This window comes from Pinus tabuliformis, chromosome 1_2 (genome assembly GCF_031772625.1).
Source record: "Pinus tabuliformis cultivar Carrire ecotype Pingquan chromosome 1_2, CPIR1, whole genome shotgun sequence".
Classification (NCBI taxonomy): Eukaryota; Viridiplantae; Streptophyta; class Pinopsida; order Pinales; family Pinaceae; genus Pinus; species Pinus tabuliformis.
In genome coordinates this window covers 1,086,283,107-1,086,427,285 of record NC_142298.1, presented here as the reverse complement: position 1 = coordinate 1,086,427,285, position 144,179 = coordinate 1,086,283,107, and the positions used below count along the sequence as shown (strand labels likewise).

The following is a 144,179-nucleotide window of genomic DNA, read 5'->3' as shown; positions in this document are numbered from 1 at the left end:
AGAGGCAACCATTTGACCCATTGTGTCTATTTATCATATACAAAGCAACGAAGATATCCTTCCAAACATTTGTTTACTATCTCAGTTTTCCCATCAAATTGAGGATGATAAGATGAGCTATGAGCTAACTGAGTACCGAGACAAGAAAATAATTATGTCCAAAAATTTCCAGTGAAAATGGGATCTCTATCACTTATAATAATATTTGGGTTTCCATGTAGCTTTTGAATTGTTTCCATAAATGTAGTAGAAACTGTACTGGCTTTAAATGAATGTGATAATGCACAAAAGTGTGCATACTTGGTAAGTCTGTCAACTACCACCATGATGACACTCTTTCCCTCAGACTTGGGTAAACCTGTGATAAAATCCATTGAAACCTCCTCCCAAAGTTGGCTTGGAATGGATAAAGGTTGTAATAGACCCGGGGTCTTAATTGTTTCAACTTTATTTTATTGGCAAACCAAACATTTCGCCACAAACTTTTGAATATCTGATTTAAGGCCATCCCAAAAAAATTCATTCTTAACCATGTGGTAAGTTTTTAAAAATCCTGAGTGCCCTCCTAAGGGAGAAGCATGCAATTCCATAAGAATATTTTGTTTGAGTTGGGAATTCTTACAGAGGTATAAGCGATCTTTGTACCATAACGAATCATTTTGGCAGCTAAATGTATCATATGTACTGGAATCTTGTTGTAACTTTCAAATAAGTGCCCACACTTCTTCATCATTCTTCCATTCCTCCCTTGCTTCGTTTATCCAATCTAGTTGGATAATAGAAATGGCACACAACAACGCTTCCACATCCTCATCCTTTCTTGAGAGTGCATCTACCACCACATTTTGCTTCCCTTTTTTGTAGATGATTTCAAAGTCATAACCCAACATCTTTGTGACCCACTTTTTTTTCTCTTCAGAAGATAATCGTTGTTCTAAAAAGTATTTAAGGCTATCATGATCCGTTTTTTCCTTGAAGTGTCTTCCCATTAGGTAGGGTCACCATTTCTTAAGTGCATGTAGTATTGCCAACATTTCCTTCTCATAAATAGCTTTGTGTAAAAACTTTCCCTTGATTGGACGACTTTCAAAAGCAATGGGTCTTTCATCTTTCATTAAAACAACACCAATTCCATTTCCCGAAGCATCACATTCCACAATAAAGGTTTTTGTGAAGTTCGGTGTAGCTAAGACCGGTGCTTGTCACATTGCCTCTTTAAGATGTTTGAAGGCCTTTGTTGCTTCTGGAGTCCACGAAAATGCATCTTTCTTCATAAATGTTGTTAGAGGTGTTGCTATTCTCCCATAATTCTTAACAAACTTGCGATAATACCCTGTCAACCCTAGAAATCCTCGCATATGCTTTATGGATGTGGGGATTTTCCATTCCTTAATGGCTTTAATTTTGCTAGGGTCTACCTTAACTCCTTCATGAGATACAATATGACCCAGATATTCCACCTCTTGTACTCCAAAAAAACATTTGGATCTTTTTGCATATAATTATTTCTCCTCCAATAGTTGTAGCACCCTGCCAACATGTTCAACATGATCGTTCCAAGACTTGTTGTAGATTAGTATATCATCGAAAAATACTAACACAAATTTTCTAAGGAAGGGTTTGAAAATGGAATTCATCAAACCTTGAAATGTAGAAGGTGCATTAGTAAGGCCAAAAGGCATGACCAAAAATTCATAATTCATGAGTTCTAAATGTTGTTTTCGGAATGTCTTCAGTCTTCATTCTAATTTGATGATATCCTAAACGAAGATCCAACTTGGTGAAGTAAATTGATCCATGCAATTCATCCAATAATTCATCAATGACGGGAATGGGAAACTTATCTTTAATAATGAGCTTGTTGAGCTCCCTATAATCTGGACACATGCGCCATGATCCATCCTTCTTGTGCACCAATACTACTGGAGCAGAGAAAGAACTTTGACTAGGTTGAATTATACCAGCCTCTAGCATTTCTGCAACCATACGTTCAATTTCACTCTTTTGGACATAGGGATATCTGTACGGCCTGATGTTTGGAGGAACACTTCCTGGAATCAGATGAATAGCATGATCATGATCACGAATAGGTGGGAGACCTTTGAGAGTCTCAAATACCTTGGAATGATTGTCCAAGACTTTTTGGAGATCTGGAGAAATAGATGATTTCGATGTGGAAACATCTAGCGAACATAATTGTGTAATTACACCTCTTTGTTCCTTTTTTAGAAGCTTTGTCATACCGTTAGAGCTGATTATCTTTCTCGGTTTCCCTGCAATACCCCTTAATTCAACTTCCTTTCCTTCCGCAGAAAATTTCATGAAAATTTCTTGAAAATTAAAAGCTATTGTACCCAAGGATTGTAGCCATTGGACTCCTAGCACAACATCAACACCTCCCATTGGAATGGAAAGCATTGGGCTAGTCAATACATATTCTCCCATGGATAGCTTGATATTATGGCACTTTCCAGACCATTTTATCGTTCCTCCATTTGCAACCATCACTTGACACTCTGGTGCTGGATATAGGAAGCAATTCAATTCTTTTGCTATATTACAATGAATAAAATTGTGGGTACTTCCTTAATCAATCAACACTATTACATTTTTCTTCTTGATTTGTCCTTCTATCTTGATGGTTTGAGGAGTGGTAATTCCAGCCAATGCATTACAATATATGGTTGGATTCATTTCTTCTTTATCTAGGCTTTGTTCCTGGAGTATATCCTCTTCTTTTGACCTTTCTTGCTCATTTTCTTCTTCCTCTTCACAATCTATGTAGAATAATTTCTTCTCAGCACACTTATGACCTTTAGTGTATTTGTTATCACAACTGTAACAAAGCCCTTTTGCTCTTTTTTCTTCCAATTGTTATGGTGTCAACTTTATAAGTTGTGGAAGACTAGGGGCAACAACACTTTCATCTGTATAGTTGTGAGTGGTATGCTTCCTAGTTGCCATAATTTTGCTTTCCATTTTTCTTGCTAACATGAATGCCTTCTCTAATGAATCAGGTTCCCAAAGGCGAACATCATGTTGGATATTATCCTTTAAATTCCCTATGAACACATCAATCCTATGCTCCTCTGGAATATTTTTTACCCTTATGTTCGATTTTTGGAACTCCTCAATGTGCTCCATTATTGAACCCTTTTGTTTGAGACTTATCAATTGGCTAAAAAAAGTGTTGCTTTTTGTATCCTCATAATGTGTTGTCAATTATTCCATAAAAATTGCCCAAGAAATAATTTGTTTATGAGAGAAAAGCCATTGATACCATACAAACTGATTTGGTTCCAAATATAAAGTTGCAATACGCACCTTTTGTGTGTTTTGCACATTATTGAGATCGAAAAATTTCTCCATCTATAATATCCATGTTGCGGGATCCTTGCCATCAAACTTTCTCATATCAATTTTTGGAATATGGAGGGTCTTCGATCCAACATTAGAGTCTATGAAATCATGATTAACATTTCTTTTGTTCGCATCATGAGTTTCATTTACTACCCTTTCACCATTAGTAAGTATTTCTTGTAGAAAATTTGTCAAATCTGTCTTCAAAGCTGCCATGCCTATCTTCAAATCTATCTTCAAATCATCCATATTAGCTTCCATGCCATTCATCTTAGCTTCCACACCCTTTATCTTAGATTCCACGCCATTTATCTTAGCTTCTGTTAGCTTTTGTGAGAGTGACATTTGTTGCACTTGGTCTTGTAATTTTGATATATCATGTAGCATTTCTTCCTCTTCTCCATGAGTCATGCTAGAGCTTTCAGGTTGCTTACTAGGTGTTTGAATTTTCTTTCCTCGGGGCATCAGCTACCAATAATAATGCTCTACTATACCCTTTGAATTCCTTCAAAATAATTTTTCAAACCACGCTTAAGCAAAAATTTAAAAAAAATCTACACACCTTTTTTCACTTTGTAGGAGCTCGATATTGCCTCTGATGTATCTCTGTAATTTCGGATCATCCAGTTCTGAAATTGTGACCTATAGTAGCCCTCTGTGTCCTCTTTCCAATGCCACCAGTCTGATCCAAATTGGATTCTCCAAGGAAGAGTTATGCCAAATATCCCACAGTGACCTGATTATAGACTAGTTCAGTAGAGCGAACTTGTACGACATGCCACATGTCCCTGTTTCGACCTTTGGCTCTGAAAATATATACAAGAAACTATAGTCCATCCTCTTTCTGTACCTTCTTACAAAATTTCAATCTGATGCTCAGAGAGAAAGTTATGATGATTTTCCCCAGGTCACCTGTTTGGAATGTAATTCAAGAGTCTGCAAAAAGACCAACTTCCTCAGATCATATATCCGCAAATATAGTGCAAAAAACTCTAAAATTCGGACCTGAGGTTCAGTGCGATTTCATCTCAAATGGGTTTTTTTTCCGCTTTTGAAACGTCGCAAAAAATAAGTTATAGCAAAAATGCCACGATGACCTATTTGGAGCAGCGAAACCCTAGAATCCAAAGCTTTGATACCAAATGTTATGAAACCAGCTCACAAAAAGATAGAAAAAGATCAACGCCTTAGAATTCAGCCTCTTCGAGGGGGAAACCTCCTTTACATTACACAAATGAATGATTCTTTGATGATTCAAATGACAAAACCTCCTTTCTATATATAGAAGTCTAAGGAGTCACAATATAACCCAGCCGACCTAACAATAATAATATAAAGGCACAAAAATAAGAATAGAGGGATTCTATGGGGCACAGTAATAACAATATGGGGACAATAGGCGCACAAAAATATTAATAAGGGATACAACTACAATAGTAATGGGGTAATCACTAGTATTATAGGAACCTAACAAATTTCTCTCTTGAGTAATGTGATGTTCATATTTAACATTATCACTAGGGTTTTCATTATGCAATTCATGCTTTGTTACACTTTGTGTGATTGTAACACTACACAAGCTATACATTTTTTGTTTTGAAGCAATAAATTTCATATGCAATTATGAATGCAATACAACACATTTTTGTAAATTTTAGCTATTTTCGTATAAGCTATAATGGTAGATCTTTTGGTTCGATCTCATATGGAGTCCAAAATGAAAAATTAATTAATTTAATTATTGCAAGGCAATAACAATCATAGATTGCAGAAATCATATATACTCTCAAGGTATAAGTATTCTTAAATATTTATTTGTGTTTTGTTCCATGTGCACTTTTTTTCAATATTTGATAGTTTTGATTTCTTAATTGCATTATTATAACTTAAGCTAATTATTCGTTACACAATTGTAGAAGATAGGAAAAATGCACAAACATTGTGTGAAACTTGTGAATTGTGCATAATTGTTGTTGTCTTTTTTGTATCTTCCTTTCTTTGTGCATACTCGCTACTTTACATATTTTCTATGCATATTTCCATCTCGTGTGACATTTTTTTTGTATGTTCATGGACTTTTTTTTAAAACACGGTTAATTTTTGAACTAGACTTTATTTAGGTTAATAGATAAGAGAGCGAATCAATTTGCAATCATTGGTAAAATTGCATGCATCTCTGAGCTTTTTCAAATATGTGTGTCAAGTTATTCATAATTCAAAGTCAATAATGACAAATTAGTGGGCATCAACCACGTGGCCTTATCGTTTCATAATAGGGATAACTTAGCGTATTTTTTTGCAAATGTTTTGTAATTTTGATGTATATTTGCACTGGTTTCTGTAAACGTTAGCTTTGGTATCTTCAATTGCTATTTATTGACAATTTTTATGTATAACAAATTTCACAATTGCAATAGTCGTAGCCAATTTCGCATTTGCAATTGTAAGAGCTAGTGATGATATACATAATGGAAAAAATTCTGTAGCTTTGCGGTTTTTAGAACGTTATTGATTCAGAGTGTTTTCAGCTATGAAATGAACATGGTTAGCAGAGAAAGTAGAGAATTTATTTGCACTTATACTGTTAACTTACTTCGTCATATTTATGAGAGATTCCACTGGTTGATTGCATATGAGTGTTATGTGAATCTACCAACAGAGGAGAAGAATAGTAACAAGATTTGGACTAATGGATTAATGAATGTTACATGTGTGCCATAAGTTTTTGATTTCAGGGAAATTTTTCATTTGTGCATGAAAAAAATTGATTTAAAAACAAGAACAATTGTGCTACCAGCAAAAACTATTCCTTTGAATGTGAAGACATTTAGATGGATATTCAAGTTACCGAAACCTAGTATTTTCTTGACATTTTCCGAGGCAAATAGTTTTGCGATGTCAGAAGTAGGTGAGGCTAATGTTGTTGGAGATTTATTTTTTCCAAGTTACCAAGTTCATTACGATCTTTATGTCCTAGATATCTCTTTGTTTAAACAATTGTTTAGGGATTTTTGTTGGCTTTGTGCACGTGTCATGGGCCAAGAAATTATAACAAATGTTTCAAAATGCATTCTCTATATGATTTATCACACATACAAAAAGTAATGTTTATTAGACTTGGCTGATATCATTTTTTATGAATTAGATTCTTAGTTAGCCAATTTATCCAAACCAATAGGTTCTTCATGATGGCATATCTCATAGTACCTTTGATTCCTAGCAATGTCTTTTGCGGTTTTCCTTGTAATCCTAAATTCAATGTGAATCAATAACCAATGCAGTTATGATATCCTATACTGTGGAACCATAATGTTATTTAAACTTTTATTTAATTCAATATGTTTTTGTAAAACAAGTCAATTATATGATAATTAGACAAGAGCCTCATCGGATATTTGCAAAGGCATAATTTTTCCTATAGGGAAAAGGTATGCATGAAGAAAGAGAAAGTAATACGCTAATTCAAATTTATGTGTTTCAAGGTAAGTCATTACTATTGCCAAAAAAAATTATAGACAAGTATTTTGTTGATGAAGTATGTAGGAAATACCATGACTAGATAAATATATTTCAAAGCAAAAAGACAACACAATTCATTTCTTTGTCATTTACTAATGGAGAAATCATAGTGAATATGGTGGCTCGTGTTATAGAGCTCACAGAGACTTTGCATCATTTTAACTTTGGTGAAGCTGAAGCAATTAAATCCTTTTATGAGGAGGCTCTATTTGGTGCACACTTAAAAACAATTGGATACGGAAACTTGTTTCCATAAATTAGAGAGCAGAGTGAAGAATTTCAAAATGCATCGACAAAAAATCAAGGGCTAATCATAGATGCTGAAGAAATCATCGAAGAATCAAGTATCAGTAATGTTGCAGAGAAATATATACGTTGCATAATTATACTCATGGAAATAAAGGGCTAATCATAGATATTGAAGAAATCAGCGAAGAATCAAGTATCAATATTTAGATCAATTTGTATGTTGCATAAATGATATTGATGTGAGTTCATCCTCGAGTGAGAAAAAGAAAAAAGATACTGCAAATACGGATTTGATTCGTGATAAGCTATCAGCTAGTAGGAAGAGCCTGATTGAAGTTGTATTTCAAAAGAAATGTATATTGATGAATCAGCCAATTCCAGGAGTCCTATGAAATCAGGAGGTGTTGAAGAAGCGATAAACATAGAAGTTGGAAATGTTATGTTAACTGATTGGGTTAGAGTTTGTTTTGCAAAAAAACATAAAACAATGGCGCAAATTGTCAAGGAATCTATTATTTTTTATGACGGTTATGTCCCATTGCAAAATGCAAAGTATGAAAGCAGTAGTAAAAAAATGAAAATTGAGAAAGTAAAGCTTCACAACAAAAAGGTTTTAGACCAAACATAAATTCATGTTGATATGTCTAGAGTTGCAACCACATGGGTCATGAAGTTGAATCAAATTACCTGTGACGTGCTTGCAAAGTCTCTTAGTCAACAGGAAGCAAAAAACTTGAGAATAAAAACAAGAATGAAAGACCTAGAACGTGCTCTAAATCTAGGTCGTTTGTTGATGACTCCATTGACAATATAGACAACATTGTTGGCAGTTTCTACTCGCAGCACATCATATAGATTTTTTAAATCTATCAATATCCTTAATGTGGTGGAAACATATATTATCGTCAATATATGCGAACGGTTGCAAATCATTGAACATGCATGGAAATCAGCTTCCAACCTGGAGCATTTGGCATAGAGAACTAAGTCATTTATGGAGTGCATTCAACGTGATCTCGAAGGATACAGGTATTTCATGAACAATGACTTATTTTCTTTCAGCTAGAGAATTGATTTACTTTCTGATGCAAAGATAAAATGACAGGAAATGTCAAATGATAATCGAATAAAGCAACTCAAAGTTGCATGGTCTCAGAGAATCATAAGAATCGAGAAAACTATTTCTGAATATGAAAACATAGAGAATCAAAGAGCGAGTGTCTATGTCAAAGTCATACATAATGTGCAAAATCTGAACGGTCCATGTATCACATATGACTTTGGATTAATTTCCAGAGAAATGTTAAAAGTTGAATTGGATAAGCTTAAATAGTCAAAGGTAACAAAATTTAATGATATAGTTGATTTTAGTACACAGGAAAATAGGGAATGGCTAATTATCTTTGTTAATGTTAATAAACAAAAATCTACTTTAGCTTCAAAATTGCAAGGAGAAGCCATGAAAATTGAGAAGGAGATATTCATTCAACGTGTCAAACTATAAATTATAGTTACTCCTATGAAATATTGCATATGGGAAAAGTTAAAGAAGTTGTCTCAAGAAGCCGAAAAACTCGAAAATCAATTAACAGTGAAACAATTTGGACATATGCTTTTACATACTATAATTTTTTTCAAATATTGGAATACTCGTTTTCTTGTTTACTGGTGATTAAATGTTCAGGGTTTTATATATGTTATTATGCACTGATTCAATCTCTGGATGCAGTTTTTGCTTTTCATTTCAAATGGTTTTTTCATATTGTGATTCATGGGAGTATAATTCATTTTTCTTTTATGGCTAGGTATAAAGATTTTGATAAACACTTTAGAAATCAAGTGTTATTTTTCTGTACCCAAAATTTTTGAGGTGGTTTACATATGGGATTTCATTTCCATATGGCTTTGTTTCTCTAGATAGTAATTTTTTCATAGTTACATTATCATTTATTACATGTATTTTATTGATTGTGGAACAATTGTTGCTATTTTTCCAAAATGCAGGTGCAAAAAGTTAAAGAGATAAAAAACCGAAATGGTTGTCATGAATATGCTAATGAGCTGGGATATCATAATTTTTGTTACTATGGATAGAAGAGTTATCATGAGTAGCTATGTAGTATTATGGTTACTCCAATTGTATACCTTGTTGTTAAAAACTAACTGCTTTGTGCAAATTCTAACACTATTTACTAATTTTGTGAATAATACGAAGATGATTGCTATTTTTTGGATTGAAATGAAAATGAATATTCAATAAATGTTTTTGATTGTCAGAAATTTGTTTCGTCTTTGATGTTTATTTTAATCATAGCTATGGTAATTAGCTTTTGAATCTAGATATAATTCTTGTTACTGTAACTATTTTCATTATTGTTAAAGACTTTTAGACACAAATAGTGATTACTTTGTTCTAAGCCTAGATCTATTTACCATTTATCTGCAATTTTGTTAAATCATTTTTTTGCAAAACTTTGCAAGAATATGTTTTTTATTCTTCGTTATTATTAAAGACTTTTCGTAGAGTGCTCTATAATAATGTTTTTTCGCTTCAGAATTTAATCGTTTATACTTATTCGGTATCTGATGTAGATGTAGATTAAACATTTCATGATATAAATTGGTACTTAATTAACTCATTCGTAGTATGTTTTGCATATTCATTTTACCACAAAATTCTTCTTCGTCACACAAATGAAAACAAAATTTATTTAATATTTCATAATATGATTTCAATTGACAAATGTGAAATTACTGATGCACTTATCATTTGGTAAATGCATATAGCAAAGTTTAATTTTTAGTTTGAATATTGCCATGTAGAGTTCACCAATCATTGCAAATCGTTGTTAGGCCCCTATACTACTAGTGTAACCCCTTATTGTTATTAGTACAACCCCCTTATTATATTGTTGTGCCCATGTAGTCCCCATATTGTTACTATTGTTCCCCATAGAAACCCACTATTTTTATTATTGTGCCCTTACATTATTATTGTTATGTCGGCTCTGATTATCTTATGACTCCTTAGACTCCTATATATAGAAAGGAGGTCATGTCATTTGTATCATCCAAGAATTGTTCATTTGTGTAATGTAAAAGGAGGTTGCCCCCTCGAAGAGGCTGAATTCTAAGGCGTTGATCTCTCTTTTCTATCTTTTTGTGAGCTGGTTTCATAACATTTGGTATCAGAGCTGTGGATTCTAGGGTTTCGCTGCTCCAAACAGGTCATCGTGGAATTTTCGCTATAATTATTTCACTGCAAAGTTTCAGAAGTTAATAAAAAAACCCATTTGAGAAAAAATCGGTCTGAACCTTGGCTCCGAATTTCAGATCTTGTCTCGCTATATTTTCGGAGATATAGTTTGAGGAAGTTAGGGTTTTTGTAGACTCCCGAATTACATTTCAAACAGGTGACCTGGGGAAAATCATCATAACTTTCTCTCTGAGCATCGGATTGAAATTTCGTAAGAAGTTACAGAAAGAGGAGAGACTGTAGTTTCTTGTTTACATTTTTTAGATCCATAGGTCGAAACAGTGACACGTGACACATCGTACAAGTTCGCCCTATTGAACTAGTCTATAATCAGGTCACCGTGGGAGATTTGGCATAACTATTCCTTGGAGAATCCAATTTGGATCAGACTAGTGGCATTGGAAAGAGGACACAAATGGATATTGTAGATTGCAATTTCAGAACTGGAAGATCTGAAATTACAGATTTATAGTTGTTTCAAGATTGAGCTCCTAAAATCAAGAAAAGGAGATATGAGGAAGTTTGATGGCAAGGATCCGGTAAATTGGATACTTCAGATGGAGCAATATTTTGATCTACATGGTGTACCACTGTTACAAAAGGTATGTATTGCATCTTCATATTTAGAACCGGATCAATTTTTATGGTATAAAGGGCTTTGTTCTCGTAAACAACTTGTTACATGGTCAATTTTCACGGAGGAAATGATAGCACATTATGAGGATACAAAGAGCAACACCTTCTTTAGAGCAACACCACAACAATTGGAAAGAGTAAAAGAGCTTTGTTACATAGTGGAAAGTAAAATTATGGCAAAAAGGAATTCTACCCCTTACAACTATAATAATGGAAGTGTTGTTTCTCCTAGCCTTCCACAACCTACAAGGGTTACACCACAACAATTGGAAGAGAAAAGAGAAAAAGGGATTTGTTACAATTGTGATAGAAAATGCACTAAAGGTCATAAGTGTGTTGAGAAGAAATTATTTTACATAGATTATGAAGAGGAGGAAGAAAAGGATCAAGAAACATCAAAAGAAGAGTATATTCACCAAGAACCAACCCCAGAGAAAGAAGAAATGAATCCGACCATATCTTGTAAAGCATTGGAAAGAATTACCACTCCTCAAACTCTCAAGATAGAAGGACATATCAAGAAGAAAAAGGTTCAAGAAGTGAAATATCACATCGAGAAAGAAGAAATGAATCCAACCATATCCTATAATGCATTGGCCGGAATTACCACTCCTCAAATTATCAAGATAGAAGGACATATCAAAAAGAAAAATGTTCAAGAAGTGAAAGATCACATCGAGCATTAAGAAATGAATCCAACCATATCTTGTAAAGCATTGGAAGAAATTACCACTCCTCAAACTCTCAAGATAGAAGGACATATCAAGAAGAAAAAGGTTCAAGCAGTGAAAGATCACATCGAGCATCAACAACAAGTTCTCCAACTTTTAAAGGATAACGCCACTTTGGTGCAAAATCGAATGAAACAACAGGTAGATCAACATTGTAGTGAAAAATGTTTTGATGAAGGTGATTGGGTATTTTTACTGCTACGTCTCAAGCAAGCTATTTATGAGAAGGAAATGTTGGAAATACTACACACACTCAAGAAATGGCGACCTTACCGAATGGGAAGACACTTCAAGGTAAAAATGGATCATGATAGTCTTAAATACTTTTTAGAACAAATATTATCTATAGAAGAACAGAAAAAATGGGTCACAAATATATTGGGTTATGATTTTGACATCATCTATAGAAAAGGGAAGAAAAATTTTGTTGTAGATGCACTCTCAAGAAAGGATGAGGATGTGGAAGCATTGTTTTGTGCTATTTCTATTATCCAACCAGATTGGATAAACGAAGCAAGGGGTGAATGGAAGAAGGACGAAGAAGTGTGACCACTCATTCAAAAGTTGCAGAAGATCCCAATTCAAACAATATTGCCAGAACTTGAAGAGGAAGGAAAAATCATAGAGTAGTCACAGAAGCAAGAACCTGACAGCTTCGAAATCAATCAATTTCAGAGTATCTCATCAAGTGGAAGAACTTATCCACTGAAGATTCCACATGGGAGGACAAGAATATTCTAAAGCATCAAGAACTACTCAAGCGTTGAGGACAACACTTTTTGAAGGAGAGGGGCATGTTAGGCCCCTATACTACTAGTGTAACCCCTTATTGTTATTAGTACAGCCCCCTTATTATATTGTTGTACCCATGTAGTCCCCATATTGTTACTATTGTTCCCCATAGAAGCCCACTATTGTTATTATTGTGCCCTTACATTATTATTGTTATGTTGGCTTTGATTATATTATGACTCCTTAGACTCCTATATATAGAAAGGAGGTCTTGTCATTTGTATCATCCAAGAATTGTTCATTTGTGTAATGTAAAGGAGGTTGCCCCCTCGAAGAGGGTGAATTCTAAGGCGTTGATCTCTCTTTTCTATCTTTTTGTGAGCTGGTTTCATAACAATCGCTCTATTCTCTTATATTTCACACTATACAAAATGAACATTAACAAATTTCTTTCACGTTCAACAGGAATTAACATCTAAGGTTTGAAATCATTCAGTCCTTCGCATATTGAAAGCTTGCTTTCAAGCCCCCACCCCCACCCCCACACTTTTTCAAAGGACCTGCAACTGCATTAATTCTGTCATAATTGGCCAGAGCGGGAGTAGTAACATAACAATATAAATGTTAGAGAATCACCACCTATAGAAAGGACCTTCGTTCCCTCGGACATCATCTATCATCCATACAGTAAAGGTTTCTCACAAGGAAACACAATGATATTAATTCAGGATTTGTTCAACCCCACCCCTCGTATGAAATGGACTAGGCATCGTTGCAGATGCAGTCACGAATTGACATCTAAGATATGAAATGACATTAACTAGTACTGATTTTAATTGTATTCATTAACCAGTGATTGTCATCAATTTTTCTAGTACTGATTTGCCTGATCTTTAGTCATAAAATACTAATGTGAGAGCAGATACTTTAAATCATATATGTTTTACTTAAATTCCAATTCGAAATAGTCCAATTGATATGATTATGTTTGATGATTGATATGTTTCACACGCTTTAAAAATCGATATCAATATACTATTTTATTAATACCCTAAATCACGTTCTATTTTAATTAACTAGAGTTTTCTTGCCAATAAATACAATCCTTTTTTCCATTTATTAACTGAACTAACACATATTCACGACATTTACTATGTAATTTTTTTTTTCTATTTTCTAATTCTGGATTAGGTAATTACACATTTTTCAGTTGTACTCGTACTATCCAATATTAAACGAATTGATTTCTTCAAACCAATAATAATAATTTATTCTTAAAAGGTTATAATGAGAGCTTTACAAAATGAAGCTCTGGTATCAAAAAGCATGAGTATCAAAATCAAATTGAAAATGTTACTATTTCAAATTATTTAGACATTAATAATTTAGAAACTGAATGGCGTATGCAGATCTCCTTATGTTTATGAATTCGTTTGTGCATTTTAGCATTGCTTTTAAGAACAATTGACAATGTTGGAAGTATTTGTAAATGAAATAAAGTATCAATATATGCTACACAAAAAGAATGAAAAATACAGTATCGATAGCATCTTAATAAACATTTCAAAATATCGAAAAGTTTCAGCATCACCACATTGCCACAAAATCATTTTGCTACAAACATTTTTAGAAAGCTAACACCAAATAGTACTCTACAAGTGACAACTCAAGAACACTTACCATCCATCTTCATATTGCATCTTCATATAAGAACAATGTAATAGAAATGAGTCTCAAACTATTTAGGTGAGAAATAGTCTAGCAGTAGGCTCAATCCGCGATGTAAGGAACATAAACAAGTCCATTCACATAAGCACGATTCAGTCTCCAATTTAATATCTAACTTGTTAACTGTACTTTCTCCACATGTTCTCCATATCTGACTAGCTTCTCTCACTAGTTATGTGTAGATACAAGCTACTCATCAAAAGCACCAACAACATCAGCACCAGCTACACTAATAGGAGGCACACCAACACCAGCACCAACAACACTTTCAACCGAAAATCATAGCTTTTTTCTCCAATCCAAGATGACTCCATTGAATGCTAAATATAGTTCTTTTAAAATCCATATATAGACTTTAATTCACCAAATAAATATCGAAAATGATATATTATAATATCGATAGATACAACCTTATTGATATCTTTGCAACCAGCAATAATAGTTTTAATAATGTGATTGCATGTAGATTTTCTGAATGGATATTAATAGTAGTACTTAGCATTAATTAATTCTTGGATGCTAAGTGCGAATACCAAGTTTTTGCATTGGGAATGTGGAGGATTCTTTCCACAGTTTGTACATTGCTTGCTATCATTATAATGATTGCAAGATATAATATGTTAAAACGGGAATGTTAAATTGCGTTAAAAACCACTACAATATGCAACATTAAAATTAATAATTGAGGTTTGATATTGTATATGCCTATGACCTATGCACACTTACTCTCTACATCCAAACAAAGCTCTGCACTTTCGTATGTATTCCGAGAAAAAATACAGAGTGTCGAGTATTTGGTGCAGAAGAAGATGATTTTGTGGGAATGCAGAGAAAACACTAATGCACACTTCCATACATTAGTACATTTCCAATTATAACATTAAACCAGAATTCAGTGATATAATAAACCAAAAATATATTTGACATTAGTCAAATTCTTCAACCAAAAAATAAAGGGTAATGTTAATATTGCTTTTGTCGGTTTGCTTTGAGCGTGCTTCTATATATCTATCTTTGCAATCTTAACATTAACATTGTATTCCCCGGATGCGGGTGCTTCATCCGATAGTTAAGGTGATGGGACAGGGGTGCAACAAAGCTGGACGACACCTGCCAGCCTAGCACCACCTGGTTAAGGATGGGATGTGTTTACTACAGAGGCAGGGGAGATCATATGGTTTCACGCATTGGGAAGACGACATGCACAACCTGAACACGGAACGGACCATCACCTCCGCATGCTTCAGGCCAAGTTGGGCTTCGGCTCCATTCAATGCAGGAGTAATGGCGGGGGATATCCGAGGAGAGGCGGTTGAAGTTAAATTCATGTATTGCAATAGACTCGTCTGGAAGCTCCATATGCATAGATGGTCTGGCGAAGGTGGGTTATGGGAGGCTGTTGGGTTATGCTTGGTATCTGAGTCGCGCCCTCCGCCTGCTCCTAATTTTCTCTTCTTTCCACTCTCAGAGTACCTTGGCGCTCTCTTTGTTCCTTATCCCATCATGGTGCGACAACGTTTGATCAGTAGAAGGGGCGGCTCGAGGGGTGGAAGCTCTTGACAGCAGGTCAGGAGGCGAAGCACCTCGGGCTCTCCCTCTTCCTCGGCAGAAAATCCTCGCTATCCCAATACCAGAAGTGGACGGGGTAGAGCAGGCCTTCGCTCAGCTCCCTTCCCTCTGCCCCAGCATCACTCCCCCCATACCACGCTCTTCCACTTCCGCAGCACTCTCAATCAGCCAATTATCACCGCAACCATTTCCATCTCCTTCTCTGAGGAAGCGGTTCAGAGCACCCAGATGCCCTTCCCCAGGAGCGATACGCTTAAAGCGGAACCCAGTCAACACAGAGCTCAGCAGAATGCAAACAAAGACAAGGAAATTGCGCATGGTGGACAGCCCAAACGGAAAGGGAAGGAGGTTGTGGGGGAAAGGCATGAGGATTCAGAGCCTCAGCTTGCCACGCCAGCCATGGAGAAGCGCAAGATGAACGAGGAGGACACGCAGCTGGTTGAAGGAAGAGGAGAAGGCGAGCAAAAGGACAAGGGCCAATCTCAGCCAGACAACCACGATGATTGGAGCTGCCCGATAGTGGAGGAACCTGCCACGGAGGAGTTCATCACCAAAATTACCAATGCCAGGTGGCACTTCATCTAACTTTTGGTTCTTCTTCTTTTTTGTCCACGTAGGCGCACCCAGGAGGATGAATTGCTGGTTTTATGTTGTTTTCTTAGCACTTTCCAGAAAATTGTGGCAAATGTTCAGTGATGTCTTCTTTTTTGTAATTCCCGCACTATCAAACTGGTTTCCCCTCTGTTGGGGCAGTCTTAGAACTAGTTCTTCGGCAAGCTGAGATAGGTTGTTTTCCTTCACAGCCAGAACCACTCTGTAAATATCTTTTTTCTTCTCTTAATAGATTAAACTTACTTAGCAAAAAAAACATTAACATTGTATTGACAAAAGAGCTTTAGTTAACCAAAATAGAATGAGTTTTAGGATATCAATAAAACACTATGTTGATATCAATTTCTAAAGCATCTTAAGCCTAACAATCATAGCTAGTATTGATGTTTTAAACATTTCGATGTTTGTCCTATGATTAATAGAAAACAATGTCACAAGTAAATACCAATCATCTCAGCATTCAATTCACTGACTACGCGCGTCTATGTCAGAGAACGGAGATGGGGACGGGGTATGTGCGGGAGAATGGGAGTGCATAGATGAGTTTATTCGACAGAGATGGAATTAATTCTAGAATGATTTCCATTTAAAACTTTTGCAGATGTATTTATAACAAAAAGGAGTTGCATATACCTGTGAATTTATGTGGAATGAAGGATGTGTGGAAGGATATTTTAATAGTAACGCATTTTAACTCTAAGAGTGCAAAGGCGAGTTTATTGCACAGAGATAGAATTAATTTCAAATTTCTTTCCATTTAAAACTTACAGAGGATTTCATTATTATACTCAACCTTCGAATTTCTAAAATTTTATAGCAAGTGATGTCGTGATTCTGAATGTCCACTTCCAAATAATAATTTAATATATTGGAATAGAATTGATTTATGAGATGACAAAGATCCACGTGAACAAATAACGAGAGAAACGATAAAGTTATTATATTGTTGGTTTTTAGTTGTGAATTTGTGTGGACTGAAGGATGTGTAGAAATATATTTTAATGGTAATGTGTTTTCTAGTGGTTATCCTATTATTAATAGATTGTGCAATTAATGGATTTCCCTTGCAATCCCACACATATGCATTTGTGTTATTTGTTCTGAAAGTTTAGATTAATGTTTTAATGCTTTGAAAATCATGGTTATTATTAATATATTGTGTGAAATGCATAGGTTTGAACAATGAAAGCTTAAGAGCTTATTCCGTACAATGAATTCTTCTATGTGGTTCCACACATATGCATTTATGTTATTTTGAAAGTATACATTAGTATTAGCTATGCGAAAGAGCAGTTGCATAGAGATTTCAATTCATGCGGAATGAAGAATGTGCGGAAGAGTATTTTAATCGTAATGTGTTTCCTAGTGGTTATTTTATTATTAATGGATTGTGTGGAGTGCAGAGGTTCGCACAATGAAACCTTAAGAGCTTCTTCCACACAATGAGTTTTTTGTGGCAGTCATGCACATATGCATTTGTGTTATTTTTTTATTTTATGTCAAAATAATATTTTAATTCTTTGAAAATGATGAAGTTGCCAAGCTTGCATTCTGAAAAGCTCTACACTTTGCACAATCTATTAATTATAGAATAACCACTAGTATTTGTGTTATTATTAATATATTGTGCAGAGGAAATCCATTGTACAGAATAAGTTGTCAAGCTTTCATTGTGAAAACCTCTACACTTTGCAAAATCTATTAATTCTAGAATAACCACTAGTATTGTGTCGGTCTACAAACAAAGATTTCAATTTTTCATTGTGCGAACCTCCACAGTCCGCACAATCTATTTAAAAAAAAACATGTCTAATTACACAGAGATAACCATAATAATAGATGTGTGTGGACTGCACAACTTTTTTAGTTGTTTGAACTTTTAAATATCCATGTTAGCGATAAAAGAATTTGCATCCTCATATGAATTTTCATCGCCATAATGAGTCCTGATACAACCCACTAATAAGGCAAGTGATATTGCTCATATTTAAAGGGCGGGAAGGATATTTTGAAACTGACAGAGAGCAAGGTTGTAAGGCGCCGAACATGGATTATGAGGATTGAACAACAGTGGGAGATTCACGTTCAATGGATCTCGAGAAGTATAAGCAGGTTATTAGTATGTATTTGCAGTGCGTTCCAGCTCGATCCCGATTGAAGTAGAGTACGGCAATGATAGAGGCATTGTTATGGCAATGTTATGTCTATAGATAAAATGGACACGGTATAAATGCTATAGGAATTATGAGATCTTAAAGATAGATATTGTAGATCGAGGTCTTCTATTTTCACTTCTCTGAGGAGTATCATTGCACAACATTGTTCGGGGAGGCAAGCTAGGTTGATATGACTCAACGGATCTGGAAGGCGGGAAGAATATTCTGAACTGACAGAGAGTGAGACTGCGAGAAGCCAAACATGGATTCCTCGAATTGAACAAACATTGGAAGGATCATGTTCAATGGACCTAAGGAAAGTATAGGAAGGTTATGAGTATGTATAATCAATGCGTTATAGCTTGATCCCGATCAAAGCAGAGTGGGGAACTGATAGAGGCATTGTTATGGAAACACACAATTTGTAGATAAAATAGACACGGTATTTACTCAATAGAGGCTACAGGAATTTTGAGATATTGAAGATAGATACTATAGATTGAGGTATTTTATTTTCACTTCTCTTGGGAGTATCATTACACAACATTGTCCTCATCAAGATCTGGGACTCTCTTATGACATTTCAAGTTATTCTCTATCCCATATCGAACAATACAATGCTTTAATCAGTTATTGGTTGGAAGGGTTGTGCTCTGTAGTATATTTTTGGAATATTTGTCAGTTATCCTAGATGAGTGGAAAAGCATGGGTTCAACTGATGAGTTGGATGAAGAGTTGGTCAACTACTCATCAGATCATTTCGATTCGAAGGCCATCTGGGTTGATATGACTCAACAGCCACTAGGAATGGAGATATCGGGATCTATCAAAGTACAGGAGGAGACGATGAACATCCCTAGGCCACCTCTGAAGGAAGGATTTGGAAACCCATCAGCTCTAGAGGTTGGACCTCTTTTTTCAGGAGTTGGTCAGTCAGGTGTGGGGTTTGTTAGTACAAGTAACCTAAGGCATATGGAGTGGAATTTGGGGCAGCTACAGAAGGAAGGATGGTTTATGTCAAGATCCTCTCCATCGTTTATGCCTAACAGCATAAACCTGAACATAATGCAAGAAAAAGATGATGTATCGGTGAACATTCAAGGTAACAAGAGGGCATTGACAACTTGTGGAGGGCATGAGAAACCTACGAAGGTGGTCGGTGTAGATAAACTAGCTAGCATAGGGGTTTATTTTCTGGCTCAATCATATGGATGCTTTGTTGGTCTTAGTACATGTGTCCCTAATCCAAGACAAATGGAGGATATTGAAAAGGGAGAAGATGATCAGCAATCAAAAGATGGAGAGGTAGGTGAAGATAGGTTAAAGAGCGGGGGGGAGTCCAAATCTACCAAAGTGAAGGAAAGGGGCAGGCAGTTGGTTTTGGGAGAGGGCATAAAAATGAGTGATGTTATGGGTATAGTTGATCGAGTCTTGGTGGGTAGGGTTTGAGGTAGAAAATACTCTTCAGCCAGACTCAATAAGTGGGTGGAGGAGGTGTGGGGTCAAGTGTTAGTCAACTTGCCTTTGTTCATGACAATGACTCAAGCATGGTCTCCCCTTAGATTCTCTTTGTCGGAATAGAAAAATTGGGTGCTTTAAAATAACTACCACATTCAAATGGTTCCATCATGTTGAAAAGATGGTCACCATTATTTGACCCTAATCGTGAATAGTTGGTAACAGGCCCAATTTGGGTCAGGGTTTCGAGTTTACCATTGCAATTTTGGTCCGAAGATGTTTTTAAAATCATTGGGGATGATCTTGGGACCTTTTTATATTATGAAAAATCTTTCACTGAGACAGGAAAGATGGTCTATGCATAGATACTAGTTCAACTGGATACAAGGGAAGGTTTAGTCAAAATTTTGTTACTCCAGTGGCAAGGGTACTCTAGAATGTAGAAGCTGGACTACAAGGGGGTTCCTTTTTGATGCATAAAATGCCACGTAGTTAGGCATTTATACAAGGAATTTCCATTATTGGATAAGGGAAAGAAGGAGGAGTTCAGAGAGATTTGCAAAGAAGGAACCACAAATCTGAGTATGCAGGTGCCTTCTCATGAGAATAATAGTAAAAGCAGAAAAGTGGATAAAATACTGCAGAATGTGACCACTGGTTTGGGACCATCATTGCCATCTAGAATTAATTGAGTTAGATATGTTAAATACTCGATGAATCCGGGTACTTTCATGGCATATCATTTACCTGTTGTTACATGCCCTATGGCATCGGTTCCTGAATGTAGCCCGGATCATGTACCATTTATATTGGATTTACCTATTGTTTATGAATCCATGATTATGGAACCCTCCTCGGAGTCTTATGCCAATCATAGGTATAATCTTTGATCACTTGCAATTCATTCCTCTGGCCTGGTAGGGGTATTGGTATTTCGTCACATCCTATGTCGGTTAAATTGAGTCGGGGTAGGAAATCTCACTTATCTAAAGTCATTCATAAAGCCAGTGTGGATGTAGCAGAAGGTCGTCAAATTTCTATTGATAGGGTTCTTAGAGAAAATAGTAACCCACGCATGGTTACCTGATGAAGTGGTTATCCTATAACTGTCGAGGTTTGGCTAGCCCTGCTAAAAAATTAGTCCTCAAAAGATTATTTGCATCTGAGAAGTTGGATGTGATTTTGCTACAAGAGACTTTGGGGATCTCTGAGCATGTCATTCCTGGTATCGAAGTTATGGTTCCAGGTTGGTCCTTTCATGCATTTTACATTAAAGGAAGATCTAATGGTTTGGCATTGGGTATCAATGGAAAAACAATGAAATTACTTAATGTATGGTGTCGGGAAGGTGTGATTGGAGTGGAAGTATTTCTGAGAAGTTAGGCATCAAAATTAGGATATTAAATGTATATGGTCCATACCAAAATAGAATAGCATTTTAGGAGTCAATTGTGAATGCTTCATTCATGGAGGAGGATAATATCATTATGGGGGGGGACTTGAATTATTCTTTGGGTCTAGTTAAGTCATGGGGACATAATTCTCAAGTAGATTCTCTTACGGATTTTTTTGAACATATCATGGAATCCAATAAGTTAAATGATATTGAATCTATGTGCATTCAGCCTACATGGAGGAATCACAAGCCTAGTTTTGCCTTGCTAGCCAGAAGATTAAATCTATTTCTTATCAAGGAATTCATGTTTGATAAGATTAAATTGATAAGGCAGTGGGTTGGATCGGGGGGAATATCTGATCATTCTCCCATATTTTTAGAGATCTTTGGGTTGTCATCAAAACCTCATGCACCTTTCAAATTCAACTCGACCTGGTTAGGTGATGAGGGATATCACAAGATGGTTAAACAAGAATGGAGAATATAGTCTAGTTTAGAACACGCATCAGCTGCTGAGCAATTTATGTAGAATCTACAGTGTAACAAAAGGAGATCTATTGATTGGGCTAAGATCAAAAGGAAAAGGGATGATGAAGCACTCTAAAATATTGAAGAAGAATTAATTAGGCTTGAAGATCCAGTAAATGGAGGATTTTCATCTCTGGAAGCAAAGCAACATGTCATTCAATTGGAGGCTGAAAAAATTAAGTTGCTAAAGGAGAAAGAAGAGACTTGGAGGCTCAGAAGAAGAGCTTTATGGTTAAATTCAGGCGATGACAATACTATATTTTTCCAGCAATTTTCCAAGGGGTGAAAATCCATTAACACTATTTGGTCTCTTCAGGATGAGGAAGGAAATGCAATTCAATCTTTTAGTAGGCTTGCAAATCAAGGTATACAACATTTTACTAATCTTTTTAAAGCACAGTAGGACGCATCCTTGGCTGGAGGTGATCAAGGTGGTTAGCATCCCTCGATTTGTAAATGAAGAGGAAAATGATGACATGTTCGCACCTGTAATGAAGGTAGAGTTGTAACTTGTTCTTAAATGGTTTAAGAGGGACAAGAGTCCTAGTCTGGACAGTTGGTCAATTGAATTTTATCTCACATTTTTTGAACTCATTGGTACTAATCTCCTTAGAATAATTGAAGAATGCATGATGGAAGGGAAAAATTTTAAGGCCTTCAATGCTACTTTTATAACATTAATCCCTAAGACTGATTTTCCCATTAAGTGCAATGACTTTAGGCATATATATTTATGCAATTGCACTTACAAGATCACTGCTAAAATCATAGAAAACAAGATCAAGCCTATTTTATCTCATCATATTTCTATGGAACAATTTGCTTTCTTTGAAAATAGATAGATCCATGAAGCCATAGAAATAGCTCAGGAGGGACTCCATTCCATGAAAGTTAAGAAGATAAAATGAATGATTACGAAAATTGATTTATCCAAAGCATATGATAGGACGAGCTGGTGTTGGAAATAATACTGAGAGGGGGGGCGAATCAGTATTATCAAATTCTTTTCAATATATCTTCCAGATTTATACTTTAATTTATTCTTCAAATATTGATCATTAATTTGTATGTCAATACCATACAATAATGAGCAAGAACAAGAAAAACAGATAGTCACACCAAAGAACACCAGATATAAGGTGGAAACCCAATGTGGGTGAAAACCACCTGCTGCAATATGTCTCTATCTTCTTTCAATTAGAAACTTCTTTTACAATGATTTTGTATTGGTGTAATCCTTTACCAGTACGCAGGCTGCAACCTGCTGAGCTACAACCCTCTCTCGTTTTCCAGTCTCTCCTGGAAGGGGGCTACAACCCCCTTAGCTCTTGTACTAGCTGAACTACTACTACGTAGGTGCTGACCTACTTCTTTTCTTCCAAGGACCACTTTTCATAAATTTTCAAACTGGATCCATGAACATCAAATAATCATCAAGTACATGTGAATCAACCAATCTCCTTTTACAATCACCCAATGAATCAACCAATAACTTCTTAGAATGCAGTAACTAGAAAAGCAATACCAGTAATCTAAACCCAAAACTCTGCAGCAATAGATAAAAGGCAGCCAACAATTATTTTAAGAAAAGTCTGCAACTTCACCAATAGAAACCTGCGAATATCCGCAGCTCTTCTGTGTCTGGACTATGCAGCTCCGCACCTGCACTGTCTACCCGACAGCGTACCTCCGCACCTGCGCCTTCTGCTGCTCTGCGTACCTCCGCACCTGCGCCTTCTGCTGCTCTGCGTACCTCCGCACCTGCGCCTTCTACTGCGCTGCGGACCTCCACACCTGCGCCTTCTGCTGCGCTGCGGACCCCCGCACCTGCACCTTCTGCTGCGCTGCGTACCTCCGCACCTGCGCTTTCTGCTGTGCTGCATACCTCCGCACCTGTGTTGTGGATCGCCTGCGGACCTCCGAATAGAGCCAAATTAACAGTCCTCCAATGTACCACAGACAGTCAGATCCACAGATCTGATCATGCGCCAGAGAGATCACGACCTATCAATAGATCTGCCTTACAATTTAGAGATTTCACCTAGCTTTTCAAACCGATCACCAAAAATTTCAGATCTTAAGATATTCAAATTTCACGAGTGACTAGCCAAGTGATCTCCTTTCCTTTTTATAGGCAAGCCCTTATTTAAACCATGGACCAAAACCATCGAAAACCAATACAAGGGATCCAAAACCGGGGTTCAATAATTTAGATCCTATACCACAGACCAAAACCATCGAAAACCAATACAAGGGATCCAAAACCGGGGTTCAATAATTTAGATCCTATACCACGGACCAAAACCATAAGATCATTACGTCGGACTAAATACCATGGACTAATCATAAAAATTCCCACATGTGCGCGCTTCTCTACATTGAAGTGAGTGAATTTGACGCCCGCACCTTTTGTTCGGAGAACCTGTGGGTATGCCCGCACTTCTTGTTCGAGGCACCTGCGGGTCCGCAGCTTTTCTTAAGCTCACCTGCGGGTATCTCTTTTTCTATGATTTTGAGAGCCTGAACAGAGATTTGCCACCTGAGTGAGTTGCCATCAAGTACAACACCTGTGTCATAGTGCCAAACCTGAATCATAATGCCAACAATCTCCCCCTTTGGACTTGATGGCAACCCCAAGATCCTCAAAGTCATTCTCCCCCTTTGTCATCAAGGGCAAAGGGTTGTGCTCCCCCAGAGTACATGCTGAAATCTCTGTCCTGCCGTGCTGACCATGCTCCCCCTAACTAAAGGCAAGATATGCAAAAATATGTTCTTCAAGAAGAACCATGACTTATACATCATAAAAGACCTTCCTATCACCAAAAGACTCAATACATACATCCATCACCCAACCAAGTGGGGATACATCAGAAATTTACATATGTCAACCAAGTACATTACATATTCATCCCAGGCATAGTGCGGAAACCAAAATAGGTCGTTACATGACCTTGACACGAGAGATATAAGACATAGAGACAAATCATTAGCAGCAATATTCAGATCATCATCCTTCTGAAATTTCTCCTCCAAGATCTTCTACAATAATGCCAACAATGTATTAGTAGAAGAATATATGCTCCCCCTGAACCTGTGCCGGATGGTCTCTGTCAGACCCATATCAGAATATCTTCAACCAGAGCCTGTCCCTACTGATATCTATCACACCTCCATATACGCGATTGTCTCTGCACAAACCGGCATATGTACGCGGATCCTCCTCAGGAAACTCGCGTACACCCATTTTTCTCTGAAACAGACAAGTTTTAGCAGCAAGATGATGCATCAACTACTCCCAGCGTCTGTCTGAGGTATTCAAAAGTTTCCCTGGGCAGTGGTTTGGTGAGAATATCAACAACTTGTTCCTTAGAAGGAACATACTCCAATTTGACCTTTTGTTCCAACACTTGTTCCCGGAGAAAGTGATACTTGATCGATATGTGCTTGGTCTTTGAATGCATGACTGGGTTTTTTGAAATGCTGATTGCACTTGTATTATCACATAAGATGGAGATAGGTGGTGTACAAGTGATTTGAAAATCCTGCAAGGTCTACATCATCCAAAGAAGTTGAGTGCAGCAAGATGCAGCAACCACATATTCCATTTCAGCTATAGATAAAGCAATCGAACTCTGTTTCTTGCTGAACCAAGATACTAATCTGGAACCCATAAAGAATGCACCACCACTTGTTCTCTTCCTGTCATCCACGCTTCCGGCCCAATCTGCATCTGTATAAGCATGAAGTGTGAGATCTGTATCTCTAGGATACCATAAGCCATAGTTTTGAGTTCCTTGAAGGTACTTGAAGATTCTCTTAACTGCCTGAAGATGAGTTTCCTTGGGATTTGCTTGAAATCTTCCAACTATTCCCACTGCATGCATGATGTCTGGTCGGGTACCTGTCAAATAAAGTAGACTTCCAATCATGGATCTATAGGTTGGTTGATGCACTGCTGCTGATTCATCATTTGTACTGAGGATGCATCCTGTAACCATAGGGGTACATACTGGTTTTGAATCTTCCATGCCATACTTCTTCAAAATCTGCTTGAGGTACTTGGTTTGAGACAAAAAGATACTGCCTTCATTTTTTTGGATTTGTAGACCAAGAAAATATGTCAGCTCTCCAAGTAATGACATTTCGAATTCTTTCTGCATCACCAAGGCAAAGTTTTGACTCATAGTTTCTTCATTGCTGCCAAAGATAATATCATCTACATACACAACAAGTATTAGCAATTTGTCATTTTCAATTTTTATATAAAGATTGCTATCTGTTGATCCCTTTGAAAAGCCTTGTTGATGAAGATATTTGTCCAAATGATAGTACCAAGCCCTTGGAGCCTGTTTAAGACCATAGAGAGCCTTTTTTAGTCTGCATACAAGATTTGGATCATTCCCAAGAATGAAACCATCTGGTTGCTCAATGTACACTTCTTCTTCTAAGTCTCCATTCAGAAATGTTGATTTCACGTCCATTTGAAATACTTTGAACTTTTGAAAGCTTGAGAGAGCAAGGAACATTCGGATGGCCTCAAGTCTAGCAACGGGAGCAAAAGTTTCTTCAAAGTCTATTCCTTCTTGTTGAGCATACCCTTTACAAACAAGTCTGGCCTTGTTTCTAATCACTTCCCCATTTTCATTCAACTTGTTTTTAAAGATCCATTTTGTCCCTGTAACATTCTTATCTTTTGGTCTAGGAACCAACTCCCAAGTGTTATTCTTTTCGATCTGCTCAAGTTCTTCATCCATTGCCTTGACCCAGCATTCATCTTTGCATGCCTCGTTTACATTTTGTGGTTCAGTGGAGGAGAGCAATGCCAAATAGCTTGAGGCTTCTGTAATTGTTCTTCTTGTTTATATACCTGCCTCTTTCTGCCCCAAAATTTGAGATTCTGGATGATTCTTCTGAACGTACCTGGATGGAGTCTTCTCTTCTATCTTTATCTGTTCCTCTGGTGCCTCTTGAGGTTCTTTTTCATCATCATTCTGGTTTGAAGGATGGTCTTCATCCTCTTCGATATTTTCATAATTTACCTGCCTAGGAATGTTTCCTTCTTCATCAACCACTACATCAATGTTGTCAACAATTATTCCGAGTCTTTTATTGTAACACTTGTATGATTTGTTGTGGGGAGAATAACCAAGGAGAATACCTTCTTCTGCTCTAGGTTCAAATTTGCCAAGATGTTCATCATTATTCTTAATATAGCATTTAATTCCAAAAATTTTGAAATGTTTTACTGAAGGAGTCTCACCATACTAGAGCTCATGAGGAGTTTGAGTGCTGTTCACCCGAACATTTGTTTTGTTGAGAATAAGAACCATAGCAAATGCAGCTTCACCCCAGAAGGTTGCGGGAGTTCCAGACTCATCAAGCATAGCACGAGCCATTTGTTGAACTGTTCTGTTCATCCTTTCCACTACTCCATTTTGTTGAGGAGTCCTAGCTGTAGAGAATTCCCTTCTTATTCCATGTTCTTCACAGAAGTCGAAAAATTCATTCGAGGTAAACTCCCCACCTCTATCATACCTGAGGCATTTGATTTTGTGATCTGATTCGTTCTCCACCAAGGCTTTGAATGACTTGAACTTTTCAAAGGCTTCATCTTTGTGCTTCATAAGTCCTATCCAACACATCCTGGAAAAGTCATCAACGAATAATATGAAATATTCTTCTCCTTGAGGTGACCTTTTCCTAGATGGGCCACATACATCAGTATGGACAAGTTCAAGTGGCCTGCTAGCTGATCCTTCCTTCTCAGGGAAGTTAGTTCTAGTTTGCTTACCAAACTGACATGATTTGCATATTGTGTTGTCTGGAATTCTGATGTCTGGAAGACCACGAACTGCCTGGTATTTGCATGCTTTCCTTATCTGTGAAAAGCTTAGATGCCCCAACCTCCGGTGCCATAACCAGTGTTCATCATTTTTGCTCAAATAACATTGTTGTTGTCCTTCTTCAAATATGTATAAATTATTTGGAGTTCTTATGCCTTTGATCACTGTTTTTCTTGTATCAAGATCACGAACACTACATCCATTTGATCGAAATATTACCTCAGTTCCTTGATCGCACATCTGCCTGACACTCAGTAGATTATGCTTCAATCCATCAACATACAAAACATTTCCAGCTTTGACTTTTTCTTTCAACTGAACAGTGCCTTTTCCTTTTATTACTGCAGGGGTATCATTTCCAGAAGAAACTTTCTTTCCCTTTTCTAAAGCACTATATGATTGAAGTTTTTCTTTATCACATGTCATATGCTTCGAACATCCACTATCGATGTACCATTGATTTTCCTGTCCTTCTGCATATAAGGCTATCACGCATCTTTCTGGTTGCGGTTCCTTCATTCTCCATGTTCTGGCATTTGAGGTTTGTTCCTTCTGAGTTGTCTTCTGAAGCCTGCTCCTGCATTCAGAATCTTCATGACCGAAGTTATTACAAATAGAACATTCAATTTCACTTTCAAGGGCGGAAAAGTTGTTATAGGTCCTTTTCATGATTCCAGTCATACTTCCTTGTTTTTGAGCTTCTCTAGTCATGATTGTCTTATAGGCAACACATTGAGCTGCTTTGTGACCAAAGTTATGGCAAGAGAAACATTGGCCGTTGAAGAAACTCATGTGATTATCAAATCTATCAACCAACTGATTGTAGTTTCTACTGACATCCATTCTTGAGGAAAATTGGGAAGCTTTTACCTGTGGCTGGTTGTGGCTTCTGTTTTTCCTTAAGGTAGATTGCCGCCGATTTTCTTGATAGTCTTTGTTCATTATTGAGGTAAACTGTCCCTGATGATTTCTATTAGGCCTTTGCTTTCTCCTTCTTGCTGCATCAAGATAGCTTTTGGAGGTGGATGCTTGAGATGCTTCTCCATTATATCCCAGACCTGTCTTGATTAGTGGAGAACGCTGCACATTGATAATCTCATCTAGAGTTTCAGATCCTTTAACAAATTTAAGATTAAGAGCTTTTGTTTTCTCAATCTCTTTTCTAAGACCAACAATTTCACATTCCAATTTTTCATGATGTTTTTCCCTTTCAGCCAGTTGACATTGCAGAGAATCAATAATCACATTTTTCTCTTCTAAACAAATTTTGAGTTTAGAAATCTCTTCATAAAGACCTTCTTCATCTATAGCATCCAAGTAATCATCATCTTCAAAAGCCATTAAAAGTTTATAATTATTACCTCGTTCATATTCGTCACTATTTGAAAGTCCATCACTATCTTCATGAGTGTAATAGCTTTTCTTATTTGCATTCTGTTTCTTGTTCCATCTAACAGGTTCCTTCCCCTTGTCAATCTTATCCTTATGAGGACATTTGGCAGCATAGTGACCGACTCTTCCACAAGCAAAGCATTTGAAAGGTAACTTACCTCGGAATCGTCCAGCACCCCGTTGAAGGTTTTTGACAAAATTTAATTCTTCTTCTTCTTCTGACACGTATCCTGACTCATAGTAATCTCCTTTGCCTGAAGCCTTGAAGACAGCTTCTCTCTTGTCTAATGGTCCTCCTTTCCTCATTTCATAAGCAGTCAGAATTCCGTGCAACTGTGACATGGTAAGGTTTCGTAGATTCTCTTTCTCTTCTATCACAGAAACTTTAGATTCAAACCTAGGGGACAAAGATCTTAGAACCTTTTCAACCACAACAACCTCTTTTATTTCTTCACCCAAATTTTTCATACAATTAACAATCTCATCTACATGAAGGAAATAGTTAGCCACACTTTCATCATTGTGCATTCTGAGATTTTCATACTGAATTCTGAGGGTTTGAAGTTTTACTCGTTTTACCTGTTCATCTCCTTCATAGCTCAGAACAATCTTGTCCCATATTTCTTTTGCGGATTTATACTGCATAACCTTCAAGAATTCTGATTGAGATAGACATCCTAATAGAGTATTGACAACATTTGCATTTGTTTCATATTTCTTCTTCTCAGCCAGATCTGTAGGAGTTGCTGATGGATAGGTGTACCCTGTATCTATGATGTCCCAGACTTCTGTACCAAGAGATTGAAGATAGGCAGTAACTCTTACCTTCCAATATACGAAGTTTGTCCCATCAAAAATTGGTGGCCTGATAGATGCTTCTCTCTCGTAGTTGCTCATGATGATGGATCTTCCTTCAAGCGATCAAGCTTCTTCAGAAGGACCTGCTCTGATCCCAATTGTTGGAAATAATACTGAGAGGGGGGGTGAATTAGTATTATCAAATTCTTTTCAATATATCTTCCAGATTTATACTTTAATTTATTCTTCAGATATTGATCATTAATTTGTATGTCCGTACCATACAATAATGAGCAAGAACAAGAAAAACAGATAGTCACACCAAAGAACACCAGATATAAGGTGGAAACCCAATGTGGGTGAAAACCACCTGCTGCAATATGTCTCTATCTTCTTTCAATTAGAAACTTCTTTTACAATGATTTTGTATTGGTGCATTCCTTTACCAGTACGCAGGCTGCAACCTGCTGAGAGCTACAACCCTCTCTCGTTTTCCAGTCTCTCCTAGAAGGGAGCTACAACCCCCTTAGCTCTTGTACTAGCTGAACTACTAGTACGTAGGTGCTGACCTACTTCTTTTCTTCCAAGGACCAATTTTCATAAATTTTCAAACTGGATCCATGAACATCAAATAATCATCAAGTACATGTGAATCAACCAATCTCCTTTTACAATCACCCAATGAATCAACCAATAACTTCTTAGAATGCAGTAACCAGAAAAGCAATACCAGTAATCTAAAGCCAGAACTCTGCAGCAATAGATAAAAGGAAGCCAACAATTATTTTAAGAAAAGTCTGCAACTTCACCAATAGAAACCTGTGAATATCCGCAGCTCTTCAGTGTCTGGACTGCGCATCTCCGCACCTGCACTGTCTACCCGACAGCGTACCTCCGCACTTGTGCCTTCTGCTGCTCTGCGTACCTCCGCACCTGCGCCTTCTGCTGCTCTGCATACCTCCGCACCTGCACCTTCTGCTGCGCTGCGGACCTCCACACCTGCGCCTTCTGCTGCGTTGCGGACCCCCGCACCTGCACTTTCTGCTACGCTGCGTACCTCCGCACCTGCGCTTTCTGCTGCGCTGCATACCTCCGCACCTGTGTTGTGGATCACCTGCGGACCTCCGAATAGATCCAAATTAACAGTCCTCCAATGTGCCATAGACAGTCAGATCCACAGATCTGATCATGCGCCAGCGAGATCACGACCTATCAATAGATCCGCCTTACAATTTAGAGATTTCACCTAGCTTTTCAAACCGATCACCAAAAATTTCAAATCTTAAGATATTCAAATTTCACGAGTGACTAGCCAAGTGATCTCCTTTCCTTTTTATAGGCAAGCCCTTATTTAAACCATGGACCAAAACCATCGAAAACCAATACAAGGGATCCAAAACTGGGGTTCAATAATTTAGATCCTATACCACGGACCAAAACCATAAGATCATGTACATCGGGCTAAATACCATGGACCAATCATAAAAATTCCCACGTGTGCGTGCTTCTCTTCATTGAAGTGAGTGAATTTGATGCCCGCACCTTTTGTTCGGAGAACCTGCGGGTATGCCCGCACTTCTTGTTCAGGGAACCTACGGGTCCGCAGCTTTTCTTAAGCGCACCTGTGGGTGTCTCTTTTTCTATGATTTTGAGAGCCTGAACAGAGATTTGCCACCTGAGTGAGTTGCCATCAAGTACAACACCTGTGTCATAGCGCCAAACCTGAATCATAATGGCAACAGCTAGATGTACCTACATATGATTTTGACTCATGTAGGATTTCTTAATAATCTTCTAAACTATATAATGTGTTGTGTTTCATCAGTGTCATATAGTTTACTGATTAATGGCTCAACGACCAATTTCTTTAATCCAGAACGTGGTCTCAAGAAAGGGTGCCCATTATCTCCGCTACTCTATTTATTGGTGATGGAAGGATTAAGTAGGTTGATCATTGAGGATAAGAATAGAGGGCTATTCAAAGGGGTTAATATTGCTTCAAATATAACATTGACCCATCTCCTATTCGTTGATGATGTACTCATTTTTATGAGTGGGGCAATTAGTGATTCCACTATTATGGATGGAATCCTCAAAGTATTTTGCAAAGCCATTGGCATGATGACTAATCATGAGAAATCCACATTAATAGTAGCAGAATGATCTCCAAATGAATTATTATTTGTTGAACATGGATTTCCTTTCAGTTAGCTGAATATTGAAGAAGGGTTGAAATATATAGGATTCGGGTTGAAACCAAATAAATATAAAAATGCAGATTGGTCCTGGTTGGTTGCAAAAATTAAGAGTAGGATAAATGCCTGGCATCATAGATGGCTTTCAAGGGTTGGGAGATTGGTATTGATTAAATTTGTGTTGGAAGTTACCCCGGTTTACTGGATGTCAATAGCATGGATTCATATTGGCATTCTGCAAAAGATATAGCAGATATGTTGCAGATTATTATGGCGTGGGAAGAAAGAAGGCAAAATATTTTCTTGGGTCAAGTGGGAGCATATTGCAAAGCCAAAAAAATGGGGTGGCTAGGGCATCAAAAGTCTAATCAATTTTTCAAAAGCCTTGGCAGCAAAAATGGGATGGCATCTCATCACAACAAACAAATTATGGAAGAAAGTGATAGTGCAGAAATATATTTTGTCGTATCAGTTAGAGGACTGGATTAGGTTGCCTCAATGGAACGAAGTGGAAATATTGACGATGTGGAGGTTTGTATTAAATTCTTTCAATTTCATAAGGGAAATTATTTCTTGGAGAATTGGCAAAGGCACAAGGGTGTGCATTGGTGTAGATGGGTGGGCTGAGAGTGGAAATGTGCATATACTACCAATGAATATGTTGCAATTCCTGTGAGCTACTTGTTATAATACATTAAATCATATTGTTGTAGATAACAACTCCACATTGTTTCATCAAGGCTGGATTTTGGCATGAGACATGCATTTACCGGTCCACTGGAAACAGGTTTGGAATTCCTTTATTGATGCACTTGATGAAACACATATTAGACTCCAAAATCAACAGGATGAACTCATATGGTCTTGTGCCAACCATGGAGGTTATTCTCCAAAAGAGGGATATATTTTCATTTGTGTTAGGGGTGAACCAATTAACCTAGATTGGTGGTGGATATCGATTTGGAGGCTAAAGGGCCCTCCAAGAACTTAGTTATTTATGTGGTGCTTGTTGCGGAATAAGGTACCCACGGGTGATATTCTCCAACAAAGATCCTTCTATGGCCTAATATGGTGTGTATGATTTAAACAAAACACAGAAACTATTGATCATTTGTTTCTAGAGTGTCCCATCACTTTACAACTATGGAAGCTGATTTGTCAAAGTTTAAATATTTATAATCGATGGCAGGGGCAATCTGTGCTGGCAGCATGGGAAATGTGGTGGTCTAGATTTCAATCGGAAAAGCTTAGGAATCTGCCCATTCTGGTTGTTAGAGTCAGTATTTGCATGCTTCCACCAGCGATCAAACATGCTCTTACAAAGTGGTCTTAGGGTGTCAAAGTCAAATTGTCATTTCAGTGAGTCTTCAAGTAAAATTTAGTCACTAGGTATTAGGTCTAGGATTGTTTTCACTCCTTCCAAAGTTTTCCAAATACTGGTCCAAGTCACCATTCGGCTGAGTGTACCAACATTCAAAGAGTTTTCATCATCATTTCAAGTTCCAATGGGTCATTTTACACCTTGTTCATGCTTCAATTGTACTTAGGTAAGACTCGTTTCCTTCTCCTAGGGTTTTGAAGGTAATTTTCCTTACATGGTCAAATCATCAACAAAGATTGTATCTTGATGCTCATACACCTTCCCCTACCCTTAAAATACCTTCTTAAACACTTCCCATCATTGATATCCCTCAAATTCATCATTTTCCCACAAACCCTAGCCTATTGCTACAATTTGACACTTTTCTAGGTTAGGCATGTGTTTTTCCCTTTTGGACCCCTTCCCCTCACTCAATCTTTGAAATTCCACTTTCCCCTGCTTCCTAACATTCCTCCCTACTTCGAAAAAGTTTCTCAAGAAATTAGAAGCCCCTCATCCCTTTTATTTCCCTTCATTTCTACAAATCCCATGTTTTACACATCAGGATAGGTTTTATTAAAATGATGTTTCTAAGGAGGAAAAGATAAATTTGACAAAAGTGAGAGAGGTTTTTGTCCATCATAGACTGAAGAAGAAAAACGTCCAGGTCTCATGGTTTTTGAGAAATTTCCAAAACATCACTTGCCTCAGGAGAGTTGCTGCACTTTTGGAGTGACTTTGGGAAAATCAAGATTTCTCCTAGTTGAAATGTCCAAAAGACTTGCTTGATGAGTAAATGATAACAAGACAGAGCTCTTTCCAATGAGCTATCATGAGCTCAATTGGGAGTTGAGAAAGACCTCCAAAAGTTGACTGGAACATCACTTTGCATTTTGGCAACCTCATTCTACACATTTTGACCATTCTTGGGAGATTGAGCTTTTGACAGAGCAAATAAACTCCAAATTGAAAAATTCAAGATTTTTTGGAAAGCAGACTCAACAAGATTTCCAACGCGCTATCCTACACCTAATTTGGACACCAATAAGGTAGTCAAAAGTTGTCTTGAAGTGGCGCTACGCACTCGCTTCAGGCGTTGCGTGTTTACCCGGTGTTGCGCACTCCTTCAGGGATTGCGCACTTTTTGGAGGCATTATTTGGCGGAATAGCCACCACAATTGGATTCAAAAGGCCCAAGACAGTCAGGAAAACCATGTTTCCAGCCTTGGAAGGCAAAACTGGTTGGTGAAAATGGCAAAAAACTAGCAAAAAAATCAGAGTTCTGCCTCATTTTTGGACCAGGCGCTACACGTTTGACCAATATTGGGGGAATCCACTTTTAGAGAGTCAAATCAAGTTCATTTTGAAATATGAAGGTATATCTAGAAACTAGACAGGATAATATTTCCAACGAGCTATCCTGGGCTCAATTTAGACACCAGGAAGGGAATCAAAACTCACCTTGAAGATGGCGTTGTGCATTTCCTTCACGCACTGCGCGTTTGACACTCGCGCTGCGCACTTGACAGGCAACTAGTTCTTTCACTGTTTATTTGTTTTTTCACTTTTCACCTCTGGGATTTTGGTTTTTCACTAATTTAATTCATGATGATGATGTAATTAAAGTATATTTTTTATTACCTAGGGTATATACATCAGATGAATGGCCTAAGTGGCATGTAATGAATCAGTTTGCTTCATATTAGGAATGAGTTAGTTTGACCACCCTAGTCTTTAGCTATCACTTCAATATTGTGTGCAACTGCTCCTTCTCTCATGGAATTCGACCCCTGAGGCTAGGATTAGTTGTTTTGAGGCCTATATCATGTATTTTCTCAGTCATTGTGTGGGTTGGACTCAGTTGGATGCTCAGAGCTTGATTGTACATCATTGTAAGTAGTTTGGCAAGGAGATTAATAAGATTTGCAGCTATTTTTATGGGATCCCTGCGATATGGAGTTTTAGCACATTTTCTTCTTTTGTGATCATTTTTTTACATGTTTTATGTATGCCATCATTCATTTCATTGCTTCTAGTTGAATGTTTTCAAGTTTGATAGGTAGAATCAATTGTATCAGTGCTCTGCCTTGGGAAATCAGTCAACATTTCATGTTTTCAACTGTTTAAGAAGGATCCATGATTGTGTTGTGGTCACCAACACCCCCCCTCTTTGTTTGATATTAATAATAACATCAAGCGAAGGGGGACCCTTAACCAAAAATCCAAAAAATATTTTTGTTAAAGTTTTTGTATTTTTCTCCCTAAGAGCTATATCGCGTCGCAAAGGTAGAGAGAAGCGTTTTCCCAAAGCACATAAATACATTGAAAAAGAGTGACGCGAAAAACCATCGCATCGCATGCATTAAAAGTGCTCAAAAAGGGAAAACCTAAGGAATCGCCGACGGCCGATATGCGACGTCGCACGTCGCAAATGTCACATAAACAGCACAGAGTGATAAAGCGATCTTGCGATCTGCGATCATACAAAACTGCGATTTGCGATATTTGTGATCTGCGATAACACTTAATGACGTCGTAGCCCTCGATACTGCGATACCAATCGCAGAAAAGACTCATCGCAAGAATTCTCCGACATACACAGTAGACCCAAAATTGAGCGTGCGCCTTAAGGGAAATTAATGACCGCATGCTTGAGTATCCAGAAATGATTGCATCGCATTTATCGAAGAGTCAAGTCATGATGAATGTCAGAATTACGCATTCATTAGAATTTAATGCTTTCATGTCAATCTTTTCGTCATTTCCCTTCTTCTTTGCGTAAACTGCAAGACATGCAACTGATATAAATCTATATGCAGGAAACATCTAAGGAAAAGGGGAAAGCGCCAATAAGATAACAGAGAGAAGATGCCTCCGCAAATGGATGCCGCATGCAGCAGAACCGCGGATTCCAGAGTATCACCCAACAGGCACTGATGAAAATAGACTATCCAAGACTCAGAGTCAAAGGCGCACAAAAGCAGCGTGTTTGCAAAAGATCCTGAAGCTCAGACTTGGTAAAGCAGAAAGAGAAACGCAAAAGAAGGAGGACGCTCCAGAAAAGCCTGGAACAAAGAACGGAAGCAATTCTCGATACAGGGGATTGTCCATACAGCGCGACTCCTAACTCATTGAGTCATTCGCACGACCGGAAACCGAAATAGCAACAAGAAAAATCAGTTCGAAAGGAACCTGGGTTGTACTAAGTGTACGCACAGCGAATACACCCAGCTAGAGAAAGGTTTTCGAAAATATCTTCTAGCCTGTCAGAACGAGGTGCCAGCTCTTGTCATTTCTAATTATCAAGCTCGAACAAAAGGAAAGGACAACCAGCCGACTCTTTCAGGGCAAACAGCGCATTGCTTACAGCACTAAGGAGCAGATACAGAAACGGTTAGAAATTAGATTTGATTTTTAGAAATAAATTTTCTTTTAGTAAAAGGGCGGTCATTTGAAGTCGTTCCCTAAAATTGTGTAATTAAGATTAATTAGTTAGTAGTATTTAACCCTTCTCATGGCATTTGGAGAAGGGTCCGAAATCTGTCAAAAAACTTGTCCTCAGAACATGCACTTTTGCACCCTCAGAGGGGGTTTTTGATGAATGGATGGATCGAGATTTATTTATGTTTGCATTTTAATGTCTGTTACTGATGTTGCACTTCTGTACTCTTAGCAGATATTAGAACAAGTAGAAGTAAATCATTATTGCTTGAAGTTTATTAGTGAAATTAGTCATAAATGGTACTTTTATCTCTTGACTAATTTCTGCTCATATTCCTAAAGTGATATGCAGCTGAGTTCTTTATATGTTAATGTATGAATGTGTGTATTACCATTTGGCACTTCTGTACGGTGGAGTCATTTATTTGTGCTTGACATATGAATAACTAATTATGCGATATGCTGTTCACAACTGTTTTGCCTAACTTTTTATGCAGAATGGTTTATCTTCATTGATTTATATTCTTATAATGGCTGAATGATCTTTATTACCAGCTGTTGTTCGAAATCTTTTTAGATCGCATAATAGAAGAAAATACCCCAGGTTAGCGTAGACTAGATGTATTGTTTTTCCATTAGATTACAATAGCATAGAGTTAATTTAGAAGTTAGAATTAAAATTAGCTTAGAATACCTCTAGATCAATACCATCAAACTCTACACACACACACACACCCCTCACATTGGGAAACTGGTCCCATTATCCCCAGTCGGACCCGCTACTCCAAACGGGCAAGGAGCAGCCAACCAGGTTCCGGACCGGGTGGGTATCCCCCTTGTTGTCGACCCGATTTCGGGGCCCTCAACATTTCTGGCGCTAGAAGGAGGGCACGAGCTATGAATGGCACATAAATCAAAATCTAAATACCATTCTGAGAGCAAATCACCCTCACCAACTCCCCCGACTTCTCCGGTACGGTTAAACCCGGAACCAGAAGTCGCTCGGGCACCCACCGCTGCTATACAACCTAATATACCAGACCAACTTATCATTGATCCCCCTGAAATTCAAACTTTGATTCGTAAACTCCAGGGATTCTCTATTTTTACACCGAGGTCTGATAAATCTAAAGGCAGCGTGACTTCGCAGTACGACCCTGCTCATCCCCTGACCAGATTGAAGAGTGAAAAGTTTGGCATCCAGCCAACTGAAATTCCTCTCCCCACTAGGAAAAGAGCAAGGAAAGCACTTCCAGAGTCTGACAGAGAGACTCTTTCATCTACTTCGTCCATTTCGACTCCCTCACCGCGAAGTCAGCCACCCACATCTTCACCTCAAATCACTCATCCATCTTCCACAACCCTTCCCCCGCAATCATCGAAGATCATAAGATCTCCATCTTCTCAGCATCAGAGATCATCTTCTGCACTTCTATTAACTAGCAGCTCAACGATGGCCCAGTCTCCATGGAACAATCCTGGGGCAGTTTTAATGCCTCCACCCCTGAGTCCAATACCGGCCCATCCTGAGAAATGGCTACCCAAATTCAATCCAGAAACAGGCATGCTAGCTGAAGAACATATCAATAATTTCATGCTTCCTGTTAATCTCAACGGAGTTACCAACGAAGATGCTGTTGTCCGGCTTTTTCCCTATACAATGCAAGGAACAACCGGGTCATAGTACTTTTCGTTGCCCTCCGGATCTATCACGAGTTGGGACATTTTTCAAAGTCAATTTCTTACCAAATTCGGTGATGATAGATCAACAGCGACATTGATCAACGATTTATCCAATCTTAAAGCTGAGGCTAGGGAACCCATTAAAGATTTTAACTTACGGTTCAACAAGATCCTCAACAAAATCCCCTCTGCTTCCCAACCCAGCGAGGAAGTAAGATGCGAATGGTATATCACGGCCTTACCATCAAACTTGGCCATCTTCGTAGATAGGGAAAGCAAGACAACCTTAGTTGAAAACTTAACTGAGGCGTTAGCAGTTGAAAAACGCATAGTAGCCCTAGAAAAGAGATCTGCAATCGAAGAACGTAAATCTAAGAAAATCTCTTTCAAAGAAGACACCAAGAAGAAGCAAACGAAAGATCCTTTCGATATGGAAGGATTACAAAAGGTATTAAAGGCCATGTCTAATGAGATGATTGACATAAGAAAACAAGTAGCAGAAACGTCTTCAAAAAAGCCTTTCAGGACTTTTAAAAGGAATCCTCCCATGGAGACGAAGCCACCTAATGTTGTCTCAAACGTTGAATCTGAAGAAGAAGAAGGAGTGAAAACCATCGAAACACAGACCGACGATGAAGAAGTGGTGGAACTGCAAGGAATGTGGGATTTCATCCTCCCACAAGAAGAAGATCAAGAAGCATTTCCGGTCAATACACGAAGCAAAAATCAACTTGATCCTCCCCAAACTACCCCTAAACAGAAGGGCGCAAGCCCTGCAGCAAAAGAAAAGGTCGCAACAAAGAAAACAACTGCTAAAGCGACCCAATTTAGCCCAGTCCAATCAGATCAATCGCCTCCATCAAGAACACTGATAGTGTCGGATGAAATGGAGTATAACATCATCGATGACATGAAAAAGACTAGGGCTAATATCACTCTGTACGAGTTGAGCAAATTGAAACATCAACAGAAAATAATGATGAAGGAATTACATGTCGTGCCTACTACACCTTTACCTACGGCTGTAGCCTCCCACAATGTGGGAAGACCTCCAATCAACACGATCAATAAGATTTATCCAGATGACATCGCTTTGATTGGAGGAAGATCTAGATCTCATACTCCTCCTTTTCTCCTCACTTATGAAATTTTCAATAGAAACGTGCACAACTGCTTGGTTGATTCTGGTGCTTCAACCAATATTTTACCCAGGTAAATATGTGCCAAACTGAATGTTCAACCGCAAAAATCCGCAGTGCGCATAGTTCAACTTGATCGATCGCAAGTCGAAGTGATAGGTGAACTTAATCAAGTGACCATAAGACTGTCGTCTAACCCTAAAGTATGCCAAGTTATCGACATTCTAGTGGCTGATATCCCTGAATTCTACGGTTTGATTCTTAGCAGGGACTGGTCCGAAAAACTCCACGGATACTTTTCAACCGACTAGTCGCACATGTGGTTACCCTACAACGGTAAACCAAATCAAATAAAGGTTGAACGAGAATTGCACCAAAAATACATAGTGACGGATTTGGAAGGGGAGAATGAAGCAATAGCATACAACAGCAGCATCATAGGCAACTACTTGGTAGATTCTTTCCTCGGAAATTTCAATGCTCATATATCACCTTATTTGGAAATTCAGTTTTGTCCCAAGTAGAAAACTTTTCCCAAAATGATGATTCAAAATGTGTTAGTTTTCTTGATAACCCTGTAAATACATCTTTATTTTGGAAATTATATTTTGATGGCTCTAAGTCCAACGAGGGAGCAGGAGCGGGATGCGTTCTGATTAGCTCAGATGGAAATAAGACCATGCTTACATGCAGACTTGAATTCGATTGTACAAACAATACAGCGGAATACGAGGCCTTGGTGCAAGGCCTATACAAAGCAATCGGATTGAACGTCAAGTATCTTCAAGTCTTTGGAGATTCTGAGATTGTCGTCAAACAGGTACGTAACACCATACACTGCCTGTCAAGTCATTTGAAGCACTATCAATCTTTAGTACAAGATCTGACTGCACATTTCATAGCATTCAATATTTCGTCAATCCCGAGACTCCAAAATGCAAGTGCAGACCTGTTAGCTAACGTAGCCTCTAGACTGATTCCCTCCGAAGATTTTAGCCCAGATAGATTCTCGATAGAATTAATTTTTAAACCGTCCATCCCTGACAACATCACCAACTGGAGAGTGTTCAACGACAATCCAGACATCGTAAGTTTCCTCACCTCTGAAGGATCCTACTCAAACCAGATAATTGACGAAGACTATCATGACCACCAAATACAACAAAGTAGCACTGATAACGCTATACCCAAATCAGTGGTCAAATTAGAAGACTTATATGATTTGAAAAGTCGGTTCAAAAGGTCGGCTAATGCCAAGCTCTACAGTTCAACTCTGAACTACGAATCAGTGAACCTAGGAACCGATGAGAAGCCACAAAACGTCAATCTAGGCCAGGGCCTAGCCCCTGAAGAAAAATCAGCATATATCCGCCTTCTGAGACAGTACAAAAACGTTTTTTCCTGGAATTACGATGAGCTGAAGACTTACAACACTTCTATCATTCAACACACTATCCCTATGATTGACAACGAGAAACCTGTCCAACAGAAGCTCAGAAAAATCCACCCCAACTTGGAAAATCAGATAAAGACTGAGCTGAATAAGTTGTTGAGAGCCAGAATAATCTTCCCGGTCAGACATTCCAAATGGGTATCCAATATGGTACCTGTTAGGAAGAAAAACGGAGATATTAGAATCTGTATCGACTTCCGGAATCTCAACAAAGCCTGTCAGAAAGACAATTTTCCCCTCCCACCTATGGAGCAGATATTACACGCAGTAGCAGGCTCAGAGTTAATGTCTTTTCTGGATGGATTTTCAGGATACAATCAAGTGCTGGTACACCCCGATGATCAGTTAAAAACCACCTTCTGAACTAAATGGGGTACCTACGCGTATCGGAAGATGCCATTCGGTCTGATCAATGTTGGCGCTACCTTTCAGAGAGCCATGGACATCGCATTTAAAGGTTTAGTCAATAAATCGTTAGTGATTTACTTGGACGATATAACAGTGTACTCCAAGAACCGAAGCGACCATCTCAAAGATTTGAAACAAATCTTTCAAACATGTTTAAGGTATGGGATCTCGCTTAACCCGAAGAAATCTTTTTTCGCATTAAGTGAAGGGAAATTACTAGGATTCATAGTGTCAAAATCTGGTATTCACATTGAACCTGACAGAATCAAAGAAATTTCCGAAATATCCATGCCCCATAACAAAAAGACCATGCAATCTTTCCTGGGACAGATCAATCTTGTGAAAAGGTTTGTCCCAGATTTTTTACGTATTATTTCTCCTTTACAAAAAATGATAAAAAAGAATTCAAACTTTAAATGGGGTATAAACGAGCATGAAGCATTCAACTTGATCAAACAAGCCATCATCAACGCTCCATCTTTAGCAACCCCAAATTTTTCAGAACCTTTTATCTTATACACGTTTGCCTCAGAAAAATCTTATGCTGCGATTTTAACTCAAGCGAATCAAGAAAAGGTAGAAGCTCCAATCGCATTTTTTAGCTCGAACTTACAAGGTGCTGAACTCAATTATTCGGACGTAGAGAAACAGGCATATGTCGTTTTCAAAGCAATCAAATATTTCAGACCTTTCTTGCTAAAGGCCCATACCAAAGTCATAGTACCGTTTCCAGCGGTAAGAAACCTCCTGATACAGAAGGATGTGGGCGAAAAGAGAGCGAATTGGATCACCGCCTTACAAGAATACGACCTTGAGATCAAGCCGGCACACATCGTAAGAGGTCAAGGCTTCTGCAAGATGTTAGCTGGAGCATCGCAAATTCCTGAGAACTCATCTGAAGAGGTACACACGTATGAGGTAAGCCTAAACGACACAGAATCATTATATGCTGACACCATTTATTTTCTTAAGAACGGGTATGCTCCATTTCACCTGGATCACACCAAGAAGAGAGCCCTGAGATTGAAAGCTAAACAATACCAGCTCATAAATGATGTCCTGTTTAAAATAAATTATGATTCTGTGCTTCTTAGATGTCTTGAGAAAACTGAAGCCGAAAAGGTTTTGCAGGAACTCCACGATGGACCAGCAGGTGGACACTATGCTGGAGAAGCCACCGCACATAAAATCCTACGTGCAGGATATTACTAGCCCACGCTGTTCAAAGACTCATACAATTACGTAAGGAAATGCCAAGTCTGCCAGACTGCTGCAGGGAAACAAAAGAAGTCATCCATGCCACTGCAGCCGATTAACATCGAGCAGCCGTTCAGTCAATGGGGCCTGGACATAATAGGTGAAATCGTTCCTCACTCTTCTAAACAGCATAGGTATATCCTCACAGCAACTGACTATTTTACCAAATGGGTAGAGGCAGTTCCTCTCAAGACAGCTAATTCTGAAAACATTATTGAATTCATAGATCAGTTTATCATCACTAGGTTTGGATTGCCAACGGCCTTAATTTTTGACAATGCATCATATTTTTCTGGAAATACCATGACTGAGTTTGCGCTCAAAAGAGGGTTCAAACTGAAGTATTCTGCCAACTACTATCCGCAAGGTAATGGGTTGGCTGAATCGACAAACAAGAACCTAATCAGGATTATTAAAAAGACAGTCGACCAAAACCAAAAGAATTGGCACAAAGCACTGGTAAACGCCTTATGGGCAGATAGAATTACAAAGAAAGCTTCTATCGGCACTTCTCCCTTTAATTTAGTTTACGGGAGAGAAGCAGTTCTTCCTACTCACTTAGTCATTCCCTCTTTGTCCTTAGTACAATACATTGATGAAGTACCTACTTCCTCCTTACAATTAAGACAAATGGAAATAATCAAACTAGAAGAACGACGAGAACAGGCTAAGAAAACCCATGCTCATCACCAAGCGCTAATAAAATCCTCTTTTGACTCAAACATAATGACCAGAAAAAACTTTCAGATGGGAGATTTAGTTTTAAAATGGGATAAGGCACATGAAGAAAAGGGCAAACATACGAAATTCCAGAAGCTGTGGCTTGGTCCTTTTCAGATTGTAGAGGTCATAGGCCCATCGACTTTTGTGTTGCAGGATTTAACAGGTAGGAGAGATTCTCTGCCTGTGAATGGACAAATTCTCAAAATGTATTTTCCATAGAAGATCATTCTTCTATTTTTGTAGGATAGTTTTATTTTTATTTTTGTTGTTGTTTTTCTTTTCTTATAAATAAGACCGGTTGTAAATGATCATTTAAAAGGATTCATGAAAAGAGCATGCCAATTCTCTATCAGATTTTGTTTCCGCTTGTAAAAATAGCAAAATTTTGAAAAATCTGAATTTTATTATTAACAAATAGAGTTAACTTCACCTTGATTACGATATTAGTTTCAACCTCAAAAAAAAAAAAAAAAAAAAAAAAAAAAAAAAAAACTTTGACGAAAGCAACCTTTGGTAAAGAATTGTTTTGTATCAGCACAATGAAAGGTATCATCAATAATAAAATAGGTATTCTCTGCAAAACTGTTGTTTTCAAAAAACTCTATTATTGTCGTCCAGAGCTTTCTTAAGGAAAAAAACATTGACTTCCTCCCTGCTAAAAGGAAATTGCAGCATTCAGAGAAACAATCCAAGCAAAACACTATATCTCAAAGAATAAGAGGTCTCATCACGAGCCGGCTTATCATGATCACAGATATTATAACTTGCTGACTTTGCCAATACTGTCTATCAAAACAGGGCAACGACTTAAGATTGTTGCAATCAAAAGACAAGAGGTCTCATCACGAGCCGGCTTGTTCAGCAAAAGTGTAAATCAAGTGAATGACTGTGTCATAATTTGGCCACCAAACCAAGACATTGTTCTTTAGAGAATTAAAAAGGGAAAAGTGTGTCAAAAAGGATTTTTCTCTGGAATGTTGCGAGTAACCTCAAGCAGGAAAAAGGATCATTGCTGGATAAAATGGTAACCCTGTCGAGGCTATGGACGCTTGCGGGCAGCAGAGGCTCTACCTACGACAAATGAGCATACTTTTAAGCCAGTACGCAGAGAAGACCTTATTTTATCTTTAATCAAGACCAAGTAATGTCTGGTGCGAATGCAAGAAAAAGCCTGAGGAAGCAAGCAATTGGGATGTAAAAAAAAGGTTGAGACAAAGTATCATTGACGAGGTGAGGGGTAATCTACTCTATCTGTTCATAACAAAATTTAGACATATAAAAATTTTGCTGTTTCGGAAGTGAACGGTCAATAGAAAAGCAGAGATAACTGGTTCTTCACAGTGAATCGCCATTGTTGTGGTCACCAACACCCCCCCTCTTTGTTTGATATTAATAATAACATCAAGTGAAGGGGGACCCTTAACCAAAAATCCAAAAAATATTTTTGTTAAAGTTTTTATATTTTTCTCCCTAAGAGCTATATCGCGTCGCAAAGGTAGAGAGAAGCGTTTTCCCAAAGCACATAAATACACTGAAAAAGAGCGACGCGAAAAACCATCGCATCGCATGCATTAAAAGCGCTCAAAAAGGGAAAACCTAAGGAATCGCCGACGGCCGATATGCGACGTCGCACGTCGCAAATGTCACATAAACAGCACAGAGTGATAAAGCGATCTTGCGATCTGCGATCATAAAAAACTGCGATCTGCGATCTGCGATAACACTTAATGACGTCGCAGCCCTCGATACTGCGATACCAATCGCAGAAAAGACTCATCGCAAGAATTCTCTGACATACACAGTAGACCCAAAATTGAGCGCGCGCCTTAAGGGAAATTAATGACCGCATGCTTGAGTATCCAGAAATGATTGCATCGCATTTATCGAAGATTCAAGTCATGATGAATGTCAGAATTACACATTCATTAGAATTTAATGCTTTCATGTCAATCTTTTCGTCATTTCCCTTCTTCTTTGCGTAAACTGCAAGACATGCAACTGATATAAATCTATATGCATGAAACATCTAAGGAAAAGGGGAAAGCGCCAATAAGATAACAGAGAGAAGATGCCTCCGCAAATGGATGCCGCATACAGCAGAATCGCGGATTCCAGAGTATCACCCAACAGGCACTGATGAAAATAGACTATCCAAGACTCAGAGTTAAAGGCGCACAAAAGCAGTGTGTTTGCAAAAGATCCTGAAGCTCAGACTTGGTAAAGCAGAAAGAGAAACGCAAAAGAAGGGGGACGCTCCAGAAAAGCCTGGAACAAAGAACGGAAGCAATTCTCGATACAGGGGATTGTCCATACAGTGCGACTCCTAACTCATTAAGTCATTCGCACGACCGGAAACCGAAATAGCAACAAGCAAAATCAGTTCGAAAGGAACTTGGGTTGTACTAAGTGTACGCACAGCGAATACACCCAGTTAGAGAAAGGTTTTCAAAAATATCTTTTAGCCTGTCAGAACGAGGTGCCAGCTCTTGTCATTTCTAATTATCAAGCTCGAACAAAAGGAAAGGACAACCAGCCGACTCTTTCAGGGCAAACAGCGCATTGCTTACAGCACTAAGGAGCAGATACAGAAACAGTTAGAAATTAGATTTGATTTTTAGAAATAAATTTGCTTTTAGTAAAAGGGCGGTCATTTGAAGCCGTTCCCTAAAATTGTTTAATTAAGATTAATTAGTTAGTAGTATTTAACCTTTCTCATGGCATTTGGAGAAGGGTCCGAAATCTGTCAAAAAACTTGTCCTCAGAACATGCACTTTTGCACCCTCAGAGGGGGTTTTTGATGAATGGATGGATCGAGATTTATTTATGTTTGCATTTTAATGTCTGTTACTGATGTTGCACTTCTGTACTCTTAGCAGATATTAGAACAAGTAGAAGTAAATCGTTATTGCTTGAAGTTTATTAGTGAAATTAGTCATAAATGGTACTTTTATCTCTTGACTAATTTCTGCTCATATTCCTAAAGTGATGCAGCTGAGTTCTTTATATGTTAATGTATGAATGTGTGTATTACCATTTGGCACTTCTGTACGGTGGAGTCATTTATTTGTGCTTGACATATGAATAACTAATTATGCGATATGCTGTTCACAACTGTTTTGCCTAACTTTTTATGCAGAATGGTTTATCTTCATTGATTTATATTCTTATAATGGCTGAATGATCTTTATTACCAGCTGTTGTTCGAAATCTTTTTAGATCGCATAATAGAAGAAAATACCCCGGGTTAGCGTAGACTAGATGTATTGTTTTTCCATTAGATTACAATAGCATAGAGTTAATTTAGAAGTTAGAATTAAAATTAGCTTAGAATACCTCTAGATCAATACTATCAAACTCTACACGCACACCCCTCACATTGGGAAACTGGTCCCATTATCCCCAGTCGGACCCGCTACTCCAAACGGGCAAGGAGCAGCCAACCAGGTTCCGGACCGGATGGGTATCCCCCTTGTTGTCGACCCGATTTCGGGGCCCTCAACAGATTGTCACATGCCCCTCTTAGCTCCTCATCGGTATTAAACACCTCACATCATCAAGCCTAAAGTTCTAAAGCCTATGCCTACCTTGCCCCATAGAACACCCTGCATTTCTGACCTAATTTCCCAGACCTAAACTACCCAACTCCTCCTGATCTGGCAAAACCCCTACAAAATCCAATCAAAACTTTCGTGCTACTATACCTAGCCTAAAATCCTTTACCTGATCCAGTCATCTTGACTGAGATCCTTACAGAGAGAGCCCTCTCCTGGCCTAGTAGGGCTAGCTACTTGGCTAAGCTTGGTTTGTGGTTACCCTGGCATTGCCTCCCTTCAGCCTAAGGTCAATCTAGGTGATAACATAGTGGCGACCATACTGGGGAACGTAGTTTTATGTTCCTCAGTAAAATGTATCAAGTTTAGATCTGATTGTTGATGGTGGACAACGATCAGACACCAGAAGGATGAAATCATTCACCTGGCGACTCTAAATCAGTTTCGAGATCAGATCCAAGGACTCCACTGGAGGATAAACCTGACCAGCATAAACATGAAAGGAAAATATGGAAAGATCAAGTATTCAAGTTGGAATTTCATCCAAGACATTATGTTCTTTGTTATAAATTATTTTTTCTCTTTTCCCAAGAATGTCAAGAAGGCTTTACAAAGTATATTTTATTCGAGAAAGGATCCTAGACCTGCAATTGATTCTTTCCCTTTGAAGATTGTGAATACAAAATATTCGCATGCCTTTGATCTTGATCAAGACCCTTCTTCCAAATCTTATGATGACCGTCTTCAAACTGAGGAACCTAAAGAGACCAAGAATGATTCTACAGCTTTTGTATATACTCCTATACCTTGTAAAGTTTCAGATAGATACACGCCTCTGCTTTTACCTCCTATATTCCATGCTTTCCCTAAAAATCATTACCTATATCTACCAAGATTTGATGGTGAATGTGACAACATCACTGCTGAGAGACATGTACTGAATTTTGAGTATTTTCTTAACCTTTTTGAAGTTGATGAATAGGATGTCAGTATTAGGATTTTTGCTCTTTCTTTGCAAGGTAAAGTCGTAGAGTTGGTTCAAAACCCTGCCTAATGCGAGCATCTTAGATTTCCAGCAGTTCATCAAAGTTTTCCTCAGCAAGTGGGTGATTAGACAGAACCCTTTCTTGATTCTAGAAGAGTATAACCAGCTGAAAAGACAGCTAGGGGAGAGAGTACAACAGTTTTCTGCAAGGTTTAACCAAGTCTATTTTGCGATGCCCGCTAATATAAGGCCTCCTCTTGGATCGCTCTCTTACACTACTCAGAAGACTTTGATCCGGAAATGTAGTTTCAGCTGAGAGAAAGGAACCTTACAACACTTGAAGAGATGCAGAATAGTGCAGTAGATGTAGAGGCTAATATGCTGATCAAAAGGGAAAAGTTGAAGGAAGAAGAGAGGAAGAACATAGATCCAGAGGAATCGACATATTTACAGGTAAAGCTCGACATTTTGGTAAGTGAAGTGGAAGAGATGATGCAAAAGATCACCACAAGGAATGAGTATGATGTTCAAGACCATGGCTCACTGAGTGAAGAAAAACAAGTGGTTGATCCAAAACATTTTCTTTCTTATCCCAGTTTTCATAGATCTGATAATGATTGTTTTATAGATCATGTTGCAAAAGAGAGATCTGTTGATCTGACATGTATGCTTGATGATGTGTTTTATACTGATAATTTGCCTATGTTTGATCAGTATGATGATGATTATGTTCTCCAAACATAAGCTAGTCTTGCAGACAAATCAACATTTGGTTTGTGGAAGGAGGAAGTTCACTTTTAGCAGCTCGAATACATTGATCAGCTATTGCATATCAGCTATGGAAGTGAGGGGGAAAGTACAGAATTTTGAAGTAAGTGAAGGATCTTTGCCTCTTTGTTTTACTTCGTTTCAGTTCATCAAAGACCACTTTCGTGCAAGCATAAATCAACTGTCGATAAGTTTTGTTCTTGACCATCTAGAGGGCAATGAAATCCTTGTTTAAGACTTCTCATATATAGATTTGCAACCCCCAAATGCCATTGAATGTCAAGTTGCAGATGAAGACTTGGAAGCTAGAACATATGATCAAATGATGCAAGATGATTTCGTACCATTATGTTTTGAATCATTTCAGTTTTTGAAGGGAATTTTGCATAGTATATCTTCAATAAAGGATAAGCAGCCTATAGAAAATCATGCAATCTCATTGGAACCAATAGAAAATGGGTTGCAACAGTCTTTTCAAGTTTTTCACGATCCAATAGTTGATGTGTTAGATGATGTCTGTAGTCAAAGTCCTTCTCCATTAGCTAACTTTGAGCTTGAAAAAAGTATTGATACAAACTTGATCCGGCAGTCGGTTTCTTTGTCATTTTCAGCAGGAGTCACGTCACAAAGCTCACATGAAAGTTTGCATTCATGGTATGAAGAGAAGCAAAGTAATCCATTAGATGAGCTAAGTCCCAGTGCACATGAATTTCAAGATCTTTATGCAATATTTTTGGAGTCAGATAGAGCATCCATATTATTTAATCTGAGAAAATTTGGATATGTTTACAAGTTTTCATGGGAGTTGCCTTTCAGTAGTTCTCTCTTGTTATTCATAAACAAGCACTTGTGGAGAATTCAAACAGCAGACAAAATGCTTACTTGGTTGCATTGGTTGTTTCATTTCACTTGATCAGGTGATGAATGGAACAGCTAGAGTAGGTTTTATTGAATAAGCTCCATTTTGAGCATCTTTTCTAGTTTGTCAGTTGTGTTTTAGTATCGAGCTAGTTTTTAGTTGAGTAAAAGTCAGTTTGTTTCTTAGAGTCATCAGTATTCAGTCATGTATTTCAAATTGAGTTTTTTTTACTCCATGCCCAATGGATAAGGCTACTTGGTCTACGGTGTTCTTGGCACCTCCAAGGAGCTACCATCCCCAATGTGGCCAATGTTAGATTCAATAATTGCATACTTCCACCAGCGATCAAACATGCTCTTACAAAGTGGTCTTAGGGTGTCAAAGTCAAATTGTCATTTCAGTGAGTCTTCAAGTAAAATTTGGTCACTAGGTATTAGGTCTAGGACTGTTTTCACTCCTTCCAAATTTTTACAAATATTGGTCCATGTCACCATGCAGCTGAGTGTACCATCATTCAAATAGTTGTCATCATCATTTCAGGTTCCAATGGGTCATTTTACACCTTGTTCATGCTTCAATTGTACTTAGGTAAGGCTCATTTCCCTCTCCTAGGGTTTTGAAGGTAATTTTCCTTGCATGGCCAAATCATCAACAAAGATTGTATCTTGATGCTCATACACCTTCCCCTACCCTTAAAATACATTCTTAAACACTTCCCATCACTGATATCCCTCAAATTCATCATTTTCCCACAAACCCTAGCCTATTGCTACAATTTGACACTTTTATAGGTTAGGCCTGTGTTTTTCCCTTTTGGACCCCTTCCCCTCACTCAATATTTGAAATTCCACTTTCCCCTGCTTCCTAACATTCCTCCCTACTTCCAAAAAAAATTCTCAAGAAATTAGAAGCCCCTCATTCCCTTTATTTCCCTTCATTTCTACAAATCCCCTATTCCACACATCGGGATAGGTTTTATAAAAATGATGTTTCGGAGCAAGAAAAGATGAATTTGACAAAAGTGAGAGAGGTTTTTTTCCATAATAGACTCAAGAAAAAAAAACCTTTTTTACACAGGTCTCACGTTTTGGGAGAAATTTCCAAAACATCACTTGCCTTAGGAGAGTTGCTGCACTTCTGGAGTGACTTTGGGAAAATAAAGATTTCTCTTATCTTAAATGTTCAAAAGACTTTCTTGATGAGTCAAATTATAACTATACATAGAAATATTTCCAATGAGTTATCATGAGCTCAATTTGGAGTTGAGGAAGACCTCCAAAAGTTGATTGTAACATCACTATGCATTTTGGCAGCCTCATTCTGCACATTTTGACCAGTCTTGGGCGATTGAGCTTTTGACAGGGCAGAATGAACTCCAAATTGAAAAATTCAAGATGTTCTGGAAATCTGACTCAACAATATTTCCAACGAGCTATCCCATGCCTAATTTGGACACCGGGAAGGTAGTCAAAAGTTGTCTTGATGTGGCGCTGTGCACTCGCTTCAAGCGATGCGCGTTTACCTGGCACTGCACACTCCCTTCAGGTGCTGCGTACTTTTTGGAGGCATTATTTGGTGGAATGGCCACCACCATTAGATTTAGAAGGCCCAAGATAGTTAGGAAAACCATGTTTCCGGCCTTGGAAGGCAAAACTGGTTGGTGAAAATGGCAAAAAACTAGCAAAAAATCACATTTCTGCCTCATTTTTCGACCAGGCGCTGCGTGTTTGACCAGTCTTGGGAGAATCCATTTTTGGAGAGTCAAATCAAGTTCATTTTGAAATATGAAGGGATATCTAGAAACTAGACAAGATAAGCTTTCCAACGAGTTATCTTGGGCTCAATTTGGACACCAAGAAGGTAGTCAAAACTCACCTTGAAGATAGCGTTGTGTGTTTCCTTCAGGTGCTGCGTGTTTGACATTGGCGCTTGGCACTTGACAGGGAACCAGTTCTTTCACTGTTTCTTTGGTTTTTCACTTTTCACCTCTAGGATTTTGGTTTTTCACTGATGTAATTCATGATGATGATGTAATTAAAGTATATTTTTTGTTACCTAGGGTAGATACATCAGATGAATGGCCTAAGTGGCATGTAATGAATCAGTTTGCTTCATATTAGGAATGAGTCAGTTTGACCACCCTAGTCTTTAGCTATCAGTTCAGTATTGTGTGCAACTACTCCTCTCATGGAATTCGACCCCTGAGGCTAGGATTAGTTGTTTTGAGGCCTATATCATGTATTTTCTCAGTCATTGTGTGGGTTGGACTCAGTTGGATGCTCAGAGCTTGATTGTACATCATTGTAAGAAGTTTGGCAAGGAGATTAATAAGATTTGCAGCTATTTTTATGGGATCCCTGTGGTATGGATTTTTAGTACAGTTTATTCTTTTGTGATCATTTGTTTACTTGTTTTATGTATGCCATCATTCATTTCATTACTTCTAGTTGAATGTTTTCAAGTTTGATAGGTAGAATCCATTGTATCAGTGCTCTGCCTTGGGAAATTAGTCAACATTTCATGTTTTCAACTGTTTAAGAAGGATCCATGATTGTCACATGCCCCTATTAGCTCCTCATAGGTCTTAAACACCTCACATCATCAAGCCTAAAGTGCTAAAGCCTATGCCTACCTTGCCCCATAGAACACCTTGCATTTCTGACCTAATTTCCCAGACCTAAACTGCCCAGCTCCTCCTGATCCTGCAAAACCCCTAGAAAATCCAATCAAAACTTTCATGCTACTATACCTAGCCTAAAATCCTTTACCTGATCCAGTCATCTTAACTGAGATCCTTATGAAGAGAGCCCTCTCCTAGCCTAGTAGGGCTAGGTACTTGGCTAAGCTTGGTTTGTGGTTACCCTGGCATTGCCTCCCTTCAACTTGAGGTTAATCTAGGTGATAACACTAGTATGTTGGGAAATTTGGTTGGGTAGGAACAGAAAATTATTTCAAGGTAAAGAACAAAATTGGTCCTTTTTAGCTTCCCATGCAGTTGCTACATTCAATCTTATCCCTGAAAATGTAAATATTCCTAAGAACAAGAATACCATTGTGAAAAAAAATGATAAATCAAGCCCACGGGCTTACTTTGATGGATCAGTGCAAGCTGATGGATGCAGAGGAGGTGTGATATTGTATCTAACAGATTATCATAATTTTAAACTAAAGATGGGATTAGGGTGAGGAACAAACAATTACTTCGAACTAAATAGCCTTAGACTTCTGCTTATTTTTTCTATTGAAAAAAGATGTCGTCATCTACAGATTTTTGGTGATTCAAAAATAGTTGTAAAGTGGTTCAATCAAGTAGTTATTTGTCATGTGCATACTCTCATAAACTTGCTGGATGAAATTATGATATTAAAAACCCATTTTGTTTTTGTAACATGCAATCATATCTTCAGGGAAAGGAATCAAATCACTGATGTTTTATCCAAAGAAGTTGTGGTACAACATTATGGTACTTGGTTGATACAGGAGCATAGGGCACATGAATTTTTCCAATACTATCATAGGATTTTTAATGAAATTCAACAACAGGATATATGATTTATCAGACTATTAACTGGATATTGTGGGGATCAGTATTTAATATTGATGAGGATATTTCTGCTATCATTATTGGCATACAATTATACTATGCAACTCTTTGAATGAGGCAAGTCTTGGTTACAAATAGTGAGATATGTTTTTTTATGAAGCATCTACAACATGTAATCTTCATATTTATAATGAAAATTATGTTTTTTCCTTGGAAAAAAAAGGAATTTTCATCACCATAGACTTTTTCGATATATCTATTTTCCACAAAGCAATTATTTTGAACATGAGTAAGTTTATCATGTTTCATAAACGTTAAGTTATTCGCATATTTGTTTTGCTCAACACTTTTATGCCCATAGATAATGGGTAATCGAATTTATGTTTTGGTATATGCGTTCGAGCCGGGAAACACGGCTAAAAATATATCCAATTAATATTATTACGTTTCCTTGTGTAGATCATTTATGGTGCGGAGGAGATTATGTGCGGAAGAAACTTTAGATCATGTGTTTCGCAACTCCATGTACATTTCCCAATAGCACAAATCAATGCCAATGTTTAGTGATATGTTTTAATGTCAATAAAATAATTAATTAAGGGATTTCATTACAAGATTAAATGTAAACTGCTTTGGCAAGTTTTTGGTTGATCGATTTGGCATTTTTCCCAGCTTTGCTTCTGAGCTAGCAATAGTATGAGCCATTGTTATTTATCAAATTATTAGTTAGAGATAATTGACACTACGTATATAACATTACCGGAACCATGGAATCATATTGTGTTAATGTTAAATCATCGCATATGTACATGATATTTTTGTATTGTTGTATCATGAATACTTGTACAATAATGGACATGATCACAATGAACTCGTATTTATTTTATTTCGTACAGTCCTTCTATTTAGTACATGTATCAACAACATTAAAGAAATAACGGTTAGAAAATTAAATTAAAAAAAAAAAAAAAGGAAATAATTGTTTTCTTTCGAGATTTATTTTACCACCTACCGTTAATGTTCATTTTGGTAAGTTGATATTTATTGAAAGTGTTAAATGTGTCGATAAATCTATAAGTTAGATTTGAATTTGGTAACGAATAAGAAAAAATGGTGGTAAGAACTACTGGCATTGGACTATTAAATCATGATTAATAGCTTTAGTAGATGAAAAACTTTGTCATAAATCATGAGAAAATGTGTATGCAGCGAGCTGGAACGCATTATGACAATCATCTCTCTACCATGACCATGAAAATTGTGTATAAGATTATTCATAAATCAAGGTTCATTCATTGTTTTTCGTACTCCAGTATCAAAATAAAATGAATCGTTAACGATTTAGTGGTGGGGGGAAGCTCAGTAACTAAATTAATTCGTGATAAAAATAGTTGAGCATGTCTACGCATACTATTTATTTATGATCATTTACAATGATTGTTTTCAGTTTCAAAGCTAATTGTCATAATCACAAATTTTATTTTATGTTCTTTAAAATGACTTTTTTTACAACAAATATGGATTTAGTCATTTCAAAAACTTGTGCAACAACGAGATTATGCAGAAATTTGTGATTCCAAGAAATTATTGCCATATTTTGAGAAATTTAAACTGAAAAATGCACTGAAAACCCTTTCAAAACATATAATAGGTAGATAATGTCCTTATATTGTATCAAAAATTTATGTTTGTAATGACACATATTTTCATGGTACTAAACCAAGAGAAAAATGTGAAGTGGGCAAGATGGTTTTGGAATATCGATACTTATTTTCATTACTTCATGTAAACGTTGGATTTGATATTTTCAATTGTTATTTATTGAGAGTGTCGTATGTAATAGTTTCCATGCAAGAAATAACAAGAGATGGGGATTAGGGCTAGAGTGGAAAATTGCGAATTTAGGAGAAATTGGGAGCGAAAATAAGTACTAGATAAACGAAATGAGTTATTTGCACTTATACTATCAACCAAGAGGTATTTGAATTTTCCAACATAAGAGAAAAGAAACAAAGACATCTGCAGTAGAAAATATTTTCCTGGGCTCACAACTGGGCGGACTCAGTGTTATTCAACAATTCATTTTCTCAATTGCTGAGGTTCTTTCACAATTTTCTCTACAATGTATTTCTTTTTTTGCACAATTGTTTAAGGATTTGTATTTGTTCTTTTTGCACTTTATGAACACAGGAACTTGAGTAAATGTTTCAACACATGAAATAGTCATTACATCTTATCAACTTTATCACATGCAATACACATTCCATTCTAACAATTTATTATTGCCTCCTCTTTTCCCTCTTCTATTTGCATTTTCTTTACCCTAATAGCCTAAATTTCATCCGAACAAAGAACCAATGCAATTTTTGCATCGCATAATGTGCAAACAAACAGTGTGTCTAAATATTCATATAATTTAGATTATGTTTACACACCACATAATTTATAAAATTTGCAGAGGATCAAATATCAAATATTGGCAATGGACGTTTAAAGAGTAGCTTAAGATACCAACATTAATAGTGAAGCAAGATAGATGCAAAAATCCCTAAATATTACAAAACAATATCCAGCTTCCACACCAACTACTGGTGCAACCTCATCCTTGAGTCTAGGAAAGAGAAAAATTCTTGGTACTGGAAAATTGGTTATTGGTGAGCTATAAGGTCATCGAGATGAGGAAGAGGATCTTCGCAAATACTTTCCATACAAAACACATACAGTTCAAACAACCAAGTCCAAAAGTGTCATAAATAGAGAAATCATTCAACAAGATATAGACATGGAAAATGACAGTAGTGTACCACTCAGCTAGGTTAATACTCATTTAGCAGAGAATCAGAAGATAATGGAATAAATTACAGAAGAGGACATTACTTTCAATGAACATCCCGTGACATTGTAAAATGAAAAATATGACAAAGCCACCAAAAAATTGAGAGTTGAAAAGGTAAACGTTGAAAATAAAATGATTATTCATGAAGAAAAAGTGGATATTGATCTGTCTAGAGCTAACAAAAAAGGGATCATGGTATTGCATCAATATATCAATGCTGCAGTTGCTCGGTCTGTTACCAAAGTGATTGCAGGAAATCTCAGACTTGAAAGGAGATTAAAAGAGATAGAAGACATTCTAAATCTAGTTCCTTTGTTAATGACTCCACTAGAAATATGGTCACCTTCATTGTCAAGTTATGTTGCTACAACACCGTGAACATCTAACAAGGTTGTGAATCTTCTTAATGTGGTGAAGACACGTATCATTGATAACATATGCCAAATTTTAGAAATTATTGGTGACGCATGGCAAACAATGTTTAATTTAACGTGTTTGCAACAGAAAATGATGACATTTATGAATTTAGTTAATAGTAATCTTAAGGAAGACAGGAAATTTTGTTGGCATTATGGTGTGCATGGTTCCAGCTAGTTGATGTTGGCATTGGTTCATGATGGCATATAGCTCATGTTGGCATTGATGTAAACCTAATGTAGTCTAGTTGATGTATGGATGCCTACCTTCCAGCATGGTTGTAGCTAGTTGAGTTGACATTCATATGATTGTGTTGGAAATCATGTCAATCATATGATGCCACACTCATGATGGTTAGATGAGGGAAATGGTGTGGTTGTTGGTTCCTCATTTGCTTGTGGTGTTCATGGAGGTGCTTCCTTGTATTACCTTGTGTTTCCTTGTTATGTATTGATTGGAGGCATTGGATATGCTACTACAAGTGGATGATGCAGTTCTACATGTGCTGGAGATGATGGCTCAAATGCCATTCATGTTGTTGAGATGGCACACTAGTTTCTTTGGCATAGTAGGTCTTCATTTATGCTCATGTAGATGACTTGTTGCAGCTGTATGTTGGTTTGATGATGATATTACAGAGGTTCTACAAAGTGTGTTCAGATGTGTTGCAGCTTGTGCAGGTGGTTGAGGAAAGTAGAGGACTTGTTGACACTCATGTCAACCATGTTTTGTTGGCTTCTAGGTTAACTTGGTGATGACACTTGTTCATGATGTTTACCATCTTTCCAGATGTGTCACAAAGCTTGACATAGTTTTGGAGGATTAACAGATGCTTAGAGAAGAAGAGGATTAGTTTGAGGAAATTTGGAGCCAAAGTAGAGTTGAAAACTTGGTTTTTGAGGGAATTCACAGGGTTCCTTCATAGGAACCATGTACATACACAAGTTTCCTTCATAAGAGTCATGTATGCATCCTAGAAGTGATTTTTCTCCAGATTCCTTGAGCACATCTAAAGTATTTTGACTTGGTAATTCCTAAAAGCTTCTAAATTAATTGGTAAAGGTCAAAATGGGTTGAAAGAGTCCTCCAATGAGTGTGAATGCATTTAGTGCACAAGTAGTGATGGTTGAGGATTGATTTCGTCAAATTTGTGCACTCTTGATCCCATTCCAAAAGTGAATTCCGCCCTGCATGTTTTATATTCTACATGTTAGAGTTGGTTGCTGGTGGGTTGAGTGTGACAGTGACTTAGAGAAGGATGCATATAGGAAATATGCTTTAGAGCTAGTTGTGAGCATAGATGCTTTAGTGTATGAGTGTTTATGGAAGTGTTATTGTAGCAAATTTTATTTGAAGATATGGAGTAGAGTTTATGTTGTTGGATGATTGTATTATTGATGGATACATTTGTGACACTATTTGTTGGATTTGAGAGCATGTTATGTGTGGTTTTATTTATTTATTTTTTATGTTATCTTTTTGTTGGAGATTGTATTGTAGAGCTGAGTCTAGTTGAGCAGAGAGTATGGGATCCAGTATGAAAATAGATGAAAGGAGGTCCACATAGGGTAGAGGAGAAGTGACTTCATGAGTGAGGATCAGTGATATTGAAGGCTTCAGTTAAAGGAACATTTTCATAGTCTAATCGAAGTTGGGTGGGGATCATTGATCATGGTGTCTTTCAATAGATGGTAGTTCGTAGATCCGTGTGAGAACATAGTCTTCTGAGTTGATCAGTAGAATTGAGTCTCTTGGATAATTGGTGTTGGCCTATTGTATATGAGGTCGAGTCTCTAGGATTATCAGATTCAACTATCCATGTAAAAGACAAATTACTTGACATAATAGAGATTCAGAGCAAACCAGCAACAACAAGGGTGGTTTTTCTCCTAGAAGGGTTTCCACCATAAATATTGTGTCTCATGTGTGATGATGTGATTGTGTCCATTATTTATTGTTTACTTTTTTGCTCATGGTTTTTATTTTCTTCTCATATGGTGAGCATGTTATGATTGGTTATTAGCTACTGGTTAATTCATGTGTGATTCAATAGAGAATATTTAAATTGGTTAAAATTGATAATAGTAAAAAGTCACACTACTGATTCACCCTCCCGCCGCCCCCCCACCCCCACCCCCCCCCCCTACCCCCTCCCCGAGTAGTGCTCAAAGGTTTCCAACAATTGGTATCAGTGTGGGGCTCTTGGTTGCAACTTGATCCTTGGAGAGTAGATCCGGGGTTTGTTGGCGGAAATTTGCAACAAAAAAAATTTAGAATGAACTCTCAAGGAATACTTGTTCTTATTGTTGCAAATTTCAAGGTATGGCAAGAAAGTGTAAAGTATAAACTATTTTCTTGTGGAACTAACTTGTGGATATTGGTTTGTGAAGGATATGGTGACGATTTGCTTTCATTTAAAGTAATGAAGCAAAATTCTCAAGCAAGGTGAATTATTTTCAAAAATCTCCATAATGTAGATTTAGAGAAAGTTGGGGATTTAAAATCTTCCAATGAGGTTTGGGACAGATTGCATATGTTATTTGGAGAAATTTGCAGTAACAGTGATGAATATCTTGAGAAGAGAAGAAAAAAGAAGAAGAAGAAGAGATCCAAGAAGAACAAATCTCTAGTCGAACCATCTATACAAGAGGACAACAAATCTGAAGGTATAAGCCGCATTGATTTACTTTCGAGTTATATTTTTAATAGCAGTGATGATAATGATTCAGATTTGGTTAGTGAAAAAAATGATGATCACATTTATATGCTCTTTAAGGCTGAATAAGAATTTGCCATGGTTATTATTGAAGAATTTTCTAGTGAGATTGGTAGACTAACAAATGTATGCAAGGAGTATGAGAAGAAATTGCATGTTTGTGATGAAAAGGAGAAAAATATCAAGGAAGAGATCACTACCTTGAGGACACAGCTGGAAAAATCAGGAAGAATAGAAGAATTCAATTGCAACAAGCAAAAAGATAAGAAGGAATATGTTGAATCACTTGAAGGTGTAATTGGCAAATTAAGGAAGGAGCTTAAAGAAAAGGACCAGCAACTAGAGCAAGTAAAGAGCACCATATTAGTGAAAAAATCTAGTAGAAATTTTCAAAAATGTGAGACAAGTTTACATGCAGGAAAGAATAATAAAGAAGAACCAAACAAGCTTGCAACAAAGAATGTGACCAGCAATATTAGCAAGAAAGGAGAGAGAAAACAAATTCACCAGCAATAGCAAAGTAGAAAACCAAAAGGAGCTTTCACATCTACAAGACCATTTGCTTCTATGGTTGAAGGTAGCAGCTTTCAAAGGAGAAATCAAAACTCCTTTGCCCCCTTGATGGACAAGATTGAGTGCTTCAACTGTCAAGGTTTTGGCCATGTGGCAGTTTCTTGTAGGAGGAGAATGCACACATATATACAACAGTATGATCAGCCAAGAAGAGGACCTACATTCTGGTATACAATTTCTTTTAATGGTTTATGTTTTGTGTCTAACATGTTTGGGAACAAAGCCATTGATTGCGGATCTAATGTGAGAAGATGGAGGTCCAGTATGAACAGAAAAAGATCAGATCCTTTGGCCACACATCTTGGTCATACATAGTGTTATGTGTGTCATAATTTCGTGTGCATTGATCTGGATTCTCTCAGCTACTGGAATTAACCAATATCTTTTACTTATGTGATGTTAGTAGAATTTCATGGGAAAGAGCATGAAAAACCACGTGCATACTTTAAAGAAGAGGGAACATATAGGAAACCATCAAATCAGAGAACACACACAATTTGATAATGGATTTCATCCATTTTGGGCTACATCTCTGAGCCCGATGTCAAGAGTGGGGAGGTCGCTTCTTTAAATGTTGGAAAAAGATGATGAGTACATGATGTGTTGTTTGTCAAATACAAAGATGAACTTCCTTAACTAGAGTGGCATGTCTCTCCAAAATAAGTTCTTCTATAAATATCACCCATATAAGCTCTCCTTCAACATGACAAAATAGTAATCTCTCACATAAAGTGGCATACAATGATCCTCTCATAATGTAGCATACATGGATCTCAACATAAAATCATCGTCCCATCAATAATAATAATAATACATTGCATCTTATACCTCCACTTTCGGGGACGGCCTAAAAAATCACATCTCTACTAAAGAAATAGACTGCACAGTTGAATTCCTAGAGAAAACCCCGGAAATATGATTGTAAACTCAACCCCTTTCTGACTTGGTCGAATCTGGGATCCTAAGGAATCTCAAAGATTCCTCAAAGATTTTCCTCTATAGGCTAATTGAAATTCTTCTACTTAGATGAAGAAATTGATCACACCATCATGTTCCTTACAAAAAATTGAGTAAAATGAGTATAAAGTTGGTCTAGTTCTCAAATTGTCATTTTCAATCCTCCAAAAAATCTTTTAGATTCCATGCAGATACCTGTGTCAAAGTTCCACCCTGAATAGTATGTCTCTGGAAAATTTGTTGCTCGTATTAGAAAACTGTCTACGCCATCAAACTCCTAGCGAAATTTTGGTTAATCTCAGTATAAAGTTGACATATTTCTAACAAGGTAAAACATGGGCTCCAGAGAATCTAAAAGACTCCTGCAAAATACATTACGTTAGCGTTCTACTCCGGAACCCTATGTCAAGGTTCCATCTCACAATTGTGAACATCGTTCCGCTGCAACGTTCCACTCTGGCTTTGTTGTGCTCTAGTCCCAAATAACCCTTAAGTACAAAATCTCGGGCAAAGTTGACTATAGGTGTTGTTTTGGGGTTGTTGTCAGCAGGTGGTTGTAAATGCGTTACAAGTGAATGGGTCCCGGGTTCAAACCCACGGACCCTCTGTCAATTTGGTTTGAATTCTTTGGAATTATCCCAGTTAGGACTTAATCGCTCTTGTTTCGTTGATCGCTTGACCCGCCACGAGTTTTGGTATATATGTGGGTAAACCATATACTATATGGTTCCAATTTTGTTATCTACCGTTGGTAACCGTCAGTTCTATTGACCGTATCCTCTGCTTATCACATGTTATCGCCGTTGATCATTTCATTGTTGCGGTCATATGGGTTTTACCCATGTATTACATATGGTTATACTTTTGTTTGTAGGCCATTAATATGACTTGACCATTGTAACGGGCTTGACCATACCCTCATTTATATCATATTGTTATAAAATGTAGCACCCAAATGGTTTCGTGGTAACCATATAATTTAATATTTTTTTACCATACAACACTTCCCTTGGAAATATTATAATCCATGTGTTTTGGAAACCATATATGATATGGTTATTTAAATGGTTTAATTAAATGTCCACCACATTATGGTTAATATAATCAATTTTTCAACCACCTTATGCCTTTGAATATATATATTCGTTGGATGGTGGAACCATATTTTTTTCATATGGTTTTTATTTTTTAATTTTATATATATATATATATATGAAATTTGTTTTATATGGCATTCTAATATTTTTTTGTTTTGTTTTTTATGCAGGGCTAGGAGGCCAATGTTGGCATGTCATGTGGCGAAGGCCCATTGGTCATTTCATCGCCACATAAGCTAAGCGGGTCTCACATCCCCTTACGACTCCAATTGAGGTGTCATTCACGTCATTGGGTTCATAATGATGAATTGTACAACTTGATGCCAATGATGATGAGGTTCTAGAACTTTGAAATTTGAGATTTTTCGGAGCCACGTGAATCACACCCGGCCAAGGATTGTAAGATGCCTAGATCATTAAGGCCGTTTTTTCAAAATCAACAGTCAAAGGAGAATGTGAAACCAAGGAACCGACCAAGGAACACATGGAAGAAGGAGAAACAACTAGGAAGATGCGACATTGTAGTTTGTTACGTGATGAGGATGACATGTGGTATATTAATAGTGGATGCTCATACCATATGTCAGGAGATAGGAGAAAATTTAAATTTCTCAATAGAACCAAGAGTGGTCGTGTTGTGTTTGAAGGTAATCAATCATCAAGAATGTTGGGAAGTGGTAAATCCAATCTTGGTAAGAAGAGGACCAATGCAAATGATGTTTGGATCATTGAAGACCTAAATCATAACATCTTGAGTGTGAGCCAAATGGTTGATGGAGGTATGGAAGTGATTTTCAACTCCAAAGCTTGCATCATCCACAAAGAAGGATTAAAGAGAGTGATTTCCAAGGGAGTCAAGACATCAGATAATGTGTTTGTGTTGAAAGGAAGAGTGAAGAGTCAAAATAGACCAAGAGAGTACTCTTCCTCATCAGATTCAGAGTAAAAGAGTTCATCCCATACTGCAATCTATTCTTGCATGTTAGATCTACTTGACTACAGAAGCACATGAGAGACTAGCATGGTCTAAGGGGAAGCGTTGGTAGCTTGAGGAGTTCTAGCAGCATGAGTTTTTTATCTAGTTTTTCCATGCATTTTCACATTAGTCGGATCACTTCATATGAGGTAGATCATACTTAGGAGGGGCTATGTTTTCAAGGCTTGTTATTTATGTTTTTATTTTCTTTTCACTCATTCCTTTTGTAGCTAATATATTTACTTTATATGAGTGGAAAAGATATGTATATCAATCGTGTTGTAGTTTCTATTGGTCATATTTTCAATTATCTTAGCATGGAGACAATGTGGCAATAACATGCTTGTGTGACTTAACACTTGGACCATCCATATGTACGCTGACATATGTAGTTTGTTACAGTCATGTACCCTTTATTTTTTCATCATATGTATTGGATGAGAGTCCAGTCAATAGTATGTTGAATCATCACGGTGTTATGCATGTATTGAGGATTTCATGGAGTTATCTTTGCGGCCACATGTATGGGCTGATGTTGATGTAACAGCCATGTTCTTGAGTCATTAGTCCATAGGAGATGATGAAAACATCAATGTTCTTTATTGTAAAACCTATGTAAAATGCTCATGACACTTGTATTGTGTCATCATTGGTCATCTAGTCATGAGCCATGAGGTCATATGAGAGTCGTGTATGAGGTCTTATGTTGTTGCTATAGACATGTATTTATTAATGTAAATTTCATATAGTCATGGTCATGTGGAGTCTTGTCCATATGGTGCTTCTATTTCTCAAAAGGAAGCATTATCTGCAGTGGAAGTGGTTCACTGCAGATTGGAGTTGTTTTGGAGATGGCATGTGTTCAAGGGGAGTATCTTATTTGCTCTTGTTTACTTCAGCCATCCATTGTTGGCATTATGGTCCGCTTGGAGGTGTTCATGATGTGCCTCATGCTATGATTGTTGGGGTTCTTGGCCTCATGTTATGTGCAAAGAGGATGTGTTTAGCCATTGGTTGGTGGTTATTTCCATGTGGAAGTTATTTCTATGTAGTTGTTATGGAGAATGTTGGTTGATGCATCATGTGCACATTGTTGCATGATGTTTTTCATTATAGTGTTGCTCATTGATGCTTGTATGATTTCCTTATGTTGGTATATTTCTACCTTTGCTAGAGGATATTTGGTGTGACATGTTGCTCTGATGTTGATTAGTTATATTTGTTGCTTGATGCTAATATTAGAGATGATGGATGTTGGTTGATATGTATCATTCTTTAGCCATGGATGTAGATATTAGTTGCTTCAATGTTTGTGCTTCAGTTCTTGCTTCCTTATCAGATGGAGTTGACCCTTTGACATTGATGTTAAAGGGGGAGTAATAGAGGATATTGATATGGAGTTTGTGTGTGGTTGCAATCAATGCCAAAGGGGGAGATTGTTGGAACTATGGCGTGCATGGTTCCATCTAGTTGATGTTGGCATTGGTTCATGATGGAAGCTATCTCATGTTGACATTGATGTCAAACCTATGTAGTCTAGTTGATGTATATATGTCTTTCTTGTAGCATGGTTGCAGCTAGTTGAGTTGACATTTAGATGATTGTGTTGGCATTGATGTCAACCATATGATGTCACACTCATAATGGCTAGATGATGGAATTGGTGTGGTTGTTGGTTCCTCATGTGCTAGTGGTGTTCATGGACATGTTTCCTTGTGTTTCCTTGTTATGCATTGATTGGAGGCATTGGAGATGCGACTACAGGTGGATGATCCAAATCTAAAAGTGTTGGAGATGATGGCTCAAGTGTCATTCATGTGGTTGAGATGGCACACTAGTTGAGTTGGCATACTAGGTCTTCGTCTATGCTCATGGAGATGACTTGTTGCAATAGTATGTTGGTATGATGATGATATTACAAAGGTGCTACAGAGTGTGTTAAGATGTGTTGCAACTTGTGCAAGAGGTTGAGGAAAGTAGAGGACTTGTTGACACTCATTTCAACCTTGTTTTGTTGGCTTCTAGGTTAACTTGGTGATGACACTTGTTCATGATGTCTACCATCTTTACAGAGGTATCACAAATCTTAACAGAGTTTTGGAGGCTTGTACAGATGCTTGGAGAAGAAGAGGATTAGTTTTAGGAAGTTTAGAGCCAAAGTAGAGTTGAAAACTTTCTTTTTGATGGAATACACAAGTTTCCTTCATTGAAACCATGTACATACGCAGGTTTCCTTCATAGGAACCACGTAGATACACATGTTTCCTTCACAAGAGTCATGTGTGCATCTTGGAAGTGATCTCTCTCCGGATTCCTCGCACACATCTAAAGTATTTCGACTTGGTAATTCGTAGAAGCTTATAAATTAATTGGTAAAGGTTGAAATGGGTTGAAAGAGTCCTCTAGTGAGTGTGAATGTATTTAGTGCACAAGTAGTGATGGTTGAGGATTGATTTCATCAAATTTATGCACTCTTGATCCCAATCCAAAAGTGAATTTCGCCCTACATGTCTTATATTCTAGTACATTTTGGAGTTGGTTTTTGGTGGGTTGAGTGTGAGAGTGAATTAGATAAGGATGCATAGAAGAACTACGATTCAGACCTAGTTGCGAGCATAGATGCTTTAGTGTATGAGTGTTGATGGCAATGTTGTAACAGAATTCTAAATCAGAACATCAATTTTTAGATCAGATTCGTGGTTGTTGTAGCAGAGTTTATTTGGAGGATATAGAGTAGAGTTTATGTTGTTGGATGATTTTATTATTGATGGCTACATTTGTGGCACTATTTTCTGCAGTTGAGAGCATTTTATTTGTGGTGTTTTTGATTTATTTTTTATGGTATCTTGTTGTTGGAGATTGCATTGCAGAGTTGAGTCTAGTTGAGCAGGGAGTCTGGAATCCAATATGAAAATAGATGAAATGAGTTCCACATAGGGTAAAGGAGCAGTGACTTCATGAGTGAGGAGAAGTGATATTGAAACTTCAACAAAAGGGGCAGTTTCTCATCCAATTGGAGTTGGATAGTCCAATTGAAGTTTGGCGAGGATCATTGATCATGGTGGATTTCAGCGGATGGTAGTTCGTAGATCCGTGTGAGAACAGAGTCTTCCAAGATAATTAGTAGAATCGAGTCTCCTGGCTAAATGGTGTTGGCTTATTGTATATGAGGTCAAGTCTCCAGGATGATCGGAGTTAGCTATCTATGTAAAAGACAAATTGCTTGACATAATAGAGATTTAGAGGGTAGTAGCAGCAACGAGGGTGGTTTTTCTCTTGGAAGGGTTTCCACCAGAAATCTTGTGTCTCATGTGCGATGATGTGATTGTGTTCATTGTTTATTATTTATTTTGTTGCTTATGGTTTTTAGTTTCTGCTCATATGGTGCACATGTTATGATTGGTTATTAGTTGTTGGTTAATTCATGCGTGATTCAGTAGAGAAGATTTAAATTGGTTAAAATTGATAATAAGTCACACTACTAATTCAACCCCCCTCTCAGTAGTGCTCAAAGATTTCCAAAAAAATTGCTAACGATGATTTAGTTACTTTTAGCCAAAGGCCAGGACTACACTCAATATCGAAAAGAAAAACGAACAGCTTCCAGATGTTAATTGAATAAATCAATTAGAAATTGGATGGGTGGAGAGGATCAGTACACTTGAGGATATCATTTCTGACTATGGTAAGTTATGCAATAGGAGAGGTGATGCCTATCTCAAATCAATAGAAATTATAAAACGCTTAGATGGTTCGTGCATCCTACATGGTTCTGAGTTAATTTCAAGCAACACATTACAAGCTAAATTGGACCAGAAAAACAAAAAATGGCAGCGGATTTTGATAACATCACTGCTTTTACTGAAAAACACATTGACACGTGGCTAATTAATTTTTCTAAAGTCAATAAGAAAACTCTGTCACGGTTTTCGAGTTACAAGAAGAAGTTAGGAAAATTGAAAAAAATAGATTTTCACTAAAAATGAGAAAACAGAAAGTATTGTTGCTCCTGATAGGGATTACATTAAAACTATGGTGAATGCATTTGTTCAATGAGTCATCGACTCATACTACATCTAAAAAAAGCATAGTTTTGGGTAAAATTGACTCGGAGATAAAGTCAAAGTTGACCAGATTAAACAGTGGTGGTTTTAGGCACATGGTATATGCGTACCCATTACTTTCTACCCATGGTATTTCATGTAATGTAGCCTTTAAAAGGCTAGGAAAAGTTCATTGTAATGTAAGGCCAGGAAGGTGAGCAATGAAGGCACACTTGGCCGAGTTGTCCACGGTTTTAACCAAGGATAATGAAATTTCATCGGGTTGGGTTTTTCCTCGAAGTTGGAGTTTTCCCTAGGTAAATATTTTGTGCATTATGTGTATGTTTATTATTGTTGCTATGCTAATGTTTTTCTCTCAATAACTTTGTATATTCGCGATAAATTTAATTATATTTGCAGGAAATTTTCATCACATGGTATAAGAGCCAAATGTTGGCTTTAGAGGGATGCTTCTATTGTCAAGGTTTTGTTTGGCCTGGAGGACGGAGTGATCTAATCATAGATCTGGAAGCAACATGGTTGTCATGAAACATGGAAGGAAAAATTGAGTTCGTCAATTGTGTGTGTAATGTGTGGCTGATTTTTTCTTATAGATATAGGGTGCTTCTGAATTTGTAGCAGCAGGTGGTAGTCAAAGAAGTTGTGACGGAAACCAAAGCATGTGAGTGAGTTAGGTGACTATGAGTGAGCTGAGAGTGTGCTCGAGCCGGCTAGTTCACAAGAAGCAGTATTGGTGGTGTAAAGGTGTAATTGAGGCCAGATATCCACAAAGCATGGTGTAGGTTGTTGTTGGTTAATTTTATTAATTCTCCTATTGGAGAGAGAGTTGTAGTCGAAAAAAGAGTGGTTATCGACGATCAATGGGAGGGGGAATTCATGAATGCATCAACTTTTTATTTTTTATTTTTTTGAGTGACAGGCTAAGTTTCAAAATTTGAAACAAGATCAAGCTTGTCAATCTGATTGATGGAGACTATGAGCTAGATTAGTTCCCCATAAATTGAATTCATCAGAGTTATGGATCTAAGTGAAAAAGTACGGTAGGACGATCAAGTTTGTGAAGGTCTCGAACCAATATGCTCATATATGTTGCTGCAAGGTTGCCTGCAGATCTATTCGAGGATTATGGAAACCATAAGCAACTGGTTAATTGTTGAAATTACACCCAGGTTTTTGTTTTGAAGTATGATAACTACTTCTGGAGACCTGGGGCTGTTGTAATTCATAGCATTTTTCTTAATGCTATGGTGGTGAATTTGGGTCCACTAAGTGGGGGTGTCACCAACGACAACTACGTTCTGAATATGACCATTTGAGTGCACATATCTAGGTTTTTCATTGTATGACCTATGGTGAATCAGTCATGGACAAAGTGCAAGTACTCACAGATGAATTTATCAACTTCGATGCATGGGAATGACTGTGATAGAACAACATTTTGGCTTTTCCTTTGGTGTTCATGGCCACCCAATGACAGTTCATATTTTTATTGTTGGTTTTGAGTGAAGATAAGAGCAGTGGTAGGACAAGAGGAATGGTCAAGAGAGAAAGCTTATGGTGGACTGAGGTAAGATGAAAGACCTAACCAGTTACTCCTTTACCAATATTTAATTATGAAGTTCACAACCTGGAATATTAGAGGTCTTGGTAGCAAGAAAAAACAGATAATGATGAATATTAGAATGAAACAGGCAACTCCGGATATAATTTTTGTCCAAGAGACAAAATGCTCCATTCACAAATTAAGGCAAATCCGTAGTAAATGGCTCAGTCGATTTGTGTTTTTAGAGGTTAAAGCAGAAAATACAACAGGGGGTATCCTCACTCTCTAGAATCCCCAAAAAATAGGAATCATTGATGCAGAGGCATCAAGGAATTATTTATCAGTTGTTATACAGCGAGTAGGAGACAGGGACACTTACCTAGTCACGAATTTTTATGGCCCTCAAAGGTTAGATGACAAGATCAGGTTCATAGATTCCTTGGTGGATCTACGAGTCAGACATGCAGGACTACCTTGGGTCCTAGGAGGAGACTTCAATATGATCAGATCTCTCTCGAAGAAAAAAGGGGGTACAAGAGCTCTAAATAAAGATTCCTTAGCCTTCCAAATCTTTTCAGAAAGCATGAAGCTTGTTGATATTGAGACAAAAAATGGCCTCTGTACATGGAACAATAAGAGAGGAGGGGACTCACAGGTAGCCTCCAAGTTAGATAGATTCATGATCTCTGAGGATCTCATGCTTCTAGATAAGGAAATAATAGCAGGAATTCTTCCCTATGGAGGTTCAAATCAATGGCCGGTTCAAATGGAAATCAAGGGCATAGGTACCCCAAGAAATAGACCCTTCAGATTTGAAAATATGTGGCTTTCTCACCCAGAATTCATCAGCAACATTGAAGAATGGTGGGCAGAGGATTTGCAAACTCAAGGATCAAAAATGTTCTTGCTTCACAAAAGATTAAAGCACATCAAGCTGAAGCTTAAAGCATGGAACAAGAATGAATTTGGTAACATTTTTGCAGGAAAGAAAGTTGTAGAAAATAAAATCATGGAGCTCAATCAAGCTTTGATCATGGAAGGCTTTGATAAGGACAAAAATGACCAAGTAGAGAAACATCACCAAGAATGGGAAAAGTTGTGCAATCAAGAGGAAATTTTTTGGAAACAAAAATGAAGAGTTCAATGGCTAAAAGGAGAGCGAAATACTAAATTTTTCCATAAATCCACAATAGCAAATAGGACTCACAACAGGATCTCTTCGATCAAGGACACGGATGGGCAGATACATCAATCTCACGAGGAGATAGAAGCAATGTTAGTTAAGCACTTCCGAGGTATTGCTCAGGAAAACACTTTAGACAGGGTTCCTTTCATCAAGGACCTCATTAAGCATATCCCCAAGTTGGTATCTAGAGAGGATAACAGGAATCTCAACAAACCTGTATCTGAAAAGGAGGTCAGTGAGGTCCTCAAGGAAATGCAAAATGGTAAGGCTCCAGGTCCGGATGGATTCAATGTAAATTTCTTCAAAGCTTGTTGGAACATTGTCAAAGAGGATATTATAGGGGTAGTGGAAGACTCCAGGCTGAACAGAACTATTTTGAAAGCTCTCAATACCTCCTTTATCTCCCTAATTCCAAAGCAGGATAACGCCCAAACTCCAGAGAAGTATAGACCCATTGCTTTATGCAATGTTGTTTATAAGATAATTTCCAAGGTTGTAGCCAACAGACTAAAACCTTTGCTTCCTTCGCTAATTTCCGGGGAACAATCAGGTTATGTGGAAGGCAGACAAATTCTAGATAACATCATACAAGCTCACGAGGTGGTCCACTCATTAACTAGTGAAAGGAAATCGGGTATGATCATGCAATTGGACATAGCCAAAGCATATGATAAAGTAAATTGGACATATATCAAGAAAGTGCTTGCCGCGTTTGGTTTTGATCATAATTGGATCAAATGGGTCATGGCCCTGGTGACTTCCTCCAGCTTTTCAATTTTAATTAATGGCTCTCCCTCTAAAAATTTTCTTCCTTCTAGAGGATTCAGACAGGGAGATCCACTCTCTCCTTTTCTCTTCATCCTAATGATGGAAGGGTTGGGGCAGTCCATTAAGCATGCTAGAGCAACCGGAAAAATTCATGGACTCCAACTTTCGGAGAATGGTCAGGTTCTGACTCATCAACAGTTTGTAGATGATACCATGCTACAGGGAATTCCCACAGTCAAGGAAGCACTAGCATATAAACAGATTTTGAAGGACTTTGCTTTGGCATCAGGTATGGAAGTTAATCTTTCCAAATCAAAAATATTTTTATTTAATACCCATATAGCTATCCAAAGAAATATCTCCAGAATTCTTGAATTTCAAAGAGACTCTCTCCCCTCTAAGTATTTGGGAATTCCTCTAACGGCTAAACCTATGCTCAAAAGCATATGGGAACCGCTAATCATTAAGATGTAAGATAAGGTTAGGAAATGGGTAATCAGGTCGTTAAATCTGGTGAGCAGACTGGTTCTCGCAAAGGCAGTGCTCCAAGCCATCCCAATCTTCATGTTATCATCTCTCCCAGCACCAAAAGGAGTATTACAGCAATTTAGAAACATACAAAGAGATTTTCTCTAGGGCAAAGAGGAAACAAGGAAAAAATGGGCTTTATTCTCATGGGAAAAGATTTGTAAACCAAAGAACCAAGGAGGCCTGGGATTGGATGATATAGAGATTCTAAATAAGGTTCTAGGGGCCAAATTGTGGTGGAGGTGGGTCAAGGATCCTAAGGCCCAATGAGTAAGCATCTGGAAGGAAAAATATGCCAGTGCATGGCTTTCTCATGATATCATAAGAATGTCTGGAAACATAAAGGGCTTTCCCATATGGAACAAGGCCTGGGAGAACAGAGAGGTTGTTCAGAAAAACAGTTTCTGGGAGATCAGAGATGGAGATCTAACACTATTCTGGGAGGACAAATGGCAATAAGAACCAACTCTTTTGAGAGAGGAATTTTTGGGCCTCAAACAAGAGACAGACAACCTAGGATTAGTGAAAGTAACGGACTTTTGGGAACATTCTCACAATACAAAAAAATGGAGGACATGGAAAAAAATAGATGGTAAAGACAACAAGACCTTGAACAGTAGAGCAGAGACCCTTAAGAGGTTGTTGGATCAGAGGATGATTTTAGTTACTGAAGGGCAGGATCAACTAAGATGGGGCAGCAACAAAGAGGGAAACTTTAACATTAAGGAAGCAAAAGGTATTCTACTTGGGCTGGAATCTCAAGCTACGGATAGAACTTGGCAGAAGCTATGGAGGCACAAGGGCTAGATGAAGGTCAAACTCTTCATGTGGCTGGTTCAACACAGGAAAATCTTAACCTGGGATAATATCAGGAAGAGAGGTATGTTGGGACCCTCCAGATGCCAGCTCTGTGAAGACCAAGAGGAAACCATTGAACATCTTCTCAATAGCTGCATTTTCACCTCCAAGTTATGGGATTTTTTTGCTACCATATTTAGACAGTCTTATAGAGACAAAGGAAGCATCACTAAAACCCTCAACAATTGGAGGAATAATTTTTCGAATTATGAGTTTCTTAACTTTTCCTGGGCTCTGTTGCCAAGTTTCATCATATGGAATGTGTGGAAAGAGATAAACAGAATAATCTTCAAAGAAGAGAAGAATACCTCTCTTCGCTTGTTGGAGCAAATCTCAAAACAGCTTAAAGAGACAATCAGCACCACAGTAAGGGATCCCCCCAAAAATCCTCCTTCAGAAGCAGAGTTATCAATTCTCAGGCAGTTAGGCATGCAGGGGCTTATTCCACAAAGTATAGACAGGAAAGTAAACATGAGGGAACTGGTTAAAGACTTCTGGAATCCTCCACCGGAAGGCTTTTTAAAGTATAATATAGATGGGGCTTCAAGGGAAACCCAGCATGGCAGGCTTCGGAGGGGTTGTTAGGGATGAAAACGGTAACATCATCTCCCTTTTCTATGGCCATCTAGGAAAAGCCACTAACAACATGGAGGAATTAATGGCTTTGGAACAAGGTTTAGAATTTCTGAAGCAAAACAATTTCCAAAATGTAATAATAGGAGCTGATTCAGAGTTAGTCATCAACGCGGCCAAGAGAATTAGTCATGGAACAGGGCCGGAGAAAGTCACAAAACATTGGAGGTTATTAAGGGTTCTCCATAAAATTCAGGGACATATTCAAGAACTGCGCACTCTAAGATTTACCCATGTTCGTCGAAAGGCCAACAAGTTGGCTGATATTCTTTCCAACCAAGGTGTCAGCAGTGAGAACAACAGATTTTCGATGGATTGGCTCGCAATGCAGCCAAGCAACCTTAAAGAACTTTGCCAAAACCAGGAGGAAGAGGACAAAGAAGTGTATAAGAACAATACTAAGGAAGCTAATTTGCAATGAGCATATTACGACATGATTCATTTCCATGGTCTGACAAGCCTACGGCGGAAGACAGGTCTGGGTCGGCCTCTGCAACTATGGGAATCACTTCACTGAATATCTCCAGTGTCGAACGCAAGGTTATATCGGTTAGAAGAGAGGTGGAATGTAACATACGACGGCTCCTGTCGTGGCTGCACCATTTCTCAATTTTCAAGGGCAGGAGACAAAACCGCTTCCAAATTGGTTTTGGTGCGATCGCACCGCTTTCAAGCTGGAGGCGGTATAATTTTTTGGGGCAGTGATTCCATTCATATCTTGACATGTGGATGAGGGTTGGACCTAAAAACCACCCTCATCGCATGCTTTTGTTCGTTCACTTCGGCCCCGCAATATGCAGATCCGTCGTCCGATGGGATTTGGCCGATCAACGATCGGGATTAAACGTGCGGTTTGGTGGGGTCCAGGGGTTTTCCATCCTGCTTCTTCATGATGCGAAAAGGATCTCAGGCGTCGGATTTCTTGAGAAGTTTGGACGGTTGAAATTTAAAGGCATGTAAGGTTTTTGATGGTGCGGCTTTTTGTATGTACTATTTTGCTTAGTTTCTATCGAGTTCGCTCCTAGCAAACCTTAGACCACTCAGTTTAATGGCTTGGTGTAAATTTTGCTTGATTTAATGAAATAGAAGGCACGACTCTTGCTTAAGAAAAAAAAAATCGAGTGGGTTTTAAAACGTTATTTGCAGTGATACAAAACTTCATGTGTTATTTAAAACTTTTAATCAATTAATTAACAAAGTCTTTACTGCAGAGTGTGGATATCAACATAATGAAAGCTTAAAAGAATCATTGTAGAGTTTTTTCTGCACTTCGCAAAACCTTTAGTTGATTGACTAACAATATTCAGAATACAGATGCTTTTTGTTATGCCTTTGATGATGCTAGCTCTAATGTCAGGGGATCAACGATTGCTTCAACTACTAAATATGTAGTTCAATCAACATAGCAACTTTGGTTGGTGTCTCTAGTGAAGATGTCAATGCATCACTTATTGTTGTTGGTCCTGGAGTTGCTTTTGCAACTTTTCTTTCATTTATACAGTCTAAGGGAAAAGTACTCTAGTTTTAGGATTATGGGGGCGAGGATAAAACCTTTGCATACCACTCGCATAAGTCTCAATATACATTATTGACTGACACTTTCTATTCAATATCCTTTGAATGGGACCACTAATAACTATTATTCTATCCACGCAAGTCTGTCTGTAGTGGGGAAGATTATAAAGAGTAAGGGAGTTAGGAAGTTATGTATACAAATAGCCTTTTAACCATCCCACCAATGTCAACAAGCTCATAAGAAAGCCCTATATTGTGATGGCCAACACAAATGTATATGTGCAAAACTGTAGAGAAAATCCTTGAAGCTTTCAAGATTTCATTATACGAACGTCTGCACTCCATGCTCCGCACAATCTACTGATATTAGATTGGACGTATACTAATTCCAAAAGAGTTAAAACACATTACAATTGATAAATCCCTCTGCACATCCTTCATTTTGTTGAAGAAAGTGTAACTAGGTTCGTTCTTCATAAATTTAATTTTGATCTTTAAAAGAAAAGAAATATTATTTTTGTAAATTGTAAAAATGAGTTTCTTGCTCATTTAATATGTCAAGCACATGTTTGAGTGCTTCTAGGAAAGTCAAAGAGTCAATGCAATTGTTGAAGACCCATGTGGGCATGTTACACTATGTAAACATATGTATTAAAGTTAAATAAATATGTCAAAGGAGATCCTCCAAAGCAAATACAAGTCTCCTCTTCAAGTTGGCTCAAGAAATGAATTTTTATGCACAAATGTCAAGTCGGCTCCACCAGGAGATCAAGTCGGCCTAAAAGGAGGGACAGACTCCTATATATAGAGAAGTACGACCTTACCATTGGACCAAGAATTGATCTCATAAATCGGCAAAGAGAACAAGCAAGAAAGAGGTGCGAAAAAAAGCAAGAAGGGTGCTTCTAGGGCAGCGAAGAAGAGAAGAAAGAAATCTGAAGTTTTGGGACTGTTTTAGGGCCTAATTCTGTCACACGTGTGAAGAAAGGAGGGTTGTTCTGTAGTCACATCAGATCCACAAGGGCAGCAACATAATAGAGTTTGATTGGGCCAAAGAGAGGCTCCAAATAGGCCTCCATCTCCAGCAAAGTAGGTTCCATCTCAAGCGAAGGAAGGGAGAAGCAAAAGGAGGTCAATTACAAGCCTAAATCAGCCACACATGCGAGAATCCAGATCTGCAGTAGGGTTTAGAGGATTTGCCTCTAAATCATAAGTATACCTCAAGGAAGAGCCTCATTATCTAGCCTTAGTGTCACATTAAAGGAAGACTATCAAGCGAGGAAGAGAAGAAAAGGACACCAAAGAAGAGGTCTCTAAGGAGATCTAGGGTTTCTGCAGTTGTCAGAAAAAGAGTTGTTAGTTGCCGGAAGAAGTGTGAAGGAAGAAGGAGGCATTGATTGAAGGAAAAAAGGAAGAGAGGTTGTGTCTTGTGCTTGGAGGATCATCTAGTCAAGGGTCTAGAGTTTGGCATTTGTCAATTGAAGCTTCAATAAGAGAAATTTGCAGTAGGGTTTTCCTCCCTAGGTGAGAGAGGTTTTTTCCCTGGCTGAGAACCAACATCTTGTGTTCTTGTCTCCTTTTATTTTGGTAACTATTTGATGAAGTAAGAGAACACACATTGATAATAATAAGAGAATATTTTGCTAATAAGAAAAGTAAAAGAGCTTCACAAATTGTTATCATTGATAGAAGAATCTCACTATAACTCAGATGCCCTAGATTCTTTAACATGGTATCAGACCTAAGGTGACACATCAAGGAAGGGAATCTCAAGAGAACATACAAGATTGAAGCATTAAGATCAAGAAGCAATGTCACACAAAGGTTGAAGCATCAGATCTACAAGCAAGAGTTCCAGATCCATCAAAGACAAGGAGGACACCCCCTCTCCTAGATCCATCAGGAAGGACTACCATTCTGGGAACAAATAAAGAAGGAAGCCTTCCATCTAAAGGTATCTACAAGAAGGTTCATCCAAGAATGGATTTCATTAAAACTCATCATCTTCAAAAGAAGGAACTCAGATCTAGACCCATCATTGAAGATCTCTAGATCTACTCATTGAAAATTTTTCATTAACAAGCAAACCTATCGTAAGGCACCTTGAAGGAAACATCTTGAAGAACTCCAAGATCTAAGAAGTCAAGTCATCAAATCTTCAAGAGAGTAGCAAGATATCTTCATCACCAACACTCTCACGTAATTATTTTTATGTCCTCTTCTGAAAATATCAAAATGTCTTTTTGCAAGGAAAGCAACAAATTGGTTGGGACTGTTAATTTCCTTGCATGGAAAAGGAGGATTGATCCACTTTTAAAGGAGAATGAGCATTTGGACTACGTCAAAGGGAGTGTCATTGTTTCTGCTAAGGAACAAACTCAATCCCAATAAAATTATAATAAGGATGAAACAAGGGCTCAAAGGATTCTGATAGAATCCATCAAGGACCCTCTCATTCCTTATGTTTCCAAACTTGAAACATATAAAGAAATCTATGATAAGCTGGTGGAGCTATTCTCAGTTAGTACAGTTGGAGAAGTGACATCGTTGCGTAATGAACTATATATAATGAATATATCCAAGGAAGAAGGAATAGCTCCCTACTTCATGAAGGTCTCTGAGATGAGAGACCGGCTACAAGAACTAGGATAAGATGTCAGACAGAGAGATGACAATTGTAGTGCTCAATGCATTACCTAAGGAATGGGGTAACTTCACATCAAGTGTATATGCCAAGAAGGAATCCACCCCGTTTTATGAACTTTGGTATCTATTCAATATTGAGGAAACTATACTCAAAGCCAAATATGATGTGGGATCAAAGGAGCAATCATTTGCTGCTATGGCTAAGAGAAAAGGGAAATTTGAAAAATTTGGTCCACGGAGAAAGGGTAAAATAGATGTCTCTATAGTTTAATGCTTTGGCTACCAAGAGTATGGACATTATAAGAGGGATTGTCCTAAGTTTAAGAAGGACAACAATAAGAGGAAACGAGAAGAAGCTCACGTTACCCAAGAAGTGAAAGAAGAAGATAAGAAGCAGAATAAGGAGGACATCCAAATCTCTACTATGATTGAAATCAACTTATTCACATAAGTATTCTTTAAATTTTTGGGTGTCATAGGCATATTTAGCAGTAGGATAGAATGCATGATTTATGAGAATGGCATCTTCAAGAATATAGGAGCATTATGTAGAGATAGCTCAGATAAAGATATTCATGTAGGAATGATGTAGCCATTGGATAACCTCATCAAGGCATAAAGGAATGATCATGATCAAGAAGAATCATCTTGGAAGGCCACTATCATCAACAGAAAGGAGCATTTGCAGGATGAGGACTACTAGGATCCTCTGATGGAATCTTCAATAGAAGGTTCATGACTTTCAAGAAAATTAGATGTCTCGATAGGAATTCCACTTATGGGGATTCAAGAAAGGATGATATGCAGGCAAGGAAAGATGTAGCAAAGAAAAAGGGGATTGAGGTAATCTCAATCTAGGAAGTTGTCAAAGGAAGCTGAGATGATCAAGGAAAGAACTAAGATGAGGTATGTATGCATCTATGTTTTCAGTTAAGTCATGTCATCATTTGTGTTAATGAGCATGGGGAATTTCTCTGGAAGCATGATCAAGAAGAAAAGGATAGATCTCTTTCATTGAAAATGTGCATGAAGGCATGGTTCACACACTGATGAAGGTCAATATGAGAAATGTCCTCATATGGAGTATGAGGAGGTTGACTAAGAATCCTATGAAGAAGCACATAGGAAAAGAGATCAGGGGTAAAAAGGACACCAAGGACACTAGGAATCAACATCCAACAAATTTTTTGAAGGCATCTCCCGGAAGAAGGCACGATAATTCTGACTAAAGAAGAAAAATATCAAAGGACCCTTGACACCTGGAAAGGCCTTGGAGATGTGAAAATACAGGATGTTGATGATCCAAGCCAACAAGATGTCATGATGGAAATCCATCTCGTAAGGTACGATTTGATTTAATGTTATGCTTTGATTTCTTGAACAATATCTATATAGGTTCATGCAGAGCTACTGGAACAAGGGTTGTAAGTACAAGTACAGCTAGCATTCATGTGGTGGATGGAAATTCCTGAAAGAAGCATGATGAGAAAGAAGTAGCCATATGAAGAAGGTTCCATATATGTACCAAGAAGGACACTTTCCATGAAGAAAGGAATGACATGACGAACCAAGGAGGAAAGTTACCGATGGATAATGCCCTACAAGGAAGAAGCTCAACTAAATTTCATGACATCAAAGAAAGAAATTGATCAAGCAGATGAAGGACCCACGAAGAAGAAGTTGCTGATGAAAAGGAGAGTCCCTAGTTAAGAGGGAGCTCTGACAAGTCCCTAATTAAGAGGGAGCTTGGGCAAGTTCCTGGTCAGAAGGAGGTTGGGTACATTTATTTTCAAGAATAGGCATATCTTCCTTGGTTGAGAGGGAGAAATAGACACAACATTCTTGTCTTCACTAAGAAAGAATGGAGGATTGGGTAATCATCTGGCATCTGATGCTCTTTGAGGATGTTTAGGGCATCCAAGATAAGAATATGCAAGAGGACCGATGTTCTTTGAGGGCTGGGAACCCAAGATAAGAATAGTCCTAGAAGGTCATACTCAATGAACAATCGGGTGGGTATGTACCTTGAGAGACAATTATGAAGGTGTTTATAGTCATTGGTCTTGCCAATATTGTGCTCTGCTCTATTGAGAGAGAGTTGTCAGACAAGGCCTTGCTGTGGAAACAATGTTGGTTACTATGATGCTATAATAGATGGATTACCAATCCGATGTCTCTTATGTGAATTCTTCAGATTGAAAATAGCCAAACACATTGTAATTATTTATGAATACCTCCCTAGTTAAGTAGTGTTGAAGAAAGTGTAACTAGGTTCGGTCTTCATAAATGTAATTTTGATCTTTGTACTTGTAAAAGAAAAGAAATATTATTTTTGTAAATTGTAAAAATGTGTTTCATGCTCATTTAATAGGTCAAGCACATGTTTGAGTGCTTCTAGGAAAGTCAAAGAGTCAATGTAATTGTTGAAGACCCATGTGGTCGTGTTATACTTATGTAAACATATGTATTAGAGTCAAAGAAATATGTCAAAGAAGATCCTCCAAAGCAAATACAAGTCTCCTCTTCAAGTCTGCTCAAGAAATGATTTTTTATGCACAAATGTCAAGTCAGCCTCACCAGGAGATCAATTCGACCTAAAAGGAGGGACAGACTCCTACATATAGAGAAGTACGACCTCACCATTGGACCAAGAAGTGATCTCATAAATCAGCAAAGAGAAGAGGCAAGAAAGAGGTGTGAAAAAAAGCAAGAAGGGTGCTTCTAGGGCAGCAAAGAAGAGAAGAAAGAAATCTGGAGTTTTGGGATTGTTTTAGGGCCTAATTCTGTCACACATGCGAAGAAAGGAGGGTTGTTCTACAGTCACATCAATTCCACAAGGGCAACAACATAATAGAGTTTGATTAGGCCAAAGAGAGGCTCCAAATAGGCCTTCATCTCTAGCAAAGTAGGTGTCATCTCAAGCGAAGGAAGGGAGAAGCAAAAGGAGGTCAATTACAAGCCTAAATCAGCCACACGTGCAAGAATCTAGATCTGCAGTAGGGTTTAGAGGATCTGCCTCTAAATCATAAGTATACCTCAAGGAAGAGCCTTGTTATCTAGCCTCAGTGTCACATCAAAGGAAGGCTATCAAGCGAGGAAGAGAAGAAAATGACACCAAAGAAGAGGGCTCAAAGAAGATCTAGGGTTTCTGCAGTTGCCGAAAAAAGAGTTGTCAGTTGCCGAAAGAAGTGCGAAGGAAGAAGGAGGCATTGATTGAAGGAAAAAAGGAAGAGAGACTATGTCTTTTGCTTGGAGGATCATCTGGTCAAGGGTCTAGGGCTTGACATTTTTCAATTGAAGCTTCAATAAGAGAACTTTGCAGAAGGGTTTTCCTCTCTAAGTGAGAGAGGTTTTTTCCCTGGCTGAGAGCCAACATCTTGTGTTCTTGTCTCCTTTTATTTTGGTAACTGTTTGATGAAGTAAGAGAACGCACACTAATAATAATAAGAGAAGATTGTGCTAATAAGAAAAGTAAAAGTACTTCACAAATTGTTATCATTGATAGAAGAATCTCACTATAACCCAAATGCCCTAGATACTTCAACACATTATTCCTTGAAAGCTTCCTCCACACAATGGACTTCTTGCACAGCCTTACACATATGCCTGATTTTTTAATCAATTGATTTGTAAAGTCTTCAGCACATAAGCACTTGTTTCTGGTACGCTACGATAAATGTTCACTGACATTTGTGCTTATGCAGAGAGCTGTTTGCAATTTACTATGCGGAAGATGCAATATGTGTGGGACAACGAGAATGCATGAGAACTTTATTCGGAATGGATCATTGTGTGAAGCTTCCTTGTCCAAAGTTCTCATAGTGCGGAGCTTACAATGAAAAGTTTCATTGTGCAGAAAAAGATTATTTGAACAACGAAAGCTTCGCACGAGGAATGCCCCACTTAAAAACTATAAACCTAAAAAAACATAATGTATAAATTAAATTACATTAACTTCATTACCATATCAAATTTATTTAATAATATATTTTATTCATAGTACTATGCAACTACAATTATGCATAGCTATTAACAAATTCTTATGTAGAGAATTTAATATAATATATGTTTTGTTCGCGTTCAAAGTTTTCTATGAATTCCGAAATAATATTATTATGTTTCATTGTACGGAGCTTTTATTGTGCAGAGGACAGAGTATGTGTGGAAAAATGAGGATGCATAGGAACTTTATTCAGCATGGAACATTGTGCGGAGCTTCCTTGCACAGAGTTGTCATTGTGCGAAGCTTACAATGAAAAGTTTCATTGTGCTGAGCAAGCTTCTTCCACACAATGAAAGCTCCGCACACGCACAATGACTTCCGCACAACCACTTGCGGAGCTTTGACTGTGTCGAAAGATTTGTGCAAGGTTTATTAAAATAATAAATATACAAATCTCTTTTTAAATTATTATTTAAGGATGTATTTCGCAAGGAATGCTTCCTCCCCACGACATTTTGAACCCACATCAATTAATAACATCTTTATAACATCTTTGAATGTCAATGATTGACCGAAGGGTGTTATTGAATACATAAATAGTTGTACGGAAAAATATGTGTAGATGCATTGTGCGTGTCAAAAACCAAATGCATGTGCTGAGAGCTTTCACTGCGCAGAAAGCTTTGTAGCTTTGTACAAGGAGAATCAATTAATTAACGATAAAGACAAAGACTATGCTACATTGTAGCTATTAATCTTATCTTACTTTCTTTCTTCTTTTATTTTTTTAAGGCACAAAATACTATAAAATTTATTACTTTAAATTATTCTCAATCTTATTATTGTTGAATTTTTAATATATATATATATAAGGGTAATAATTATATATTATGTTTATTTTAAATTAATAAAATATATAGTTGATTCATAGGGTATTTGTGAATACATTTTGAACACTATGGTTACGTTTGATGTATGAATTTACTCAATATATTAAAGAATTGAAATTAAGGGATATATATATATATATATATATATAGATATATATATATAGATATATATATATCCCTTAATTTCAATTCTTTAATATATTGAGTAAATTCATACATCAAACTATATATATAATGGTATACTAGTAGCACAAACTAAGTCATTTGGATGAAGCCAACTCAAGACTTCTCTTATAAATATAAAGATTCGGTATATTGTTGGTCAAATTTTTTATTTCAGTTACGAAAAGAAATGCACCTTTCTCCATTCAATGTTGGGAGCATAAATTGTGTAGATAAAATAGATATGTTAACATATTTATGTACTAAAATTGTGTTTATCTAAAATTAAGGTTCAACCGAATATTAGTAGGTGTACCTCGTACTCGATACGCATATTCCTACATAGCATGAGCATTGATTATCTAGGAATATACTCTGTATTAGGTATATGTATCTTCTAAATATAGTATGTCAACCTCTAGAATGCAAGCAAAACCATTTATAAAATAGAAGAAAAATAAAATTAAAATTAAAAAAGAAATATTTATAATATTTTAACGAGAACAAAGCTATATGATAATTAGTTTAAATGTAATTAAATTAAAATAAAAAAATTAAATTTAAATTAGTGTTAAAATTAATAATTGGATTAATTTAAATTTTATTGATTAATAAATGTTCATAACTAAAAACTTGACATAATTTTAACATTTATACATTAAATAATAAACTATCTAATTATGATTAGAAATGATCAACATTTCAAATATATATATATATATATAACTAATTCTTAAAATGACAAATATATTCATATTTAGAAGAACTTTAAAATTTTAAAAAATCATTAAATAAATTTCTAAAGAGAATAGTATAATCAAACAAATAGTCAATATCCTCGTATAATTTTGACACCAAAGTTTATTTAGATTTGTTTTCAATTGACCTATAATATTGACACCAAAGGGTTTTTAATATTTTATTCGCTTAGCACAAGCTAAATTGTTTATATATATATATATATATAAAGTTATATAGAAAATACGCCGAAATTTATTTAGATTTGTTTTAGATTGACATATAATATTGACACTAAAGGGTTTTTAATGTTTTATTTGGTTAGGATAGACCGAATATATATATATATAGTTATTGAAAATAAATCAGTGCATTGCTTTATATTAAAATAAAAGTCACTTCTCTTGAAATTTAGTGTATTATATACAAAAGAAAATCTTAACTGTCGATGATAATGGTAGGATGTTAAATCAATTACTTTTGTTGTTTGAAGGGAAAATTTGTGGTCACTAGTTGGCATCTTAATGTGATGATGTTATGTTTAATTTTTTTCAAATGACATTACATTGTTATTTTTTTTTAAAATCATTGTCAATGTTAAACTTATCTTTTAGAAAAGAGTTACATTTTTATAAATTGAATGTAATGGATGTTTTAATAAATTAATGTTAAAATAATTTATATTAATTTATTAAGATAAATTATTTATATTACCTAGGTCACATCAACATACAAGGAACAGAACTTCCCAATGTTGTTCGCTCTGACACATGTCATTTTAATGATTTCGAATCCCACAACGTACACTCATAATCCTATGGCCTTCTGACGATGTCGTGGCACTTTGGAGTGCCACGTGCCCACACAATGCAAGTCCAGGGTTTTCGAATTTGTACTTAGGTTGGGTATTTTACACAAGGTTTTTTATGTTTTTTGTTTAAGTTGTTTGTGAGTGATTTCGATTTTCTAAAGCCATGGGGTTTTTCTCAAATGGCCAAAGAAAAACCTCTTGCTCAGGCCACGATAGTAGCGACTCTGATTCATAGGAGCAGAGATTGCACGCAAAAGCAAGCTATTCCAAATGCAGCACTCTTGCTCTACCTCTGTTCAAGTACAAATTTTAATATTTGTACAGTGTGAACATTAAATTGGGTTATCACCAATTACGAGGCATTGTTCAATAAGATCTTTAAAATTATACCCAATAGCATTATAGATAAATGCTAATAGAAAAAAAAGCCATAAATAAAAAAAATAATTGATAAAGTTCAACATTATGAGATTAAAAATTATTTGATATATTTGACCAAAATAATACATGGTCAGCATGAAACCTAATGCGTAATACCTACTACGGCAAGGATAATAGGAAAATAAATAAGGTTTTGATGTAATTTTTATTTTATGGAATTTATAGAAAATGTTGAGGATTGTTTGGTGCATCTAGTATTCAAAATTTTTGCAGCAAGGGGATTTCTCAACATTCCAAGTCTTCAAGGTGTATTCTTCTTGAATGATTTGCTCAAATTTATCTTCCATGGCTTCGTTGAATCCTTTCTATTGCTTGTGGAATTATATTGAAGACAAAGGAGCCCAAAGATGCAAGGGAAATTTTGAAATCAAAAAGAATGCTCTTGTGCAATGCAAGGACAAGTAGACGGGTTAGAAATCATTTTATGAAAATTACAAGAAATGGTATGGGACAAAGGAGCCCAAAGATGCAAGGGAAATTTTGAAATCAAAAAGAATGCTCTTGTGCAATGCAAGGACAAGTAGACGGGTGAGAAATCATTTTATGAAAATTACAAGAAATGGTATGGGTTTTGTATTGTGCAGTTGATAAACTCCTTGAAGCACAGAGAGAGTAGGAAAGATATATTGTACCTAGTGAGAAAACTTCATGTTGTAATGATGACTTTGAAAACGGGTCAACGCCATATGATGATGAAATCTGCGGTGATGAACATGTGCCTTCAAAATCATGAAAAATATATTCTTATTACATCACATAGGAAAGTTACAATTATTAACATTTATGATATGTTTGACATGCAATTGCAAAGATTTTGTTGATCTTGGAATAACAAATGTTTTTCTTATATGTTAAATCCCTTTCTATACAACCACTTACCCCCACTTCTTTCACTAGTTTCAATCCCACTTCTTCACCCCTGTGAGCATCACCCGATGCAATGAGTGCTAAGTGAACGATTCAAAAATCATGAGAAACTAGTCAGTTACGACTACCTCTCATGGAAATGGTCATACGTGAATGACTTACTTAACGCAGTTGAATCCCAAAATGATATCACTTACCCTATTTTGAGCAAATGGTTGTTCATGATATTAATGGTGAACCAACATAGTAAGCTCACAAATTTGCGAGGCTATGCATTTTGTTGGTTGACAAGGAAAAAGCACACATTGAAATGTAGTCATCATTGAAGGCATATCGTAATGTGGATTGAAGTTCAATTTTTATAGAGTTAAAAAAATTATTGGGATTATCTAACGATAAACATTATTGTCTCTTCCATATCTAGTGCATATATTCTAAAGACCATCAATGGTTCAAGTTAATAAAAAATAGCCCCCTCTACAATGGACCAATTACATGAGACCATTGTGGAGTGGGGCCAATTTTGTCCAAATTATTAATAATTCTACCCTATTTTGCAAAGCAAGGTTCTGAGAAAAAAAAGTGTACATGTTAGTGTTTATGTTCTAAATCATTGTTAATTTACATTAATTTCAATTTTGATTATTCAATACAATCTATTATTTATAAATTTTGACATGTACCTCAAAAATAGTTTTTGCACACCAATTATGTGAGGTCATTGAGATGAGGTCATTTAGTGTCGTCCAAATTATCAATGAAATGAAAAAATAGATTTTGATTTTTGATTATTTTGATTTTGCACACCAATTATGTGAGGTCATTAAGATGGGGTCATTTAGTGTCGTCCAAATTATCAATGAAATGAAAAAATAGATTTTGATTTTTGATTATTTTGATTTTGGTTTATTGAGATATCTATAATTTATAAATTTTGATAAATTCCCTAACATAATTTCTTGACACCAATCAGTGAAATAATTGTGAAAGTGAGCCCTTTAATGTTGTCCAAATTACCAATGATACAAACTCCATATGCAAAGCGAAATTATCAATGATACAAACTCCATATGCAAAGCGAAGTTGATAGGTGTGTACAATTCTGAATCAGTTTTTTGTACTCTTCATATACCCAAAAAAAAATAGTAAAAATAGTTTTTCAACACCGTTGTGATGTAATCTTCGAATAATGCATTGGAAAAATTTGGCAAACTTGAGTGTAATTAATCGCTAACTGAGAATGGCCAATGTTCAACTTTTATATGTAAAAATAACCATTCACGAGCCATTCCAATCAAGTTCGCCAAAATGGAGTTGCTTAAACAATTAATAAGTTTTCACAATCTTTTGCCTCAATAGCTATAGGAGGTGAAGCGTTACATTAGTTTCCATAATGAGAGCAATGACAGAATGCACCTCATGAAGCGATTGAGGTGTACGGTTTGATTATGGATCATTTTTGGGCAGATGTTAAATTTGTTGAGAGATTTGTAAGGACACCACGTGATATGCTTTGTTATATAGATATGGATAACCCAAGATTGGGTGAGATCATGAGAAAATAGGCTTGATGTGATGGTACATTGTCATATGGATATGGAAAACCTAGGATTGGGGGAGAGTATGAGAAAATGGACTTGATGAAAGTGGATTCAATCTATAGTTTCAGTTTACCCAATTTTTAATTTTCACATAGGCGAGATATGTTTGGCTCACACACGGAGAAAGAGTTGGATATAGGAACAACAATTCAATTTATTGATGGTGGCTTTATGGTACAAATGCTCCTAGTCTTGAGGATCTAATCAATCTCACAAGGCACCAATTCTTAGTCTCATGATCAATTGTAGCATTTTCATCAATTTTTTATTCATTCAATCGAATGGAGTTAAAAATTGAGTATGCAGATTTCCACAGCAGGAATTCATATTGCTGTTTCTAGACTACAGTGTAGAATATATTAAACATCCAACATTTCAGGTGGACACTCCACCCATCATCAGGAAAGCGTGAGTAATGAGTGGAGCATCTGCACAAAACACTATATTCTACAGTCTAATCTAAAAAAAAAAAAAAAATTAAAAATTACTGGAATCAAAGAATAAAACAAAAAACTTAATTACAAAATTCATAACACTGTCTAGTAACCATGAAAGAGATCCAGAAAACCAATACCAGAAAAACAGTGATATATGTATATATATATACCAGAAAACCAACTAACTTTAATTAAAATAAGAAACCTATGCTTTAGATCAATGATTAAGTAGAGACCTTATTTATTGAAGACCGACCCTATTCATTGAAGACCATAAATTAATGAGGATACAACAAACAAATTTCCTTGAGAATCAGCAATGCCTTTTCTGTTTCCTTTTTGGAAAGGTCGGCACACTAAAATGTTTTGGCTTTAAAAATCATTTTTCTCAAATTCTAATGACGTTTTTATTTTTCCCATTATACAAAATTCTGTGTACATTCTCAAATACATCAAACCCTTTTTCAAAAAGTACCGTAAAGCAATGGAGATGAAACTAATTAAAATGCAGGAAGCTTAATTCCTGGCATTTGATGTCTATACAATAATGGCTAGATAACCATCCACCAAAATTACATTGAAAAATATGTAACATGCATATGAATGTGAAATAAAAATCACAGAAAAATTAGTTCAACATTTAAGACAAAGGTTGACCTTAGTCATGTTTGGCCTTGTTGATCTTGTTTTCTTAAACAGAATTTGGATGCATTAATGCGGAGAATCTACTGTTATTGCCATGCTCAAAGAAGAGAAACATTTAAATATGCCGTACTTATATTTTATAAACTTCTTAATTATGACCTCCAGATTAATTATTTGTTCGTAATAACTGTCAAATTGAAAAGATACAAACATAGGTGCAACTTTACAGCAATTGTCAATTGGATTTGGTTAAGACAATTTGAGGGAAGTGTTGGCCCCTCTACCCAGAATCATTTCTCACCAGTTGAGTTCTTCATTATTTATCAACATCAGATCCTGAAAAATCTGGTTTCAGTTTACTCTAAATCCTATGAATTTGATTTATGCTAAATACCATCCTGAGAACGAAGAATACCTTGATCATTTTCCCCAAAATATTTACTTCGTGAAATTAATAATTAAAAAAACAGTAAATAAATCATAAATATAAACGAAAATAAAGATAACAAAGTCGACAACAGCACAAACAACAAATGAATATAATATTGTGTTCTCAGTTTTGCAATCCAATGAACCGTAATGCCTTAGAAAAGGGCTTTTGCCTATACACTACAACTCTAAAAGAGAACAAAGTAACTCGACATGACTCATCAGTATTCCAAATATACACATACTTCACATTATCTATTAAATGGAGATAACACATGGCTAAGATATCAAATGTATGGAATTTCAACATACAGAGTTATCAAGAGTATGAACCACTTAACCGCACCCAATCCATGATCAAGATAAATGTGTTCAAATCAGTGTTGCGGCCAAGAGTAAAAGATAAACTGCCCTGCCACCAGAAATTCAAATCATCCAAAACAACAAATATTTAGAAATTAATATTTTAATAGACTCCAACGAAAGCACACATCTTTCCCAATTCCATGTTCAGAGATTTAACAGTCACTAGGATTTGACATACAATCTGTTAAAGATATAGCCTAATAATTCTAAGACATAATCGTTCAGGGCATATTGTCATCTAAACTCTTCTAACATTGGAAGATGAACTAGAATAAGAGAAATGGAGGAACAGAAAAAAAATACATGATTAAACCCGGATCAACAGTCGCAGCAAAACTTTTCTCCGAAATTATCTGAGGGGGCTTTTTACCACAGAACTGTAGGCAACCCAGTCAACTCTTATATATGACACTTCAATCCTAGATAAAGGTTACATAGGGCAGCAGAGGTTCTACTCTGTAAGAGAGCTGTATAAAGAAAACAGATCTGCTGACCAATGGATCTTTCTCTAGTTCTTCCTTGTACATTTTAAATGCAACTTCAGAACCTTCAATGAGCACCATGCCGGCTCAAGAGATGCATAACAAGAAAAGTAATTGCCTAATCATGTGCTTAATACAAAAGTTTAATTAGAGATTCCTTCATCAATTAATGCAGAACATAGATTATGTTATTGAACTTGAGACTTTGCTTCTAGCAGTGGGGCAAGGGAATATTGTCAATTAACAAAAAGACATAGGGTTGTTTAAGGTTTATAAAGTGCTTGGGAAAACAGGACGTTTCTACTACTTGGGCAAACGAAGATTGTCAATTGTTAAAGGTTCATGTAGTGCAAGGGAGATACAGGATGTATCCTCCAAAGGCTGCTTATATAGCCATAATCTTTGCAACTTAATGATTTTACTTGGTGAGGGAAATCAGATCTTTTTTCATACATTCAAGAATTGTTATGAAGAAAGGATGACCAAAACTAAACTCCTTGCTCATGAATGAAATCCAAAGGATCGATTCAAACTATAACCAGCAAAATGTGTTTTTTAAGAATCCTGAGCTATGCTTATATTGAAAAGAGAGAATATGGAGCATTCTTCAAGCCAAATCATTAACACATTGTCTAAGTCTATTGCAGAAAGGACCTGCGAAGCCAAGTTTTGCATTCAGGGGAGCATAAAAACATCTAGAGAGTGTGCTAAATACCCTTGTACAATTTTAATTTTCCACTAAAAAATCTTCAAACTAGAGCATATGTATGAAATTTCACAAAACAATAAATTCAAGCTAACAAGAACTTAGCAACTGATGCCATTTTTTAAGGGTCAGACATAGGCTCTTCTTTGGAGACCATAAATCTAGCAGAAGTAAGCTACCACAGATCAGATTATCTGCATGGATGGCAGATAATGGTTTATGGACACCAGTGAGTATCTAGGTTTTGGTCAACCTAAAAAGCAATTGATCTTAGTTGTTAACCTTGCAACCGAAGGTGTGAAGCTTTCTACAGTAAGTAATGATCGGAACATATAAAAGAACTATATGCAGACAGCAATTCTATAAATAAGCCCAAGAGACAAATTACCGAAATGTGAGAATACCAGTTCTTCACACTTGTAGCATACATGAATCCATTCACAATCAACCTTTCTATCCAACAAATTACAAGTAAACTAAACTGCCTATTATTGGCAGAAATTATATATCGCAAATCATAATTTGTTTAGTCTGAGTCCAAACTTCAGGTAAGAGGAAAGATGACCTCACTCAGACTTTACATTGCTGATACTGTTTTCCTGCAAATATTTCGGATGCATCAGTGCTTTGACGTTTTGATCTACTATTAATTTCACATTCTGAAGACGGACATTAAATATTGCTTTACTCCATCACTGCTAAGCATAATGTTTTAAAACAACAGAGTTATTTTTTGCTGGTTTGCATTAGCTTCCAAATTGAAGAATTGAAATTATAGATACTCATCCATGGAACAACAAACATAATATGAATCACACATTATGTTCTGAAGCAGAACCATAAAGAAAATGTGCAAATTCAATTACTTAATTTTGTAGTCCAGCGAGTTACAGTGCCTTGGAAACAGTATTCGTTTTACAGGATAAGCTACACATCTTGCAGAGCTTGACATGATTACTTAAGATGTTGAAGATACACAATTCATCTTTATGCATTTTACCCATAAGAAGAGATCTTCTTAAATGAACTTGATAGATTATCGTGATAGCTTCCTGTTAAAAACCCATTCCAGCCAGGAGCAAAAGAAACTGTTTCCTTCCAATCAACATTTAAACAAAACCAAAAGAACAGAAGCTGAAAAATCAATACTGGTCTTGCCAATCAACATTCAAACTAAAACAAAAGGAAAAAATTGGAAAAAATTACTGTTTTATCAAACTCCAATGAAATCACACTCCTTTTACAACTTCCCTGCTTATCAGAAATCTAAGTCCCTGATTTTTGACATAGAGATGCAAACCAATAAGCTTAGCTTAGGCCATAATCTTTGCTGACTTTAGGTAAAGGCTGTCTACAACTTTGCTAATGTTTGAAATCGTTTCCAAAGTGGAGGAGAAGATGGCATCTGGCTTTGGATCATCAAAAATAATAAGACAACCTGCACCCTGGTCAAGAGTCCCAGCAAATTTTTTCTCCAAAATCATCTGAGAGAGCTTCTTTTCCACAGTTTCCATGGGCAATCCAATCAATTCAGATATATGTGATATTTCAACCCTTGAATAAGGTTCAATCAAACGGCAGAGATTCTGCTCCAGAAGGGTGTCGTACAAAGAAGACAGGTGTCTATGAACAATAGGATCTTCCTCTAGTTGTGCCTGGTAAGTTTTAAGTGCATCTTCAAAATCTTTCAAAGAGCGCTTTGAGTGTGCATCCGCAACAGCTTTCATGGCATCCAATTCCACTCCCATATAGAGCAAGCCTGCCTTTGAAGCAATGAGACCAGCGACATCATCAGCTTGGTTGACCATGATCTTGCACAAAAGCATGTACTTCAAACTAAATACTGCACGCGGATCCTCGAGAGCATTAAAAGCCTCAAATGCCTCAAAGAAGTAGCTGAAACCCGTTTTATAATCCTTCTCCTCGGCATGAAGAATACCACTCTGAAGATCAATAGTCCCTTGTTGAGCAGGTGGAACGTATATTGCATTCGCCGCTGTTCTGGCTGCAGTTAGGGCAGCCTTAGCCTTTGGAAGATTTCTAAGAGAGAAATGAAGTTTACTCTCCAATAAATCGATATCCACAAGAAGCAGCTTATCATCCAGCCTCCTAACCTCCTTTACCAAACCAGAAATGAGAGTTAAAGCTTCAGAGTACTCCTTGGTTTCCATTAATAAAGCAGCAAGCCTTGCTTCAACCCTCTGCCTCAAAAAAGTCCGTTTCTCCAAGCGGGTCCATTCCACCATTTCCCTACAGAGTGATATCTGAAGATCTGTTGTTCCGGGGATTTTCGCAACTGCATCAAGTATTCCTCTAACAATCTTAGCAGTCTTAGCTTTTGGAATCAGCAAAAAGAAGGGGCGTAAAAGTGTCAGGAGACTCCTCAGCTCTTCCCCCCTCTTCTCCTGTGTGAGAAGATCAGAAAGGTTGGAAATCGCCTGCTCCTTGACCCGGATAGCTTCAGAGGATGAAGAAGGGTTTTCAATTATCTGACGAAGGATAGAAATTGACTCTGCAGGGTCGGTGTCCTTAGTGTCCAATGCATGACTAAGAGACTCCGTTGTTGCAGGGATCGATGCCATTACTGCAAACCTTAAAAAAAAACAGACCTATATAGCCTGCATTAGTGTTCCCTCAGTCACAGATAAAATTCCTACCTAGCTACAAGAATTTTAATTTTACGTCACTGCAAATAACCTGTATTGACTTTTCCTGTCTCAGTGATCAATGTGAAACCCTAGATCAAACAATTTTAATTTTACATCATTACGAATCTTAAACAAAAAAACAAAGTATGTGACCTGGATTAGTTTTTCCTATCTCAAAGATAGAATTCAAACCCTATGTCAAAGACTCTTAATTTTACAACACTTACAAATATTGTAGAAAAGACAAACATTATATCGCATGCATAGTGTTTTGCTATCTGAAAGATTAAATTTAAACCCTAGGTCAAAGAAATATAGTGTTTTCTCGGAAGAAGGCCGGTGCGGAAATGTAAATCGAAACTTTTGATGGTACGCTCTCAATCCAAAAATTGAGATGGTCTACGAACAAACAGTTAGTTCTTGCACAAGTTTCTGATCATGGGAAAAAAAATTAGGCGGCCTGACGTAAGCCTAAACCCTAAAAATGGTTCAACAGAGAGTTTCTGCCAAAAGAAAATGGAAAGAGAAGTTCAAAACAAATCAAAATGCTGATGAAATATAGTATTAATGGAACAGCAAGATAGAAGGGTATTTTGATAATTTTCTGCAACCAAAAAGAACCCATCATACAGAATAACACAGAGAAAGCGGAGAATGAATTTATAGGACATTTTCAAGATATACATACCGGCAGAACGATCGAAAAGATGTTTTCTCAGCGAATTGAGCAGCGTCACGCAGGCATGCGTACTGCAGGGCTCCTTTTGCAATGGACCATGAACCACGAAATGAAGCTTCAACAAGCGGATCTTAGAATGATGTTTTCAGACTTAATAAAGATTTCAGAGTCCGTCATTTTATGTAGCTTTTAACATGTACAAAGAAAAGAGAAAGGAAAAGTTAAAGTGAGGTGCGGAGAGCACTATTTCATTTTGGAGTTTCATTTTTATTATTATTAATAAAGAGTATTATTTTCTTTGAAATCTAATTTTTATATGTTTTGATTTTTGGTTTTTCTTTTAAAGAATTTATTGACATAATTTTGGTGAGTAATGATTTTTTATTTTTCAAAATGTGTTTTGTAATAGGTAAATAAATTGTGTGATTAATATATATATATGTGAGTATATATTTTATAGTTAAAATTTGTGATTTTAATAAATTTTATATAAATAAAATTTAAAAAATATATTAAAAAATAAAGTTTAAAAATTTAAATTACAACATTGTTTTGTATTTCAATTATATATATTTTTATTTAAAATATCATATTATTGTTGCATAGAGAGACGCTCTAAGCTTAGTATGGGGAGATGTGTAGGTATTAGATGTAATGTAAAAAAGATTGTATGTCAACATTTTTTAAATATTTTATTTTAATTTAATTTTATAACATTTTTTAAATTAAATCTAAAAGCAAAAAATCTAGGGGAGATGTAATGGTCTAAAATAATGATTCCATAATCATATTTATTTTTTTTCAAGGAAAAATGGCTACTTTCTATTAATAAAAATAAAAAGTTACATAAGCATATGCACAAGTGCATTCAAGCATTCTCCTTCAAGACCATTTGAATGTGCTAGAAGCACTCATGGTTGTCCTTCAAGACCATTTGAATGTGCTAGAAGCACTCATGGTAGTCTCACTACCAAAAAAACAAAACAAAAAAATAATTACCGAGATAAACTAGTTTTTTTTTTTTTTTTTTTACCTTTTTTTGTACTTTTTGTCATACCCCGTAAGATGGAGTGGCCTTTACAATTACTAACTCTTCTCCTTCTAGAATTGTTGGTGCTTCCTTGTTGGATTTTGAACTTTCAGAAACATGTGTTCTTGAGAATAATTTCGGCAAAATCATTATTCTCACAAACATGTTATGGATTGCAGAAGTCTAAACTCTATAACATGTGTTCTCTTTAATCCACCTATAGCTTGCCTATTGCTCTTTCCCTTGTGTTGAGTTCCAGGAGACTGGATCACTGCTAAGTCATTTGGTTCCTTGGAATATGTGGTTGAGTCCTTCTGTTTCTCTTCTTCCTCCTTCATTTGGGGATCTTGTTGATTCTGTGTCTCTGGTTGTTAGTTGCTCTCATTCATTTCTTCATCTTCATCGTCAGAAGATTGTGTTCAGGAAATTGCCATCCTTTTGGCTTTTGTGGTCGTTTTTTGTTCGTTTCTTTGTTTGTGGACATGTAGTCTGCAAGTGCCCTGTCTAATGGGAGATTTGACACCTGCAAACAGTGTTTTTGAAATCTAACCATTGAGTCCACTTAAAATCCTGGTGAGTAAGATGGACACGATCTGGAAGGTCTTTGCTTAAGTCTATCTCCACACATATATGGGCAAAAGTAAAGATACATTTCTCCATTCTTTCTTGGTCCATCTTTAGGAATCTCCCTAGTGAATTTCCAATGTCTTATAAGACTTGGTGGTGCCATAAAGGAAGAGGGAGATTATGTAACCTTACCCATACTAGCATTTCCATAACCACCATTGTATTGGCATCGAAACCAGGGAACAATGGTGTTACAAAGAGGCCCGCCCATCCCAAGAACCATGGTCCCTCATTTATGACAAAACCCAAATATGTCTGACTATCAAATTGTACCACAAAAAATCCCTTTGATGATCCAAGGGATCAATAAAGTGCTCAAAACCAGTGCCAAAACGTAGATCTCACCGACCTGAATCGAACGCAACTTGAATCACTTAAGACTGATATCATATGCTCCCAATATCGTGTTTTGATCGTTTTCCCAAACAGATAAAATTTTTGCAGCTTGGGTGTAGGACTACTGACTAGGAAGTTCATACAATGACTCAGCAGGTTGACTATGTACCTCGGGCCAATGGTAGGCTGCCAAGTGGCTTCACCGGATTCGTTCAGGGTTGATGGATTTTTGTTGCTTGTTGGAATTGTTATGTGGACCAATGGTTGGGTGCCACGTGGCCCAGTCATGGGCTGCCACAGGCACCCCCGATATCGTGTAAAATTTTGGTAATGATCTAAACAAACCTTAACAGTTTCGAACACAGGACCTCATGCACACAAGTCAAGAGCCTTACCAATAGACCGCGAGGTGGTTCTTGATAATCACAGAACCAAAACCATACTTAAAGTTTGTTTCGACGCCATTTGGGAGGAGGGGTCGAGCTGCCAACCTCGGCCCCCGGTCATGTTTGCATCCATATGCCCTCAGCGGAGTTTGAAAGGTGCCCACGGAAGAGGGGCTTGGGAATTACCCTTGTCCCCTGATCACTACACACCCACAAGACCACAGGTGGAGCGACTAAGGGCTCGGGGCTTAGCCCCAGCCCAAGGTCTAACCATATGACATATGACCAGAGGTGGAGGCAGGGTGGAGCGCTTGGCAGACAAGTGCGAGGATTTGGGGGCCAGCCCTAGGATTTATGAACCCGGGAACCGTGGCTCGATAGACTGTGGGGTTATTCCAACGAGGGTGGGCAGTTAGCCCTAGCCCCTGGGCGCATGGCCCCATGTGGCCCTAATTTTCCGCCAAAGGGGTCATTGTGCATTTAAACGATCCAACAAATTGCACCCAAACTGGCGGGAATCTCGTCGGTGCATAGCGAAAATGGTGCTCGACGATCCCTAGAATTGCGGAATTCATAGAAAAGTTAGCAGAGGAGTCTAATTTGTAGAGAAGTTAGCAGCAAAACTTCTCTAAAGCATAACTTCTTCAATTTTTTGCCAAATTGAGCCCAACAAGAGCCCAACTTGGGGTTTTTTACTGTTTTGGAGCCATTGGAGACATTATTTTTACATTTTGAGCATTGTAAATCCATGTAAACACAAATTTGAGCACTTAATGAAAGAGGCCCAACATTGGAAGTTGGACCAGGAGATGTAGCCCAAGAGGGGTGAACTCCTTTATCATTTTGTTGTCTTGTGTTACTATATATGGTATATTTGTCTTTGTTTTTATGTTGTAAACTAAGTTTTAAAACCATTATTTTATGTGTTTTTTCAAAGTGATCCATTGCCTAAAAGACATAAAAATTTACTTACATATTTTCTAGCACCTTCAAGTTTGTATAACAGATCAGTTTGGTATCAGAGCCCAAGGTTATTTTGAAGGTTTGATTTTTTTTGCAAGTGTTTTTTTATGCTTACAAGGTTGAATTTCAAAAGAGGAGAAGGATAGCTTGTGGAGCCAAGGTCTCAAATTGTTTCAAGGAGAACACACATATCTCAAGCTTCACCAGTCATGGCACATGAAGAGATGTCTAAAGATGAGAGAAATTTCAAAAAAGCTTTCTTTGAAATGTTTGAAATGATGAAAGTTCTTTATGAGGAGAGGAACTCAAGGTTGTAAGGAGAGAGCTCAAAACCTCCAAAAGGAAATGGAGGAAATTGAGAGAAACCTCCAAAAGGGAATGGAGGGGATGGTGACAAGCCACCACCTTCACCTCCATCATCACGCTCATCTTCTTCTACTTCTACCCCTTCACAAACACCTCCACATTCTCAAAAGGGACATGGTAAAACTCCTTTGTTATAGCTTGACATAAAGTTTGAATTGCCTATGTACAATGGAGAGGTAAATGCTAAGAAATTAGATAATTAGGTTCGTTAGATTGAAGTGTATTGCAGGATACAAAGAATCAAGGATGATGCAACCAAAATTCAGCTTACTTCTCTTAGGTTGGAAAGTGCAGCATTCATTTGGTGGGAGGCCAAAGTTCAAGAGGACATGAAGAAAAGTGGTAAGGTTTTATCCTCTTTGAATGAATTTGTTGTTGCAACAAGAAGACAAGTGTATCCATTAGCATACATGCAAAAGGCTATAATGGATTGGAAAAACTTTAGACAATCTTGTTGAAAAGTGTGCAACAAGAAATGCTTGTTGAGAGTGCAACAAGATGATGGAGCTTAGTGAAAAGAGTCGCCTTCACTAAGTGGGCCCGCAGGCTATTTTTGGCGCAAGTCTATTTTTAGACTATGTCTATTTTTAGACATATGGATCATGTCTATGGATGATTGATCAAGTTGGGAAAAATAGATGGACTTCTATTTTTGATGAAAGTGTGAGTGATCACAGTGTGAGTGATTACAGTGTGAGTGATCACAGTGTGAGTGATCAAAGTCAAAAATAGAAAAGTCAAATATTATTATCTCACAATAATATTTGGACTATAAACTTAATCTTATTCTCTTGGAGCACTTCAGTTTGAACTACGGAAGTGGCACATGCAGCTGTCAGAAGGAAATTCGTTTTTCTTATGAGTCAGTTGAGTTGTTGCATGCATGACTTCAGTTAGAACTCAAGTGAGTTGAGTTTAGTGGACTGGAGGTACAGTTGATGGAGTTGTGTTCAGTTTAGCTTTGTTAAACTGGTTGTATTTAGTCTAACTGATCAATAGACTAAAGATGAGTTGGGTGAATTAGTTATTAATTAATTCACAAGTTATTAACTCATAATGCAACTATAGAATACATCAGTTAACTCAGTTGCATGTCAGTGCATGTTCAGTTCAGCAGGGACAGGTGTTAGAGGATCAGATTGCTATCAGTTGTGACTATAGCTGTGCATGATGATTTGCACAATCAAAGGATTGAGTATGCCAATGAGTTTGCTCACGTATCTTCATGATATTATAGCTGTTGCTCACGTCCAACATAGTGTGGGTGACTATTTTGCAGTGTAAAATCGAGTTTGGGAAGCTATTCTCATCAGTTCTCGAGCAGGTTTGAGCAGTGGAGGCAGGCAAGCAGCGGGAGAGATTTGGAGATCAAATCTGAGCTGTATTGTGTGTAACAGGTGGAGATACTTGTGAGAAGTATTATGCTTTGTATTGTTACATGATTCAATCAATATAATATACAGATAGTGTGGGGTTTTTAGCGAGATGCTTTCCCCGGGATACATACTGTGTTTATGAGTTTGATTGATGCTTCTATGTGTGCCTGTGAATGTTTCTGCTTCTGTAAATTGATGATCAACGTAGAGGAGATTATGTATTATACATGTTCCGCTTATAATTGTATGATCAGGATAATCTCTATGAATATGTGTTAAATTATTCAAAATTTCTACAAATCTAAGAGTCAAAGTGTGCAAAGTTATACTCAAGAATTTAGGAAAATAGCTTTGATTTTGGGTATAGATTTAGGAAAAGAGCTAGATGAAGTTTGTGTACATGCAACTCATTTAGAAGTAAGAGGGAAGCATGTTCCCCAAGAGGGCAGCAAAAATCCATTTAAGAGTGGAGACAAAGGAAAGAGGAAATTCAAAGGCAAAGGGAAGAAGAATGCTTCAGTGAAGAAGGAGGGAGAAAAACTCACATGTAAACATTGTTCAAAAGAAGGCCATGATGAAGACCATTGTTGGAAACTTCATCTTGAGATGAGACCCAAAAAGTTTAAAAACAAAGGGAAACAAAAGACTACTGCAACTACACAACATGATTTAGGATTTGATTCCGGGGATGAAACAAAGATCACGGTCATGGGATTTAAAGGTAAGGACTCTATTACAAGTACTAGTTCTTCTAGGAACCTCAATGGAACTCAACATGAAAAGAAAGAATAGAGCTTTTCCACATTATATTCATTTCAAAACATACCAAGATAGATACTTTGTTTGATAGTGGATCACAAGCAAACCTTATTTCAGAAGACATTGTTAAGAAATTAAACTTGGAAACCATTCCTCATCCTAAACCTTATCCTTTAGGTTGGATATGTGACAATGCAAAATTGCATGTGACAAAAAGATGTAAACTGAAATTTGCCATCACTGCAAACTTTATAGATGAGGTAGAGCTTGATGTAATTCCACTTGACATTTGTGGTATTGTTTTGGGAAGCCCATATCTATATGATAGGAGAGCCATCTTTCATCACCATGAGAACAAATATCATTTGTTTAAAAATGGGATTGAGTACATTGTTAGAGCACATAACAAGAAGTTGAATTTATCTCTTGTGAATGTTGGACAAATGAAGAGGCTTGTTAATGCTAGTAAGAATTTTGTACTCTTGATGATCAAACCCAAAGAGAATGTTGAAAATGAAGCCTTCCAAGGATGTGATGCAAGATTAAAATCTGATTTGATTGAGGTTGTTAACACCTATGATAAGATGTTTCAGGAACCTAAAGGATTGCCTCCTAAAAGAGGAATCCAACATGAGATCCAATTGCAGCAAGATTGTCCTCTTCCAAACATTGGCATGTACAGGATGTCAGTCATGGAGAATGCAGAAATCAAGAAACAAATCCAAGAGTTGCTTGATAAAGGGGTCATCAGACCAAGCACATCACCATGTGGGTCTCCAATTGTTTTAGTACCAAAGAAAGATGGTACATGGTGCATGTGTGTGGATTTTAGAGCCTTGAACAAGATTACAGTAAAGAATCATTACCCTCTTCCTCGAATTGATGATTTACTTGATCAGTTGAAAGATGTTGTTTATTTCACTAATTTGGTCTTGAGAAGTCTCTATCATCATATTAGGATTGTTGAAGGAGACATATGGAAGACAACCTTCAAAATAAAGCAAGGTTTGTTTGAATGGTTGGTTATGCCATTTGGGCTTTGTAATGCTCCTGCAACATTCATGAGAGTTATGAATGATGTCTTAAGACATTTTCTTGATGACTTTGTGGTAATCTACTTAGATGACATACTGATTTTTAGCAAGACTCGTGAACAACAAGTCAAGCATGTTAAGCAAGTCTTAGATGTCTTAAAGAAAGAAAAGTTGTTTTTAAAGATGCCTGAATGTGAATTTGAAAAAAACCTCATTAGTATATTTGGGTCATATTATTTGAGGGGGTGAATTGAAAATAGATCCCTCAAAGGTCAAAGTCATTGTGAATTGGCCTAAACCCAATAATGTAACAGAGGTTAGAAGCTTTTTGGGAGTAACCCAATATTGGAAAAAGTTCATTTCTAACTTCTCATCAATTGCAGTTCCATTACATGCCTTGAAAAGTGTGAAACAAGTTTTTCAGTGGGGAGGCAAGCAGCAGAAAGCCTTCGATTCATTAAAAGAGAGAATCAGTACAACACCAGTTCTTGCACTTCCTGATTTAAGACACCCTTTTGAGATACAAACTGATGCAAGTGACTATGTTAAGGGAGCAGTCTTGATGCAACATGGTAAGTCAATTTGTTACCATTCTGAAACTTTTAGTGGTGCAGTAGTTAACTATCAAACATATGACAAAGAATTCTATTCTTTGGTGCAAAGTGTCAAAAAATGGAAACACTATTTGATGGGAAAGGAAACTATCATTCACGTTGATCATCAACCATTTCAATACTTGCAATCACAAACCAAGCTACAACAAGTGAGACATTTTAGATGGATGGGTTTCTTGCAGCAATTCCACTTGGTGATAAGGTATAAGAAAGGTATCTATAACAAAGTTGTTGATATGTTATCTAGACCAATTGTTAGTGCATCAATTATTCTTAAGCATAATTCTATCATGCATGAGAGCTATGTTGAACAATATGCTTTAGATGAAGATTTTAAGGATGTATATGCAACTTTGTGTCAAGGCAACCAAGTAGAGGAATTAGATTACCATGTTCATGATAAATTGTTGTATCATCTTGGCAAGCTATGCATTCCACAGGGTGAAAGAGTCAACATCATAAGGGAAGTGCATACTTCTCTTATTGCTGGCCATTTTGGTGTAGGCAAGACGGTGGCACAATTACAGAGGTATTGTTATTGGCCTCATATGAATGAAAGTGTGTCACAATATGTAAGAGGATGTTCTTTGTGTGCTACTAGTAAGCCTAGCAATAGAAAGTTAGGATTGTATACTCCACTTCCAGTTCCTTCTTGTCCTTGGGAAAGTGTTTCTATGGACTTTGTAGGAGGGCTACCTATGTCTAGGAAAAATCATGATTATCTTTATGTTGTGGTGGATCGTTTAAGCAAAATGTGTATTTTGATGCCTTGTAAGAAGCAGGTTACAGTTGAATAGACTGCACAAATGTTCTTTCAAAATGTATGGGTGCATTTTGGGTTGCCCACATCTATTATTTATAATCGAGATTCTCGATTTGTCAGGAAATTTTGGTCAAGCTTATGGGGACTCATGGACACCAAGTTGAAGAAGAGCACAACATTCCATCCACAAACCAATGGTCAGACAAAAGTGGTGAACATAACAGTAGTACATCTTCTTCATGGTTATTGCAGCAAACATCCTAAGCTTTGGGATGAACACTTACACTACATTCAACATGCTTACAACCGAGCCAAGCATTCATCAACTCAAACATCTCCATTTGAGGCATTCTTTGGATACTTACCAAAATCTCTTTTAAATTTTATCTTTGGGAAATATGTTGCTATTGATGGACATAGTGGCATTGATAAGGCCAAGTGATTCATTTAACAAGTTCAATTGGTGCATCAGATGGTTCAAGAACAATTGGAAAAGATTCATGACAAGACATGATAAGCAAATAGCAAAATATAGAAATGCTAAAAATAGCATTTTAGGATAGATTCCAATTTTAAATAATCCCTGAATTAAAATTCGAATTTAGTCTCACTAGCTGTTTGAAAAATAATTAATTAATTCATCTTGAGTTAATTAGTTGGAGAAAATCAAACATGAAGTCTTTGTGAAGACATGCAACAATTATCCCTTTGATTGAGGAAGTTATCCCTTAATTAAGGAGATAAGGATGAGTTGTAATTAGTTAGCTCAGTTAACTGAGTTAAGTCCAGTTAAATTAGTTCCAAATAGTTGGAGGAACTAATTGTGAGTTCAGTCAGTTAATGCATGCATGCATGCAACTAGTGTTCTCCAAATAACTGAATATTCTCTCATAAATAACTCATGCATGTCAGTTCAGAGAAAGACCCAGTTGAGATTAAAGGAAGGGACAATGTACTATCAGTTGGAGGAATTTTCCTATATATGAAACTCATCCATGCAAAAGGAATTATCTCCTTTAGGATTACACAATTATTTCAGAGGTCAGTGTTGTGTGTGAGGTGAAAATCACACAGGTTGCAGCTGGATGACCCAGGAGAAATTGCACAAGGAAATAGGAGGCTTGCAGGACTAAAGGAAGGCATGTGTGTTGTTTATTCTATTTATGAGCAGCAATGAGGGATTGTACTGAGAACTGGATAGCTTGTGAGCTAAAGCTTTGTGTAATGCTGAGATATTCCCACTTGTATGATAATACAGATAGCGGGGTTTTTAGCTGAGGCTTTCCCCAGAGTATTCTTATGTGTTTCATGTGTGATTAAATCTTCTTTTATGTTATATGTGTTCTATTTTATCTTGCTCAAAATTGATTAAGCTTCCGCAAGTTTGTTTGTAGAAGTAGATCAAGTATTTTGCTTTAGTTACATTGCATTATCAGGTGATCTACAGTGAGAATTTCTACATGGTATCAGAGCAAAGGTGATCAAAGCGGAGAACATTATACAAAGAAGCGAGAAGTTCGAAGTTTGAAGTTCCTGATTGTAGGTACAAAATCAATTTCTTATCACATCTCAAAGTTCACCAATGGCGTTCAATGGCTTGGGACTCGAGTATGCCTTGGATGGCAGCTCGAATTACATAGCATGGAAGCAGTATTAGAGGAAAATGGTTTGAAGGACTTCATTGATCAAGAAGTCCGCAAGCCAGCAGCAGCTAATGCCAAAGAATTGGCAAAATGAAAGAAATGTGTGGCAAGACTAAGGAGGATTCTTCTGGAGGGAGTTCGAGACCATATTGTCTCGAGTCTCCATGGGAAGGAGACTTTGTTTTCAATGTGGAAGACATTTAAGGATCTATATCAAAACAAAAATGACCAGAGGAAGTTAGCGCTGAAGGACAAGCTTCTAAAAATCAAGTGTGGAAAGGGCAACACGATCTCTACATATCTGAACAAGCTCACCACCTGCAGAGATGAGCTTGGAAGTGTAGGAATCACGACAGCCGATGATGATATGGTGAGTCTTTCTCTCCTCGGTCTTCCTAAGAGCTGGCATAGCTACTAGGACTTAGTGAATGGAAGAGAGAAACTACCAGATTGGGAACGACTGTGGTCAAATCTGATGTAGGAGGAGATCAGGAGGAGCACCAAAGATGGTTCTTCATCCAAGGAGGATGAAGAAAATTTCACCTTAGCAAGTAAGGCAAGGAAAGGGAAGGAGAAGGATTCTCATCCCAGATCAAGTTCTTCTCATGGAGGGAAGAATATTGACAAATATAAAGTGCGATGGATCTGAAGGTGAGGCATTGGCCTCTCAGCGAATTGGATTTTACCCTCATCGCATGCATGGTTTCATCAATGATGGGTTGTGGTTGGTTTCTTAACAGTGGAGCCTCATTCCACATGACCGACGATAAGATTTTATTCAGTACCTTGGAGGAGAAAGACCTCCAGATACTCATAGAGATGGGTAATGATGAAAAGTATAGTGTTTCAGGAGTAGGCATGGTTGCTTTTCAGAAGGAGCATGGAGCTCGCATCACCTTGACAGATGTCAAGTATGTGCTAGGACTGAAGAAGAACTTGGTATCAATCGCGATGTTGGAGGATAGGGCTATGATGTAGTCTTCATTAAGGGAAAGGTTTTCCTTAGAAACATCACCACGAGACAAGTGAAGTAGATCGGTTCATGAGTCAACAACTTGTATGCTCTTGAGGTTCAAGATGCATGCAAAGCATTGAGGAGCAAGGCAACTGTTGGAGACTTGGTGTTTAAGAGGGAGAGTACATTACCTCTCAACATGCAGTGCCAAAAGAAGTCTCAGACAATTGTGGAGGAGCCATAATTGGTGAAGTAGCAACAGGAGGTTGTGGAGTAGCCACAACTAGAGAAGCTGAGAGGAGACCGATTGGAGGCATCCACTTATGCAGAGACCTCCAGTAGGGGGAAATTTTGAGCCAAGTGGGAAGAGCGATCATATGCATTCATACCTCTAGGTGGGAGGTGGGGCGATGTGAAGTGATAGTCCAAAGAAGGCTAAAATAGGGGAAAGATCCTTGAGGTACCCAACCTCTTTGATTAGACCTTGCTATAGGAGCCTTGACGAGGAGTAGCAGGATTGGCTGAGTGGCTAGAGACGGATGCAGATGGAGTGGCAGAGAAAGCTACAGTGTAGGAGTCCCAAGGCAGTGCAGAGCTAGCAGGCTGCAGCAATGTGAGAGGCATAGGCATGTTGCACCAGTGCAGGATGACACAAAGAGGTGTGCAACGGTGCGAGATGCAAGGAGTTGTTGCAGTAGCGTAGAGGTCAGAGAGGGAGCACTTGTCAGCGGCAAAGGGAGTTTCAGCATCAGAGGGTGTTTCTAGCCCAACAGGGAGGTCAGTTAGGAGATCAGTTACTTACTTCTCAGTAACTGAGTTGTAGTGTAGCAGTGGGTAGCACGATGCAACATGATGAGAGCAGGTGCAGTGCAAATGCAGTGTTGGGAGATAGGACCAGCAACAGCACGGATGCAACAGGAGGAATCAATGTGATTGATGCAGCCAGAGATCAAATTGACAGAGGCTAGAGCAGTCAGCTACTGAAGGGCACAGAGGTGCAAAATTTTCAGTCGACAGAGGCAATAGCAGCCAGAGACTTTGATGACAAAGGCATCATTCTGATTCAGGTTGGATATTTTTGGTTTCAGAGTTGCTGGAGAAACAACACTTGAGAGAAGTGTTGCATGCAGAACATTCCAAAGGTTCAGGATCGGGTTCGAGTTGAATGCCCTTCTTGTTGAGAGGGAGTGTTGAAAATAGCAACAAGAAATGCTAAAAATAGCATTGCTACAAATATCATTTCAAGATATACTCCAACTCTGTTGGAAATAGCAAAAAATATAAATGCTAAAAATAGCATTTTAGGATAGATTCCAATTTTAATTAGTCCCTGAATTAAAATTGAGAATTAAAATTTGAATTTAGTCTCACTAGCTGTTTGAAAAATAATTAATTAATTCATCTTGAGTTAATTAGTTGGAGAAAATCAAACATGAAGTCTTTGTGAAGACATGCAACGGTTATCCCTTTGATTGAGGAAGTTATCCCTTAATTAAGGAGATAAGGATGAGTTGTATTTGAGTTGTAATTAGTTAGCTCAGTTAACTGAGTTAAGTCCAGTTAAATTAGTTCCAAACAGTTGGAGGAACTAATTGTGAGTTCAGTCAGTTAATGCATGCATGCATGCAACTAGTGTTCTCTAGATAACTGAATATTCTCTCATAAATAGCATATGCATGTCAGTTCAGAGAAAGACCTAGTTGAGATTAAAGGAAGGGACAATGTACTATCAGTTGGAGGAATTTTCCTATATAGGAAACTCATCCATGCAGAAGGAATTATCTCCTTCAGGATTGCGCAGTTATTTTAGAGGTCAGTGTTGTGTGTGAGGTGAGAATCACACAGGTTGCAGCTGGAGGACCCAAGAGAAACTGCGGAAGGAAATAGGAGGCTTGGAGGACTGAAGGAAGGCATATGTGTTGTCTATTATGTCTATGAGTAGCAGTGAAGGATTGTACTAAGAGCTGGATAGCTTGTGAGCTAAAGCTTTGTGTAATCCTGAGATATTTCCACTTGTATGATAATACAGATAGCGGGGTTTTTAGCTGAGGTTTTCCCTAGAGTATTCTTCTGTGTTTCATGTGTGATTGAATCTTCTTCTCTGTTATATGTGTTCTATTTGATCATGCTCAAAATCGATTAAGATTCCACAAGTTTGTTTGTAGAAGTAGATCGAGTATTTTTCTTTAGTTACATTGCATTATTAGGTGATCTACAGTGAAAATTTCTACATGAATTCCTTAAGCTTGTTGTCTTCCAACACTGTCTCCATCATGTCCTTCCAAGTAATATAGTTCGAAATACCCTCAAGGGAATATTCAAGTCTCAATCTTTAGAACGAAATCCTTCTAGCTTGAAAGTATGATACTACAAATTCGATTTCATCTGCAAAAGACAAACTCGTATTCTCCTCTTCTAGAGTGACTTTTGCTTTGATACCATGTAGAATTACTTGTAGATTCAAACTGCTTACGTAATTTTCTAAAACAAAAGACTTGAATCTACTCTACTTGTCAACATAAACAATTAATCGATCGAGAAATCACGAAGCATACAAGAGAAGAATTCAATCAACACTTTACAAAATGATTTCATGGGGAAAGCCATAGCTAAAAACCCCTACTATCTAAATATTGAATTAATAAGAAAATATGAGAAGATTACAATGCTTTGCTAAAGCCTGAGCAACCTCTGCACTATCGCTATCTGTCTCACAACTTCCTAGACAAACCCAAGACAATACTTAACCACTTTTTTGCTTGCCCAAGTCCCTATTTCCTTGTGTTGTTTCCTTGGGAATTAGCACCCTATTAACTAGGGAAATTCCTCAATATGAATTGCACAATCCTTATAGCCTTCCTCTGGCTGCATGCACCACCTATACAATTCGAATGATCATACAACTAATAGTACATTGTCCCTGAACTCCAATCTCAACTAGGTAACTCTCAGATCTGACATGCATGGGTTATTTATGAGTGAATCATCAGTTTACTGGTTGATCACTGTAGGTAGCACCACACTCCACTACAGGAAACACCACATTACTAGACCTCCAATTAGTTCCTCCAAAAGTTGGAACTAGTTTAATTGACTTTAACTCAGTTAAACTACATTAATTAATTACAACTCAAAATAAACTCAACCAGGGCTCCTAGAATGTAGTAGACACTCTACATAACTCAAATTAGACCCTCAACTCGAATTAACTGAGCCAACTAAGACAAATTAACTTAGTTAAATAATAGAAGTTGTCATGAGATGTGGAATTACAATTTTATCCCCAATTTAATTCAACGAAAAAAATAAATTAGGATTTTCTTGTTTCATTTTCAACACTAGTTGCATGCCATATTGCAACAACTTTCCTTCAAAAAGTAGGCTTTGTAAGGATGTTGGGATATTTGATGAGTTTTGTACACGCTGCTTCAGATCTTTTGTTAGATCCATTCCCCTTACATCTAACAGGATCAATTTCCCAATAAGAGTTTTGATGAAAACCTGGAAAAACTCCTTGGGATTTGGATATGGGCATTGTAGGAACTCCTCTACTTGTCGGTCATCTAGATATGATTTAGAGAAATAGATCTTGCGGCTAGTGAAGGGGAACAATTGTAGATCATGAAGCATGTCACAAATACCACCCCCACCAGTTTGATGTAACATGATTTGTCCTTCAATCAGGCCAAAAAAACTATGATTTGCATCTAAAATACCCTAACAACATGGATCTACAGGTGGAAGAATAGATCGGAGCAAAATCTTATTTAATAGAAGGAGAAATTCTAGATCTGGATTGAAAGGAGGCACATCTACATTTTGAAGAGTCGGATCTACATTTTGTCCAATCAAACTCAGTGAAGGAATCCATGTAGGGGGAGTCTCGTTCCACGAGGAGTCCTAGTCTTTATAGCAGCCATAATACATCATTTGATGAAGAGAAAATAGGTGGTCAAGTCGAAGAAATTTTTGCGAAATCAGGTTCCATGCTCGAAACCCACAACCTCCACATTTCTTCAAGATTGACTGCAACTACTCAAGAAAAGCCGCAACGTTGGTCTGAGGGGTACTAAGGCTTGCAATCTCAGAGACTGTGGTATCTTGCAAACGTTGATAAACCCACAAAACAAAGGTAGAAGTATGTCGATTTGTTGTAGTATCTTGAGAAATGTGAACAAAAAATCTAGAGGGAACAACGACCATGTTGCCTTCAATGTCGTTAACATGGAAAGTAGAACCAGTTGTTAGAGATCTGCAATGGTGCACCATAATTCAATCCTCCCCTAGTCCTAATCATATTTATTATTATTCCACATGTTTAAAAAATAAACATTTGGAATATAGCCTATTTAAAGGGGGAAATTAAAAAAAAATGCATCTTAAGGGATTTGATCCCTCTTGGAGCTTGGTAGATTCGAAGTTAAGATGGATCTAGGCTGGTTTTAGTATCAATTAAATTTAATATTTGACAAATTATATATATATATATACAATCTATCCACCCAACCATAGATAGCTACATCCAATTTCACTTGTAGTTGTCACCCCTGAGCCAGATTCCAAAGGCTAGGAGGGAACGTTTGCTTTTGGTACTGCACACCAACTACCAACTGAACCAGGGAATCTAGAGGAACTCTTCCTCAATACCACTAGTTGATGGCTTCTTCCTTTGTTAGCACATGGAATCCATAGGTGCCCCACCTCACCCCCAAGTGCACACACAATGATTCACCCCCTTCTAGGGGGTCCAAAATCCATTGTACCAATAGGGCAAGGTCCAAAGGTCTTTGATCAAGTCTTCCTCTGCTTCTGCTTCAGGGTAGTCTCTTCCTAAGATGTTACAGAGCTCCAAAGTGGCTATCTCAACCCATAGTCTCTAGGGGAGCCAAGCTATTATCAGGCTCTAGATATTTTATCCCAACCCACATCCTCTAGCGACCCAACCTATTATAGGGCTCCGTAGACCTTTGTGTCAATCCACATCCTCCAGGGAACCAAGTTGTTACAAGGCTCTAGGGATCTTATCTCAAGCCATAGCCTCGAGAGACCCTAAGTTATTACAGGGCTCTAGAGACTAGCAGTCAACCCACAACTTCCAGGGATAGAGAACTAAACCCCTTCTCTTCTCTTCTCTTCAACACTCTCTGCTGAAAGCTTTTGCTGGAGACTGACTCTAATTCCCTTCTCGATCTACCTCCAAAACCAGGTTTTTTCTCCCCTGCTGCAAGGAGTTCGAAGGGCTCCCCCCTTTCTCTAATGCTCCCTCTCGTTGTCCAGATGCCTTCCTTGAATCATCTTCCCCTTCTTGAATGCTTTTGTCCTTCTTTTTTTCTTTTTGTCCACCTTCATTACTTTTGCGTCCTTATTCTTTTGCAGCCCTTAATAAATTATGTCCTCTTTGCTTGTTGTGTTCTCTCAAGAAAGAATGGGCTTGAGTACTTTTCCTCAACCCATTTAATTTCAGCATTAGTTCATTAACTTCATGCACCAACCAGCCTTCAATGGTTGTCCTAAAGTTCAGGTTTCTTCTTTACACAAGAGACCATAACATCCTATGCAACAATTCTCCTCCCCCAGATCTGGAATCTGTGTCCCTTAACTCAGTTCCCTTTTTCTTTTATTTCAAACATTGCATAATATTTACATCATATTTACAATGTGGTTCCTACGAGAACTCTTGAAAATGCAGCAATAAATTCCTAATTTAATTTTACCTTGATTAAATTAGGAGAAATTTCAATTTCAATTTCAGAAAAATAATTGGAGTTAGTTAATTGAAGTGACATCGCTCTTGACATGACTCTTGTCACTCAGTTAACTCAATAAATTCAAGTTGGAGACACTTGACTTCAATTCCACATGATTGATTGCTAATTTGTAGCAATCTATTTCAGTTAATTTGAGTTATTGTCAGTGTAACTAGTTCTCACTGTTAGTAGAACTAGTGGAGGTTTAGTCAAGGGTTTGTAACTCTTTTCAAACTGAGTGACAAGGGTGTGTAACTTTTTTCACACTAAGTAGTCATATAGTTAACTGATCAATCAACCTAAATAAACTCATGCATGCAGAGAATTCGAGTTACCTAGTTGAGATTGGAGTTCAAGGGAAGTGTACTATCAGTTGTAAACTATTCCAAGTTGTACAGGTCATGCATGAAATCAAAGAAGGACCTATAGGAATTTAACATTCCAAATTGAGGAATTTCCTAATTAATAGGGGGCTAATTCCTTGAGGAACAATGAAAGGAAATAGGGGTTTGGAGGCTCAACATTTTGGCTAACTATTGGCCAAGGTTAGCTAGTTAGGTAGAGGATAGAAGATATAGGTGCAGATTGAGCTCAAGCTTGAGTAGAGCATATTGTATTCATCCATATTCTTTGATTAATACAATACAGATAGTAAGGGACTTTTAGCAATTGCTTTCCCCTAGATAAATATCTGTGTATGTGTGTTGAATCTTGATGCATGTTAATGATTTGTGTTCTCGATTGTGAATTTACTTCTGGAGATCAATAGAGTAGCTTCTAGTCTTATGATTTATAAAAGTCCATGAGCAATTTGGAAACTACACATTAATTTATACATGGTATCATAGCCAAGTTCACAATAGAGAAGAGAATTCGAAGTTGTCATTGTAGGAGGTTCGAATTTGAAGATCAGTGTTACAGGTTTCCTCTGAGACTAAGGAGATGACTTTCAATGGACTCAGGCTCGAGTATACTTTGGAAGGAACTACAAATTTTGTGGCATGAAAGATCCAAATGGGGGCAGTATTGGATGATAATGGGCTGCTAGAATGCACCAAGACAAATGTAGCAAAACCCCAAACATTTTATGCCCATGATCTTTCTCAGTGGAAGTAATATGTGGCTAAAGTGAGGAGGATGATATTGGAGGGAGTTCAGGATCATATTGTCTCAAATATCCACGGGAAGAAGACTTCATTCGTGATGTGGAAAACATTGACCGAGTTGTTTCAAAACAATACCACAGGAAGCTGACACTCAAGGATAATATTTAAAGGCAGTACTTGAGAAGGTTTACACAGTGTTGTGACGAACTTGGTAGAGTGGTATTACTGTCCCTGAAGAATATTTAGTAGCTCTAGCTCTCTTGCGCATTTCCAAGAGTTGGCATAGTTATCAAGATTCGATAAATGGTAGAGAGAAGCTACCAAGCTGAGAGCGATTATGGTTTGATCTAGTGTAGGAAGAAATAAGATGGAGCAACAGAGATGAGACTTCATCCAAGGGCAAGGATGAAGAGAATTGTGCCTTTGGTGGAAAGGCAAAGAAATGGAAAGGGAAGAAATCTCAATCCAAAGAAGAATTTTTCAAGGGGGGAAGAAGGAAGACTTGTCCAAAATCAAGCGCTTTCATTGTCATGAATTGGGACACTATGTCACGAAATGTCCACAAAAGAAGACAAGCAACAAGACCATAGGAGGAGTAGCGGGTGAAGCCTTGGCTTCATAGTTTGAACTTGATTTTACCCTCATTGCATGAATGACAAGCACAGTGATGGGTAGTGTGTGGTATGTCGACAACGATGCCTCATTCCACATGACGAGAAACAAAGAATTTTTCAGTGACGTGGAGGAGAATGATCTCCAGATGCACATCAAGATGCAAGATGATGGAAGGTATAACACGACTAACATTCGTAATGTTACTTTTTAGAGGGATTTTGGTTCCCCTCTAAGGCTCAAGGATGTGATGTTTTTACCGGGTCTTATAAAGAATATAGTTTCCATTGCGGTGTTGGAAGAACATGGCTACGATGTGATATACAACAAGAGGAAGGCTTTATTGGGACAAATCACCATGGGACAAGTGAAGTATATTTAGGTTTGAGTGAAGAACCTTTACAAATTAGATGTGGAATACTGTGTAGCATTTAGCACAAAAGCAGAGGAGGTGCAATTGAGATGTCGATTAATTATGGCATATAATACTTGACCATTTGAATCATGGTGCTTTGAATATCATGTTGCAGATTTCTATAGGCCTCCCCAATGGAGCACTAGAGCAGTGAGATACATGAAAAGGGTGTACATTGGGGAAGTACACAAAATCCACCTTCAATGATTGGAACAACAGGGTGTATGCAATCCTTGAAAGGATCCACTCTGATGTATGTGGACCTTTCTTTATAGACTCCATAGCCAAGCATAGGTATTATGTTATATTTGTGGATGATTTCTCACGGAAGTGTTGGATCTACTTCATGCAGAAGAAAGACCAAACATTCTCCAAATTTGTTGAACTTTAAGCACTTGTTGAGAAAGAGATTGGCAGGAAAGTGAAGGCTCTTAGAAGCGATAACAATGGTGAGTATGTGTTGAATGAGTATAAAAATTTCTATGCAAAGGAAGGAATTCGGCAGGAGTTGACAATACCTCATAACCCACATCAAAATGGGGTGGCTGAGAGGAAGAACATAAATATTTTGGGAGTAGCACAGGCGATGTTGCATGACCAAAGCATATCTCTAAACTTGTGGGCTAAAGCATGCAACAGAGCCTTCTATTTACAAAACATGAGTCCTCACAAGATTCTTAGCATGAGTACACCAAAGGAAGATTTTTCAGGGAAGAAACCAAATGTGTCACACTTCGGGATCTTTGGATCATCAGTTTACTACCATGTTTCCAAGGAAGCAAGGAAAAAGCTAGAGTCGATAACAACGTTGGAAATACTTTTGGGTTACACATATACACCTCACAACTATTGGGTGTACTTTCCATCCCTCAGGATGACAGTGGTCAGATGGGATGTGAATTTTGATGAGGAGAAGGAATGAGGTGTTCTCTTGAAAGGGAGCTTTAGTTACAGCTTGATCAAGATATTTTGGCTCAAAAGGAAGAACCACAAGAAGTTGTGGAGAAGCCACAAGTAGAGGAGCAAAGAGTGGAGACATCCACTCAAGTAGAGACATCCAGAGAGGAAGGAAGCAGACCATGGAAGCTAACAGACTATTGTAGGATGCTAGAGAGAATGTGGGAGCACCCACATCACAACGCATGCAAAGGAGGTACAATGGGTACATGGTCCTAATGAGTGAGCTAGTTGAGACAAAACCATCCTCATTCAAGGAAGTAGTGAAACACCTCGTATGGGTTGATGCCATGTTAGACGAATATGATTCCGTTGTCAGAAAGAGTGTTTGGGAAGTGGTCCCAAGACCAGCAAAAAAATTAGTGGTTGGTTTGAGATGGCTTTACAAGGTAAAACATGCAACAAAATGGAGCATAGAGAAACACAAGACCAAATTTGTGCCCAAGGGGTACTCTCAGGTGGAGGAAATTGACTATGAGGAGACCTTTTCTCAAGTAGCAAGGTACTCATCCATTAGGTCAATTCTAGCACTGTCAATGCAGATGAGGTGGAAGATCCACTAGATGGATGTGAAGACAACATTCCTCAATGGAGTTATTGAGGAAAAGGGGTATATTGAGTAGCCAGAGGGGTCTGAGACTTTCGACAGAGAGTCGCATGTATGTAGACTCAAGCAAGCGGTGTATGGACTCAAGCAAGCACCCTGTGCTTGGTATACCAAGATTGACAACTATCTCACTGGCTTGGGATTCACCAAAAGTGAAGCAGATGCAAACCTTTATAAAACTATGGTAGAAGGTAAATTATTGATAATTGTTTTATATTTCGATGACTTGATCCTTACTAGTGATGAGCAATTGATCAGATCTTGCAAGGAGGACCTTGAAAGGGTGTTCGAGATGAAGGATGTGGGAGTCATACATTATTTCCTTGGTTTGGAAGTATGGTAGGGAGATGGGGAACTATTTGTCTCTCAAGGAAAGTATGCCAAGGAGATATTGATGAAGTTCCGCATGGAGAGTAGCAAACCCATGGACACTCCTCTAGCAGGTAACTAGAGGAAATAGGATGCCACTTCAGGTGAGGAAGTGGAGGCTACCATTTACAAGCAGCTTGTAGGTTCACTCGTGTATGTGGTGAAAACACGACCTGACATGGGTTATGCAGTTAACCAACTTAGTCAAGCCATGGTTAAGTCAACCAAACTGTATTGGAAGGCAATAAAGCATGTGATGAGATACCTTAGAGGCACTACTCAGTTTGGTCTTTGGTACAAACAGACAGAGGGAGTGAAGCTGCAAGGCTTCATAGATGCAGATTGGGCGGGGAGTCCATTAGATAGGAAGAACACTTTAGGAGGAATTTTCAGTGTTGGGTCAACATCAGTTTCTTGGTACAACAGAAAGTAGAGATCTGTGGCACTCAGCTCAGCAGAAGTAGAGTACACGGTTGCAAGTCACGCAACATGTGAAGCTATCTGGATGGGAAATATTCTTATTCGGCTATTTGGTCAGAAGATGGATCCTACAGTGATTTACCATGTCAATCATAGTTGTATCAAACTCTATGAGAATCTAATATTTCATGATCGATCCAAGCATATCGATATCCGGTATCACCATCTACGAGATTGTGTGCAGAGGCGGATTATGTAGTTGTAGTACATTCTGACAGAGGAACAAGATGCAAATATTTTAACAAAGGCTTTGTCAAGAGGAAAATTTGAGTTCCATATAAGCATGATTCAGGTATATAATAATCCCTTTCTTGCTGATAGGGAGTGTTGAAAATGTAGCAAGAAAGTCCTAATTTTATTTTGTCTTGATTAAATTAGGAGAAATTCGATTTCCAATTTCAGGAGAATGCTTGGAGGTAGTTAATCGAGTTGACATGGCTCTTGTCACTCAGTTAACTCAGTAAATTTGAGTTGGAGACACTTGAGTTTAGTTCTACATGATTGATTGCTAATTTGTAGCAATCTATTTCAGTTAATTTGAGTTATTGTCAGTGTAACTAGTTCTCATTGTTAGTAGAACTAGTGGAGGTTCAGTCAAGGGTGTGTAACTTTTTTCACACTAAGTGACAAGGGTGTGTAACTTTTTTCACACTGAGTAATCATCCAGTTAACTGATCAATCAACCTAAATTAACTCATGCATGTAGATAATTTGAGTTACCCAATTGATATTGGAGTTCAAGGGAAATGTACTATCAGTTATAAACTATTCCAAGTTGTACAGGTCATGCATGCAGTCAGAGAAGGACCTATAGGAATTGCGCAATCCAAATTGAGGAATTTCCTAATTAATAGGGGGTTAATTCCTTGAGTAACTGTGTAAGGAAATAGGGGCTTGGAGGCTCAAAATTTCTGCTATGTATTAGCCAAGGTCAGCCAGTCAGGTAGAGGATAGAAGATATAGGTGCAGGTTGAGCTCAAGCTTGAGTAGAGCATATTTTATTCATCCATATTCTTTGATTAATACAATATAGATAGTAAGGGTCTTTTAGCAGTTGCTTTCCCCTAGATAAATATCTGTGTATGTGTGTTGAATCTTGATGCATGTTAATGATTTGTGTTCTCAATTGTGAATTTACTTCTGGAGATCAATAGAGTAGCTTCTAGTCTTATGATTTAGAAAAATCCATGAGCAATTCAGAAACTACACATTAATTTATACATGATATCATAGCCAAGTTCATAATAGAGAAGAGAATTCGAAGTTGTCATTGTAGGAGGTTTGAATTTGAAGATCAGTGTTACAGGTTTTCTCTGAGACTAAGAAGATGACTTTCAATGGACTCAGGTTCGAGTATCTTTGGAAGGAACTACAAATTTTGTGGCATGGAAGATCCAAATGGAGGCAATATTGGATGATAATGGGCTGCTAGAATGCACCAAGACAAATGTAGCAAAACCCCCAACATTTTATGCCCATGATCTTTCTTAGTGGAAGTAATATGTGGCTAAAGTGAGGAGTATGATATTGGAGGGAGTTCAGGATCATATTGTCTCAAATATCCATGGGAAAGAGACTTCATTCGTGATGTGGAAAACATTGACCGAGTTGTTTCAAAACAATACCACAGGAAGCTGACACTCAAGGATAATATTTGAAGGTAGTACTTGAGAAGGTTTACACAGTGTTGTGACGAACTTGGTAGAGTGGTATTACTATCCCTTAAGAATATTTAGTAGCTCTAGCTCTCTTGCGCATTCCCAAGAGCTGGCATAGTTATCAAGATTCGATAAATGGTAGAGAGAAGCTACCAAGCTGAGAGCGATTATGGTTTGATCTAGTGTAGGAAGAAATAAGATGGAGCAACAGAGATGAGACTTCATCCAAGGGAAAGGATGAAGAGAATTGTGCCTTTGGCGGAAAGGCAAAGAAATGGAAAGGGAAGAAATCTCAATCCAAAGAAGAATTTTTTCAAGGGGAGAAGAAGGAAGACTTGTCCAAAATCAAGTGCTTTCATTGTCATGAATTGGGACACTATGACACGAAATGTCCACACAAGAAGACAAGCAACAAGACCACAGGAGGAGCAGCTGGTGAAGCCTTGGCTTCATAGTTTGAACTTGATTTTACCCTCATTGCATGCATGACAAGCACAGTGATGGGTAGTGTGTGGTATGCAGACAACGGTGCCTCATTCCACATGACGAGAAACAAAGAATTTTTCAGTGACTTGGAGGAGAAGGATCTCCAGATGCAAAATGATGGAAGGTATAACATGACTAACATTTGTAACGTTACTTTTTAGACGGATTTTGGCTCCCCTCTAAGGCTCGAGGATGTGATGTTTTTACCGGGTCTTATAAAGAATAGAGTTTCCATCGCGGTGTTGGAAGAACATGGGTATGATGTGATATACAACAAGAGGAAGGCTTTATTGGGACACATCACCATGGGACAAGTGAAGTATATTTAGGTTCGAGTGAAGAAACTTTACAAATTAGATGTGGAATATTGTGCAGCATTTAGCACAAAAGCAGAGTAGGTGCAGTTGAGATGTCGATTAATTATGGCATAGAATACTTGACCATTTGAATCATGGCGCTTTGAATATCATGTTGCAGATTTCTATAGGTCTCCCCAATAGAGCACTAGAGCAGTGATATACATGAAAAGGGTGTACATTGGGGAAGTACACAAAATCCAACTTCAATGATTGGAACAATAGGGTGTATGCAATCCTTGAAAGGATCCACTCTGATGTATGTGGACCTTTCTTTATAGCCTCCATAGCCAAGCATAGGTATTATGTTATATTTGTGGATGATTTCTCACGGAAGTGTTGGATCTACTTCATGCAGAAGAAAGACCAAACATTCTCCAAATTTTTTGAATTTAAAGCACTTGTTGAGAAAGAGACTGGCAGGAAAGTGAAGGCTCTCAGAAGCGATAATAATGGTGAGTATGTGTTGAATGAGTTTAAAAATTTCTATGAAAAGGAAGGAATTCGGCAGGAGTTGACAATACCTCATAACCCACATCAAAATGGGGTGGCTGAGAGGAAGAACATAAATGTTTTTGGAGCAGCACAGGCGATGTTGCATGACCAAAGCATATCTCTAAACTTGTGGGCTAAAGCATGCAACAGAGCCTTCTATTTACAAAACATGAGTCCTCACAGGATTCTTAGCATGAGTACACCAAAGGAAGATTTTTCAAGGAAGAAACCAAATGTGTCACACTTCAGGATCTTTGGATCGTCAGTTTACTACCATATTTCCAAGGAAGCAAGGAAAAATCTAGAGTCGATAACAACGTTGGAAATATTTTTGGGTTACACATATACACCTCACAACTATTGGGTGTACTTTCCATCCCTCAAGATGACAGTGGTCAGATGGGATGTGAATTTTGATGAGGAGAATGAAATGAGGTGTTCTCTTGAAAGGGAGCTTTAGTTGTAGCTTGATCAAGATATTTTGGCTCAAGAGGAAGAACCACAAGAAGTTGTGGAGAAGCCACAAGTAGAGGAGCAGAGAGTGGAGACATCCACTCAAGTAGAGACATCCATTGAAGGAAGGAAGTAGACCATGGAAGTTAACAGACTATTGTAGGATGCTAGAGAGAATGTGGGAGCACCCATATCACAATGCAGGCAAAGGAGGTACAATGGGTACATGGTTTTGATGAGTGAGCTAGTTGAGACAAAACCATCCTCATTCAATGAAGTAGTGAAACACCCCGTATGGGTTGTTGCCATGTTAGATGAATATGATTCCGTTGTCAGAAAGAGTGTTTGGGAAGTGGTCCCAAGACCAGCAAAAAAATTAGTGGTTGGTTTGAGATGGCTTTACAAGGTAAAGCATGCAGCAAAATGGAGCATAGAGAAACACAAGGCCAAATTTGTGGCCAAGGGGTACTCTCAGGTGGAGGAAATTGACTATGAGGAGACCTTTTCTCAAGTAGCAAGGTACTCATCCATTAGGTCAATTCTAGCACTGTCAACGCAGATGAGGTGGAAGATCCACTAGATGGATGTGAAGACAACATTCCTCAATGGAGTTATTGAGGAAAAGGGGTATATTGAGTAGCCAGAGGGGTCTGAGACTTTTGACAAAGAGTCGCATGTATGTAGACTCAAGCAAGCACCCTGTGCTTGGTATACCAAGATTGACAACTATCTCACTAGCTTGGGATTCACCAAAAGTGAAGCAAATGCAAACCTTTATAAAACTATGGTAGAAGGTAAATTATTGATAATTGTTTTATATTTCGATGACTTGATCCTTACTAGTGATGAGCAACTGATCAGATCTTGCAAGGAGGACCTTGAAAGGGTGTGCGAGATGAAGGACGTGGGACTCATACATTATTTCCTTGGTTTGGAAGTATGGCAGGGAGATGGGGAACTATTTGTCTCTCAAGGAAAGTATGCCAATGAGATATTGACGAAGTTCCGCATGGAGAGTAGCAAACCCATGGACACTCCTCTAGCAGGTAACTAGAGGAAATAGGATGCCACTTCAGGTGAGGAAGTGGAGGCTACCATTTACAAGCAGCTTGTAGGTTCACTCGTGTATTTGGTGAAAACACGCCCTGACACGTGTTATGCAGTTAACCAACTTAGTCAAGCCATGGTTAAGTCAACCAAACTGGATTGGAAGGAAACAAAGCATGTGATGAGATACCTTAGAGGCACTACTCATTTTGGTCTTTGGTACAAACAGACAGAGGGAGTGAAGCTGCAAGGCTTCATAGATGCAGATTGGGCGGGGAGTCCATTAGATAGGAAGAGAACTTTAGGAGAAATTTTCAGTGTTGGGTCAACATCAGTTTCTTGGTACAACAGAAAGTAGAGATCTGTGGCACTCAGCTCAGCAGAAGTAGAGTACATGGTTGCAAGTCACGCAACATGTGAAGCTATCTGGATGGGAAATATTCTTATTCGGCTATTTGGTCAGAAGATGGATCCTACAGTGATTTACCATGTCAATCATAGTTGTATCAAACTCTATGAGAATCTAATATTTCATGATCGATCCAAGCATATCGATATCCGGTATCACCATCTACGAGATTGTGTGCAGAGGCAGATTATGTTGTTGTAGTACATTCTGACAGAGGAACAAGATGAAAATATTTTAACAAAGGCTTTGTCAAGAGGCAAATTTGAGTTCCATATAAGCATGATTCGGGTATCTAATAATCCCTTTCTTGCTGATAGGGAGTGTTGAAAATGTAGCAAGAAATGCCTAATTTAATTTTGTCTTGATTAAATTAGGAGAAATTCGAATTTCAATTTCAGGAGAATGCTTGGAGGTAGTTAATCGAGCTGACATGGCTCTTGTCACTCAGTTAACTAAGTAAATTTGAGTTGGAGACACTTGAGTTTAGTTCTACATGATTGATTGCTAATTTGTAGCAATCTATTTCAGTTAATTTGAGTTATTGTCAGTGTAACTAGTTCTCATTGTTAGTAGAACTAGTGGAGTTTCAGTCAAGGGTGTGTAACTTTTTTCACACTAAACTACAAGGGTGTGTAACCTTTTTCACACTGAGTAATCATCCAATTAACTGATCAATCAGCCTAAATTAACTCATGCATACAGATAATTTGAGTTACCCAATTGCTATTGGAGTTCAAAGGAAATCTACTATCAGTTATAAACTATTCCAAGTTGTACAGGTCATGCGTGCAGTCACAGAAGGACCTATAGGAATTGCGCAATCCAAATTGATGAATTTCCTATTTAATAGGGGGTTAATTCCTTGAGTAACTGTGTAAGGAAATAGGGGCTTGGAGGCTCAAAATTTCTGCTATGTATTAGCCAAGGTCAGCCAGTCAGGTAGAGGATAGAAGATATAGGTGCAGGTTGAGCTCAAGCTTGAGTAGAGCATATTGTATTCATCCAAATTCTTTGATTAATGCAATACAAATAGTAATGGGTTTTTAGTAGTTTCTTTCCCCTAGATAATTTTTTTTGTATGCGTGTTGAATCTTGATGCATGTTAATGATTTGTGTTCTCGATTGTGATTTTACTTCCGCAGATCAGTCGACTAACTTCTAGTCTTGTGATTTAGAAAAATTCATGAGTAGTTTAAAATCTACAAATTAGTTTCTACAAGAACCTTGGGTGGGATGTCACAGTTGGAAGGCTATAACTGTAGGCACAAGCCTAGCTGCAAATGGTTATGGCCCAAAAACTCCAGTTATGTGCCAGCAGTTCTGAGATTTGAGCCACTTTTTCAGGCTAGCCTCCATACCACTGCTAATAATTTCCTGTAAATTTCCAAAAACATAAACAAGATGATGGAAAGGCTCACTAATCAAAACTCAAGCAAGAAATTGACCTAGACGTGCCTAATCCATAATAGCCATTTCGTCAAACATATGGTAAACATGTGAGCTATAGGTCATGAATGAATATCTGATCATAAGAGTTTGCACTCCATCTTAGAATCACCAAGAATGTTTAATTCCATCTCAAGATAACTGCAATAACACTTGTTAGATCATGCTTTCATAAATCATTCAATAACTTATCAAACATGTCAAGGGACATAGATAGAATACATCATATAACCAACTTATAAACATAATGGAAACACAACAAATCAACCATAAAATCACCAACATAATCACTACAAATGCTCATAGATCACAATAGGAGAATATCTCATATTAACATATGAAAATTCCAACCAAGTCAGGGACTTCCACATGCCACCCGACCATATATTGGGTTAACCAAATCTCTCTTTTAGCCAATCACCCTCGCACCATATTCCAATCATGAATCTAGGATATTAAGGTTAAACAAAAACAAAACCAACCAGGGCTTCAAGAGGCCAAACCACCTCAACCCTCAACCACAGTGATCTCATCTATATAGTATATAAATCACTAACATCAACCAAATCGGTCTTTATCCAAGTTGTCCAAGGCTTTAGGAACTATTAACTCAACCCACAACTAATCAAGGCTCTAGAGCGTTTGTTCCAACCCACGACTTCAAGGACTATTAACTCAACCCACAAGGCTCCAGAGCATTTGTCCCAACCTGTAGGCTCCAGGAACTAGTAACTCAACCCAAGCTATTTTAGTGCTTCAGAGCATTTGTTCCAACCCACAGCCATAGGGAACCTAAGAACCAATCAGAAAAACAAGTGGGAAACCCACAACACCATGGCTATCTAGGAAATGGAAAGGCAAGGCTGAAACCACTGTTAATCTAGGAAAATCTCCATGTCAGTGACAACACATAACCAGAGAATCACATGCATATACCATGCATCCAAAAACCAACAAGGAAATCACATATGCAACATGTTACCTACAAAGCAATCATGTTGTAGTTGATGATCCAACTATCTCCTTATGCTTCCTTGCTTTCCTTTTATTTCCCTTTGCTTCCTTTCTTGTCTTCTTCCAAATCCAAGAGAATACTATAGTGCTCCAAGAATACTCTAAGTGTGAAAGAGTATGAGAGAATGAGAGAATCCAAGGAGTGAGCCAAAATTGAACTGACAAAAAATGTAAATGACCAAAAGTTGTGCCAAAAGATGTGAATTGTTTCTCTGATGCATTTTTATTATTGATGTCTCCTTTTTCTTCATTTTCCTTCATTTCCCCTCTATTTTCCCTTGCATGCAAATTTCTGTTTCTTCACCTCCCTTTTCTCCTATTTTCCTAATTAAATGCCATTTATTTCCTATTTGCCTTTACCAAAGCCCTTTCCAATTTCCATAGCCATTAATTAATCATAAGTGATTCCAGTTATAATGTTTTTCCCACCATTCAGATCAGAATACATGTCCCATGACCTTGGTCTTTTTTTATTTACATGGAGAATCAACCATGGGTTGTTACAAATTGTAACTATGATCAGTCTTCATAATGAATGATTTGTCATTGGTGTATTTATTTAAGAATGTTCTTCATGCTAAAGTCAAAGAATTCATATGATTCAAAAGAAAACAGAAATTATTATCATTTGGACTTTTAAAAGAGAAGAGAAAATGATTTTTATAGTATATTTATGGCGTGTGTATGGAGACACCCATTCACTCTTGATGAAGGCTATATATAGATCATTTGTCTCCTTCCAAAATACACCTCGCACAAAGAACACATATCTCTGTGGAAAATAGTGAAGTCTGAGGCAATATCTTTGAGGAACGATGCAAAGTATATTTGTGAAAGATAAGAAGTTCTAAGGTAGCTAGTATCTCTGAGGAACAATGCAAAGTATATATGTGGAATTACTTATCTATGGAATGATATGAATTATCTTTGTGGAACCTTGCTCCCATTTTGAAGTATAATATGTGACATGGTCTAAAGCAAAAGACATAATTCAGCCCTTATGGAAGACTAAATCATACCTCTTTGCATATTTAATCATGGACAGTTTAAGGCACCTTATTCTAGAAGAATTGGACGGTTGACTTGGAATTTAGAGAGTGATCATCTAGTTACTATTGGTCAGTTCATTTATGACTTGGATTTCTCTTGTTGACAAAGATTCTATAAGGAAAGGATTGTTGGGTTTTCCCCTTGTGAGTTTTTCGTTGGCCACTGGCCTAATTTCTGGCGTTTCTTCTCTTTTTGTACATTCTGATTTCTACTTGCATAATTGAATGTATAATTGCTTGATGACCTAATTGAATGAAGTAAATGATAAAAGAAAAACATATATAATTGTCACAAGTAATTATCATGATTAGAAATTCAACATTGCAATTGAATTTCAATAGGTACTAGCCCCAAAATTTATCTAATATGACTACATAGGCATGCATGCCACATAATATAGCACCTAGCTCACCAAACTAATATCATTGTACATATATTTACATAGACACTCTAGCCTTAACATGTCTTCGCTTAATCTATTGGCTTATTCATGTGGATACTTCCATAGAAACCCTAACCTCAATATCCAAATGCATGCATGTACAACAAAGGGGTTGGGCAGGGGTATTACACTTGGTCATGAGGTGATTAAGTGTAGCACCCAAGGGCCTAAGGTCCTCATCATATTCCTTATCAACATTTTATGTTAAGGAAATACTCTTCAATATTTTCCCAATATCTGTTATCTGGTAACTCCTAATATCATCCCTTGGTCACACGATTCTAAAGTGTAACACCTAGGTCTTAAGGCCCTCAGCATACCTCTAAGTAACAAGCTTCCACTGTAGAGTCTTGTATTGAGCCTTAGAATTTTGGAACAAAATCCTTTGTTATTTCTACCAAATTTATGATATTTTGAGATCATTCCATAGGACTCCAAACCTCGGTATCATGGTTTCACATCAAGGTTCCACCCTAATTATGGTTGTTTTACGAGCATTTACTTTGTACTTCCATTTTGTTGAAATGACAATACTTTAGTGTCATAATTATCAATTCATAAAACCTATTAAATTAAGTTTTTTCTGACATATAATGTCAATCATAGCAGAACAATTCCATATTGGGGTTTTTACAAAGTCTTCATCCATACAACTCGAGCTTGATATCCCAATATTAGTTGACTATCGATACACTTACCCTCCAATGGTCCATACTTCTATAAAACAGGTGTTATATGGTAAAACTCTCAGTTTTTAGATATCCAATATGAGTTAGCATTGGGTCATAACATGCTAGTGTTGCACGCTTTGATAGTTAGTACCTAGGTGTTAAGGTTTAAAACATTTGGTCTTCACATGGTTTATTGTATTAAGTGCACAATAGCATTAAGAGCTACAAAAGCATGGAGATTGTTAATACGTGGTTGGACTAAAGGGAATTGAATTGCAAGTGCTTGGTTGTAAGCACGAACAATTGATAATTGGGATTGAAGGAAGTGCCTACTGTGATCATAATTTGATTAACACTGATAGAATTTAACTGTGACTATTTTGGATTTTAGAAAGTTCTTGGTAGAGAGAAATATAGTACACATAGACATAAAGAGAAAAGTGAAGTTTAGAGAAACAAGTGAACTAGTGTAGGGAAAATAATAAAATTTTAAAAAGTAGAATAGAGTTTAGAAAAGCGAGTGAAATAATGCAAGGCAGATAACACAATTATGAAGAGAATAACATAGCATAGTAGACTACACAATTGGTTCGGGCCATATCTTAGAGGGGATTGTTGTTTTCTATAGGTTAGTGCCTACAAAGAAAAGAAGAGGATTGGTGTCTCCTGTAGGTTGGTTCCAGTAAATCAAAAGGGAATTAATGTTTCTTATAGGTTTGTTCCTACAAATTTAAAAATTGAGGGGATTAATGTCTCTTGTAGGTTTATGCCTACAAATTGATGCAATAATAGGTTGGTGCCTAGCCGATATTTCATATAAATAAGATTTGTTGTTTTCTCTCGTAATGGTTTCCATGTATATCTTTTGTTACCTATTTAGGCTATGAGATTGGTGCTTCATGGTGCTTGAATATTTAATAGGTAAAAAATTTCATTATATTGATTCCTCACCTTGCCCTCTCAATATAATTGTGAATCCAACAATTGGTATCAAAGCAGGTTCGTTCAAAAAAAACCTAACATCTAGAAGAAATATCTCAAGGGACCAATGATGGCTAGTCAAGATGGTTAGTTCTCAAGAAAAATCCCGCTATATGATTGAACCAATTACACTTTTTGGAAAATAAGGATGAAGACCTATCTAATGTCTCTTGGTGTTAACATTTATCTATTTATTGAGGATGGCTATCAAGTTCTAATAGTTCCCCAACTAATTCATATAATTAAAAGGCCTTTATAAGTCATGCAAAAAAAATTGATACCATGATTTTGTGTGGCTAAGTAGAATCATAGTTTCTCAATGTAATTCAATGTAGATTTGCACAAGAAATTTGGTACAAGCTTCAAAGCATCAATGAAGGAGATGAAAAGTTAATAAGTGTTAAGAGAAAAGCTTCAAAATCAAAGAAGACAATTTGAGAGTTTGAAGATGACGAAGATAAAGACATTGTAGGCTTGTTTCTTTGTGTAGATAAGATTGTTAATAGTATTAGATGGATTGATGAAAAGATTGAGGAATCAATAATTGTTTAGAGAGTGTTGATATCTCTTCCCTTGAGATCTATTACAAAGGTTTCAACCATTGAATAAATGAAAGATTTGGAAACTCTAGAGGTGGATGAACTTCATTGAATCCTTATTTTATATGAAATGAGATTTGAAAAATAAAAGTTAGGATAGAAGGAAGAAGTATTCAAAGCAGTAGTGACGACAAAAGGACACAAGGCCAATGATTACTCCATCTATGAATCAAATGAAGAAGAAGCTCAATTTGGAAGAAAGCTAAAAAGAGGATTTGGAAAATTCAAAGATAAGTTTCAATTCAAATGCTTTGAATGTGGTATAATAGGTCATTATGTAGCTAAATTTCCTTAAGCAAAATTAGAGGGCATTGATGATGAAAAAGGATATAAAAATATAAGAAAATCTCATAATTATAGAAGGGAGGATATCTCAAAAAGAAAATATTTTATTCCAAAGAGGATAGTAGTTCATCAAAAGAGAGTGATGGATATGCATTTGATGATGAAAAGGGAGAATTTATATGCATATCCATGGATTCTTAGGATGTTGACCAAAACGACAATAAAAAAGAGAATACATATTGAAAGGAAGAAGTTGAAGGGGAGGTAGATCTTGAAGGAGAACTAGTTGGTGCCTTAGAAGAAATAGGTAGACTCAGGAAAAAGATCAAAAGGTAAAAGGAATTACTATAGAAGTATGAGGAGAAAGGTTATGATGAAGCATCATCCTCCTAAAGGAAAAACTAGAAGAAGCAAAGAGAATAAAATAAATTCTAATAAGCCAACTAAAAGGAAATTAAAGAAATTATGCGAAGCTAGAAGCAAAGGTGGTTTCCTTGAGAAAGTAATTAGAGAAAAAAATTGCTCAATTGAATCAAAGCCTAAAGTTTGAATATAGTACATAAATCTTATATAGCATTTTTAGTTGATAGAGGTATCATTTAATCAAAATAAGTCTTGGTTATAAATAAAATTTAAGACCTTCAAGGTATAATCAAGCACAAAGGCATCATTAAAGGAATGCAAAGGAGAATCTAAAAGCTTTGCTAATATGCTAAAAAATTCTCTTGGAAAATAAAGAAATTCTAGAAAAGGAGGTGAGAACCAATAAAAGCATGAACCCGTCAATAATATAGACACTACCAAAAATGAAGTTAAGAATCAGAAGAAAAAAATAAACTCTTGAAGAATACATGCACTACTGGAAATGTAGTTAAGAACCAATAAAAACATGACCCTATCAATATTATAGGCAACACTAGGAAGGAAGATGAGAACAAGTAGAGACATGAATTTTCAAAAGGCTCTATCAGCAACATCAGAAATGAAGCAAAGGACCAACAAAAATCTAAGTTTTATCATAAGGAAAACATGAATGGATTAAGAAGAGTTATTCCGTCAACAAGGCCTTTCTCATCCAAGTATCAAAAAAAAAAGGCTTTTTACTTTCCTTGTAATAATTTTGGACATAAAGCAATAAATTGTAAGGCCTATGAAAGGAATGATTTTATGAGAAATAAAAACAGAGAATCCTTCAAGATTTCAAAGAATGATTATGTGATCATCAATCCCAGAAGCTTCATTGAAACTTCTACTAGAAATTACAATACATTTTCCCCCTTAGTAGATCATGTTTAATGCTATGAGTGCAACACCCATATGAACAAGGCAAGTGAGTGCAAAAGTGGCATAATAAGGGATTGCCAAAAAAAGAAAAATTAATCTACAAGGGTATGGAAAAGGAAGCAAGAAAATAAGGGAAAATGTGGATTTGCTCTATTAGTGAAAAATAAAGCAGGTTAATGGTATATAGACAATGGTTATTCAAAGCTATGAAAATAGATAAGAGAAAATTTATTTCTCTAAAAGAAGAAAAACAAGGAAGTGTTACTTTTGGAAATAATGAACCAACCAGAATAATGGGAAAAGAAATAGTCAATCTTGATAATGGAAGGACTATAACTCAAAATGTTCTATATGTTGATGGTCTAAAACACAATATTTTTATTGTTAGTCAAATGTGTGATCAAGGATATGATCTTACATTTCATGCTAAGGGGTGTGAAATAAGGAAAAAAAATATTAGGAAGGTTGGTGGAAAATGTAGCTAGGACCTCAAGTATTATATATGTCTTAAATGAAGTCAAAGAAAAATGTTGTATTGGGAAACTGGATGAAATCTAGTTAGGGCACAGAAGGATGGGTCATATCAATTTTCCCATCTAGTAAAACTCAACAAAGAGCAGGAAATGAGAGACATGTCAAATCTTAAATCCAAGTGATCCAATTTGCAAGTCTTGTCAGCATGGGAAGCAAACCAAAGTCAAATTCAATCCAAAGGAGTACTCATCAACCAAGCCATTAGAGATTGTTCATACAAACCTTTGTGGGCTTGCTAGAACACAAACACTAAGACGCGAGAGATACTTTATGCTTCTAATTGATGATTATGCTAGAATGATGGGTTTCTTCTCTTCAAAGATATGAAGCCTTTGAGAAGTGTATTTTCAAATCCATGGTTGAGAATGAAATTGATATAAAGATAAAATGTTTGAGATTAGACAAAGGAGGAGAATTTACTTCTGATGAATTGATTGAATTATGTGAAAAAACATGGGATTAATAGGCATGTTTCAATGAAAATAACTCAATAATAGAATGGTGTTGTTGAAAGAAAAAACAAAAATATGCAAGAGATGGCAAGAACTATGTGCATTGAACTAAACCTTCCAAAAACCTTTTGGGGAGAAGTTAATACAACAATATACATCCTAAATAGAGCTAAAATAAGAGTAAATAACACCAATACTCCCTATGAATTATTGAAAGGAGAACTTGATTTAGTCAAACATTTCAAAGTTTTTGGTAGAAAATGCTCCACTAAGGTAAATGAAGACAATTTAGGAAAAAAGGATTTGAGAGCAGATGAAAGAATATTTATTGGTTTCATCTAGAAGAAAGGGATACAAATGTTACAAAAAGGGGCTATGCAAGATGGTAGAGAGCATTTATGTAAAAATAGATGAAGCATCACCTCAAAATAAAATGCCACAAGAAAATGAAACTCATAGGAGGTTTTCAACAAACAACATGAGGAAGAAGAAGAAGAAGAGATAGAGTAGGAAGAACAGGAGAAAGAGGAAGAGTATATACAAATTCAATATCCAAAAGCTCTGTCTAGGTATGTTCAAAAGATTCATTCAGAAAATCAATGTTTTGGTGATAAATGTTCAGGAGTTTGGACTAGAAGGAGATTGATCAGCACACCACATCATGCAAACTTTTCCTTGTTATCCAACATAGAACCAATATTTTTGCACAAGAGAGTAAACATGAGCATTGGGTCAATGCCATGGAAAAGGAGATAAATTAGATTGAAAAAAAATGAAACATGGGAACTTGTGCATAGACCAAAGGATAAGAATGTAATTGGAACTAGGCAGGTCTTTAAGGAAAAACTGTATGGGGATGGACATATACTGAGAAAAAATGATAGATTGGTTTGCAAAGGATCTGAACAAGTGAAAGGTTGATTTTGAAGAAACTTTTTCTCTTGTTTCCATACTTGAATCCAATAGAATGTTCTTGGCATTTATTTGTTTTAAAATTTCAAGGTGTATCAAATGGATGTCAAGTCAACCTTACTAAATGGAAACTTGGAAGAGGAGGCGTATGTTGAACAATCAAAGGGATTTCATCCATCAGAAAATGGATACTATGTATGTATGTTGAAGAAATATCTTTATGGTCTTAAGCAAGCTCCTAGAGCCTAGTACTCAAGACTTGATAAATATTTACAACAAGAAGGATTTAAAAGAGGAGAAACAAATAGCAACTTATGCGTAAAAAATGATAAAGAAAACATACTAATCATTGTTTTCCATGTGGATGATATCATTCTACCTAGGATTGTACGTTGTTCAATTGAGTGAAGGCATATTCATATCCAAAACCAAATATCTTAAGGAAACTCTAAATAAACTTGGAATGGAAAATTGTGCTCTTGATAACACTCCCATGGTTATAAGATTTAAATTGAGCAAAGATGATGAATTACCAGATGAAAATTAAACCATATATAAATCAATGATTAGTAGCTTTTTGTATTTGAAAACATCATGACCTGATATCATGCAAGTTGTAGGGTTGTTTGCAAGGTTTCAATTTGCACCAAAGGAGACACATGTGCAAGTAGTGAAAATGATTTTTTGATATTTAAAGGGGACTATGGGCTATTTCTTATAGTACTCGAGAAGAAAATATTTTACCTTGATAACAAACAAAGATTTAGACTGGGCCATAAGTGTTGATGAAAATAAAAGAACAATGGCGAGGCATTCTTTCTGGGAAATTTTCTGGTTTCATGGTTGAGCAAGAAATAGAAAATCTCTGTCCATAGCTAAAGTTGATATGCTATAGCATTAGCATATTGCACTTAGGTTCTATTAATGAAACAAGATTTAAAGGAAATTAGAATAGAGTGTGATCAACCAAGATAAATTATTTGTGATAACGCAAGTGCAATCGATATCTCAAAGAACCTTGTTATGTATTCAAAGACAAAACACATTCCTATCAATTATAATTTCCTAAAAGAATAAGTGGTTGATGAGAATGTTAAGTTGTAATATGATGTTAATAAAGAGCATATTGTAAACATCATTACCAAACCTATTCTCCAAGAGCCATTTGAATATCTAAGGTGAAATTTAGGAGTAATACCCCTCTCATCTCATCAATAAAAATAGGTATAAGATAATGTGAATTGAGAGACTAGAATAATCAAGAAGACACCAAAAATTGAAGAGTAAGTTACAGGAGAAGAATGATGAAATATAAAGATTGTTGCATGTAAACTAGTAACCAATATGTAAAGGGCATGAAGTGCATGTTGAACTATAATGAAGACCAAAGAGAAGGTCAAAATGATTCTAATGATTGGAAACAATTGAATTTGAGAGAATTTCACGAGAAACAAAATAGGGACTTGTCCATTCAATTACATCAACAAAGGGAAATTTTGGTAGATAGGCAGAAAAAGGAATTGGATATACAAAGCATTAAATCATAATTTCAGGGGAAGAACAAGCTTTGGGGGAGCATCCCTTTGATTTCAAAAAGGGATAAGTTATAGTCAAAGAATATGCTACAAAAATGGAGAACTTGTTGACAGGGTGATGTTGAAAATGCAACAAGATGATGGAGCTTAGTGAAAAGAAGTCGCCTTCACTAAGTGGGCCCACAGGCTATTTTTGGCACAAAGTCTATTTTTAGACATATGGATCATGCTCTATGAGTTGCAGGATGCTATTTATGGATGAATGGTCATGTTGGTAAAAATAGATGGACCTCTATTTTTAGACATATGGGCGGAGTCTATTTTTTGACTGTCAGTCTAAAAATAGAACAATCGAATATTATTAGCTCTTAATAATATTTGGACTATAAACATTATCTTATCCTCTTGCAGCACTTCAGTTCGAGCTACGGATGTGGCACATGCGACTGCCAGAAGGAAATATGCTTTTCCTATGGGTTAGTTGAGCTATTGCATGATGGACTTCAGTTAGAACTCAAGTGATTGAGTTTGGTGGAGTTGATTGAGGAGTTGATGGAGTTGTGTTAAATTTGACTTAGTTGAACTAGTTGTATTTAGTCTAACTGCCAAATACACTAGTGATGAGTGATGTGAATTAATTGTTAATTAATTCACTAATTATTAACTCATAAATCAACTAAAGAATACATCAGTTAACTCAGTGCATGGACAGTTCAGTGGAGACAAGTGTTAGAGGTGGGTGAAAGGGTGAGACTACTATCAGTTGTGACTATAACTGTGCATGAGATTTGCACAAGCATTGATTGAGATTGCCAATGAGGATTGTGCAGTACAAGCCAAGGAAATTCGAACTTAGATCTGATCTATTCTCAACTTGGATTTCGCAGTAGACGCAGGCAAACAGTGGAGGAGATTTGAACCCGTGACTTGTTCAGATCTGAGTTAGTTTGTGTGTAGCAGGTGGAGATAGTATTGAGTACTTGTGAGGAGTATTGTACTATGTATTGTTACATGTTCTCTATCATTATAATATACAGATAGTTGGGGGTTTTCAGCTGTATGCTTTCCCCATTACATACTGCGTTGATATGTGTGATTGATGTTTCAATGTGCGCATGCGATTGTTTCTTGATTCCGCAAATTGATGATCAATGGTAGAGGAGGTTATGTATTATGCATGCATTCTGCAGATAGTGTATAATCAGGATAATCTCTGTGAATAAGTGTTATATTATTCAAAATTTCTACATGGTATCAAAGCAAAGTTGATCATCAGATCTATTATTCAGAAAGTGATTACATTTTATTTCTTCAGGCAGAGTTTGTAATCGGGCCAGGTAGCCTCTGGATTCATCCTTCTTTTTGAAGGTGAGATATCCGGTAAATGCCCATACAGTCAATCTCTGTACGAGAAATACTTTGTTCTCACGAATTTTAGATCAGAAGCGGTTGAGTTTTGAGCTGGTGGAATTCGAATTTGCAACAGTGTTTTCTTGGTGTCAAAGTTGAAATGTCTTTCAACGGATTGCGATTGGAGTATGCCCTTGAAGGTAGCTTGAACTATATTGCATGGAAAGATAGGATGGAGGCGGTGCTAGATGACAATGGGTTGAAGGAGTTCATAGATGCTGAGGTCCCAAAGCCTACTAATGCTGCTCACGTTGAGGCTTGGCAAAAGAAGACAGCAAAGTGTCAAAGGATTCTGTTGGAGGGCGTGAAGGATCACATTGTATCCAGCCTGCATGGAAAGGCTTCTCCATACTTGATGTGGAAAGCATTGATAGATTTATTCCAAAGCAAGAGTGACCAGAGGAAGTTAGCGCTCAAGGATAAACTCAGAAACATTAAGTGTGAGAAAGGAGACAGTATGCCCAAGTATCTCACGAAGTTCACCCAATGCCGGGATGAGTTGGGAAGTGTGGGGGTGACTGTCAATGATGAGGACTTGGTGAGCTTGGCTCTCCTTGGTCTTCCAAAGAGTTGGCATTCCTATCAAGACTCTGTCAATGGTCGGGAGAAATTGCCAGGATGGGAGAGACTTTGGTCGGATCTTGTGCAAGAGGAGATCAGGCGGAATACCAGGGACGGATCTTCATCAAAGGCATCTGATGAAGAAAATTACGCTTTGGCTGCCAAAGCAAAGAAGGGGAAGAACAATAAAGATTCTCATTCCGGTGCGAAAGGCAAGAAGCAGGACATGTCCAAGGTGAAGTGCTTTCACTGTCACCAGCACGGACATTATGCCACAAATTGTTCGCAACAGAAGAAAAATAAGCAAGCTGCTAGATCTGCAGCGGGAGAGGCCTTAGTCTCGCAGTTTGAGCTGGATTTTTCGTTGATCGCATGCTTGGTATCAAGTGTGATGGGATCGGTATGGTTCTTGGACAGTGGTGCATCTTTTCACATGACAGGAGATTGAGATTTGTTTTCTGATCGATACCATTTCCTTTGAGAGGGAATCTGGTAAACCCTTTGTATTGAAGGAAGTGATGCATGTTCTAGGATTGAAGAAGAATCTATCTCTGTGGTAATCTTAGAAGACAAGGGATATGATGTTGTCTTCAACGAGGGAAAGGCTTTCCTGCGCAGTAAGGCAATTGGAGAAACCCGGAAGATAGGGGTTCGAGTCAAGAACCTTTATCAATTGCATGTAGATGGTTGCGCAGCAATGGCATGCAAGGCAGAAGGATTGGTGAGCCGGGATGATGACGAGTTGTGGCACCAAAGATTGGGCCACCTTCACCATGGAGCCTTGAAGATACTGCATCTAATTTCTACTAGGCTTCCTAAAGGCACTCTTGCGCAATTAGATCAGTGCAAGGGGTGTACTTTGGGAAAATTTGTGAAAGCCACCTTTCACGAGAAGGATAGTCGCGCCACGACGATCCTTGAGAGAATTCACATAGACGTGTGTGGACCTTTCTCAGTAGCTTCGATAGCAAAGCACAAGTACTATGTGATCTTTGTTGATGATTTCTCTAGAAAGTGCTGGATCTTCTTCATGCAGAAGAAGAGCGATACATACTCAAAGTTTTGTGAGTTCAAAGCACTGGTCGAGAGGGAATCGGGGAAGAAGGTGAAGGCTCTTAGGAGCGACAATGGTGGTGAATTCATCTCTGGCGAGTTCAAGGACTTCTGCAGCGCAGAAGGGATTCGAAGAGAGCTCATAGCTCCCGATAACCCACAGCAGAACGGGGTTACTGAGTGGAAGAACAAAACGATCGTGGGTGCTGCATGGGCGATGTTGCATGATCAGGGCCTACCCCTTCACTTGTGGGCGGAGGCATGCAATACTGCAGTATATGTGCAGAACCGTTGTCATCACAAGATACTTGGCATGAGTACACCCGAGGAGGCTTATTCTGGTGAGAGGCCTGATATTTCCCATCTGAGGATTTTTGGTTCTCCTGTTTACATGCATGTGACGAAGGATGCTAAGAAGAAGCTGGAGCTAACCGTAGAGGTTGGGATATTTGTGGGGTACACTGATATGCCCCACAACTATCGTGTGTATTTTCCAGACAGTCGCAAGACTATTGTGCGACGAGATATCAAATTTCAGGAGGAGAAAGCCATGAAGTGTTCACTTGAGAGGGAGCCACACTTGCATGCAGATGAGGAGCTATTAGTTCCTAAGGATGAGCTTCAGGATGTGGATCAGCCACAAGATGAAGTTCATGGAGTGGAAGAGACCACTCATGCAGCGCTAACCATCAGAGGGCGAAAGTGCAATACAGAAGCTGAGCGACTGGCTCAAGATGCAGAGAAGGTTGTAGGACCACCTACAGCACAGTGCAGACAGAGACAGTCACCTGATCGGTACACTAGATACATGGCTCTTGTGAGCAAATGTGTCATGACTGAGCCATCCTCTTTCAAGGAAGCTGTGGAGGATCCCGCATGGGTAGATGCCATGGTGGAAGAGTATGATTCGATTGTCAGAAACAGTGCATGGGAGATTGTCCCAAGACCGGAGGGGAAATCAGTGGTGGGTTCGAGATGGATCTACAAAGTGAAGTAGGCAGCTGACGGGAGTGTGGAGAAGTACAAGGCAAGATTTGTTGCTCGAGGCTTCTCACTGATAGAGGGGATCGATTATGAGGAGACCTTTGCACCTGTCGCAAGGTATTCTTCCATACGGAAAATTCTTGTTCTCTCAGCGCAAATGGGGTGGCATATCCATCAGATGGATGTGAAGACTACGTTCCTCAACGGAGTCATTGAGGAGGAGGTGTACATAGAGCAGCTCGAAGGTTTCGAGATCTTCAGCAGCGAGTCGCATGTGTGCAGGCTCAAGAGAGTGCCGTATGGGTTGAAACAAGCACCTCGTGCTTGGTACACACGGATAGACAGTTATTTCACCGGACTTGGATTCTCCAAGAGTGAGGTGGATCCTAACCTATACCAGATTGTGGTGGAGGGTAAGTTGTTGATCATTGTACTTTATGTAGATGATTTGATTTTGACAGGAGATGAGCTGTTGATACTTTCATGCAAGGAGGATCTTGCTAGAGAGTTTGAGATGAAGGACTTGGGCCTCCTTCATTATTTCCTGGGATTGGAAATTTGGCAGCGCAGTGATGGACTATTTGTTTCTCAGGGTAAGTATGCCCGGGAGATACTGGAGAAGTTCAACATGCATGGCTGCAAGCATGTTGATACTCCTCTTCCTGGAGGTTGGAGGAAGGAGGATGCTACTTCAGCGGAGGTAGTGGATGCCACTGTTTATCGATAGTTGGTGGGGTTGCTTATGTATCTAGTCAATACACGACCCGATATATGCTATGCTGTTAACCAGCTTTCACAAGCTATGGTTAAGCCAACCAAGCTCTTCTGGAAGGCAGGTAAGCATGTATTGCTTATCTCAGAGGCACATCGGGATATGGATTATGGTACAGACAGGAGGATGAGGTGAAGTTATGTGGCTTCACGGATGCAGATTGGGCAGGGAGCCCAACGAACAGAAAGAGAACATCTGGAGGGATCTTCAGTATCGGGTCGACAACAGTTTCTTGATACAACAGGAAGCAGAGATCCGTGGCACTCAGTTCGGCAGAGGCCGAGTATATGGCAACAAGTTTGGCTGCATGCGAGGCTATATGGATGAGGAAGATCCTGGTCGGGTTGTTCGGGTCACACTTGGAGCCTACTGTGATTTATTTTGATAACCAGAGTTGCATTAAACTCTCAGCTAATCCAATATTTCATGATAGATCCAAGCACATCGACATCAGGTACCATCATATCAGAGATTGTGTGCAACGAAGAATCATGTTACTTTCATACATTCCCACGGAGGATCAGGATGCTGATATCTTGACGAAGGCGCTCACCAGGAGCAAATTCGAATACCACAGAGGCAGGATAGGGGTTGCAAATAATCCATATCTTGTTGAGAGGGAGTGTTGAAAATGCAACAAGATGATGGAGCTTAGTGAAAAGAAGTCGCCTTCACTAAGTGGACCCGCAGGCTATTTTTGGCGCAAAGTCTGTTTTTAGACATATGGATCATGGTCTATGAGTTGCAGGATGCTATTTATGGATGATTGATCATGTTGGTAAAAATAGATGGACCTCTATTTTTAGACATATGGGCGGAGTCTATTTTTAGACTACCAATCTAAAAATAGAACAGTCTAATATTATTAGCTCTTAATAATATTTGGACTATAAACATTATCTTATCCTCTTGCAGCACTTCAGTTCGAGCTACGGATATGGCACATGCAACTGCCAGAAGGAAATACGCTTTTCCTATGGGTTAGTTGAGCTATTGCATGATGGACTTCAGTTAGAACTCAAGTGATTGCGTTTGGTGGAGTTGATGGAGTTGTGTTTAGTTTGACTTAGTTGAACTAGTTGTATTTAGTCTAACTACCAAATACACCAGTGATGAGTGATGTGAATTAATTGTTAATTAATTCACTAATTATTAACTCATAAATCAACTAAAAAATACATCAGTTAACTCAGTGCATGGACAGTTCAGTGGAGACAAGTGTTAGAGGTGGGTGAAAGGGTGAGACTAATATCAGTTGTGACTATAGCTGTGCATGAGATTTGCACAATCATTGATTGAGATTGCCAATGAGGATTGCGCAGTACAAGCCAAGGAAATTCGATCTTGGATCTGATCTATTCTAAACTTGGATTGCGCAGTAGAGGCAGGCAAACAGTGGAGGAGATTTGAACCTGTGACTTGTTCAGATCTGAGCTAGTTTGTGTGTAGCAGGTGGAGATAGTACTGAGTACTTGCGAGGAGTATTGTACTATGTATTGTTACATGTTCTCTATCATTATACTATACAGATAGTTGGGGGTTTTTAGCTGTATGCTTTCCCCATTACATACTGCGTTGATATGTGCGATTGATGTTTCAATGTGCGCATGCGATTGTTTCTTAATTCCGCAAATTGATGATCAATGGTAGAGGAGGTTATGTATTATGCATGCATTCCGCAGATAGTGTATAATCAAGATAATCTCTGTGAATAAGTGTTATATTATTCAAAATTTCTACAGGTGAGTCAAAGAGTTCAATTGTAGAAAACGAGAAAATGTAGCATAGAAAGTATTACACTAAAAAAAATCAGTCCTTTCAAATTGATGTCCAAGGGGGAGACTGAAGAAGATGTAGACAAAAGGAGAATTTACAAATAGGGGGAGTTTCTTAGCTCTTTGCCAATTTTTTTTTAGGTTTGCCATCATTGAAAAAAAGGGGGATTGTTGCATAATGTGTTGTCATTGATATCAAAGACAAGGGGAGTCCTATGAGACCCAAGTTGGGTACATGATACCCAAAGAAAAGGAGGATCCAAGGCATATTTGACCTAAATTAGAATAATATCAGACTGAATCCAGGGATGTCTAAGTTAAGAGGACAAATTCTCATATTGGCCCTTTAAAGAAATCTATGTATCCATGAGCACACTGATCAATGAAAAAGTTCAAGCCGATCATTAATACGACTCCTAAAAGTAAGCTCAAATCCAATAGCCATCCATTTGATGATTTAGTCAAGCCTCAAGCACCAATCATTATAAATACCATATAAGTGAGCACTATTGAGGCAAATATGTGAGTGAGAAATCAAAAGAGCATCAAAAGATCTAAGGAGCAGAGGAGTAGTGTGAAATGTGAAGTTTGAGGAAGATGAATAAGAGGGAGGAGTGTAGACATGTGAGATATGTCATATCAACATACAAAAGAGGTAGATTAGGTATGAGATGGTGAAGAAGACATATGAGGTATGAAACAAATCATAAGTCAAATTTCTTAAGAAACCTCAAATTTATTTATAACGTAGATATGCACAAAATTATTTGTTTTCAAGCCACCTTATCTCTTAGTCTCATCTCTTGGTCATGAGGTGCTTAAGCGTAGCACCCAAATGCCTAAGCCCCTCAGCATCGACCTTTTTTATTAAGGAGAGACTCTTCATTTTCTCAATATTTAGTATCTGGTAGCTCCTAGTCTCATCCCTTTGTCACACAATGCTAAAGTGCAACACCTAGTTCTTAATTCCCTTGGCATTCTAGTGTCAAGACCTATAGTAGCAAGGTTCCACCATAGTGTTTTGTATAAGGCCTTAGTGTTTTGCAGCAAAATCCTTTGTTATTTATGTTAAATTTTGATATTCCAAGGTTGTTCCACCATTATCAAGACCTCCAATATTGTGGTTCCTCATCAAGGTTATCACTCGATCGTGGTTGTTTTGTGAGCATTTCCTTTGTATTTTTATTTCATCAAAGTGTCTATACTCCAATGTCGCCATTGTCAATTGACGGAATATAATGACAAGAGTTTTTGCTGGAAAATAACGTCAATAATACTAAAACAAATCCAATATCGAGGTTTTTACAAAGTCTTCATTCAATATAATTCGAGCCTAATATCTAGATGTCGATTAACTGTCGATATCTTGACCCTTCTATAGTCCATACCATTGATATAAAAAAGTGTTATAAGGTAAAACTCCTGGTTTGTTGGTATCCGATATGAGTTAGTGTTGGGTCATAGCATGAGGTTTTATGTGATTTGATAGTTTAGTGCATGGGTGCTAAGGTTTAAAAAAAATGGTGTTCACGTGGTTTATTGTATTGAGTGCTCAATAACATCAAGAGCTCTAAAATCATAGAGTATATTTATATGTGGTTGGATTAAAGGGAGTTGGACTATAAGTGCTTGGGTGTAAGCATGAAAAATTGATATTGGGACTAAAGGAAGCACCTTATATGATAATCTAAAGTTGATTAATATTGGTAGAATGTAACTATGACTATTTGAGATTGAAGTGCTTGGTAAGATAATATAGTACACAGAGACATAAAGAGCAAAGTGGAGTTCAAAGAAGCAAGTGAACTAGTGCATGGAGAATAACACAATTTTAAAACGCACAATGGAGTTTAGAAAAGCAAGTGAACCAGTGCAAGGAAGATAGAAAAATCATGAAGAGCAGAGTAAAGTTGATTTCAGAGTAGAGTAGACTACAAAATTGATTTTGATCATATCGCAGAGGGGATTGTTGTCTCCTATATGTTGGTGCCTACAAAGTAGAGAAGGGAACTAGTGTCTCCTATAGGTTGGTGCCTGTAAATCAAGAGGGGATTGGTGTCTCCCATAGGTTGGAGCCTGTAAATCAAGAGGGGATTAGTGTCTCCTATAGGTTGGTTCCTACAATATCTTTCATATCAAGAAGTTTTACATTTTCTCTCATAAGCGTTTCCACGTATATATTGTGTTATTTGTTCAATTTATGAGATTTATGCTTTATGGTATTTGAATATCTAAATAAGTAAAAATTCTCATTATACTGATTCACCCCACCCCCCGCACCTCTCAGTATAATTGTGAATCCAACATTTCCAGATTCTTAGTTCAAGATAAGATCAATGGTTGCAAACACACCATCTATTAAATTAGTAAGAACTTGTCTCAACCCACAATGTCATCTAACATGAGGAGGACTTGGCCTTAATGATTGGTTTTTCAATTTAAAAGTAGTGTCATTACATCCTGATGTGCAAAACCAAAGTTGTCACGAACTTTAACACTATGTCATTTCTATTGAGTTAAGTATGCTTGTTAGTGACTTAGAAAGTTATTAATGGTAAGTATGCTTGTTGGATAATGATCCTTTAGGAGTATGAATTAAATTTATTTACTCCTAAGAGTAAGAAAGTCTTGTCCCTTGCTAGTTTATTTCCGAACTCTCGATTCCTCAAAACCACCTTTGAATGATGACCTTCCAAACAAACATCTATTCACTATAACTACTAATGACTTTTGGTATGGTTACATTTTATTTTACAGATGAGCTCAAAATTTTGGCCCTCATCTATATCATGATAATCAATGATGTATTTTTCATCAGGCACCTTGATATCTTCTCATTGGAGATAAGCTTTATCAATGAGGTGTTGACACCTTGTTGCATCATTTTCTCACTCATGATAAGGCAAACTAAGTCTTAAATTCCCACCATATTAGTGCTTATGGTGGCCACCTTTTCAATATGGCTACTACCCACTCATATAGGTTATTGTTGGCCTACTCCCTTTTATGATTATATTAAGGCAATTAAACATTGAGCTAGCTGCCAAATCTATGACCCTAAGGCATGAGATCGTTTAGCTACTTTCCACCATATTTTCATAATTGTAGGTCCTTTCTATGAATGGGTCTTTGACTTTGTGGTGTGTAACATTGTTTTTTTTTATGCCTATAAAGACATCATTGTGGCCATCAATTATTTTATGGAATGTAATGAAACCATGCCCGCTTTCAACAACATTCCTCTTACAATAACACGTTTATTTTTCAATCACATAATTAGTCAATTTGGTGTCCTAAAACAATTGGTTTCTAACCATGGATGTCATTTTGAACATAAAACAAGGTGTGAGCTAGCTTCATTGTTAGGTTTTCAACAATAATAATCATCATCTTACTATTTGTAGGAAAATAAAAAAGTTGAGGCCATGAATAAAATCCTTAAAAAATATACTCCAATGGATTGTGACTATGTACACGAGCAACTGACATCATATGTTTTTCCTAACCTTATGAGCCTATAGGATATTTATGCTAAAAATGCCACCATGTTTACCATTTTCATCTCATCCATAATGAGGAGTAGTCATATTGATTGAGTTCCAAATCCCCTCCCTTCATTTAGCTATCAAACTGCTCCCCAATATGACTCCATTATAGAAAATATTAGTGGACTTAGAACATGCCAATAAATATCATTATATTGTCTTGCAAATAATTGAAGCAGAAAAACACATTCTTAACATCAATATGATTGTAAGGTTGACCCTCATATCTTCCATGAAGAGGATACATTCCTTGTGTATGACCAAGCCCACAATATCTTAGGTCGAGAGAAGTTTGAATCATTATGGTAGGCATCTGACATTATTTAATAAACTTTAAGAAAGGGGCAATATATATTTGTAGGAATAATAGAGAAACTTTTCTCTAACCCTTGCAATATGTTCTACACAAAAAAGGTTTTACCCTTGGTTTCTTCTTTTAGAGCATTCTTTCATCTTTTATATATTATACTAAGGTTTTTATATTCCTTTTGTAATATTTGAATCTCACATCTTAACTTATCACACCATTTGGATGGACCACTCATCTCGTTGCTACATTGGTTATGTCCACGATGAGAGTCATTTTACACAAAAAATTACCTCAACATCTTGGGCCATATTTATCCCTTTGCATACCCTTATCTAATCTAGTGGCACTTGCATTAAATTTTTTACCAACAACTAGGTCAAATATGATGTGATCAGTTTGTTGGCTGATGTGTATATTGCATTCTTCACTTTCATGTTTGTCTTGACTCCTAGTGTCACTTCATGTAGTTGAATGTAATTTATCATGCGCATAACCCTTTCCCTTTTATAAAATAGTTTTGATTTAAACTTTTGGAATCGTCATTTGAACAGATTTCTTTTAACCACGTTTCTAGAATCCAAAATAAGCGTAGACACAATTGCAAATATCATTCTAAATTGACATTTAGCACATGTTCATAAACATGGAATATAAGTGTAAATGTCCTTTGACAATCATGATTTATTTTGTATTCTCTTTCACCTAAATAAAATCCAAGTTGTAAATGCGTTGATATGTCTTAAGTCTCGACAAAATATTGGGAAAAATTAAGGCATAATATGGTTATGTTAAGGAATTAAAAAATATCATGGTCCCTTGATTTCTCTATACATAAATTCCTTTATGAGATATGTGGAGAGAAATTAAATTTTTTTTGGCGCATGCAAGATAAATCTAAAACCTTAAGTAATAATTAGCCATAAATTCACATTAATTTATTAAATTTGATGTATTCCATGTGGAAAGATTTTAAAGAGTATTTATGTCAAATGAGAGTAATGACATTCTCTATCATTGGGTAGAAATCTTTTCTTTTTCCTCTATATTTTTGGGTGGTAAAGGGTTTTGGTAAAGGAAGGCAAAACATCCAAGCATATTTTTTTTTTCATGTTTCTATTTGGTAATAATTGGTGAGAACTTTATACTTAACTATTAATTTTATTAATTTCCATTAACAAATTGCATATGTATATATGAATTAGATGCATATGCATATATGAATTAGACGAGCGTCTATTTTGGAATAGGGCATCTAGATTTTTAATTTAATTATCAATCTTTATTAGGTACATGGTAGGGATTGAGCATCCATGGAATATTTTTAGTAATATGCATAAATCAAATATGGTTATGTTCTTCCAATGTTTTTAATTAAAATCAATTAATTTAAAAAAAATCATGTGAACATGTGCCATATGGGCATGGTATTGGCCTATGGTATTCTAAGAAAGCTTATTTTAAAAATCTCCATGGTAAATTGGGTTTGAATTTCCCTAGTTAAGAATCATGTCACATGTTCCTTCAAGTGTATATATGTTTAACTCATACAATAACTTTTTTATAATTAATAATAATAATTTAGATAAAGCTATAATTTAGTTAATTTTTTATGGCTTTTTAATCTTGACAATGTGAAATATATCATGTCGTAAGTGTTTTGATACCTATGGGTGTTTACCAACTATTTTATTTATATGGATGTGCTAGTGCTTATAAGTCTCTGTGATAAATCTTCTCCCCTTTGAAAATCCCAGTAAGTCTAAAGCTTGTGGGAGTAAATCTTCCTGAAAGAATGGATTGTGCAGGGAATGGGTTGGAAATCTTCCACACAAAAATGGAAAAATAAACCAAGAATGGTGTGTTGAGTACAACATGTAAGGAGGGTTCTCGACAAGTCTTGAAATAGAATAGGTATGGATAGTGCAATTTGGAGGGTTTGGAACTTCAAGCGTAATTTAAATTATCTGAAGGGGTTGCTCTGCCACTCTGCACACATTGAGGTGAAAATAAATATTAAAATAAAATTTGTTTTGGAAAAGTCATGAAAATACTTTTGACTTGGACATAAATAGTAAATAATAAAGTTTCACCTCAAAAGACAACAACTCGAATGGAGGCTAGCAACTTTAATTTCCCCTCCACCTGAGTTATAATCTTTGAATATCTTAAAATTGAGATGAATAATGTCAACTAATGATCTCAAGCCTTATCCATATTAATCCTTTAAAATTACCAATTCATAACATGGCATAGCTAGAATGATATGACTTAAACTTCTTACAATTATATCTTCATGTAAAATAAATACCTTAAAAATAAAATTTGAAATGATTAAAAAAACATTTAATACCTATTTTTTTAATCAAACATAAAAAAATATTATAAAATTTATTATAATTCTAACCATAATAAAACTTTAACTTTCAACATAATTCCAACCAAATTTAAATCGAAAATTATCTACAAAAATTGAACAATTTGATGACGCTTTTTGGAAATTATGTTCAAATTCCGTTCCAAGCTTGACACCAATTTGGGTCCCGCACTTCGAATCAACCCTTTAGGCGTGTTCAAGAAAACTCGCTTACCGATATTTCAAATCGTCCTAATAATCTCACCTCGCCCAGTGACCAAGAAGGGAGTAGGTTCCATTGATGTAATGAGTTTTTTTAAAAGCTCCTTGAAATACGTAAAAGGTTAACTTTGAAATCATTGAAGCAATAGGAAACTATTTGATCTCTACTTATAATGTTAATTTTGAAATAATTTTGAAGCAAATTTTTGAAATCATTTTGAAGCAATTGGAAATTATTTGATATTTTTAATTTCTAATTTTGTATCATTATTGTTTTTTGTTTTTATCAAATCTCTAATTTTGTATTATCATTGTTTTTTTTTTCTTATATCAGATAAGTTAGTTATTTGTTACCAAAGAATATGCCATTTTCAATGATATATTATATAAATGTTGTATAGGTTGAAATATATATTAAAATATATATCAATTAATGTGTTGATGTGTGTGGTATATATTATTTGTAATTATTTAGTTTTAATAGTTTATTTTAAATGTTATCATTGTTATTCTGCGAACCATTGATGTAGATAGAGGATTTATGACACAATTCAAATTAGGTAAGTAAGGATATTATGAAAGTTAAAAGTCCAGAAACTTTGAAGATCGTCACAATTTTGTCCTTTGTCGTCATTATGCTTATGAATTGCAAATTGAAGTTCTCATTAGAAAAAACTTCCAACTCGTATAAGCTTGCAACTTATTAGAGACTCATTTTGAATCATCTAGTCACATGGTACTCACCATAATTTTGTCAGGGGTATTTTAGAACCAATTCACTCGGACTCTTCTAGTTGTTGCCCAAGTAACCTCCACTTGCCTGTTAGTAAAAATATAGTTTTCTTTTGTTTATGCGAATCATTCACTTAGACCCTTAGAGGTTAGTGTGAAAGTCCTTGAACCCATCAAACCTCATGCACCATAACACACTCAATTAAGCATTGTTTTTTTGAGTAGGTAGTGCAAGCCTATCCTAGATCCCTTTTAACATGCATACCCTCCTACTTCAATGGTGTGATAGACCCATTGATCCCTCAAACTCTTTATCATCCATAGTTCATCGACGAACACCATGCTATATGTATGTTGTTTTAATTAATGGACTAACAAGTATTATTAGTTTGGGGTTAAGTCGAAATGAATGATAACTTGATTTATCAAATTGCTCCAAAGAAAGCAAGATTGAAACAAGTGGCCCTTGCTACAGAGGCCAAGATGAAAGCAACATCTTCCACCAGAGACACATATCAAAATGAGGGACCATGGCTTATTTATGATGACATTGTTACCAAAACTAGTCTTCCCATTTCTTACGAATATGGTGACTTGCTCTTCATAGGCCAAGATGAAAGCAACATCTTCCACCAGAGATACATATCAAAATGAGGGACCATGGCTATTTATGATTACACTGTTAACAAAATTGGTCTTCCCATTTCTTATGAATATGGTG

The 144,179-nt window shown here is 37.2% G+C and overlaps 1 pseudogene across 2 annotated transcripts; it reads right to left on the bottom strand.

The window, feature by feature from the left end:
• Positions 1-90,000: 90,000 nt before the first annotated feature.
• LOC149209951 (26S proteasome non-ATPase regulatory subunit 11 homolog pseudogene) lies at positions 90,001-92,661 on the bottom strand (annotated as a pseudogene). 2 transcript variants are annotated; one of them, XR_016252912.1, is made up of 2 exons: positions 92,497-92,661; positions 90,001-91,769 (listed from the first exon to the last, which is right to left on the bottom strand). The product of XR_016252912.1 is annotated as a 26S proteasome non-ATPase regulatory subunit 11 homolog pseudogene, transcript variant X1 (transcript). The 2 variants fall into 2 exon arrangements; XR_016252913.1 differs by having other exon boundaries at positions 90,001-91,752.
• Between the last annotated feature and the right edge of the window lie 51,518 nt (positions 92,662-144,179).